We start from the raw sequence: 144,179 nt of genomic DNA on the forward strand, positions 1-144,179 counted from the left end.
TGATTTTCTCCAACCTTCAGGTTTTGAAAGAGGCCAGTTCAGTTCAGGGCAAGCATCTCCCTGGACAAGCTGCTCTAGACACATGTCATCCTAAGGGGCTATAAGGACTATATTAAGGAGAACAGCTTAAGTATAGACACCACTCTGGGAAAGTTCAGCTGAACAGACAGGAGATTATTTATTTTATCAGTCAATCAATTTATATCCTGCCTGTTAATGTGGAAACATTCCCAGAGCAGATTACAACATAAATCTCAAACAAGAACAGTAAAATAATAGTAAAGCAGCAATGAAGCAAGATAAAAGGCAGACCTTTTTTTTTTAGAAAAAAAAATCCATCTCTAGATTAAAAACGTAAGAATTGCTTTCTTTTAAATGCCTTTACCTGGTGCTGAAAAGACAGCTCTGAAGAGCTGGCCAATGCCCTTGGGAAGCCCATTCCGTAAATTGGTCAGTGCGACAGGGAAGACTCTCTCCCTAGTCATCACTCATCTGGGTTGGGAATATGCCTCCTGGAGGAGGTCCTTTAAAAATGATCAAAGTGGTAAGACTCACAGTACAGTTCTTATGTGAAAAGTTATTGTTACGTACACATTATGTTTTCCTAATCTCAGAACTACTGTAGGTATGGAAAACTGCACAATGCCTTCACCTCTTACATGTATTCTCCCAAACCCTACTTATTTATGGGATTTATATCCTGGGATTTGCATGCTTCCTATAACCTGCCCCGGTCAACTTCCTGGCCATTAAACCTTGCAAGTTTCCATACAGTTTTCAAAGACAGCATCACTTAAAGTGTGTTATGGTAGCACTAAGGAATGGCATCTTTGGAACAGTGCGGTGGGCACACTTTTAATTCTGTCAGTGCACTACTGGCCATTGCCCAAACCTGGGCATCCAAATTCATGACTAAGTCTAGCAGCAGAGCCAAGTGGTGACCTTGAGTCTTCAGACATCATGTAAAGCAGTCCAGCACAAGTTGATTCTCTTTTCCACCTTTGTCATCCTTGTATTAAGTTTCAATTTGTTTCTGCACATCCAATCCATTAGCAATATCAGACACTGATTTAGGTCTTGAAAAGCTTCCTTGACTTTAAATGGTAAGGAAAGACAGCTGCATGCAAGGGAGGATAAGAATACGATATGGGCCTGATAAGGACACTACTGGCTACAAGACTGAAGGATGAATCAGAGTCACTCTATGGTCTCAGTCCAACATCTCTGATACAGAGGGAAATAATGTTGATTTATTATGAACCTTGGACATATATTTTCAATGTTGTTCCAGTGCCTGGAGGCTGTGAGGGTCTGGATGGGGAGGAACCAGCTCCAACTCAACCTTAGCGAGACAGTGTAGGCTTTGGGCCTCCATGGTCTGGTGAGGTGTTACCTTTGGCTCTCAGTGGGATAGCACTTCCCCAGACATAGCTGATGAGCAATTTGGACCTCCTGGACTCAGGACTCCTCCTCAGAAACCAGGTGGCAGCCATGGCTGGGGAGCCTTTGAACAAATACATCTTGTATGCCAACTGTACCCATTCCTAGACCAGGAGGCCTTACTCACGATCACTCATGCTTTGATCACTTCCTGATTGGATTATTCCAATGTACTCTACATGTGGCTGCTTTTGAAGACCACCCAGAAGTTACAACTGGTCCAGAATGCAGAAGCTCGTGCAGTGCTGGGCACCCCTTGGTTTGTCAGTGTTACACCACTGCTGTGAGAACTGCATTGGCTCCCAATTTCTTTCCAGGTACAATTCAAGGTAGTGGTTATTAACTTTAAAGCCCTACATGGCACGGGGCAATGGTATTTCCAAGACTACCTCTCCCTGAGGTATCAGCCTGCTCCACTAGGCTAGATAGGATGGGCATGCTCAAGGCCCTCTCCCTTAAGTATTGCCATCTAGTGAGACCTAGGAAATGTGCCTTTTCTGTAGTAACCCGTGCCCAGTGGTACACCCTTCCCCCTGGGATCCAGCAGGCCACCACCCTTTTAGCCTTCTAGAAAGCCATAAAGGGCTGGCTTTTCCCCCGGGGGGTTGGGATAGGGTTAAGTTTGGAGCCTGAGGATTGTATGGACTGAAGAATTGGAGATGGTGGGTCAGGCTTTCCTTGTTTTTTCTTGTTTTTGGTTTTTTTATTGTGAGCTGCCCAGAGATGTCCTTTACAAGATAGGTAGCCATATAAGTCTAATTAATACATACATACATACATACATACATACATACATACATTCTAGTGAGTTAGATTACTAGTCAGTCTAACTTAGTGTTTGGTACTCTGAGTACCAGGTTGTTTTTTTTACAGGATCTCAAATCCTTTATATTATTTATTACCTGATTCTCTTTTTAATCTGGTTATGCTAGAGATCATATTTAAGATCTACTGCATATAAAAAGCCTCTATTCTGCCAGTGAGCTGTGGCATCTTCCCTTCTTAAACTACTTCATTTCACATGGTACTTATCATTATTCAGAAGTAGCCCGGGGACTATATTCTGAACTTGAGGGACTTCCGAGGAGCTGCATGTATCACAAACTACTCCTGGTGAATCTCTGATTCAAGTCCCTGCTCAGCCTTGAAGCTTGCTGACAGCCTAATATACCTCGCAGCCTTGTTTCTTTAAGTTAAAAAAAAAAGAGGGGAAAGAGAATCCTTCACTTTTCCTTGAGCTCTTTGGAGGAAAGGTAGGATACAAATGCAGTAATCTAATTCTTGTTCTTTTCTGATATTTTACTGCAACAAAAATAACAATTGTGGGAGGGAGGGAGGATCTCTGAGCACATGCAGCTTGTGTTTTAAACTTGCCAAAATCATAGCACCTTCATGATTACAGAAATAAATTGCTATGATAACTTTGTTTTCAATATATTTCCTAGAAAATGGGCACCCAGATATTGTAGAGAAAGAGAAAATAGTTTAAAAGTGCAGAAGAATCACCTGGGGCAGGTGACTGTGTTTACAACGAAAGAAATGCTGTAGTGGCTTGCATCAATCCTGCTTGATGGTCATCTGGGGGTCCTGAGACTAGAACATCTTGAATTGGGCTGCAAGAAAGAGAGAGCAAAATTCTCCTTTCTATTGCAAATCCAGTTTAATGCTTTTTATTCAAAGTATGATTCTTCATGGCACAGATCTTATATAGGAAGCTCGCTGGCATTCCCTTTACCACCGTTCATATTTCTGTTAAGATTCTTCCACAGATCTTCACATTAGGTCTCTCTCTCACTCTCACTGTCCTGATTAAAGTTAATGAATATAGATTGAAGCAAGAGTAGTAATGTTTGCTTAGCCTTTGATGTTAGCTTTGTTTGATAGATGAGAAATGTGATGGATTTTCAATAAATAAGCAAGAAAACATTCTGGAAAATGCTAGTTCAAAAAAAGAAGACTTAAGTCTTGAGAAGAGGATAAAACAGAGTCTAATAAAAAGCAGATTAAACAACAGAGATGGCAAGGTAGCTTCAGATAAGACAAAATTGTTCAACTTTCTGGACCTCTTTAATCAGAAAGTTTCTAAATTTGCAAGGCTCAGGAATTCTGTGACATTCACAGACTCTACCTGGAATTAAATCTAAAAGGGTAGAAATTGCATACTGTAGATATATTGCAAAATATTTCAAGTGATGTTCTTCATTATAATAGCAACCTATAGCTTATAATTTTATCTTCTGTTCTGTTCTGTTTTAGTTCTATTCAGACTAAACCATGAATCTATTCCTATAGACTTTTTTGCACATGGTGATCCCAGTTAGGAAAAGATGTTTTATTTGGTAAAGCAACTATGTGAACTCAAGGATTTTTCTTCATCATAAGAGGCCATGTAAAATGCTAAAGCATATTTGACTTACTTATAACAAATTAATTTGACTGCTTAAGGACTATTCTGCAAAATTATATACAGTACATGTACAAAATTGGGAGAAAAGATACTAACAGGTTGTATAACTAGGTATACACTTAAGAAATATGTAACTGGGTTTATTGAATAAACAATTGATTTGGTTTGCCCAACACTGTACCAAATCATAGGGACAAGGTATGGACAACTTGCTAATCCAAAATCCAACAAATCATATTACGGTATACTGTGATATGTGAACCAGTCTCTCCATTTTTGTACATGCATACACAGAGATATGTATATATTTGAATCCATATGAAGTCACCATTTGTATTGAAATCAATGGCAATTTAATGTTGTCATGTTGATTCATTAGGCTTAAGCACAACTAATGCTTATAATTAATCTTATTTTGATCTCATTCTTAACTCTCAGGTTGCTCAAACTACATATCTGATTAGGACATTAGAAAAAATATTCTGTCATTCAATCTCACAGTGTATTCTATTATCTTTCCCAGGAAGTTTAAAATGTAGGCTTCTGTAGATCTTTTCCAACATGTTGCAGAGTGAATTGAACATGGTAGACTGATGTTATCTTCAGGAAAATTACAAACCTTTTTAGGTATTCAAATGCTGTGCCGTATTGGCTTAATAAACTTTCTGTCGGATTTCTCATTATACTCTGGTAGAAATTGATTGAGTCAATTTTGTTACAGAAATACATAAGAATGATAATGTTTGGAATCATCTTGGAGAAACCAATGTTCTTTTTTCTATCTTTATTGCATGCAAATAAGAACCAAGGGATGCCTTATTAAATATTTTCATACACCTAGTTGTGATAAAAGCTATTTTTCTGTTCCTGATGGAAGTATTTCTAAAATAGATCTCTGGAGTATATAAAGCAGGTGTGAGCCATTGCTTATTAAATAACATAACTGAAGAGTGTGATTCATAGTTAAATGACGACATAGTTGACCATTCTGTAGAATGCATCAAAGCAATTCTTAAGTACAGAATTACTCATAATTACCCTGTGGAAATTAAATATATGTTCATACTGAAAGCAAACTATAATGGCCTTTCAAGAGGCTAAGCTTTTAGATAATAATAGTAACACATCCTACCTGCATCTTGCCCAGTAAAACCAGTGAAACACTTTAAAACACCAATAAAAACAGTGAAAAATGGAAGTTTTCTGCTTCCATTATTTAAATCAGTGTTCTTCAACCTTGGCAACTTTAAAATGTGTGGACTTCAACTCCCAGAATTCCGCAGCCAGCATTGAAATCCACACATCTTAAAGTTGCCAAGGCTGAGAAATACTGATTTAAATGAAGCAGGATTAAGCATCCTGGTCTGACTATTTAAATTCTGCTTAGGATGCTACATTGCTGGCAGATAAGGTGTGCCACATCTCATCCCCTCCAAAAGACAAATCAAAGTGCAAATCTCTTGTTTTCACATTGATGATGTACCCTTGGCATGGCATTTTTGTACCCAGACCCTGTAATGTACTCATGCTTACTCCCCAGCACAATGGGACACTAGAAGGTAAGGTAACCCCTTCTCACAGCAGCACATATTTCATCCAGCTCAGTGTTGCAAACTGCTCCTACTCCTAAAGGGAGACTTTCTGTGTGAAAATAGGAATTTCCATTTGCCAGAACCTCACAGCAGAAGACACCAGAGTCTCATGCATTGGTAAGTGCCTAGTGTTGGCACTAGTTGATCACCAAAGGCTCACTTTGATTTGATATTGCCACTGCAACCCATCAAGAAGTGCCCTTAGACTTCTTTAGGTAGTATGTAGCAGTTTAGTATAAAATATGTTTGTGTGTTTGCCACCTAGCGGTCAAAAGAGAAATCAATTTATCTAGAGAAGACTTAATAGTCCTTAGCATTGGCTTTTTTCCAAGATGGTTGCCAGTGTGAGGATTATACTTACTTTCCATTAACTTTGAGTTCAGATCAAAGGCAATATGGGTATCTTCCCTCCACCCACCCCATTAATAAATACACTGTAGACAAAGGCCGTAATGGCATGGGGCCAGGTTGTTTGAGGGACTACCTCTCCCCAATTATGTCTACCCATCCCATTAGGTCTGGCAGTAGAGGCATGCTCCAGACCCTGTCTATTAGGGAATGTCATCTGGCAGGGCCCAGGAAGAGATCCTTTTCTGTTGTGGTGCCCGGCCTTTAGAATACCATCCCCACACAAGTTAGATTGGCCCCAACCCTGCTCGTTTTTTGTAAGTCCTTAAAGATGTGGTTTTGTCACTGGCCTTGGGGATCTGGATGTATGGCAGAGCCCATGCAGTGGTTGTGCTAATTTGTTGTTGGTGATTCTTTTATCTCAGCAGCTGATTGTATTTATGCTGTTTTTATGTTGTTCTGTCTTTTTGTATAGTTTTTAACTGTTGTTAGTCATGAATCTGAGATGGGTGGTCATATAAATTGAAATTTAAAAAATTAAGAAGAACCTTACATTCCCTGTTCCAAACTATTTTGTCCATCCATTCTGTGTATCCCAGAATGGAAACAGTAGAAGAATATGACCAGTCAGTCTTCAAAAAACAGTTACAATATCTCATTAATAGTAGCCAGATTTCCCAATCTGTTGTAATTATACTGGGAATTCTGGGTATTGTAGTCCCCAGTGATCTAGAAGGCACCAGGTGGGGAAACCATTATCTTACTGTCATCCATTTCATACCTCAATGAGCCCAAATTGAACTTCATTCTCTTCATTTACTATTTGCCCCCCGCATTAGCTACTGGATAGGGAAGCTTAGTCAGAATTTCAGACTGAGGGGATGTGTTTGATTGGGCTGGATTCTGAGGTATGAATCTCATTCTGTAACATGGAGTTGATTGGTTCTTCAGTCAGATGAAAGTTTTATTTGTTGCCTCAAGCCATAATCATAACAGGCATGAATTTCATGGTATTCTTAATTTAAAATCTTAGAAAACCACTTTATAGCAATTCAGGCCATTGGCTAAATGACTGCTAGTACTCTGTGAAGGTACTCTCCACAATAACTCAAAAGAGTCAATTGTAGGCAAATATGGCCACAAGATTTCTGATTGTTTCAGGGAGGGTAATGCACATTAAACACTTCAGTTGGCTACCTAATTGTTTCCAGGCCCCAAGTTTATTTAAAGGAGTGTCTCTTCCCTTTTTAACCTGTCCTATGTTAAAATTTTCTGAGGAGGCTTTTTGTCAGAGATACAGAATCATGACTTCCAAAGGACAATCTTTTCAATTGCACCTGAAGATAGCAGGTTAAATTAATGGAGCAGGACATCTGCTCTTTAATAAGTCACCACTGTTCTTTGTCCTTCAGTATATGTTGCTTGAGGCAGTCACCTCAGTCTGCATAATGGAACATTCTGCCCGCAGAGGTGAGGCTAGCCCCATCACTCCTGGCTTCCAGAAGAACCTGAAGACTTGGCTCTGCCACCTTGCTTGGGGTGGGAAGGGGAGTAGATATTCTTGGGGATGGCTGGCACCTTAGAGTGCTCCTCACACACATGGAGTTACATCTTTTTGCCACCTGGATTTTATTCTTATTTTTATATTTATATTTGATAATTGTATTTATATTTTATGTATTTGTATTTATATTTTATGGTTATTGTTTTAATTGATTGTTTTTATTGTAAACCACCCAGAGTCCCTCTTGTGGGGGGGAGATGGGCGGTGGCAATATTTGAAAAATAAAATAAATAAATAAATAATGGCAGGACCAGTTACAGGTACCAGTGGAAAATGTAATTAGTAAAGGACAACAGCATCTAATAAGAGGACAACAGTTATCTCTCTGAAATAAATACTGACCCATGTCAAATTATTTCCATTACAAATCATAAGTGCAAAGTTCAGCAATGCTTTATGACTTTACCTCTAGTTAATGAATCAAGCTCTGATGACAGTTTAGATAAATTATGCCTTCATAATGGCTTTGAGAAAATGAGGTTGTTCGAAAGCAACCTGATTAGTTTAAACATTGCTATGAATTTGAAATACTTTGTTTTACCTGGAATTGTCGAATTATTCTCCTTTGTCACTAACTAGATCTTATAAGATGCTAAATTCCTATACAGCTGGAGAAAGAAGAGAGGGATAGTTTATGTACAGTCATATTCCATTGTTACTGTCTGCTAAAAAGTCCAAATCTCCTGTCAGCTTGCAAGGTATGATAAAAAATGATTTTTAGAAATTGTTCAGTAAATGAACAGTTACTTTTTTATTATTTTTAGCATTTGTGATCTAGTCTATATTATACAGACTGTATAGACTAACATCATGGATCACCATATCCAAGAGATGATTGCCCTACGTCTTCTGTAATTAAGCAGTCCGTGTTGTTTGTCTCTTTGCATGGACAGTATAACTATTTAATAGACAGTTCAAGTATGCAAACAAATATGAACCTATTTAACTTAATGTTTAATTTTTTAAAAAAAAATAAACCTCATTAAATGTACTAGTGCTACATATTCCCCCCTGCCAAGTCCTGGTATGCTGCCTACTTATCGTGGTGGTGGGTGTTCCTGGGAGTATATGTCAAGACTAAAAATTCATAGCAGAATCTACTCAAGCTATGCCAGCAAATATGGAGAATAACACAGCGGCCAATAGATTGGAAGAGGTCAGTCTATAGATGAATGCCAAAGAAGGGAGATTTAAAGGAATGTGTCAACTATTGCACAGTATCCTCAATTTCACCTGCTCTTGAACTAATGCTTAGGATCATCTGGCACAGATTAGATCCCTACATGGAAAGATAGATGCCAAATGTTTAAGCTGGCTTTAGAAAAGACCAAGGAACATGAGGCATTACTGTAGACACATGTGGATAATTCCAAAAACCAAAGAATAATCCAAAAAACAATACAAAAACAACCAAAAATAACCACAAAAATCATTAAAACATTAAAAAGAATAGAGTAAGGACTCTTCTATTATTGTTCTCACGTGAGGCAAAAATAACTAGGCTAAAATAATGATAATACTTTGGACACATTATGCAAAGACCTAGCTCTCTGGAGATGTCTATAATGCTGGGAAAGATGGAAGGAAAAGAGAAGAAGAAGACAGCTGGCAGCAAGGTGGATGGACTTAATTACAGTGGTGATGGGTATACTGTTTGAAGACCTGAAGGATGAGGTTGGGCCAGATCCTCCTGGAGAATATCTATATGGTCACCATGAGTTGACACCGACTTGATGACAGATAATCAGTTCAAAAGTACTATATATGGTATTTCACATTTGATGCAAAGGAGCACAAAGGAGCCGAGATCATTACTGAGTCATTGTTCTGACCAGTAATTGTAGGAGCTGTTTTTGCTTATTTGTTCATGCTTTTCTTCAGTGTTCTTCCTAACATACTATTATAAGCAAACAATGAAAAGATGGATTGTGAATGGATTTGGCAAGAATATAACTTATTAGAACACTACATACAGTACTCTAATGATGTTATAATGAAATGTTGATTTTCCTTAGCCTTTGTTTCACTCATTTGTTATCTGAAACACTGTGATGGAATATCACTGGAGTGGCCTGAAATCTAAATAAAGGAAATCTGTGGATTGGTTGCATCTTCCCCGTATCGTTCCTCCACCCATTTGTATAGTTAGGGTATGAATTTCTGTAGTTCAGCATTCTCCAATCTTATATCCTTTAGACACACTGTATTATAGTGGTGACTAGACAGCCCTGAGGCCCACTGAGTCATCCTTTGAGAGAAAGGTAGTGCAGACTGATGTGACCAGAATAAACATTAAATGTTAGGCTGACCATATATTTTTTACTCCAATGCTGGATGGTCCCATGATCACCTAAGAAGACTATATATCATAAATAGAAAAATAATTGTAGTGGCAAGCAAACTTCAATAATAAGTCAATATTTCCTTACCTAAACAGAGAAACAAAATGACCACAGGCAGGCAAAAAAGCAATGGGAGCAGGAGTGACTTCAGACTTCCTGCTGGCTTCCCCACTGACTTTGCTTGTGGGAAGCTGGCAGGGAGTGTCAGAAATCATGATCATGTGACTGTGGGGATGCTACAACAGCCACAACTTTGTGAATAAAACTGGTCTGAAAATCCCGGAAATTTCAATTCCACAGGATTATTTATGCATTATTTAAGTTAGTGGATTTTAGGTACCCTGATTCAAAAACTGTTGCAGTTTAATGCACCATTTGGGCTAACTTGAGGGTACAAATAGACAAACAGAGAAACACAATGAGAAATTTAGTAGTATATAGATACTAGCTGGAGGATGATGGGAGCTATAGTGCAAAGAGGAAGGAGTGCTGCACTTTTTCATTAGTTTTCTGAGCAGATCTAGCAGCCTTACAAATAAAGATACATGAATGATTATGTTATGGAGTGACTAATTTAAAACAATTTGCTTTTCTGTTAAATAGCTGTACAACAGTTCTGACACCTCAAGATTGCTTTACCATTTTTGTCACAGCTGCTGATTACTCACTTCAAGGAAGACTTTCAAAGACATACCAGCAGTTACTGTGTATGAAAAGTGCATATTTATTGCCAACCTGCATGGAATTCTCAAAAACCATTCTTATGCAGCCAGTTTTGCCCAAGTTCTCCCACTTTGAAAGCATTACGGACAAAATCCTTTAACAACACATTGCTTGTTTTTGTAAAGCGGAAGTAATATATGATCCTATTATCAAATCTGGGGTCAGATGGACTATCCCAGGTTATTTGCTGGTGACCTATTTTCAGGGTTTTGCTGAGTATTAGATAATAATTGATCAATCTAAGAGTATTGTAACCCACCCAGAGTCTCTGGCTGTGTCCAAATCAAACAAACAAACAAACAAACGTTCGGACAAGCCTAATTCTAAGAATTTACAAATTACTTCAAAGATTCTTTTTAAAGAAAATTCCCTTTTGAGATACAGATCTACATACCAAAGATATTTTAAGAGCAAAAACCAAATTAAATGCTGTTGTGTGAGGAACTGCTCTTGCCATGTTTGCTTAGGTTTCCTAGAATATCGTGTTGGGAAATATTAGATTTGCATGACTGGGAAAAATCCTGGCTCAGATACCAGCCCAGTGTATACCCTGAACCAAGCTGACACCATGTTTAACCACTGCGTGAACTTTTAGCATATAAAATAGCAAATGTATAGCATGGCCTGGGAATATACGTGGGGAGTAATGCCAGGTGCAGAGATACTGAGGAGTTCTCAGGGACGGCATTTCTCAGGCTGATAAGTTAGTTTCTTGCATTCTTAACTGACGGCTTGTTTTGCACCCATGATTAATGAATGCTCAGTGTGTTTGGTATCAAAGCTTTATAAATCCACCCCCTGGCAAGGACATGCCATGGTGGAACATTGGTGTCTGTCCCAGGTGTTTATGTGTTTATGTCTTTACGCCTGTATTTACCTTTAATAAAGCTTGTGATGATCACACTAGCTCTCAGCTCCTCTTTCTTGGAAATCTCTCATGGATATTGGCCCCTGGAGGGCATTTACATTTGCATTTACATTTGGGGAAACACTCAGATAATTGCATGCCTACCACTCAGTGTCCAGAAATTCTAGGGATAGAACCATGTATAGTGGGAGTGCTTTTATTATAAAGATTTTATTGTGCAATTGCCAGGCCTGATTAATGGAATTTTAGGCCCAGATGATATCTTCCATTTATGACCCTGTTAAGCTTCCCCAATATATCTACCACCATTTTCTTCTAACCAGAAAAAAAAAATCTTAATGATAGAGACACCAGAAAAAAAAATGGAATGGAATGATATGCAATGCTTTTTAGCTTTCCTTCTGAAAGTAATCATGGTTTCCTTTCAGTGGAACAAATATGGAGCATTTTTATAATCTTTATTTATAAGCAGAGAGGGAATGGAAGGAAAGAGGTACTTTTCCAAGACAGCAGATCTGCTTCCCCACATGTAATCTGTTAGCTGTTCTTGTACTTTGAAGAGGTCTTTAATCAACTCTCTGATCACTGAGGGCAGTGTTTCTAAATCTTGGGAACTTTAAGATATGTGGGCTTCAACTCCCAAAATTCTCCAGCCAGCCATTCTGTGATCTCCAACTAATGTCCACTTCAAGCTGCCAAGCTAATTAACTTCTGGCTCAGTTGCCACTCAAGAGAAATCACAAATGGAAGTTTTAAAACAGGAGCAGCATCTCCCAGGAAGTCCCATTTCATCCTAGCTCTGCCTCTTCTGGAAAAAATACTGAGGTACCACATTAATGGAGACAACTTCTGAAGCTATCTCTTGATTTTCTTTGGAGCAACTAGTGAATCTTTTAAAGAAACAACAGAGAAAACTCAGGGAAACCTGAGTTTCCAGTTCTCCCGTAGGCACAAAAATCAGCTAGGTGACTTTGGGCCAGTCATTCTTTGTTAGCCCTAGTAAGAACGTACTGGCAAAGAACTTCCCAAATGCTTCTAAGAAAAGTGTATGGACCTGTCCATGTAGTCACAAGGAGTAAAGATTGACTCAAAGGGCTATAACAACAATATCATTAATACCTACTGAGAAAATATCAGTCCACTATGCCTCCATATTTAATTTGGTTCTGAATGAGTTAAATCATGCCTTAAATTAAAACTTGCACTTCAAACCATCTGTTTACAAATAGCCATTATTTAAGAGCAACAGAATCAGGAGGGTGGGGAGAAGCAATCAACCAAGCTGTAGGGAAATTTCTTGTCCTTTTCCCCTTGTGCAGTTTTTGTTTTTTTTTAACAAAAATTATTCTGAACCCAATTATTTCTTCAAAGATGTCTCCTGCAAATATCTATCCAATGTCAAAATTATTGCTGCAAAGCTTTAATCTCACACATAATTAATCTTTCTTCTACAGTGGCTGAATGATTTTATTTACAATGGTTAATTATAGCTTTATGGATGGCCAGCATGAGATCACCTGCTGTTCAGTATTTTGAGGAATGCATGTGCTCACTTATTTTCTTGATCTCTATAGGCTAGCTGCTTTTGTATCTTTCCAAAGTGGGCTCAGTTTCCTTTGTCTATCTCCTTCCCTGAGTTACTCATTCTCCTGTTTTTGTTTCTCAATGTAGCAATAAAGCCACTAACCTTCATGTTTGATATTAATGTCCAGAATAGAACACTCTTTCTTTTTTGTAATTCTTCCTTCACCCTTATTTCTCATATCATTCTGCCTTCAGATTGGCCAGTTCCTTGCCTCTGTCCAAGGAATTAGTGCTGAGTGACTGCCTTGTTAGAGGATAGCAGAAGAAAGCACTAATCTTCACTAGGAACTATCATGAGGTGTCTTGATGTCTTGTGCAAAAGAACCAGATGGCATTCATTTCCCACATTAGAAGGTAAACAAAAGAATTAACAATTCACTGTTCCTGAATGATGCCCTCCATATTATGCAACCTGAAGGTAGAATCGTATAGTATCTCCGTGGACACTTTGCTGTGTTTTGTCTAGTGCAGGGTTTCTCAACCAGGGTTCTGTGGAACACCAGGGTTCCATGAGGGGTCACTAGGGGTTCCCTGGGAGATCATGATTTATTTAAAAAAATATTTCAAATTCAGGTAACTTCACATTTAAGAGGTAAGTTTCATTCTTTATTTTTAGTTTAACAACACAGTTAATGCCTGTAATCAGGCCTACATATGAAACAAATATAATAATTTTATAACTTCTGGCTGATATTTGAGCCTGAACATGCAGGGGGTCTCCAAGGCCTGAGAAATATTTCAAGGGTTTCTCCAGGATCAAAAGGTTGAGAAAGGCTGGTCTTGTCATGAGTACTGATAGCGAGCAGGAGGGGGCACCTATCCAGGGGGGAAAACACATGCGTAGTAGTGAGGAGTCAAGCAGCTGTTCAAAGAGACACAGATCAGACCCACCTTAACCTCTGGGGTTTATCTGTCTGGGTTTTTCCCACGCTTCTTCAGTTTGTTAGGATTTTCTGTCTTATGTAGCAGTAATAAACACTAGAGACCTATTCCTCGTCTCATCGTGATTCCTGACTGTTAGGACAGGTCTAGTGTATTCCATCATCCTCCACCATCCAGCATGGAGAGTCCCCACTCCAGCCAAAATGGTCACATAAATTTCACAGGGGGGGTTGAACAATTCTTTAAAAGGTACAGATAACTGGAAGACAGGTTTTGAGCATTCACTGCAAGTATGTTCTACAACTATGAGACACATGTCTCTGTGGGAGCTACTGTATCTTTATGGTGGAGTCTAGTTTTAGCTGGAACTGAGTAAAAAATGGATAGTGGCCTCCTGACCTCTGCCTTTTGGCAACTGCAGTGCTGGCCAACTGAGGGAAGAATCAAGTTTGGAATCAAGAAGTTTCACCAAAGCCTACATCATATCTACTTATATAAGGCCACAAGGTTTGGGGGAACTGAGATGTGAAATTCTCTTGAGGTCTGCAGCATTCACCTTTCACAGCACTATGACAGGGACATAAGAAGATACTGTGTGTGCCATGGGGTGTGTGTGTGTGTGATATGAGTAGCCAAATGAGCATTCATGTGCTCTAAGGCAATGGTGAAAAAGTTAATTTTATACTAGAACATTTCCACACCGAAATTACAGTAATTAGAAAAAAGAAAAAAATCAGTGTTAAAATCAGGTGTTGCTTATATTTCAACAAAGCATCAGGATCTCATCTCTTCATGAAGATGTTTGGGTGAAATTATTCTTCTACCTTTTTTTCAAATACATGGGTAGGAGATGCACTGACCTAGTTAAAAGGTGTAAGACTGTTTCCCTAACCTGGATGTATGGACTTCAGTTTGCAGAATTCCCAGACAGTATGGCTCTTACTGAGAATTCTGGGAATTGAAGTCTCTATACCTCTATACCAATTTGGCATAGTGGTTAAGGCACCGGGCTAGAAACCAGGAGACCATGAGTTCTAGTCGCTCCTTAGGCACAAAGCCAACTGGGAGACCTTGGGCCAGTCATTCTCTCTCAGCCCTCGGAAGGAGGCAATAGCAAACCACTTCCAAAACCTTGCCAAGAAAACTGCAGGGACTTGTCCAGACAGTCCCCAGGAGTCAAAACCTGGCTCAAAGGCACACACACATACCGTGAGGCCCCCAGGTTAGGGAAGGCATGGCTGTTACTGAGAATTCTGGGAATTGAAGTTTCTATACCTTGAGTGCCACAGGTTAGGGAAAGCTATAGACATCTGATGAAATTAGCTAAAGAGACAGAGGGCTCCAGCCTGATACTTAATGTTTGGTGTCTTCTTCCTCATTTTACAGAGCCCTTTGTGAGCCTGTTTTTCCCCTGTGTAGGGAGATCACATTTAGTTGGATGGTCATATGTGTTACAATGCACATGCATTGCATTAATCTGGGAGTGTGTAACTATTCATGGCAAGCACCAGGGAGCTAATAAAAAGTAAGGGAGAGGGAGAAGAAAAAATCTTGGAATTGTAGAAACTTCATCTTATCTATTTACACACATTGGCCTTGAGGACACATGCATAGAGAAAGAGCCAACTGTGAACCTTGAGCCAAGGGAGCTAACCAAGGGAAAGACCTGAAAAGGAAAAAAGGCTAGATTGCCTCTTATCACAGGGCATCACATTGGAAGGAAAGGAGTGAAGCAAACAGAATAAAACCATCTGAACACAGATCCCCTTTAGCTCAATATTAAATCAAATTGCTACTTTACTAAACCAAAGTATTGCTGCCTTGTTCTTCATTACAGATTCTACTTGCAACACCGCAAGCTTTTATTCTCTGCTGAGAGATCTCGGCTCTAACTTTCACAAAGCTGTCATTCCTGGGAGCAAGGGGGAGAATAGAAAGGCTATGAAGCCACTCCACTGGGTAAATATAGTGGCAGAAAGTCTTAATCCCCGGGAGCATTTGGTCTCAATTTAGAAAGAAATGCAACAGCAGTGAGCTTTTCCTTCCCTTCTGGCACATTTTTTTTAAAGCTACAAATTCTTTCCATGCCCTTTAAAACTGTGGCAACTTTCAGAGGTGCTCTGAGGCTGCTTCCAATGCTTTTGAGGATGACCTGCACCTCTGGGGTATCACACTTAGAATGGAGGAACACATCAAAACTCAGACAGACCATCATGTTCAGCTAAAGTTGAACTGAATCAAGATGACATCTTTTATACTTCCCCTTCAGGGGGATCCCATAGCTTGGCTATCCTGAATAGATGGTCAGAGGTAATCCAGGGATTCCGTGGAGTCGCAGAATTTTAGAATGCAAGGGTTGAAAGAGAATCTACTGCCAATTCCCTGTCCAGTGCAGGGATCTGGTGCAACCTCATTCCTAACAGATAACCATCTAGTCACTCTTTCAACACCAGTGCCCCTGGTCATTCTGTTCAATTGTTGAACAACTCTTACCCTTAGGGAAGTCTTCCTGTTGTCCAACAGAAATTTGATTCCTTATAATTAAGCTCACTGTTTGTTTTCCTGTGTTTTGGAATGACACTGAACAAGTCTACATGATAACCCTTCAGATACTTGAAGTCAGCTATTACTTCTTTCCACAGTCTTCTCTTCTGCAGGCTAAACTTACCCAGTGTTTCCAATGTTCCTCATAAGGTTTTCTTTCCAGGCCCACTTCCCTGCCATTTTGCTAAGTGAGAAAGTCCCAAACATTGCAAACTTTTTTTTCCCTAAGAAAACGTACATCTCTTGATAGACCAGTGATTCAAATCAGTGTTCCCTGTATTAATTGAGGTAGGGATATTGTGCTAGAAGAGTAACATGAAAGCAGATTTACTGCACTGTTAAGCAGCTCAAGAGGCAGATGAGGGAGAAGGGTGGCAGTCCTACTCAACTCATGAACATACTGTATGTCCCATAATTAATGCATGATTTTAGAGGTCACAACTAAGTGTTTCAAGGCTGGCAGTAGTTCTTACTATCCTGCTTTATAGATTGTGCTAAGCAATGGTTTCTTTAATCATGTTGTTGTTGTTAGTTGCCGTTGAGTCGTTTATGACTCATGGTGACCCTATGTATAACAGAATGAAATGCTGTTCGGTCTTCTCAAAGTAGATTAGAATTGTGTGATGCAGATGGAGTAAAGCCTCCAAGATCTTCATTTGCTGATGTGGCATGACTCAAAATGAGAAGTAACAGCTACAAACATCCATTAATAACTGGGACATGAAATATACAAAGTATGTATCAAGGAAAATTGGAAGTTGTCAAGAATGAAATGGAACACCTAAAGATTGACATCTTAGGCATTAGTGAGCTCATGTGGACTGGCACTGGTCACTTTGAATCTGACAATCATATGGTATACTATGCTGGGAATGAAAAATCGAAGAGGAACTGTGTGGCATTGTCATGATCACCGTTGCGATGCTTGTGACAGCGCAACGACTCACATAACAATATAGGGAAATGGGTGCCAGGGGATTAAGGGAAAAGGCAACTGGTTAACAAAAGAGAGCAACAGGTGCTGGCAACAAAGTAACGACTCTAGCCGGAGATGTGGAAGGAAGAGATACAATGTTGCAAAGAAGGTAATTGACAACACCCGACCACGAGGCACGCCCGAGCTGTCAAAAAGAATCACGAACCTAATCGCCTGGCAATGACCCATCACCGGCCGGGGAAACTGATCAAGAAACCACCCGAGGCACAGGAGGGGACTCCACGACCCCTCACCCACCGGCAACGGGACAATCAGGGCTTGGGGCACACCTGGAGTAAGGAGGGGTGGAGCGCTTACCGGCGCGGGTTATTCAAATACCGTTCCAGCGCACTCCACTCACTCTCAGCTTTTTCTAAGGCGTGCATTCTATACTCAATTAAAGCCAGATCCTAAAGCCTACATTAGCGTCTGCGTTTTATTGGGTAGCAGGCAGAGCCTGACAGGCATTCATCATTAAGAAGAATATTTCAAGATCAATTCTAAAGTACAACACCGCCAGTGAGACTAATATCTATACACCTACAAGGAAGACCAGTAGTTAATACTACTATTATTCAAATTTATGCACCAACCACAAATGCTGAAGATGAAGAAATTGAAAACCTTTACAAAATGTTGCAATCTGAAATTGATCGAACATGCAATCAAGATGCTTTGTTAATTATCGGTGACTGGAATGCAAAAGTTGGAAACAAAGAAGAAGGATTGGTAGTTGGAAGATATGGCCTTGGTGACAGAAACAACACTGGAGATCACATGATAGAATTCTGTAAGACCAATGATTTATTTATTTGCAATACTTTTTTCCATCAACACAGTCAATGACTATATACATGGACCTCACCAGATGAATTACACAGAAATCAAATTGATTACATTTGTGGAAGGAGAAGATGGAGAAGCTCAATACTATCAATTAAGACAAAGCCAGGAGCTGACTGCAGGACAGATCATCAGTTGCTGATGTGCAAGTTCAAGTTGAAGTTGAAGAAAATTAAAGCAAGTGTCATGTTCGCCGTTTCAATGTCTTTGATACATCGTAACGTTTTGCATGTCATTAGCTGGATACGTGTTTCGTCTTTCACGGGAGGATGGGAGTAGTTATCTCTTGGCTGTGCTTTGGAATGTGTTTGCTTTATCTGCTATGTTCAAGGTTACTTTCCCAGGCTAGCAGGTCTGACGATTGCTAGCACCTGGGACGGGTGGGGTTGTTGCCAGGGAGGCGGGATACGTTCGCACCGAGGGTTTTAAGTTTGTATTTGGCACGCTTTTGCTCATTCTCAGCTTTCTCTGTATTTGCCATAAGTTCCCTAATAAATCAGATTTCATTTAGCAGCCTCTTGTGAGTCTGAGTATTTGGGCTGGGCAATCATTACAGCAAGTCCAAGAGTGCCAAAGTATGATCTAGAAAACATCCCACCTGAATTTAGAGATCACCTCAAAAATAGATTCGATGCACTAGACACTGTTGACCGAAGACCAGAAGAGTTGTGGGAAGACATTAAGAACATAATATGCAAAGAAAGTGAAAGATCATTAAAAAGGCAGGAAAGAAGGAAAAGATCCAAATGGATGTCAAATGAGACTCTGGAACTTGCTCTTAGATGCTGAGTAGCTAAAGCTAATGGAAGAAAGAATGAAGTAAGAGATCTAAATAGAAAATTTCAAAGGGCAGCTTGAAAAGATAAGGAAAAATATTATGACGAAATATGCAAAGACCTAGAACTAGAAAATCGAAGAGGATGAACATGATCAGCTTTTCTCAAGCTGAAAGAGCTGAAGAGAAAATTCAAGCCCCAAGTTGCTATCCTTAAAGATTCTATGGGCAATACATTAAAGGAAGTGGGTAGTATTAAGAGAAGATAGAAGGAATATACAGAATCACTGTTTAAAAAAAATTAGTCAATGTTCAGCTATTTCTGGAGGTAGAATATGATCAAGTACCATCGGTACTGAAGGAAGAAGTTCAAGCTGCACTGAAGGCATTGGCAAAAAACAAGGCTCCAGGAATTGATGGAGTACCAATTGAGATATTTCAACACTTACTCTTCTATGTCAAGAAGTTTGGAGGACAACAACCTGGCCAACTGACTGGAGGAGATCCGTATTCATGCCCATTCCAAAGAAAGGAGACCAAACAGAATATGGAAATTATCAAACAGTTTCGTTGATTTCACATGCTAGCAAAATTTTGCTGAAAATAATTCAACAGTGTATGCAACCTTACATCAATAGAGAACTACCAGAAGCCCAGGCTGGATTTAGGAGAGGACACGGTAGAAGAGATATCATTGCTGATGTCAGATGGATCTTGGCTGAATGTAAAGAATACCAGAAAGATGTTTACCTCTGTTTCATTGATTACGCAAAGGCATTTGACTGTGTGGACCATAACAAGTTATGGCTAATATTACAAAGAATGGGAATTCCAGAGCACTCAATTGTACTCATGCAGAACCTGTACATGGATCTAGCAGTTGTTAGACAGAAAACATGACACCGAGTGGTTCAAAATTGGAAAAAAGTGTGCAGCAAGGTTGTATACTTTCACCCTACTTATTCAATATGTAGACTGAACAGATAATTTGAGAAGCAGGAATGTACGAAGAAGAACAGGGTATCAGAATTCGTGGAAGACTCATTAACAACCTGTGGTATGCAGATGATACAACTTTGCTTGCTGGAAATGAAGAAGACTTGAAGTACTTGCTGATGAAGATCAAAGATTGTAGTCAGCAATAAGGACTACACCTGAATGTGAAGAAGACGAAGATTCTCACAAATGGACCAATAAACAATGTCACAATAAATGGAGAAGAAATTGAAGTCGTCAACGATTTCATTCTACAACAATCAATGCCAAGGGAAGTAGTAATCAAGAAATCAAACGACGTATCGCGCTGGGAAAATCTGCCATCAAAGACCTATCTAAAGTTTTAAGAAGTAAAGATGTCAGTTTAAAAACAAAGGTGCGTCTGACTCACGCCATGGTCTTCTCAATTGCCACATATGCCTGTGAAAGTTGTACATTAAAAAAGGAAGATAGAAGAAGAATTTATGCATTTGAATTGTGGTGTTGGCAAAGATTATTGAAAATAACATGGACTGCCAGAAGAACAAACAAATCAGTTTTAGAATACAACCAGAATATTCCCTAGAGGCGAAGATAACTAGGCTTAGGCTCTCATACTTTGGGCACATCATCAGGAAAGACCGATCGCTTGAAAAGAACATCATGTTTGGTAAAGTTGAGGGCCAGCGGAAAAGAGGGAGACCGTCAATGCGATGGATTGATACAATTACAGCAACAGTGGATGCAGACATTGGAACACTCAGGCATACGGTACAAGACCGAACAGCATTTCTTTAATCATAGCTTCTTAAATAAAACATGATTGGCTGGACTGACAAAACTTACCAAGCCATATACCATATTTTGCAAATCACAGTGTCTGAATTCATTCAAGATACTAAAATTAAGCCAGACTGTATTACGGTTTAGTGGAATGCTATGAGCCCAGCTACTTGCTTGTACTGCTACAGCAATGCTGTGGGTAGAGGGCAGAGATAAGCAAACCAGAAACTGTGATACCAATCTTTCCCAAGATTTTTTCAACAAATAGCCTAATTTTATTTCTTTTGCACAGAATAGTCACAATTTTCTCTGTGGGCCACATTGCATAATTTCTATGAAATTGCACTATTTTTCTCCATTCATAAAAATCTAGCTTACCTACAAATTTCATCTGAATGTGTGAAAAACAAAAAAATTGTGGGCTGAAGCCATTTATGGCTTTCCATAATAGATTGAAATAACGGAGGCCCTTTTTTTCTCAATGTTGCTTCTGTCAAATCAGACTGGACCACCCGGAAAGCAACCTGATTTAGATTGTTTCTGGAGCTCTCATTTGGGTCTCCAACCTGAAGTTTACTTCCAGCTGAGTGGATATAGGGTTGGATTGAGTATAAGGCTTTTAGCCCCATTTCATTCAAGTGTATTACCACAGATTGTATGTTATTGTAAAGAGACAATATGCATTTTTCTTCAGGAAGCCATACTGAGTCTGTATGACTAATAGAAAGAATAAGCAAAGAAAACTGTTATTAGTAAGCTGAACTGGTTCAAAGTGTACATTGGCAAGGGATAAGTCATGGAATATTATATTCAACTTGGAGTTTTTTTAATAACTGTAAATTCTCAAGAACAGATGCTAGGTAAGATTAATTCCTGTTGATACTCTCTTTTAATAAGGCATGGCTTTGGTTTTGCCTGATATTATGTAACAAGCAATTGTTATAATGTTGCAATTTAGTAAAAAAAAAAAGTAAATAAGAAACCCAAGGCGCAGAAGTCATTCAGTAATTGGCTGAAGTTTTAATTCATGCTCAGTGTGCATAATGTGGCAGTGGCTATAATGGGATTAGGATTTATTGTTTTGCCTTGAATACACAATGACCACTATTTTAGTTTCCTAAATGTTTGACAAAAATAAATTGTCCATTAGTCCACTGCTGCTTATAGTTAAACTTTGGGGAGGGTAATTATTATGCACTCAAATCTTAGGAGCTAGGTAATTATTTGTGTATTTAGGTTCTGTTCAATAAAGCCCCTGTGCTTGTGGCCATTTATTTATGTAGACGATTTATGTAGCCACTCATCTCACCAAAGTGACTCTAGGTGGCATACAGTGGATTAAAACCCTCAAAAAATTAGCATAATTTATAAAAATAGGTATCTAGAAAAAGAATAATATAACACACGCCCAGGGTCAAAAGTCACTTCACTTTGAACCACAACAGTAACTAAATCAGCAGTGGGGCTCACTTAACCTCCCAGCCCAATGCTTGTGGGAACAAAAGGCCAGCAGGGCAGGGGCCATGAGGATCTCCAGGAGGATGCTCTTCAACAGGGCAGGTGCAGTAACAGAGAAAGCATAACTCCTAGGCCCCACAGGAAGACACTGTCTCGTAGACAGAACTTGGAGCATACCAATTCTGCTGGTTTTGGTGGGGGAGCAGAAACCATCAGAGACAAACGATCCTGCAAGTAACCTGGCCCTGTGCCATACAGGGCTTCAGAGGAGTTAACTGGCACCTTGAATTGCATCTGGAAATGCAATGGGAGCCAGTGTAGCTCATGCAGCTGGAAGACCCAAAACTGCTCACAATGCTGCATTCTGGACCAGCTTCCCAATGTTCTTCAACAGCAGCCACATGTAGAGCATCACTTGGTCAGTCTAGGAAATAGATATATAATTGGTTGATGGATGACCTCCCCAGAGGCTTCATGTAGATGTTAATAGGAGCAGGGAGATAGTAGAGGTCTGGAGGAGCCTGTCAAAGTGGGGGCTTCAGGCTTGATCTCTCCCCATCTACCAATATCAGCTGTAACCAGCTCTGGAGAAAGGAGAACCATCATAACACCATGCCACCACTCCCAATCACATGAGCTGGTTCAGAGGAGACAATGATCTATAGCATTGAAAGCTGCTGAGAGATCAAGGAGGGCCAGGATGAATGCACTCTCCTATCTCAAATCCACCAAAGGTCATCAAAAAGTGTGATCAATGGTGTCTCAGTGCTATAACCAGGTTTGAGTCCTGACTGAAAGGTGCCCAGGTAATCTGCTTCCTCCAAGGCCTTCTGGAGCTGCAAACTGTCCACCATCTCAATAACCTTCCCTTAAAAAAGGTAAGGTTGGCACCAGAACATAAATTGTCCAATTCCATTGTCCAGGAGAGGGCAGATAACTGTTTCTTTCACAGCAGGTGACACCACCCCCTCCCACAAAGAGGCATTAATCAACACATGGACCCAATCACATGTTACCTCCTGGGAGGCCTTCACCAGCCAGAAGGGATCAGGATCTAAAACACAGGTGTTTGTATTCAGAGCTCCAAGGACCCTGTTGACTTCATCAGGACCATCAGATTCAAACTCTTCCAGGATAACCAGACACGACTGTGCCCCAGGTACCTCCACAGAATCTGTACAGCTGAGTAAGTAGTAGTAGCTCCCGCCCTGTGGAACACACTGCCCCGGAGGTGAGGTTAGCCCCATTGCTCCTGACCTTCCAGAGGAACCTGAAGACTTGATTCTGCCATCTTGCTTGGGGCGGAGAAGGGAGTAGCTCTGTGTGGGGATGGCTGGCACCCTAGTGCGCTCCTCACAGACATGGTTTCTGTTAGATCTTCCCACTTGGACCTCATTTTTACTGCTATTTTATAGTTATTTATTAATGCTTTTATTATATATATAATTAGTATATTTGTATATATTGTATTGTTTTTATATTTGTTGTTTTAATTGACTACTTTTGTTGTAAACCACCCAGAGTCCCTCTGGGGGAAGGAGATGGGTGGTGACAAATTTGATAAATAAATAAATAAAAATAAAAATAAATCCAAGCAACTTTATCCAACAGATGCCTATAATAATCCTCACAGCAGCCCTGTAAATGTTCTCCTGGACCCTTCTTACCCAGGAGGGCTTGGATCACCTTAAAGAGGGCCACTGACCTGCTCTCTGCAGATGCAATTAGGGCAGAAAAATAATTATGTTTTGCTACCTTATCACTACAAGGTAATGGCTAAGAAAGGCTCTTAGCTGTGCTCAATCAGATTCACTTTTGTCTTCCTTCAGCAATGTTCTGGAGTCTCTTGTGCTGCTTTATCTCCTTGAGTTCCTCTGAAATCCAGAGGTTCTCCAGAATCCCCATACATAGAATGTCCACACAGGTGCGAATCAAAGCAAGGCCATTGTCATCTTTTCATTCCTAGTGGCAAGTAATGCCTCAATCAAACTATATATTAGGTATGTTCACTGTCTTGAGTTATTTATAAAAATAATAAAGGTGGGATAGAAAATAAATAAATAAATAAATAAATATAGCAGAACTTATCCAAGGAACTTACAACAAGTGGTAGGTCAGTTCTCCACTCAGTAGTTGTCCCTTTCACCAGATAAAACAACTCTATATATGTACTTGTTCCTTTAAATGATTAACATGAAAAGTGCATCATAATCGATTGTTCCATTGTAAGATTACCAAAATCTTGTTGAATATGAATAAATTAATAAATGCATGCTAAATGCCTTCTGTAAGATTAAGTGGCAGTGTCTTTTTCTTTTCTGGCAGGGATTTCATAACCATTTTTTAGTATTTCTGGTGATGCCACTTTTTAAGCAGTTGGTTTATGATTAGCATTCTGTATTGTAAGGATAATCAAATTTTGGGGCCAGTGCGCACATTTGGAATGTTGAGCACATGTTACGGGCACTTCATAAAATGGTTGCCATGATGGGTGTGGCCACACACATGGAGTAAGGTAGGCAAAACTATGTTTTGCTGCCATTCACATTTTTATTTTCTAAGAACCTGCCATCTACCTGAGGACCAGAGGCATTGTCAAGCCGCAGGGAGGAGCACCTGGTTGATCCTGGCTGGGCTCAGAAGCTAAACAGGATCAGGTTAGGATATGGATGGGGGAACCAACAGTCCCTGCGAAGTCCAAAAAAGGAATTCCAGGTCATTACTTCTGGCCTACACTATATAACTATCTCCAAAGTAAGAGGAACTAAAGACAAAAAGACTGTGCTGTAGCTGAACACTATAAAAATCATCCTTGAAAACACAGTCTTGGAGCCTATGCCCTAGGCTGAAGTGCCTGCAGGGGATAATCCTTTTAAGGAGGTTGGACTTGATGACTTCCAAGAGCAATTCCAACCCTGTGATTCCATGAAATACAGGTAGTCCTCGCTTACTGACTGCCTTGCTCAGCGACTGTTTGAAGTTACAATAAAATATAACATTGTGACCAATTCTCACATTTACGACCGTTGCAGCATCCCACAGTCACATGATCACCATTTGCATGCTTCACAACCAGCACGCATTTATGACTGATCCAGTATCCCTCGATCATGGGGTTGCTGTTCACATACTTCTCAGCTGGCTTGCGACAAGCAGAGTTCATACAGAAGGCAGAAGTAAAATTGAAAGTTGTGATCACGTGATTTTTCGTTTAGCAACTTCACCGCTTCACTTAATGACTGAAGGGGAAATAAGCCCATCATGGTCATGTATGTGATTTTCCACTTAACAACTGCGGTGCTTAGCAACTGCTTTGCCAGTCCCAATTGTGGTCATTAAGTGAGGACTACCTGTAAAAGTTATGCTTGAGGCTGGTTGCTTTAGCATAGTAGCTTCACATTTCTTACTTAAAAGGACTTAAAAAAAATAAAATTAGGTAGAAGAAGGATTTTGTAGGTGCCAAGGAAATGTGTTGGCAGGCCCACTGCTGCCACACTGTGTTGTACTGGGGTCTTTGACTCTACTGGAATGGTCTACCAGGCATAAAGTCATTATGATCCCATTTGTAACTTTCTCAAAACCAAAAGATACTGCAGAATGCAGCGGCTGAATAACAACACCTGTTAAAGAAACCTATCAGCTGCCTAAAAGAAGTATGCTAGTCATTTTTGTTGTTAGAAATGAAATTAACACAAACAGTCAGATTTATTAGCATCATAACTAACTCATATTTCTGGTTAATAACCAGCTTCACACTCCTTATAAAAATTGAGTCTGTAGACTTGGGATTTGCCTTTTCTTCTAGTTTTAATTAGTTTCTCCATTCGCTTAGGAATGTCTTAAGCTGATCAAGGAAAAAAATACTGACAACTGCAACATTTTTAAAAACCCAAGATGTTTCCTGCCTCAAGTGTGCATTCGTTAATTTCTCAAAATAAAACAATTTCTGTACAATACAGAAAAATGACATTTAAGCGAATCCATTCTGTTTACACTAACATGTTACAAAGCCCCGAATAAATGAAAGCTAAGAATCTTTGTCAGCCAAAAGAGGCTTCAAGCATTTTCCACAGGCTGATCAGGTTCCTATTTTGCTTAGCTATGGTTAATTAAGTAAAATACAGTGACTGGTTTCACTCAACGTGCTAAGTCCACATCAGACATATCATCAGATGGCTTAGCGTGATGAATGAACCCCACTGCTATCTCTCCCCAGTTCTGTTTACAAGCCAGAGGTAGCGATGTTTTCTCTTCCAGCCCTAATTAGACAGGAAGCAAGGGAAGCTGCCTGTCATGGTTATAGTGATAGTAACTCTGGGCGCAGGCAGAATCATTTCTTGCTGCCCAAGTCTTTTAATTAACGCGCAAATGAACTTTAGGAAGAATCAGGGCTGTATCCCTAGAGGTCTTGTGGAATGCACCAGAGGCTAAAGGTGCATAAGGCAAGTTAGAGATGGGTGTGGTTGGTGCTAGAACAAAAAAAAGTGTTGTTTTTATTTCTTTGGTTTATCATCTGACCTTTGTTCTAGGACCTCAAGGGTACAGCATCTCTCTTCATTTTACCCTCATAATGAGCCTACATGTCAGCCATTCGAGGTAGTCAAGACAAGAAGCACAAACCATGAATACTAACACTACCTTTATTGTAAGGTTATAGTAACAGGATCTTGCAAGTCTGAAAGGCTTTCTCCCCTCCCTTGCTGTTACTTTCCAGAAAACTAGGAAGGGTTCCTTCTGAAATGCTTTCCACGTCCCTTTTGTTTCTGTGGGCTGAGACACCTTTTGCATGACAGTTGCTCTTCCTCCTGTCTCCCATTCCCACATACTATTACACTACGGGGTAGTTTGTAATGAGAATTATTAGTCCAAATTTACCTATTGAGGCCTATGATTAGATGGTGAGTTCAACTTGGGTCTCCCTGGGCCTTTCCAACTCCTGAGTTACTACACCTCATTGGCTTTCTTAAAACACACCAAATGTTTCCTCTCCTCATCCCTTAACCCCTCTCTTCTATCTTTATTCAGTTTGAATGCTACTTAATTTTATTTTTGAAAATGTTTTTATATGTTCAATTTATAAGCCACTTCATTTGCCCCACACAACTCTAGGGGGCAGGCAACATTTTATTTATTTATTTATTTATTTATTAATCAATCAATCAAATTTCTCTGCCGCCCATCTCGTACACGACTCTGGGCGGCTTAGAAATAATAAATAGCAGGTAATAAAAACCATACAATATAAAATCAATACAATATAAATATACTTAAATACCAATAAAAATATAAAGATACCAGATATAAAATAAAATTCAAGATGGGGAATCGGGTTTTATAGTTGGCATGATCACAGTACCAGCCAGCCCCAAGAATGGCTATCCCCGCTCCCATCCCAAGCGAGGTGGCATAGCCATGTTTTCACCCCCTTCTGGAAGGCTGGGAGAGCAGGGGCCTGTCTTACCCCCAGGTGTAAGTTGTTCCACAGGGCAGGGGCCACAGCAGAGAAGGCCCTCCTCCTGGACTTAGCCAATCAGCAATCCCTCACGGACAGGGTTCGTAGCATGCCCTCTCTGCCTGACCGGGTGGGACGGGTCAATGTGATAGGGGTGAGGCGGGCCCCATCAACTTGTTCCTAAACAAGTATAAAAATAATTAACAAAAACCAATATATATTACTGTTGTCAAGGAAGAAACCCCAAGAATTATTAGATTATCAAATTCCATATCAGCAAAGTCACAAATTGCCCTGTCCCAGGACTTGCTGAAAAGCCACTTTTGAAGGGATTTCCTAAATGGCAACATGGTCGGGGCCATTGAGCTTTGGGATTATTCTATCCCATTCTATCCCAGCCACAAAAAAGGCATGTCTGCAAGGTCCAATGAGACACCATGATTTTAATAATGGGACCTGGAGCATGCCTGCTCTGCTAGATATGATAGGACAGGGAGACATAATTGGAGAGCCAGGCCTGCGAATAACCAGCTCCTGAGCAAGAAGAGCTTTATAGATGACGAGCCTGACCTTGAATTCCACCTGGAAGCTGACTGGCAACTAGTGCAGCTCATGGAGCAGAGGTGTTACTTGAGTGAACTATGGAGCACTCATAGGGCCTCATTCTGGACCAGCTGTAGCTTACCAGTTGTCTTCAAAGGTGGCTCTATGTATAGCGCATTGCAATAGTTCAGCCATTAACAATATAATGAACAATAGTTCAACTATGGCATAGCTGACCATCAGTGGGGCCTCCCAGTCCAGGAAAGGGTATCATTAGCACACAAGATGGATGTCTGCCAAGGGCTACCTATTCTTCAAGCAAGATTTGTAAGTCAAGCGGGACCCCCAACTCACACACCAGTTTTGTCCAGGAAAGTGCAACTCCATCAAGAGCTAAAGTTGGAAGGTCCCCAGAAACGGAGGTCCCATGAATCTACACCCACCCAGTCTTTCTGGTTTGAGCCTGAGCCTATCCAGCCAGTCCTAGCAGCCTCCAGACACTGGATAGTCTCAACATCACTTGGTCGATCAGAGATCAAGATCTACAACCATGTATTATCTGCATATGATGATACCTGATACCATGCCAGCAGATAAACTTGCTCATCCGCCTCATGCAGATGTTAAATAGGAGCCCAAAGAAACCCCATGGGCCTTGGGCTTGATTTCTCCCCCTCTACCAACTCCAACTGGAACCAACCTTAAAAGAAAGACAACCATTGTCACAGTGTGATGGGGTTCTTTTTTGAATTGGAGGTGTATTGTTTTGCAAGGGTGGCCATTGACACAAAGAAACAAGACAGTGGAGGCATTTTTGCTTTTTTTACCATATACAGTGAAGTTATTCACAGCAGGTATTTACAACAGATATATACAACACAATACTGGTGTTCACCTGGTATCAGGTTTCCTCCAAAGTCTCCCTCCCAGAGACTATCCTCCTCTAGCTCTCCGGCTTCTTCCTCCTTTCTGTCTCCCTCCCCCATTTCTGGGCTTGACAAGAGAGAGTGAAAAGAAATGGGCTGGAATTCACTATAGTGAGCTCAGTGTGGCTTGACTTTCTCCTGAAACTGCTCAGCCAAACACCTACTGCTTTTCTGTTGAGGGAAAAACCACTCTTGGGGTCTTCTGCCCAGTTGTTCCCCAGAGACCAGGGCTTTGCCACCAACAGCTGATCCCCTCCTTTCCCTCTGGGGTCTTGGGTGGAACTCTCATCCCACTGGGTCATTTCCGTTCCTCCAGGGAAGCCACCCATGGACCTTTCTTCTCCCTTCCCAACTAGGAACTGGCAACTGCTCTGCACACTTAACTTCTCTCTCCAACCTTTCTCTTCAGCCATTCTGTTCATTCCATGCACAGACTTTTTCTCCTTCTCCCTCTCTACAATTTTTAGGTTAGATTGGCAGCATGTCACCCGGCATCTGAGGAGGTGGATGTCCTCCCACACCTCTTTATACCCAACATCTTTATACCAGGCTGGGCCAATGGGACTGCTGTCTCATCTCACCATACAGTCATGACTAGCAGTTTGATCAGCTCATCAGGCCTCACGACAGCACAGCTGCCTTTCAAGGCTAGGAATGAGCTGCTGCTTCTCCTTTTATTCCTCCAATGCCAGCAGAACAGCAGTCATGCCAGCCCACTAAAACTCACATGCTACAAGCATTGCAGTGCATAATCAACAGCAACTGAAGAAGGGCTACAAAAAAGGGGAAAGGGAGCTATAGATTAGGTACTGTGCCTTCAGTGGAGATATAATGAATTAAAACTGGATCTTCTACAAGCTTTGTTCCCTGCCAATAAACATGTTCAGAAAGCCCAGGATGTCCATGTAATATCCTATAATAATAAACATTTTTTAATTACCAAGAGTGCAATTGACAGAGAAAATTCCTTGTGTACAAGAGCATTTGGTAGACACATTTATAGGTGTTGATTTCTTTTACATGGCTGGTTGCCAAGGTTTCCCATTCTCAGCAGATCAACTTGGTAAAGAACCCAGTTCAAAAGGGTGAGTTTTGTTATCACAATAGTAATTTGCTACATTTGAGAAAAGATCATTTATTTATTGATCAAATTTATATGCCATCCATCTCACTATATAAGTGGCTCTGAGCAGCTTACAAGTAAAAAAAGACCATAAAAATCCTTACAAAAATATACAAAGTTAAAAAAGACGGAGAGAACATCCTCAAGCCACCAACCAGCCCCAGGGCTGCATACCACTATGGGATCCCCATGCTACTTGGCACAGCCAGGTCCTCACGTTCTTCTGGGAGGCCAGAAGGGGGACCAACCTCACCTCCAGGGGGCAAGATATTCCAAAGGGCAGGGGCAACGGCAGGAAAGACTCTTCTCCTAGACCCTGCAAGTCAGAATTCTTTAATCTACTGGGTCCGTAACATGCCTTCCCTGCTGGACCGGGTGGGACAGGTTGGTGTGATTGGGATGAACGGTTCCTCAGGTAACTTGGGCCCATGCCATGAAGGGCTTTAAAGGTCATAACCAACACCTTGAATTGGACCCAGAAGCAAACTGGCACCAAATGCAGCTCACTCAGCAGAGGAATTACATGCACAGCCCTGGAGGCACCCATTACTGCCTGTGCCACTGCATTCTGCACAGCTGCTACTTTTCAAAGGTAGCCCCATGTACAGTGCATTGCAGTAGTCCATGCAGGAGATGACCAGGGCATTAGTGACTGAGAGAAGGGCTTCCTGATCCAGGAAAGGACACAACTGGTGCACAGCAGAGTTGAGCAAAGGCCCTCCTAGCCATGACTGCCACCTGCTCCTTGAGCAGGTGTTGTGAATCCAGGAGGACCCCCAGATTATGCACAGGGTCTGTCTGGGGCAGTGCGACCCCATCTAGGACCAAAGATGGTAAACCCCCAGATACAGAGGAGCCCTGCACCCACAGCCACTCCATCTTACTAGGATTTAATTGAAGCCTGTTGTTCCCCATACAGAACCCCACAGCCTCCAAGCACTCTGAAAGAACATCCACAGCATCACTTAGGTCACCTGGGATGCAGATGTACAGTTGGGTATCATCCGCATACTGATGATAACTCACCTCCACAAAGCAGGGGCCGGAGGCTGGACCTCTCAACCACTTCAACACTGACTGGGACCAGCCTTGGAGGAAGGAGGTGAACCAGCACAAAACTGTGCCCCCCAACTCCTGGAGCCAACCCAAAAGGATACCATGGTCAATGGTATCAAAGGCCACAGAGAGGTCAAGAAGAGCCAAGATGGATGCACTACCCCCATCCCGCTCTTGCCAGAGATCATCTAAAGGTGCAACCCAGTTGCCAAGGTTTCTCATTCTCAGCAAAGCACCTTGGGTACAAAGAACCCAATTCAAAAGGGCGAGTTTTGTTAACACAACAGTAATTTGCTACATTTGAGAAAAGATCATAGTATGTTTCTGTATACAATGAAAGTAATAAATTATAGCTTCCAGTAAATTGAAATAGTTCATATAGTTCAGACTCTCAGATTTAGGAAACTATGTGGCATTCATTGGCTGGAGAGATTTTCTGTATACATCCATTTTCTTTGGTCTCACAAAATTTGCTTCCTTGTCCCTATTAAGAATAAAACAGAGATTGAGTCACTTTCATGGATCAGTTCATAACATTCATTTAGATGTTAAGATGTTGGGCCCAACTTCTCTGAGGGATCATAAGCAATTGGGGATGATTTGCATATCTAGGGAAGCTTACCCATGTAAAGCAGGATCACTATTAAAACTCACTCCCATTCTGCCCGGCAAGCCAAGATCTGGCTTGGGCAAGCAAAACCCAGAGCAAATTCTGATAGGGCTCCCACTTCGCACATTTCTCACTGCAGCCACAAATGTCAGTGTTTAAAAGCATTTGCATCACCCCTTTTCTCCTCCAAATTATTCTCAAAATAACTCTTATATCATCACAGTAATCCTGTAATGTTAGTGAGGCTTAGCAGAAATTCAAGTCTGGCATTCTCCCATGCAAACCACTAAACCAAACAAATATTTTCTTGCTGTCGAATTTCAACGTAACCTTTTATAATTCAGCTGCACTACAATTCTTCATATCCTACCCCTGTCCAGCTGCCTGCTGCTTTCTTTCAATAACCCTTATCTTCTTTAATAGTCCCAACATCCAATGTGGGGGATTGGATGAGCAACACAGGTACTGAAGAACCAGATTTCACCCTTGCCTGCCAGTGGCCAAAGCCTATACATCACCTGCAATATAGTAAAATCATTTCCAGTGTAGGAATAATAGAGTTACAAATGGGCATGTGTGATTTAAGATACCAAGGGCTATCCAGGTTTACCAGTATGGAGCTAATTCATGAACATTCATAGAAAAGCTAACATTCTGTTTGCTGGTTCTCCCCTGGCCCTCCCCCAAAGCAAGAGGAAAGTAGCCTACTTCTCTTGCAGATCCTGAGACAGGATTTTTCTGTGGTAAAGTTGTTATTGTTCCCACCACAGCCAGTGTAGCTGAACTTCTCACATGTTTTTGTCTTAGAGTTGTAATAAAAGCGAGAGACTGAAGCTGAACACGATCCTTCCTCTTTCGGACTATAACAAAATGAAGGGGCAGCTTTAAAAAGGAAAGGAAAAAAGCATTAGTATATGACATGTTTTCAAAGAGCAAAATGCAGGATTCTAACAACAACAAAGCCCATTTTGGATGTGGGCAGTATTTTTTACAATAGCACAGTCTATTTTTGCTAACTAACTAATCATAGGCACATGTGGGATATGTTTGTCTAAATCTGCAAGATGTTGACTGAAGCTTCACAACTGAAGCCCTTGGAATTTGCTTGTGACATTTCCGTGCGACAGAATGGAAGGAGCTTCTATTGCAACAGCGCACCTGCCAAAAGGTGGGTACATGAAGTACAGCTAAGTATCTAATTCCAGTCACTCTCCCTTATTGTGTCCTTCAAGCTAAATGCAACACATGCAATTCCTCCAATTATTTCATCTTCATTCTGGAAAAAGCTGTAGTTATGAAACTTTTTTAAAAACAGAATTGCAGGATCTTTCTTGGGAGGAGGAAATAGTTGGAATTCCTATTCTTCCAGATGGTTTATGTATATGGAAAGACACTTCTGATGTATCTTCAAATAGTAAAAGGTAAGCTTAATACAGCTCGCTTGCTAGAAACATCTGAAAATGTGAGGGAGAAAAATACTTCTAGTGATAAAAAGTCAGCTGTGCAAGCATTCAGAAGAAGTGATTCACAAAGCACGTCAATGTGACCAAAACATGCCTCACAGGGCTGTTAAAGAAGCCATGATCTTTGCAAGGCTTGTATAAACGTTTTATAACTTGTATTGTTTGTTTGCATGCACATGTACACAGACACACTTTCTCTGGCACTGCCAGAAAAGCAAACCAAATGCAAGGCTGGGCATCTGTGCACATACTCATAGAGGTAAGTTTGAAGCAGCCATTAGCCCTGCAAAGGATGTGGCTAATTTAATACTCTGAAGATATGTTTTCTTTGCATTAACATATTTGTGAAACATCTCTTTCCAATGCTTCGCTTATCTCTTGTGAAAAGCCCTAAGTTTATCTTAGAAACCAGTATGCCGGACTTAAAATTTAAAAAATCGAAGTTACATTTGGAGGGAAGGGGATTTCTACGAACAGCTAAAAAGATAGCCTGAATTGGCCTTTCAGAATGTAGGCTTCAAGTTCATTTAGCACCTGTAGTATGGGCCAAAACAGCTTAGGATAAGACTAGAAGCAGCAAGAAGTTGGTTACGTTCTTAGAGATGGAGGTCGCCAATAGCACAGTAATATAACCCTTTATTTCAAGAAAATAGATTATTGCCCTCAAAATTTCCAGGGGCAAAAATAAGGAACAATGTTTTCAAAAGGCAATGAATGGATGGGACAGACTTATTTAAATTTTTTGTAATAGGTGACCCTGACAGCATCAGCAGATCTACAGTGGAAGTGGGAATGGAAATATTCCTTCCCTCTTATGAAAGCCACTTCCATTTGCAAAGGTGTGGACAAGTGATGTTTCAGATCTTCCCCATCCAAACTCCAAAAGTGTGGGGTTAAAGCATAAGGAACCCTAGTTGAGAGAAGAAATCATTTTGTTTATCTCATTCTCAAAACGTGTAAGCCAGGATTTATTTGAGGTAACTGTCAGGAACCAGGCCAAGAACCACTCTGAGCCGATATCTCCAACTCTAGTTCTTTATTGTTCTTACCACAGAGACAGAATCTTGCCAGACTAAAGCTACTCAACTAACCTAATGGGAAATAACCTAGAAGGGCTCTAGAGCAGAGCTACCTTGAACCTCTTAACCTTCCCAGCAACAATGTCTGCTGAGAAGCCTCTTATCTGTCTGGAATGCGTTCTCCCCCTGGGAACCAGCACCAGCACCAGAATCCACCACAGTAACAGAAGAAAGGGCTAAATCTAGAAAAGAGGCTCTCCAGAGGTATACATTGCATTACCTATGGCAATGTTCAAAATATTAACAGAGGATAAAGGAAACAATAAACCTGTATCATCTTATTTATTACAGAAACCTTTAGAATGATCAGAGTAAGCCAGTTCTGATGTGGCCACATACAGAGGTAAAGTTAAAGGAAGGAGCTCAGCTTTCTGGCTCTTCTTACACTTTCTAGATTGTTGTCTGCCTAGTAATAAAACGTTAATTACTTCTCCTCGGCAAACAGAAGTCCATGCAGGAGGCTGCATTATCAAATCGGTTTTCGTTTCCGAAACATCCTCCATAATAAAACTTCTCACATCTCATCGATCTGAGGTTGAAGAAATATCTTGCAATGTAACCTCGGCATATTCCTGGGTCAGCTTCCAGCCTGCATATTTTTGGCACTTCTAAGATAAAAACAAACCAAAGGCAGCCATTGAACATTAGACCATTGCTATGAGCTTTTCTGTCTGTGGTAGAGAGCATAACTAGTCACTTAGGAGACCCAATGGACATCAGTGTGCAATTAGTCACTAGTCATTGCAACTTGTTGCTTCCTTAACACTTCCTTCATATCAGTTGGAACAATTTGGGCATAAAATTTTAGAAATAAAATAACATGTTGGTTGGCCTCCAAATCATCCCCAACAGACAGTTGTCCAGATCTCCATGGAAGAACAGCCCCCTCAGCCCTCTGAATAACTGATGGAATGTGAGAGTGACCTTGAAAGACCGGGGGGGGGGGGGAGAGATGCCACCCAGGGGACAATCAGACAAAAAAGAAAGGAACCCACAACAGAGTAACAGCCACAGAAAGAAACTTAGGAAGGACCTGCCCTAGTTACTCCCTAAGTAAATAGGGAGGGCAGGAGATATGTACTTTGAGACTTGCAAGATTGATGTCAGCCTTCCCAGGTAAACCAGATAGGAAACACAAAGAGATGAGCTAATTCTACTTTATTGTAAGGCTACATTAACAGAATCTTGCAAGTCTCAAAGTACAAATCTCATGCCCTATTTACCATCTGAGTAATTAGGGCAGGTCCTTCCTAAGTTTCTTTCTGTGGCAGTTACTCTGTTGCGGGCTCCCTTCTCTTTTATTTCATTGTTGACTCTCCCCCCTCATCTTCCAAGGTCACCCTCACATTCCATCACAATAATTGACTTGGTTACTGAACTCTGTTTTCATCAACAAGTTCCTCCTGTATTTATACTCATTAGATCTTGTCCTGCTCAGTTTGGCACTGGGGAAGTTTATGTTCTCTTGCAAGTGGCAATCTCAGATATTTAAAAAATACTACCACATCTCCATTTTGCCTCCTCTTCTCCAAGCTATGCAGAGTCATGTTTCTTTAGTCTTTCCTCACAAGGGCTGTTATTCATATCACTGACCACCTTTGTTTTCTCTTCTCTGTTTTCAGTAGAGCAAAAGCAAGTAACTTGTTTGATACAGGGATAAAACGGGAGATGGTTGGAAATGCTTTAAAAATGTATGGGGCATGGCAGTGATGGCACAGGAGGAAGGGAGTCAACATTTTCAGCTTTTTGGCAAGTTTATTCCAGTGCATATTATGCATGCTTCTGTCAGTGAGGTTGGGCGAAGATGTGGGCCCTGTCCTCTAATGGCAGTCCAGAACAGAGATATATTGCTTTTCTCTTATTGGCTGTCTTACAACTCAGTAGCCGTTGGTTGTGTTGGACTTATCAACAATAGATGCTGCAGTCCAAGAAAACTGAAGGGCACTGAAGTTGGGAAAAACTGGATTGATGCATATGGCAGACAAGCCTAGATCATACAATTGGTAGAGATTTTAGGAACTTCTACAATGGCTTAAATAATAAATAACGTACAAACAGCTCAACAAAACAGCTCAAGTCTGAATAATGTGGTCTAAGCATCTTATTAAACATATGCATGTAAACTTCATAAAAATACATTTTAACTGTTTATTCCTAATCATGTCTTCCTCAAAAGAAAGGTGCTTCATTTTAATGTAACTTAATTCTAAGAAGAAGAAAAAAATTCTAGGAGGATGCATATAAGCTTTCACACTGGACTTAGTTATTTTGTATCTACCGAACTAATACATGAGCCGATGTGAAAGATAAAAGTAACCAAAAGGAACTTTTCAGCAATAACAGTTTATCTAATTAATTTCGTGCTTCGCTTTTTGAACTGAAATTTTAACAAAAACGTACTTTTGATCCCTTTGCATGTTTCTGAACACTCTGTCAAATCTAAGAAATTGTTGTCATTCCCTTCGCAGCCCCCATATGTAAACTGCTTGCAAGTTTGCGAGTATCTATCGTAGTGCCACCTGTAATGTATGGCCCGACAGGGTCCTTTAACGGGTGGCTGCAAACAGATATCTTTACTCCCTGCCAGAAAAAGAGAGAAATTAATGAGACAAGCAACTTTGGTACAAATCTCAGGTACAGAGAACAAAAAGAAAGAAAAACTTATGTGCTTTAAAAAATTCATACATTGCAAACACTTCATCAACAGCACAACTAGGTTTCAAGAAATATCAAATAATAAAATTTTAAAGATACTATCCCCCAACCTTGAGAGAGAGAGAGAGAGAAGGTATTTAGACTTCCCTATCCCAGCCTTTGCACCTGGTTTCAAAACATTTCTGGAAGAAAATATGTCCCATTCACTGATTAATTTCCCAGGCTTAACATATCTAAACATATTCTGCTTTGGTGAATGGAATGAGTTAAGTGACATGCCAGGATGAGAGCTAATCCTTATGCACATACATAATCTTGCCTCCAACAACCAACAAAAAATTAGTTAATAGACTCAGCAGAACACTGGTGTGGTGGAGAAAAAAAAAACTAGAAAAAAAGAGTTCCTTATTGTCCTATAGGGCCCGAACAGGCTGAGTAGTCATTAAATGCTGCTGAGTATCCGAATAAAGTATCCTAACACAGGAATGCTTCAAGATCCAACAGTTTTTCATTTTAAACCACCCCTCGCACATTAGGGCCACGCTGGTTCCCTCCTGAAGCCTATTTTGAGGGGAGCTCCTCGCAGCGCGAGCACTCGACGGGGGCGAATCCCTCCCCGGCGACCGGCCTCACCCAATCTAAGCTCCAGCGCCGACAGCCAGAGGCGAGGCGGAGGGCCACGTGCAGCGGCTTGGCGAAGCGGCATTTAAGTTTAGTTCAGATTCGCGGGGCAGAGCGAAACCCAACCCGAGCACAGTGACCTCCTTTTCCCGCTCCTTTCAAGAAAGGGAACCCGGCTCCCCAACACTGATTACCTGTCAGCGGTGTCTCCTGGGCACACGCCCTCTCCAGGAGCAGCAGGAGCGAGCCCAGCAAGAAGACGCAAGAGCTAGCCATGGTTTGGACCCGAGGGCGACGAAGACACCCGCCAGAGAGCCCCAAACGGCGTGTGTTCTCTTCAGAGCCCTCGCGCGCCTTTTTATTGGTGCCGAACCTCTTCTCCCTCCGCCTCCTCCTGGCCGGGCGCCTTTCCCAAGCTCAGCCCGGGAATAGGTGGGCAGAGGCCGGGTGATTCATGCTGTACCAGGCAAACCTCTCTCGGGGGCGGAGATGGGATCGAATTGACCGCCCGCCAGTGGCCTTCTTGACGCTTCCCGAGGTGGTCCCCACCCCAGCGGAGTAATGTTTGGAAAGAGAGGGATGGGACAGGCTCGACGACTTAATTAGGAAGCCAGTGAGATAGAGGGGGAGAGAAGAGAAGCCCCGCGAGAAGAGTCATGAGTGAAATGAGATGTTGAATAAAGCCGGGAAACCAGAGGCTGAAATGGGGGAAGGAGGAGTGGTAGGTCCAAAGACTAACTTGGGAATTGGTATCCACTTGAGATCGGTCCAAGAATTTGCTTTCCACCTGGCTGAATATTTGTCCACCTAATCAAGATGCTGCTAACCTAGGGCCCATCCCCCATCACAAACCAGAATGGGCTTGCCTGGATCCAGAAGCTAAGCAACCTTGACCTGGATGGGAGTACTTGGACGGGAGACCAAGACTGGAGGCCAGACTGGGAAGTTGAAAAAACATCTCAGAAGAAGGTGATGCAAATCACTGCCATCCAGCGGCCAAGAAACAACATGAGCCAACCGTGAAATCTCTAGGAGTCTAGTTCAGCTTAAAAGAGACTTGTCCTTTTTAGAACCCCCCCAAATACCCAACCATTGGTTACAATGATGAAGCTAATGGGAAACTAAAATTGGGGTGGGGTGGGTTGCTATGAAAGGTGTTTTCCTACAACCAACCTGGTATTCCAGGTTTTTGGACTGTAATGTCCTCTGGTCAAAATGAGCATGACCATGATGACTTGGGATGATGGGAATTATAGTTCTCCAAATATTTTGGAGAACTTCAATTCAGGGAAAGTTATGTTACCTCTTCCTTTACTGGGTAGCTCCAGAAACTTAGGAAGTGATCGACCATTGAGATGCAGCCTTTTGAACAGAAATATCACAACTCTTTTGAGGTATTTCATGGCCTTTTTAAAAGTTGCTACGCCCATGTGCAAGTATATATAAGCTTTTGTTTATATACTAGTTGAGTATAACAATTCTTGGCATTGGATGAAATGGTTCTTGCCCACTCAGTGTAGTACCACAATAAAGTTCTTAAGATACCATAGTAAGTTTTGAAGATACAGCAATATTCCCACTTCTTTTTCCTTAAGTTTTAGCACTGCTGGAAAAGATTCAACACAATTAAACAGAGGCACTATAATCCTTTGCTGACTTTAAATCCTGCCAAGAATGTGGCAACAACCTGTGGTAATAGAACGACTCATTTCTGTTAAATATACTGAATCTTTTAAGGGACTTTCCCACTTGCATCTACCATGAAACGGACACACCCTAGCAACATACTTTTTTCTGCTATGATATTGCCTTCTACACATATCCAGCCCATGAGTGAGACAGGTTCAACTTGTCTTTGGAAGAATCTGTTGAAATAGTATTTTCCTCTAGTTTGGACACCATCAAAAGGCAGCCCCCAAACGTATAAAATCTGTTAGGCTTTGTCACCCTATTACCTTGCAGGGAGCTCAAGTGATAAACAATGTCTTCATAGAGGCAGGGCATGCATCTATTGTGAGGATAGCAAAATTCATGTTAGTATAGTTTTTACCAGTTTAGGATTAGGTGGATAGCACTTCAACTCAGCAGAGAGGAAAGGTCCTAAGACTAAAGTCCTATATAGTTTCATCCAGAAGTAATTCCATGGATTGTCTACCAGGATGCATTAATTGAGTTCATGCAGCACAATAGTTTAAATTATGATTGGCTAGTTAGTACGTGGGGCATGATCTGGGAAATGTAGGATGTTGGCTAGACTGGTAAGTTAAAAAAAAATCCTCAAAGAAGGCAATGGCAAGCCTCCACTTTCATAACACTGCCAGAAATTTTGCATGGATGTAGTTCTCGAAGAATATTTATTTTAATAAATTTATGGCTCGGGATATTGTATAAATCCAGTCCCTAAGGCAATTGGGTTGATTCAGTTAACCTTGGGTTAGAATGCTGTGTTTATTATTATGCGCTGGATCTGGTTTCACAAATTCCACTGCTATGTAGTGTGTGTGTGCCTTCAAGTCAATTTTTTTGACTCCTGGCAACTGACTGGACAAGTCCCTGCAGTTTTCTTGGCAGGGTTTTTCAGAAGTAATTTGCCATTGCCTGCTTTCTAGGGCTGAGAGAGAGGAACTGGCCCAAGGTCACCAGCTGGCTTTGTGCTTAAGGCGGAACTAGAACTCATGGTCACCTGGTTTCTAGCCTGATGTTTTAACCATTACACCAAACTGCTGCTTAGTAGTAGTAGTGATGATGATGATGATGATGATGATGATGATGATGATGATGTAGAGGCTGCCCTATTCCAGAACAACCCTGGGTGGCTTACAGTTAAAAACAGAAAAGCAGCAAAGAGAAAAACTAAAGCATCCAGACAACCACATCCCACATACCTAAAAACAAAAACAAACCACCACCGACAGGGCTCCATAAGCACAATACCCTAAAGCCTGGGAGACCAGCAAAGTTTTTAAAGACTTCCAGAACATCATTAGGGTGGGAGCTCTATGGATCTTTGGAGGGATCTCATTCCATAGGACAGGCACCACAACAGAGAAGGCATGTTTTGAGGTCCTGATAGATGGCATTGTTTGACTGAAGGGATACAAAGTGCATTGACTACAGTGTGCCCAATCTCACTGGGTGGGCAGAAACCACGGAAGCAAGATGGATCCTCAAATAACCTGGCCCTAGGCCATGAAGTTCTTTGTACTTTCATAATAAGCAGTTCCTGTTTGGAAGTTTTTGTGCCAAAAAAACAAACCAAAACACCCAGATGTCCTGTCTGATTTTAACCAGTGATTTTTTTCCCTCCTCCAATAGTTTTCATTGTCTGAATGTGTCTTACTCTGTGAATATGCTACAACCATATCAGGGTCTAGCCTGCAGATATTAGGGCTGATCTGCAAGACCAGCTTGCCCCAGTGTGATTGGGCTACTGGCCATTTCTTGAGGGCAGGAACACATGGCATCATCTTCTCCTTCACCCAGCCTACCAGGAAGACAATTTCCAACCATCTTTTTTCTGTTACGATGAAAGTAGCATTTTCTGAATTGTGCTGGCTCACCCAGCATTGTCCAGTTTGCCCACCATGCTTCATTTCATTATAGGCAAACACCTCTGCTCCAGTTGGCTACTGAGTGCTGTAGCAGGCTTGACCTGTCCTCTAGTCACTGGGTGCTGCCCACCTCAACCTTCCCTTCCTGTCCAGGTAACCAATGGAATATTGAAAAGGGTTTTTTTTTTTAAACAAGTTTATTGATGGAACACTGAAACCACAAATTTTTATTTTTCCTTAGCCGGGTGAAATTTACAAGAGTTCTGCTACTTTCCTGTTCTAATTCAAGGGGTAGCAAAAATGGTAAAATTGGTATTTTTCTGTTCTTTTCTTTACCTGTCCAGGAGGGGTAAAGAAACAGGGCAATCCACTAGTCAGGCCCTGTGATAAATTGGTATGGACAGATCATCAGGCTACCAAAGCACAGGAAGGGGCTGAAACCTGGAAAAGGATTTTTTAAAAGGCATTTCCAGCCAGTTTGGGGAAAAAGCAGTTGAAGGCTGCAGTACGGAAAAGCTCTTACTCAAGCCTCTAATTTGATACCTATTTTATGCTGCTTTTCAAGTTGTACACAAAGTTCTGATTATCTCTCCCAAGTTACAGTGACTGAGAACTCTACAGTCAGCCATTTTGAATGAAAAACCAACAAAGATGTCATATTGCAACTTGCCTTTATATGGGTTGAATATGGCCCTTAAATCTTCTCTATCAGGCCTGCATGGCCTCAGGCAAGACACCTCCAGAAATGTCTCTGCCTTCCCAAAGCATCATTTCCTTGCTTGGGAGAAGGTAGGAAAATGATTCCTACCTGCTTCTTCTTATACATGGGCTGTATTTACATGTTATCCCAATTCACAACTAGTCTACGTTTTTTTACTCACCATGTTCTATGATTCCAGTCTCTGTGGTCTGCTTATGATTCAGTGTGGGGTGTGAACTCAGAAAATTGAATAAATTGTTTCCTGTAAACATAGTCATGGAGGGATTACCTTCTTTTACTTAGAAAAGGTATCCTAGCTCTCATCTTAATTTAGGAAATGATGAGGGGAAGGATGGGCTGTGGTTTCATAGCTTTATGAAATCCTACCCCCAATGGTATTTGTACAACACACTAAACTAAAATGTGGTTGACTAGTCTGTGGCGTAGGTGCTGTGCAAACTTAAACCCACGGGTCAATTCAGCAAATTATAGTTCATTTGCATGTTGTAAATTATAGGCAATATCATCTCGATATAAGTGAGACAATCTGATTTATGTTCTCAATCCCTGGAATATTAAAACAAATATTGGCCGTAAAGAAAAAGATACATGGTTTATGCCTTATTCCAAATTCCTGCTATTTTCCTATGGAGTTTTCCACTGACCAGAGTGGCTTTTCAGTGTCCCAGGCTGAGCGGGATCTTTTTCTGCTCCCTGATCCTTTAAAGTGGAAAAGCTAGAAGCTGAGACTCTTTCCATGCAATGCAAAGCATGACTTGTATCCTAACCATGGGCACTTTCTATTTTTTCCCTTACATGTTAGTTACCAGACAAAATGCAGCCTAATTTCACTACAAGGTATTTTATAATTAGGATATAGAGGCTGTCAGAACAGTTGTTCTGGCTTTCAGTTACCTTCACAAATGGATGGGAAACTTCCATTTCAAGGTAGTATGTATGTATGTATGTATGTATTTATTTATTTATATTTCAAATTTCTGTCACTACCTATCTCCCCCAAGAGAGGACTCTCCAAGCCATTAAAAAGGAAATGCATTATTTTAAATACTGGCTTCCCTCCTGAAGAAGAAGATTTTTTTTCCCCCAGCCTGCTCAGAAGGAAACGTTCTATTTTTCCTGGTGCATCACTACTTAATTCTATTCAGTTTCACTCCTGCTCCCTTTACCTAAGTTACTGCATACACAGAGAAAGTTGCAAGGAAAGAAGACTAGGAGTAGAATTGAAACAAAGCAGTTTAGGACAATCTCAAGTGTATTTTATATTGGAATCAGAAGATGGAAAGGCTGGTTGTCTGAAAGTATAAGTAAGAGTGAATCCAAAAGAAATGTAAAAATTATGCTTGGTGTGGAGAAATTCTTTAGTAATACCTGGTCCTGGGGTTATTCAGTGCAGGTAAATACTATAGTGGGAGATTTAGAGAAGATCCAAGGAGGTTCTTTTTCACATTGCACACAAGTTATAGAATTCGTTGCCACAAATTGTAGTGAAGACTGCCAACATAGCTAAGCTTAGAAAAGAAAAACAAAATAGGCTGTTGATAGCTATTAGTCTTAGTGACTAATATTCTGTATATTTCCTACAGAATTATCAGATACAGGAGAAAATATGTAGGAGGGATGCTATCTTGTTTGTGGATTCCCCCTATACTTCTGGGTGGCCACTTGGGAAGGCAATTCCAGGCCAGATCAGTCTTAAGTCCAATCCAGCATGGCTTTTTTGGTTGTATCAAATTGTTATTTGGGGGGGGGGCTGTTGGGGAAATAATCCTGGGAATAAATAAAACATCAGTTGCAAATAAAACCATTTATTTGCTTTCCATTTTATTGTTATATGTTTTTGGAAGAATATAAGAAGTTGATGATATAAATAGAAGAACCAGATACAGGTAGTGAAATATAGATGGATAATTACAAGTTTATGATATATTTCATGTCCTTTTTTAATAAAAAACCATGTGTCCTTGTTGAACTTTAAGCTACAAGTACTTGGTTAACACAATTCAAGTCATAAAAAAAGACTACAGATAATAAACAATACATTGAATCAATTATCTAAATTATACATCAGATAAGGATATGAATTTCTAAAATCCAAATTTTGGATGTGGCATGATTCCATCTATACAACTGTAGTCCAAGAATGGTTTCCAAGTAGAATTAAATTGTACATCATTTACTTTTTAAATATGAAGTTATTCTTGACATTGAGGCATACTCCCACAATTTACGCCACCCAGAGTCTCTTTGTATGATGCCCAGAGTCGCTTATTTGTGAGATGGGTGGCTATATAAATTTGAAAAATAAATAAAATAAAATAAATAAATAAATTTAGTTAGCCATTCTTCTGAAGAGGGAATCAAAGATCTTTTCCAATAAGGCATATAAAATCCTTGCATCAATAACATATACAATGTGAATTCAGTGTATTGTCAAGGAATATATGGTTTAGTGAAAAATAATGGGAACATATTAGGTTGCAATGAGATTACAGCTTTCAGAACTTTTTCCATTCACAATGAAGCAAGGTTGGGCTTTAAATCAATGCTACTGCAAATGAAAAAAAGGATCCCACCTGCTTGTTATAGCCTTTTATTGGACCAATTCATTACTTGTCTATGCCAGTCATTTAATTATTCTCAATAAAGACTAGAATCATTTGAAAAAAGAAATTTGGACTTGATAAGATATTCATTTTAACAGCTGCAAACCTTCCGAACCAGAACAGGTTTAATTTTTTCCCACCTAGAAATATCTGTTGCTACATTTTTCCAGTTTGGTAAATAATTCTTCTTAAATAAATTTTTATTGTTTTTTTGTGAGAAAATCCCCAAATATCTTACCTTCTTAGAAGTAGTATTAAAGCCTGCTGGTTGGTATTCACATTGCTTTTCATCCTCTGCCAAATTCTATGTCAACATCTGAGTTTTCTCTTTATTAATTTGGTAAGCTGACACCAAACTATATTGCTGTATAGAGTATGTTCCATCAGCAATATTAAGGAGTGTTTAGGCTGAGCAACTCTAAGTACAATATTATCAGCGAATAACTTCAATGTATGCTGTTTAGTTAATTTAACTCCTAGAGTACTATTTTCTTGATGTAGCTGGATCACCAGTGGCTTCAGGGCTAGTTAAAATAAAGAGGGAGAAAGGGGACACAAAATCTGCGAACAATTTACACAAACAACAACAACAACCCCCCCCCCCCAAATTTGGAATCAGCATTTTGGGTATTCTAAATACAAAAAAAGGCATTTTTTATTTAACTTGGTCAAATGTAGAGTCTCAATGCCCCATGTATGCCTTCTCAGAAGTAAGTCTTATGGCATTCCATGGGGCATTTGCTTAAATGAGCTAGCATCTAAATGAGCTATATAGGACATATGCTTGGAGGGACAAGCCTGTTTCTGTTCTATAAGTTTTTCTGTATGCTTGCCTTTCCCGATTTTCCCATGCTGTTTTCCAAACACCCCCATTGTTTAGGCCCTCCAGCTTGGCACAGAAAAATGGCCAGATGTTTCCTTAGCAAACCTGTTTCCTGTGGAACTCTCCCCATGGATGGTGTTTCTATTGTAGCAAAAGGAGAAGCACACATCCTGCCTCTAATGGCTTTCTTCCCTTCACCCTGCCACTCCTCACAACTCATTCCATGCTCCCTTCATGGACGGAAGACATTTTACACTCAAACTTCTTTGCCGAGTGTGAACAGGTGTGTCAATCCCAGATTAAATTCTTCAAGGGGATTTTTTTCCATGAAAACTCTTCTAGTTTCTGAGCACTCTAAGATTCCGTGTGGCAGGAATTGATTCTTTCTGTGTCTGTGTTTTCTGTTAGGGCTATTTTAGCAATTTGGGCATGGCATGAAGACACATGAAAGAAGGTTGGCTTGCTTTCCATGCATGTGGAATGCCTCATTTTGGTTTGAAGCAGTAAAAACTAGAAGGGGAGGGGGCAATTTTTGTGGCTTAATCAGATTAGGACAAATTCTGCTGATGAATTAAAATCCTTCAAATAGTTACTAGGAGCTTGAGAGAGCTGGCTGAAGAAGAAATTGCTACTTCAGAGAAGTCGGGAGGAATTCATATAAAAAGTAAGGATTTTCTTTCCTGTCCTCCCCTAATCTTATTTTATTTTCTTACACACGCACATATACAACAAACACTTTCTCTTTTCTGCAACCCAGCAATGCCAGCAATCAACATAGATGACCTAAGTGAGAAGGATAAATTGAAAATGGAAGTAGAACAACTTCGAAAAGAAGTCACATTGGAAAGGCAACCTGTAAGTAGTACCCTAGTGGTTTTTTCTCTAAAGTTCTGAAGAAAGTTTTTAAGAAACGGATTTCAGTGTTTTCAACGTCTGCATGTGTGTTGAAAAAGGTCTGTTTTGCAAAGTGCTCAGTGTGATTATAAATGCCACTGGGCAATTTTATTGACTTGCTTCACTTAAGGAAGCAATATTTTCTTCTGGTAAGTTTATTGCACGTTTTTTTTGGGGGGGGGGGAAAGCTGTAAATTAGACAGATTTCTAGACTAAAATAATACCTCCCTCCCCTCTCCCCAGATCTCCCTGAATTCACAAGTAACGTAGGTAGAGATTACAGAGTTTGCCTTGTATTCCATTGCTAAAAGGATCAGCCTGATGAAACTAAAAAGTTGTATGTGTAAAATCTATAGTGGCAGCTTTTAGAAAAATGTATAAGTATTCTAATTTATTTTTACAAATCAGGCCTACATTCTTGCTTTTTGTATGCTTTCCTCTTATTTTCATTTGATGTCTTTCTGATATTAATGATTTAAAAAATCACCTGATAATTACCTGTTAGTTAATAGTAAGTGGGTCTTGCAACAAGACATGACCATATGGATTGCTCATCTTTAGCGTTCCTAACTCATTCTCCCCACGCTTACTCCATTTCTACCCTTCCCTCTGTAGTCAGACAGCAGGCTGTGCCCAATGACTACAATTAGCGTTCACTGAGACGTATCTTTTGTGGGTTTGTTCTCCTTCTTTCTTTGTTTTTTAAAAATTAAGCCACACCTGTGAAAAGCCAAGCTGCTGATCTAATTTATTATTAATTTTATAACCAAGAATGGGACTTTTAGCATTTTCTTATTTTGGGTAACAAAATGCCTTGGGCTGCCTTTGCTGGTAATAGCATTTTCATCTTTACGGGACTACCTTGTTTACCTGTATCTAGTCTATTTCTGATTTAATGTATTATTATATTTTGCAACCAAGAAAGGGACTTTCTGCATTTTCTTTCTGGGGTACCAAAATGCCTTGGGCTGTTTTTGCTGGCCCTCACATACCTTCCCACCCTGTAACACCAACCACAGCCTGGGAATGACTGACTCTGGAGAATGTCTATTAAACATCATGGCAGACTGGATGACACAAACACAGCTTAAATAAAACCTGTAATTACCAGGAAAGGGAAGAAGCGTGAACAGGCTAATTATGGGTTGAACAAGCAGAGAGCTGATTTTGGGATGTTTTATAGCTTAATATAAGACTTAAGGGAGCCAAGGCATAGTACAGCATGGAAGAAATGAATGGTCAAAGGGAAAAAGCATTCTGAGCAGTACTCAGAATTATGACTGTTATGATAGATAATTTCCATGACATAAAAATGAGGCATTCTCTTGACTATGGAGATGGTTTCCAGAAATCTGGACAACTGTGTATTTCCTGAATACGTAGTAAAGTAGGTGAGTATAGCATCTCCAGTGCACTACCAGAAATGACAAATTTATAAAATCAGCTCAATGGCAATGAAGGTACCAGGATGTATTAAAATGTATTATGCTTTTATGCTATTTTTAATGATATCCGGTTGCTGATATTTACAGAAGTGACCATAATTCCAAGTAAAGTATCTGCTTTGCATTCAGATAGTACAGGTTCCAGTTCCAGCATTTCCAACAAAAAGAATTACATTTATCCTAACATCTTATTATGTATTTATTCTTAATGTTATTTTGATTTGATTTATATTTATCTGTTCTTCCTCCAGAAGGAACCCAGAGCTAGCTAGCACTCATGCTCTCTCTCTCTCTCCCAGTCTTAAAAAACATCAACAATGAAAATTTAAAAATCTACAAACAACTAACATATAAACAAGATTCATTTTTAAAAGCAATCAAAAAAGCAGTTTGATCTTGGAACATTTCCCCATAAAACCCTATGTGAACTAGTAAAGGTAAAGGTTTCCCTTGACGTAAAGTCCAGTCGAGTCCGACTCTAGGGGGCGGTGCTCATCTCCGTTTCTAAGCCATGGAGCCGGCGTTGTCATAGACACTTCCGGGTCATGTGGCCAGCATGACGACTTGGAACGCCGTTACCTTCCCGCCGAAGCGGTACCTATTGATCTACTCACATTTGCATGTTTTCGAACTGCTAGGTAGGCAGGAGCTGGGACGAGCAACGGGAGCTCACCCCGCCGCGCGGTTTCGAACCGCCGACCTTCCGATCGACAGCTCAGCGGTTTAACCCGCAGCGCCACCGCGTCCCTATGTGAACTAAGATTGTCTAAAAAAATTGTTTGGGGCCATAGATCTCCAATTGGGAAGATTATTCCACTGAGAAGAGCTTTAAATGGCTTTGGAATCAAGCATTTAAGAGATTGTGTTTCTCATCCAACCTGGGCAGTAGGTCAGCTAGGGAAGCCCTACCTGTGACCTCAGAGGTTGGTTCAACTCACAATGTGGTGGCCAGGATTAGAGCTCTAATAATGACACAAGTGGAATACTGCAGTGTATTCTACATGGGTTCAAAAGCGGAACACAGCTCCTTAAATGCTAAGTCAGGTGGCTAAAGGGAAGCATATAACATAGACACTAAAAGTATTGCACTGACTGGCAAGGGTACATTTCTCTTTTTTCCTAGACAGGTGAACACACTTCCAAACACAAGTGTTGAGCTGCAAGCAACTGCCAGTTATTTTCTAAGAATGCCTGCACAATCTAATGGGGCCCAGAGAAAGGCTTGTAAAAATAGAGGATACTAGATAACCCATGACCCATTGGGTCATCGTTTCTTTTCGGTCATAGTGTCAGAGATATTTACTTACCTAAACAGATCAACAGAATGACCACAGGTGGGCAAAAAAGCAGCGGGAGCGATTTCCGACTCCCTGCTGACTTCCCCGCTGACTTTGCTTGTGGGAAGCTTGCAGGGAGAAAGCCAGTGAGGAAGCTGGCAGGGAAGGTCACAAGCTGCTTGGGTAAATCTCCCCCACCACGTACCCTCCACCAGTCCCTCTGCACTTGCACTGCACTGGCCACTTGCACATGCCCATGTACTCTCCCTGACCTGGTCTGCACCCTCGCACATCCTTCCCGTCCCGCACCCTTGTGCACCCTCCCTGATCTGCTCTGCACCCTTGCGCACCCTCCCTGACCTCGCCACACCTCTTGCGTGCCCTCACACACCCTCCCCAACCTTCACCGTACCTCTCATGCACCCTCTCGCTCCCTCCCCCACCTGGCAGCAGCCACTTACCTGCCTGCTGGCTTTGGATTTGCAACTTCCTGGTGGCTTCCCCACAGACTTTGCTTGTGGGAAGCTGGTAGGGAGCATCAGCAATCACAATCAAGTTTATACTTCCTGCTGGCTTCCCCACTGACTTGTGGGAAGCTGTCAGAGAGTGTTGGAAATGATGATCATGGGACCGCAGCTGACCGCAGAAGTGCAGCACTACTGAACCAGTGGTAGCACGGCGACGCTGAATCAGCCACAACTTTGCCAGGGAGCAATGAATCCTGGATTTTGGATGATTCTGTAAGTTAGCCCATTTGAGGTACCTTGGTTCAAAAACTGTTGCCCTGTGATGCACCGTTTCACCCAATTGAAGGTTAGAAACAGACAAACAGACACAAGAGTTTTAGTAATATATAGACTAGGGCTGGTTACCTACTTAGTTAGCTGTGATAGACCGAAAGACTTCTACTTAAATCTTTTTAATCAAAATATCTTAAAACAAAACAAATCTGATGGGCAGGAAACTTGGCAGTTACACAGGGAAATAGACAATGCTTATCTTTTTTTTTAATTAAGGATTTAAAAAAGATGAAATAAACTACACAAATAATTTCTACTTTAAACAATCCTAAAACAAGCCCTTTAAATTTTTCATAAACCCTGAAAAGTATTCATTTTATCCTTCATAAAATAAATATAATCCTGCCAGTCCTAATAAAACAACTATTTCTCCTTTGCTTTTTAAACAAATGAATTCTTGCACTGGTATTTTCCAGATTATGTTTGACATATATTGACAACATGCCAAAACACTACAATTAGAATTTTAACTACGAATGCCTCTCCAGAGGGTATTATCCCATTTTTGTATCATCCTTGTTTACAAATTTGTTTTGAGGTCTGTTTCCAAGTCTTGTTTCTTAAATATCAGAATGACCTGGGCTTTTAATATCTTGGACTGCCCTATTACATAAGTACTCTTTCTTTGCCATGTGACTTTTGCCATTCCTAAGTCATAATGCTTATATATACAATTTTGAGTTGGCAGAAAACTATCAGCATGAAATGTCGTCTCCCCACTGCTGATCTACTGTATATCCTGCTTCTATTGGCTCTGCAGTTCCTCCAGTTATTGCCACCTGACTTCCTTCCAAACTAGTGGGTGAAAAAGCTTATACAGCTTTAGGCTTTCCTTGGATAGAAAAATACTACTTACCTCCATCCTTACAGAACAGTGGGAGAGTTTTATCCAGCACATGGTTAAATGAATGCTGGCCATTTCCATTATGCAGCATTCTCACAGGCAAGCTATTCTGGGATGCCAGTATTTCATCAATACCCAGCATACACTGATACATGACAAGGTGGTCCTCCCCCTCCTCCATTTCATAAACTCTTCAAATCAAAGGAATATTTCTTGCTTTTATAAAGTGATTTCAACATCTGTTTGTCTCCCTTTCTCTTATTTCCTTAAGGTGTCTAAGTGTTCCGAAGAAATTAAAAAATATATTGAAGAAAGATCTGGAGAAGACCCTCTAGTGAAAGGCATTCCAGAAGACAGGAATCCTTTTAAAGAGAAAGGAGGATGTATAATTGCATAGAAGAATGCAGATAACTTTGAAACTGGGGGAAAAAAACCTACTGTAGAATAGCTAGCTTAATTTAAATTTCAGGAATCTTATTGTACAAATTAAAAGATTTTTTAAAATAACAAAACAAATGATTATATTGTTATTCCCTAAAGCAAGTTCTTGCTTAACATATCATTAAATTCCTTTCAAAAGGCTGTTTTGTATTCTTAATTTCTCGCATCCATTGGTTGAAATTATTATTAGCCATAATATAATTTTGGTAAAGAAAACTTCAAAAGCACAGTGAAATGGTTTTCCCCCCACCTTCAGAACAGAGAATTTTAGTTCAAATGCTCCTATGACAAAGATTTTCCTCTCCAACTCCCATCAGCCTTCACCACTGGTCCTGCAGGCTGGGGCTATTGCATGGTCTCATTCAGTGATACCTGGAAGGTTATAAGTTCCCTTATTCCTAGATCATTATATTGTCCAAACTGAAGCCGATCCAGTGGCCTGCTAGAACCACTGAAATGGAGTAGAGCTTATAACACAGCTTAGAAGCTGGCACAGAAGAAGAAAGTTATCTTAGATAGCTTCAATAAGCATGCCAGAGAAACACATGTTATTGATCTTACACATTCAGCCTGCCCAAGCATAAAGAATCACATGCTTAGACATATTAGGTTAAGAAGTAAAAGAAGCTTACTGACTTTATTCTTTGTTGCTTCTGCTACATCCATCTTGGTGGAAAAGATGAAGTTCCTTTGTTCTTCTTTCCTTTCTAATTACTTAGTTTTGCCCTAAACTCTCAGCCCTACAGCTGCCAAGAGGAGTGTGAAAGAAAGGGGCAGAATCCCTCATCAAGGCCAAAGCACATGGCCCTGATAAAGAGAGCAGCATCCACGCTGCCTCTCCCTGGGTGGAGAAGGGGGAAAGAGAGAAAGAGGAAGTGGGAGTGGCAACAAACAGCTTCCTCAGAGTTGCATTTTGGGCAACTTAATATACATGTTAATGAGGCATGCTGGATTTGCCAAAACTTCCAACACAAACAAAAGCAAAACAAAGAAATAATAAGCTCTCCCAGAAATTCACTAACATATGGTGAGCTACAAGATTATCATTTCAACATTTTTGGTTCAATTTCAAAATACCTCAAATTAATCCTAGTTGAAAGTAATGAAAAATGAAGCCAAAATGGACACCCTTAAAAATAATGAAATTGGGAAAAGCAAGCTGTAATATTTATTGAGATAAATACACTAGGTATTTGGTGCCATTTTTAAAATGGATTTGCATTGTACTTTAGTAACCCAAATCCTACAAAAACTGTTTACTGGTGAGATGGAGCATTATTTGGTATTTTTTCAATGTCACAACAAATTAAAAAGCTTAGTGCATGCTGGCTCAGACAAAACGTTAAACTGTAGTTTTGTTTTACAAGAATTAAAGGAATTTACTCTCTTCTTCCTCTCATTTCTAGGTTAGATGAACTGCAGATTACTCTGTTTACCTGAACCCAACAAACGGTGGTTAATTTTCCTTCTAATTTCTTTTCACTGAAATTTTCACTGTAATTTGCTGAAACCAGTTTGAAAGAACAAATTAAGATGGCTTCTTTTAACAAGTCATATTGACTATTAACAAATGTTTAAGCATAATGCTAAATATAATTTTTTAAAAAATAAATAATTTTAAAATGTAAGTGGATATTTTCAGTTTTCTCTTCACAGCTGTGCTGGAGGTTGAAGAAAAGGAAGTGCAGAAAAAAATAGAAAATAGAAGAGAACAAAAAAAAAGAATATAGAAAAAAAACAAACAAAAGCAATATATAAAGAAATGACTTCCCCTTTCATCACAACAAGTATAAACAATTTTGTTTGAAATTGAACCAAAAATGTTGAAATGATAATCTTGCAGCTCACCATACGTTAGTGAGTTTCTGGGAGAGCTTATTATTTGTTTTGCTTTTGTTTGTGTTAGAAGTTTTGGCAAATCCAGCATGCCTCATTAACATGAAAATTAGTAACTTATCACCTTCTCTTAAAATAACAAGAAATGATCTTTTCTTCCCATATCCCACCTCTTATCTATAAACAAATCCTTAAAGCCTCATCATTTCAGTCCTGATGTCAGCAAAACGTCCATTAAGGGTTACTAGATTACAACATATCTATTTTAACCATGATCAAATAAACCAACTTTATATTCCTTCCTTTTACTTCTAACAATCTTGATCTTTAGTCCCTTCAAATAATTTCCAATGTTAAAATATGTTGCTTCATTCTGTATTTGTAAGTTGAATTTAAGTGTTCTTGTCCTTTCATTGTTATCTTTATGTCCTTCTACTTCCCTCTAGTATCCCAACCTTCAAAGTTCATTTTTTTAAAAAAGCATTTTAAAAAAGCATTTTCCTACAGGAAGGATTCTTACAATGAATTTCAAAATTTTATTTCAAATCCATCTGGAGCCTTAGTACGTTTGTAACTTTCCAAAATCAAAGTTCTAATCAGCCTTTTGCTGTTTATTAAAAAAAAAAATCAAGTCCTTAAACTTGTATTTAAAACTACTTTTGCTAAGGATTGAAGGAAGCGCACCCTGTGTTTTCAGACTTGTCCGTCCAATGGTTCCTAATAGCTGAAAAGCAGTTAACAAGCTTTTCTCAACCCTAGATTCTGTGGAATCCTAGGGTTCTGTGAGAAGTCACTAGGTGTTCCCTGGGAGATGACAATTTATTTAAAAAATTATTTCAAATTCAGGCAACTTCATAGCAAAGAGGTATGTCGAATATAATAATTTTGTAATTTCTGGCCTATATTTGAGCCTGAATGTGCAGGGGTTTCCCAAGGCCTGAAAAATATTTCAAGGGTTCCTCCAGGGGTAAAAGTTGAGAAAAAGCTGATCTAAACAGAAAGCACGGATCCTCCCCCCCCCCCCCCCCCCCGTCTCCTCACAGCTTGCTCTGGGCCACCCTTACTTACTGTTGCCTTTTTACCGTCCAGATGGATACAATTATAACAAAGTACTGTATTGGGCTGAGCTCACCCACCATCTTTATTTTCTAAGAACGACTATGAAGACCATTGGGGGTCCAGAGGCCTTCTTGGAAATTAAAATGAACCTAGTGTTTTGCTTTGTAGCATTCAAGCTTCCCACTTTTAATTAAAACTTCGTGTTTAAAATATAAAAACGTCAGTGGAGTACAGTGCTCTATCAGATTCCGAGTTTCTGGTTGCACTTAGGGCTGACCCGCAGGCATCACGAGGACGAACAAGCAAGCAAGGATCCATCCTCCATTTTTCGAAATTTTTGGAAATACAAATAAACAACTATCCTTTCCCGAAAGCGTTCAGGAAAATTCGGAAGCTTGCATCCTATTTTGCTGTGGTCTGAGATATACATAGAGAGATGCATATATAATTGGGTGATTTTGCGCTGTAAGTTGCTGTTCTGTACGTTTACTTCAGCAACGGGAGTTTCTCATAGAAACTGTTCACAGTTTTGTGGCAGCTAACCACGTCCTGGTAGGAACACCGCCGCCGCCACTAGTCGACATTCTCGAACGACAACGCATGCGCCGATCGCCTCGTAGCTGGATATTTGGCGCTAGCTCGGCTCTCTCTTTTCGGCCGTAAAGAGCTAATGAAGTTGTTAAAACTCCCGCCGCTGCGCTTCGTCGGACTGTCAGCTGCAGGCTTTCCAGAATGTCGTTCGCTCAGCCCGAACCGCCGCCCTTATAGCAACGACGTCCCGTCTGGAGACAACCTCTTATATACGGCAGAGCATTTCGCTTTAAGAGCGGCTCTGAAAAAGGTACTTGTTCAACTGATGTTATTGGAAGGCAAATCTAGGTTTTATCCCTTTGCGCGGTGCATTAGTCGTAGGAATCGGGAGCGGACGGAACTTGGAGTTAGGTCTGCTCCCCTCAAGATCACTTGGTGGAAAAAGGATTTTGAATCGTACCTCCGCTCAGCTCTTAACGGTACTGTACAAAGTTTGAGAAGTCTAGGATTACACAGACCGCCTACTCCACCCCCTCGAAGTTTTTTTTTTATCGTATTGGTGGAGAGATACAGACTTAAAAAGACCACACATGCTGCACACCAATGGGAACTTGTAGCAATGAGTGACAGTTCCTTTTATTATTTTTCCCCCCTGAAGGAAACTTTAATTAAGTACAGAAATTTCTTATTGAGACACCGCGAAGGCCAGTTGAAAATTCAGCCGGAATCATGATTGCCTCAGTAATAATACTATTGTTAGGAATATATTGCAGGGTATGGTATTAGGGTGGAGCACCTCAGTTCTGAGGCTCCTGTTTTAAAACATTTGCAGAAATAAATGAGTTTTGTTTACCTTGATGTATAAGCATTTGTAATTTGGCTTGTTTGGTTAAGAGACAATTGGTGCTTCTGGAGCATTATAGTAGTTACAGTTCTGTGGGAGTTACTTGTGGTTCTCTTTCCCACAGCCAAATTAAAGTGCAGTCCACCCAACCCTGAGCTGGCAGAAGATGATGATCTAACATTTGCTGTCTCCACTGCTGTTCCCTATTTTGCCACAGTAGGGGCATCATCAAATAGTGATCTTATCTGCTGTATACAGGACAAGTTAAAGAAAGGCATTGTTTTAGATTATCCTGATTTTCATTCAGGAGCTCAGGGTTAGTGGATTCCCCAGCTTTGTTTCCCTTCCCTGTTGCCAAATGTCACCAACTGACAGGAAAACATCCCCTAAATGTTCTCCTTAACATGAACTGGGCCATCAAACCTGGCCCTGACACTGTTGGTCCGCAAAGCAGGAAAGGCTTGGTGGAAGGAGGTGATGTGATTGGCAGTTGTAGATCTGGCTGGTAAAGAGCCATCTCTGACCTGCAAGGGGAGGAGAAGGGGGAGTTGACTGAGCAGAACTTGGTCCACCAGCCTCCAGAACATCTGACAAGTTCTGAGCAGTTGGGTGATGAAGCAGGAGAGATCCTGCTTCTGCTCACAGCCTACCCCAGAGCCTGTCAGCTGTATCTGGGAACTATTTTTAATCACAGAATCACAGATTTTGACGACTTTGCAAAATCAGATTGCCTCTGAGCACAGGGTTACTGCTTTTTCAGAAGAGTGCTAAGCCCATGTTTAAAAGTAGCCTCGTTGATAGCTAATGTGCCAGGGGCAGGTACTCAGTGGAGTCAGAGAGCTCCCTCCCACTTCACCTTTCAACTGCCTCTCCCCAAAATTGCTTGCTGTTTTTCAGACTATTTTTAAATACTGTATGGCTTTAGTGCTCTTCTAAAAGTGGTAAATGTATATTCAAAATCAACCCACACAGAAGCTGAGTACCATTGTACTCTGGAGCAGAGAAACAACAGACTTTCCCCCTCTCCTGCTTGATCATGCAGCCCTTCTCCCCTAGTTGGTCAGCCACCATTTAGGTCTCTGAGCCAGGGATGGGTTGAACACCTGGGGGCTAAAGGAGGGGCCTGGTTCAAAAGAACTGGACTCTCCCACTTCCTGGAGCACATAGTCCTGAAGAGTTATGCTTAGGGACTAGAAGAGAGGGTATTGTAGCCAAACCAGTCTAAGGTGGCCAATGGTGGTGGTGTACTTAATTACAATTCATATTTTAGTAGATATGAATTGTAAATGCTTTTATTAATTGAAACCAGACTGCCAAATGCCTGGGGAAGGTAATGGCAACCCACCCCAGTATTCTTGCTGTGAAAACTAAATGGATCAGTACAACTAGAGATATGTCAGTATACCATCGGAAGATGAGACCCCCAGGTCGGAAGATGGTCAAAATGCTACTGGGGAGGAACAGAGGATGAGTTCAACTAGCCCCAGACGTGATGACGCAGCTAGCTGAAAGCCGAAAGGACGGCTAGCAGCCAACGGTGCTGGTGGTGAACGGCAAATCCGATGTTCTAAGGATCAACACACCATTGGAACCTGGAATGTAAGATCTATGAGCCAGGGCAAATTGGATGTGATTATTGGTGAGATGTCAAGGTTAAAGATAGACATTTTGGGTGTCAGTGAACTGAAATGGACTGGAATGGGCCACTTCACATCATATCACCACCAGATCTACTACTTTGGACAAGAGGACCACAGAAAAAATGGAGTAGCCTTCATAATTAATAGTAAAGTGGCTAAAGCAGTGCTTGGATACAACCCAAAAAACGACAGAATGATCTCAATTCGAATTCAGGGCAAGCCACCTAACATCACAGTGATCCAAATATACGCCACAACCACAAATGCTGAAGAAGCTGAAGTAGAGCAGTTCTATGAGGATCTGCAGCACCTACTGGACAACACGCCTAAAAGAGATGTTATTTTCATCACAGGAGACTGGAATGCTAAGGTGGGCAGTCAAATGACACCTCGAATTACAGGTAAGTATGGCCTGGGAGAACAAAACGAAGCAGGACACAGGCTGATAGAATTTTGCCAAGACAATTCACTCTGCATAACAAACACTCTCTTCCAACAACCTAAGAGACGGCTTTATACATGGACTTCACCAGATGGACAACACCGAAATCAGATTGATTACATCCTTTGCAGCCAAAGGTGGCAGACATCTGTAGTCGGTAAAAACAAGACCTGGAGCTGACTGTAGTTCAGATCACGAACTTCTTCTTGCACAATTTAGGATCAGACTAAAGAGATTAGGGAAGACCCACAGATCAGCTAGATATGAGCTCACTAATATTCCTAAGGAATATGCAGTGGAGGTGAAGAATAGATTTAAGGGACTGGACTTAGTAGATAGGGTCCCGGAAGAACTCTGGACAGAAGTTGGCAGCATTGTTCAGGAGGCGGCAACAAAATACATCCCAAAGAAAGAGAAAACCAAGAAGGCAAAATGGCTGTCTGCTGAGACACTAGAAGTAGCCCAAGAAAGAAGGAAAGCAAAAGGCAACAGTGATAGGGGGAGATATGCCCAATTAAATGCAAAATTCCAGAGGTTAGCCAGAAGAGATCAGGAATTATTTTTAAACAAGCAATGCGCGGAAGTGGAAGAAGACAATAGAATAGGAAGGACAAGAGACCTTTTCCAGAAAATTAGAAACATCGGAGGTAAATTCCAGGCAAAAATGGGTATGATCAAAAACAAAGATGGCAAGGACCTAACAGAAGAAGAAGAGATCAAGAAAAGGTGGCAAGAATATACAGAAGACCTGTATAGGAAGGATAACAATATCGGGGATAGCTTTGACAGTGTGGTCGGTGAGCTAGAGCCAGACATCCTGAAGAGTGAGGTTGAGTGGGCCTTAAGAAGCATTGCTAATAACAAGGCAACAGGAGACGACGGCATCCCAGCTGAATTGTTCAAAATCTTGCAAGATGATGCTGTCAAGGTAATGCATGCTATATGCCAGCAAATTTGGAAAACACAAGAATGGCCATCAGACTGGAAAAAATCAACTTATATCCCCATACCAAAAAAGGGAAACACTAAAGAATGTTCAAACTATCGAACAGTGGCACTCATTTCACATGCCAGTAAGGTAATGCTCAAGATCCTGCAAGGTAGACTTCAGCAGTTCAAGGAGCGAGAATTGCCAGATGCGCAAGCTGGGTTTAGAAAAGGCAGAGGAACTAGGGACCAAATTGCCAATACCCGCTGGATAATGGAAAAAGCCAGGGAGTTTCAGAAAAAACATCTATTTCTGTTTTATTGACTATTCTAAAGCCTTTGACTGTGTGGACCATAACAAATTGTGGCAAGTTCTTAGTGGTATGGGGATACCAAGTCATCTTGTCTGCCTCCTGAAGAATCTGTATAACGACCAAGTAGCAACAGTAAGAACAGACCACGGAACAACAGACTGGTTTAAGATTGGGAAAGGAGTACGGCAGGGCTGTATACTCTCACCCTACCTATTCAACTTGTATGCAGAACACATCATGCGACAAGCTGGCCTTGAGGAATCCAAGGCTGGAGTTAAAATCTCTGGAAGAAACATTAACAATCTCTGATATGCAGATGATACCACTTTGATGGCTGAAAGTGAAGAGGAACTGAGGAGCCTTATGATGAAGGTGAAAGAAGAAAGTGCAAAAGCTGGTTTGCAGCTAAACCTCAAAAAAACCAAGATTATGGCAACCAGCTTGATTGATAACTGGCAAATAGAGGGAGAAAATGTAGAAGCAGTGAAAGACTTTGTATTCCTAGGTGCAAAGATTACTGCAGATGCTGACTGCAGTCAGGAAATCAGAGGACGCTTAATCCTTGGAAGAAGAGCAATGACCAATCTCGATAAAATAGTTAAGAGCAGAGACATCACACTGACAACAAAGGCCCGCATAGTTAAAGCAATGGCGTTCCCTGTAGTAACATATGGCTGCGAGAGCTGGACCATAAGGAAGGCTGAGCGAAGGAAGATCGATGCTTTTGAACTGTGGTGTTGGAGGAAAATTCTGAGAGTGCCTTGGACTGCAAGAAGATCCAACCAGTCCATCCTCCAGGAAAGAAAGCCAGACTGCTCACTTGAGGGAATGATATTAAAGGCAAAACTGAAATACTTTGGCCACATCATGAGAAGACAGGACACCCTGGAGAAGATGCTGATGAGTGGAAGGCAAAAGGAAGAGGGGCCGACCAAGGGCAAGATGGATGGATGATATTCTAGAGGTGACGGACTCATCCCTGGGGGAGCTGGGGGTGTTGACGACCGACAGGAAGCTCTGGTGTGGGCTGGTCCATGAAGTCACGAAGAGTCGGAAGCGACTAAGCGAATAAACAACAACAATATCCAATACCAACGTGTGAAAAAAAGCCCCTCAATTGGCTAATATTGGTTTACAGTGTTATCTAATGCAGTGTTTCTCAGACTTGGCAACTTGAAGATGTGTGGAAGTTTGAGAAACACTGATGTAATGCATGTGCATTTGGAAGTAACTTTTGGTGAGTTAAATGGGTTCTTTTCGTAGGTAAGGAAATACATGATTACAACCTTAAAATATTTAACATTCCTAAAAAATCTGGGAAGGGAATATAACCTTTTTGCCTAACTTACTCTTTTTTTGAGGAATAAGTTCAGTAAAACACCCTAGCATTTCTTCCCTCAGCCCCCAGCATTCTCTTGTCCTCAGCTGTTTTGTCTCTTAGTGGTAGAGGGTGTTGGAGAAAAGCTTCAGCAGATGGTTAGACAGATTGATATGGAAACAAGTGTTTGTTTTAAAACTAGATCAGTTCAGTATTACTTGAGATTTATGTCTGAACAAAAAGTTCCCAGTTAGGCTGCTAGTTGTAATGTTGATGTTGGGTGTATTTACCTAAGTTGCTGCAATTCTTCATTGTGAAATTTCCCACGGGCTATCTAGGCTCCTTCACTTATGAAAGAGGTGCCCTGTTCTGGTGCAGCAGTTACAACTCAAGGAAAGGCAACAACCCTGATGATGTAGTGGGTTCTGTTCTTGATGCCAGCTGAGACTTGTGGAACTTGCATTTAGAGAGCTTAGCATACAGTCTAGCATCTCTCAGTTTGCACAAGAGTTTCTTAACAAGCTGTATGTGGTCTTTGAAGTTGTCAGAATAAATCAAAATGTCATCTAAGTAAACCAGGACCCCTTTGTAGAGATGCTCATGGAGGACCTCATTGATATATTGCATAAACACTCCAAGGGCCCCTGCCAACCCAAACGGGAGGACCTTGTACTGATAGGAACCAAGAGGGCAGTTAAACGCTGTTTTCCATTCATCCCCCTCCCGAATCCGAATCCTAAAGTAGGCTTCTCTGAGGTCAAGTTTGGTAAACACTTTCCCCTTCGATAGGTGCGAAAGCATGTCCTTCATTAAGGGAAGGGGGTATTGATTATTAATTGAGATGGCATTTATCCCATGGTAGTCCATGCAGAGTCTCAGAGAGCCATCTTTTTTCGACCAAAAAAGCACCGGGGCAGCCAAAGGCGAATTGGCAGGCTTAATGAACCCCGCGCTAAGTTTTTGTGAATAAATTCTCTGAGAACGTGCTTTTCAGTCTCAGACATGGCGTACATTTTAGGCTTAGGTAGTTTAGCCTTTGGGTCCATTTCAATGGCACAGTCAGTTTTTCTGTGAGGAGGCAACTGGTTGCACTCTTTCTCATTGAAGACATCAAGAAAATCTGCATATTCAGGTGGAATGTTGGGTTGTGCCAAAGCTTCAGGTGGGGGTGTGTGGTTGAGAAGCGTGCCAGCTACCTCCCCCCCTGGTTGGAGTACAGTAAAGAGGTTGCCAACTCCATTGTTAGACAATAAAGCACCTGAGTCCCAATCGATCTGTGGCTTTCTGCTCTTTAGCCACGGGAGTTCCAGTATAATAGAATAGTAGGCAATAGGGGCTACAATGAATTGCAAGGTTTCTTTATGCACCCCCAACCTCATGGCCAAAGTCTCAGTCTGGAAATCCACGGGACCCCCTTGGGCAACTGAGCCGTCCATCTGAGTGAAAATAATGGTATTTTTAAGTCTCTTGGTTTTAAGGCTCAGCATGTCAATGAGGGCAGGGTGTATTAAGCATTTTGTGCACTCCAAGTCTAACATTGCTGTCAAAATGGCTTTGTGCTGGTTTTTTAATTCTATTTTCACCAACAAGGTGGAGCAATCATCACTCACCAAAGGGACTTCTTTGTCATCTATGTCAGAAGTAGGCATGTTGCGCCCTGGAGTTTCCACCTGCTCACGGGCATGATTTAGAACAGGTGAAACTCGTTTCCCACCAGTTCCAGATCCTCTTGTTCAGAGTCTTCGCCGGATTCCATTTGAGCCTTCAGGTCTGGATCCTTTCGGGCCAGCGCAGCTGCAGCTGCTGCCTTGCATCTGGTCGGTGGGGTTTTAGTTGGTCTGGTTGCTCCTTTCAGTGTTTCTGGGCATTCTGCTGCTCTGTGGGTGTCCTTCCCACACTTGAAACAGCCGCCTTTCTTCCCTGGCTGGTCTTTCCGATCATCCCTGTCATGAAATTGTCTTCGTTGGGTGAAAGGAAATTGACTTGGTGCTACTGTATTTCTCCCCATCATTTGAGCTCGGAGCTGCTGACGGAACTGGTACTGGGTATTCTCTATCTCCCCTGCAAGGCAGATCCAATCCTTCAGAGTGGGGGGTTCTCCGCGGCAGAGTGCCTACCTCAGAATTTCTGGCTGCAAAACCCCCTTGAAGTAGTCAATCTTAGTGGTTTCTGACCAGTCCATAACTTTTCCAGCAAGAGCCTTGAACTCCATGGCATACTCCGCCACAGTTCTTCCCCCTTGCCTACGTTGCTGGATACCTGTCTTCGCTCTCATCTTGTCCAGTGGGTCCTCGAACTGGTCTCTCAGTGCCCTCATGAACTCTCACAGGCAGCCCAGCTCTGGAGCCATGGCCTCATGCAATTGCACAAACCATTCAGCAGCCAGGCCCCTCAGTCTGGCGCCCACCTGGCTGACTTTCTTGTACTCAGTGGGGAAGCAAGAGCCATAGTCCTTCATGTATATGGACATGTTGGTCAGGAAGAATGCCAACTGTCTTGGATCTCCATCGAACTTAACTTGTATGTCCTTTGGGCTTGCGCCCTGCGTCGCCCCACTGGGCAGCGCTTTTCCCCAATCTCCTTGGCTTTCTGGGTGGCCCCCACTCCACCTGTGCCTCACTGGGGACTTGAAATGCTGGGTTGGGGTTAGAGTACGCCGTCTTCCTCGTGGGTCTGGTTACTCTGCCCTGGACAGCTGAGTTGAGATTTCTGCCAAGGGATACGCCATGGTCTCCAGGGTTCTCGATACCTGCTGCAACACCACTTCCATGGCAAACATCCTTGCCTCCAAATTCCGCATGTCTTGCGGAGTTCTATTTGAGTCTGGAATGGTTCCATGCGACCCCGGACTCCGCACTCTTACTTGTGCCTCCACAGGTGGAGGGGGACTTCCCTCTTCTTCTCTGGCACCGATCAGGGAAGGTCTCACCTGTGGTTCTTTGATGATAACACTCAGCGTCTGAGGTTCTCTCACAAAATTGAGGGAGTGGAGGGCACTTTCTAACTCTGTCTGGTTGAGCCAGGTTTCCATCTTGCACTCACTGTCTCCGCTCCCTGAACTTTCCTCCGTCTCAATTTTTTCTTCTTCCACTTTGGCATACAACACGGTCCTCTCCGATGACGGTAGAGGCGATGGCTGCTTAGCCCTGGACTTTCCGTGTTTAGGCATGGTTCATCAACTCTCAGCTGATTGCTTGCTCAGGAAGAGTTTTCGAAATTATGGATTCGTAGCTTTAATGTCAGCACCTGATCATTCAAGCATTCACTCACACAGTCAGGAGGCTGGGATTCCTTTAACTGTTTTAATGAAGCGTAATGAGTGGTACAGAAGGCAAGCTGTGAATAAAGATTTCCCACTCAAACCTAATTTAAAACTACATCCCCTTAGTTAGTTAGTCCCCTTTCCCACGAAACATGTCACTCCCCCTCCCATCCAGATGGTATTCCTGGCGTATCTTAACCTCGTGTCCTTGATGTGCTCCGTAGCTATAATAAACCACTTTACACTCCAACTTCACGTTCCCTCCCATCTGGCAACATGAGAGAATGAAATGATGGGAGATGCCCTGATAAGGGTTTCTGTGAAACCTTTAATCGGGGGATCTGACACGATGGAAGTGATGGTCCAATACTGGCAGAAGTTGTAGACTGGATTAGAAATGAAGTCAAACCATATTCCAGTTATTGCTCAGAAGATTATTACATCCTGATTATTGCTCCCTGATTATTGAATACAAGGTGTGATTGTTAACTTTGGTTTTATTAAAAACTATTGGAGTATTACATTATATAATCCAAGTGTATTTATGTTATTACGGATTCCAGACTGGTTTAATTTATATATATTAAATCATTTAATTTATTAAGCAATTCTCTATTATATATTTTTTTGTTCACTAATACTTTCAGAACAGCAGGAAATTTCATTTAATTGAATATAGCCCTACAGTAAATGTGTGTCTGCAGCATATCTAGGATTGTAGAGGGAAAAAAATGTAAGATTTTTTTTAAAAATCCTGTTTAAGTATCTGGGGTAATACCTTAAGATACAACTCAGTAGTTTAAGTTATGAATATAAAATTTTTGCTTAAGGTTGAATTTCATTCTGTTGTTTTATTCTAGAAGGTAGCACAAGCCATCTACATGGGAATAGCAGGTCAGGATAATGCATGCTGGCAGAGATGGCCAGTAGGTTGGTTATGTAGTGAAAAACATTTGATTGCCTACCAATTGGCTACTTTGGGATTGGCTTTTTGGTCAGACTCAGAAAATGAAGCAAAGATCAGTTATATCTTACATGATAACACAAAATTATGTATGTTATGTTGCTCTTACATGATCCTAGAAACAGTACTGGTGTTATTAGGAATCTGATTAGCAGAAGATAGGTTGGGATAAACTTAGGTAAAAAGCATACAGGATTGTTTCTGCTATTAAATGGCAGTGAATTAATCCTAATGGGAAAAACAATTTTAAAGAACTGGCTGGGTTTGCACATTGTGCTAAATCGTAGTACAGTTTGCTTCATTTTGGCATAGCATCGGTTAAAACTCAACTATTTTATCTCATCCAACAAGCCATGCTTAAAATAAACCCCAATATTTTAACTTGTAGGAAGTTGTTCTAAGCCCTTTATTGTTTTACTTACCTTCCTCAGTGTAATTTCTAGCATATTTTCCAGCTCTATCAGAATAGCTGGTAAAAGCTGTTGGTAGTGACTATGTAACTTCTTTAGTTGTTCCAGATGCAGGTCACCCAACATATGCCTGAACTTTAGATAACACTTTCTCTTTTAAATTCTATTTGCCATGGTCAATATTTTTTTTGGATGATGTTTTAGAATCTTTTGGGAGAAGTAGCAAAGTTTCATTACAGTTAATCGAAATTGTTGGTCCTCTTTTGTTATCTTCCCTGAGCACAGAGACAGTGATATATCTGTCTTGCTCTCATAAAATGTCAGAAACGGTACACTGCAGTCTTAGTGCTAAAGGGTATTATGAACAGGGTTTTTTTTCCACAGTTCCAATAAATATAAAAGAGGATATTAGTAATTGATGGGAATATTTGAATATTACAGTCAACAAAGGACTGTATGAAGGTAATGAAAATGAAATGAAAAATTATCATTTTAATTCATAGTTTCCTGGGATTGAATAGATAAGTGATGTTTGGGCCAGTGGAGAAATTTGGATATTTGGGAGTATTTTGTGGTCACTCTCATAGAATAGTAGCTACTGGGGAGCCTTGTCTATTCACTAAAGTATGTATCATAGTGGGCACCCCTTCACAGGAGTCATACCAGTGAGGTTAATCCATTGCATTTCCTCTAAATTTCTAGGTTGTTCTCTACCGCTCTGACTTATTTAATTTAATTTAATTAATTAATTCATTTATTTTTCAAATTTCTATCACTACCCATCTCTCCCGAAAAGGGGACTCTTATTTTGCCTTTTTTCCCAAGCCATGTTATCACACTGCTAAACAAAGCACTGTTGTTGTTGTTTTAAAGGGGACCTATGTGGAATCCAAAGGTTTTCTCATAAAGAAAGTTGATGCTGGTACTTTGCTGATCAGTATGTCAGCTTTTAGTTTATTTCTTTTTAGATTGTTTTACTTAAAAATAAAGTTAGATGGGGCAGGAAACCTGGCCTGCAACTAAAGAATAGTGCCCCTGGTGTCACTGGGGATGCCAGAATTAGAGAATGTATCTTAAATGTAATTTTCTAAACAAATAAATACCTCCTCCTGTGGGAATAGAGCAATAATGAAACTCTTAATATAGTAAGGTAGACATCCTGAATTTCCCAAACTATTTTGGATGTCAACTTCCATAAGCTTCAGCCAGTAAAATTGTTGGAATGCTTTGTGCAATCCTATCACGTTCATATTGTTTTTGTTTCAATTAGGAACACAACTTGAAGTATGGTAAGAGGTGTGTCAGGCCCCTAACAGTAATCAAGAAAGCTACATTCTCATAACCTTCCCTTATCTTGGTTTATTGCAAGGAAAAGTGGTTAGATTAGAGAATCTTGGGAATTAGATGTGTATGTATTTTAGCCCATACCCCCAACACTTTTTATCTGTGAGTGTGTTAAAGCTGGTTCTCCTTGATGCCTTTTCTTAGTCTCCCTTAGTTTAAGGGTATAATCAGAGGGTGCTCGAGTTTCCTGAGGATCTGGTGGGAACTGGAGGGCAGTTCACAGTGGCAAATATTTTGTCACTCTTATTGCATCTGCTGAATGTTGCCCAGTGGCCCTTTTTAAGGTGACTCATTCTCTTTTAGGGAAAGATAATTTCCAAAAACAAGAGGTGCAGTAAAAAATTCCTATGGCATTTGGCAAATAAAATTTCTCAGATTCAAATGGATTTGGACTCTAGCTGGACAGTGCCAGTGGAGAGGACTAAGGCTTCATGCTGTGAAGTGATCTTAGATCAGTTTTGAGTCTATGAGTCCTTAAGTAGATAGGGCTCTCTGTAGTGTCAGCTTCACCACCTCTCACTTGGACCCTGCCTTTCATGGTTGTTAAGGCCTCTCACAAGGTGGTTGGAGGCTGGATTTGAACAGCAATCAATGCTTCTTTGAGTAAGGGGCTGTTCTCATTACTTCTGACAAACACTGAGGTGCATCCCCTGCTCAAAAAACGTCACTTGATCCAACTATTTTGGATAATTTCAGACCTGACTCCAACTTCCCTTTTTAGTCATGGCCCTGCAACTCCAGAGAACCCTAGGAGAAGTGGATTATTTGGCAGTTGGATTTCAGGCCAGGATATAGCACATAAATGGCATTAGTTGTGCTTTGGAGAGACTGTGACAATGCAAATGCAACTCTCTTGGTCCTCCTTGTTCTCTTGGCAGCTTTTGATACTTGGTTTAACTCTCAAGTGCTAAACATTTTAGCCCTCAAAAGTAGTTTCAACAGTTCCATTCAGGGCTATACAGCATAATTAAAGCCATTGGAAGCCAATTTACATTTTCAGAAAAAAAATACCTCTTTAATTATGTTGATGTTTTAGATGTTATCTTATCCTTTGGGGGGGGCTTTGGGTGGGTGGTCTGCGCTCTTCATTTATCCTCATAAATTTCATAAGGAAACTGAAGCTCAGAGATCATTCAGACCACACACTAATCCAAAATTATTTGTGGATTATAAACTATATTTTATGACAGAAATAGAAATACATTGTTTGAGAGGGTACTTTCATTCCCCATGGCCCTACCAAGTGGCTTGGCTGAACATTTGGGCCTTTCACACTTCGGTTGGTTTAAAGGACAAAATGGCTGCCTTTAGGCTTGCAGTTACTTAGGGCACCCATTTCTCCCCATAAACTTTCTGAAATCTTCTCCTAGAACAACCCCCAATCCTGCCCTAGTTTGAAGTATGGCTCTTGATATGTCATGCAAAGCATGGTGAGGCCCTCAAGCCAACAGATGTTATACACCCTGATTTATGATTTAGCAAAATATGCTAAGAAAAACATGATTAGACAACCTATAGCGTAGGACAGTGTCTGAACTCAGCTAGGGAGTGTCCCAAGGTCCTCCAACAAGTTTCATAGTTCACTGCAGAGTTGAAGAATTTTCCCCCAATACTCTATTTTAATCATTTTACCTATGTGAAAGTTTCAGTAAATTTAAAAAAAAAAGGGGGGGGGGAGATCTCCATGTATAACTCTAACTTCTCTGCAGAAAAAAACCCTTTTTCCTTAATTTTAATAGAATGCTAAATAATAATCAACTCCACCTGCTCCCCATCCCTCAGCCATAGTAACCATTTAACTAATCATGACATTAACCATGAAATTTTCAAACAGGAAATTTAGAGGGTTTGTATTCTCCACTACTGATTATTGAATTCATTATTAAGAATATTAACACAATATAATAACTGCATTTAGAATAATTCCCAGAGTTCATAAACATAGAACATTATAAAGTGAAACTGCTGTTAAATTTGTATAAGTAATGAAAGGATGGGTAAGATATTATGTGTTGTTGCCTCCACTGTCTATCATTCATTGATCTTAATATTGGCTTTTACAAGACTTTTTCATTATTCTCAAAGACCTCTGGCAGGACATGCATCTGTTCTTTGCTTCTTTCCCCACAAGTTAATTAAGAAGCAAACTCCACAAATTATTTTGTCATAAAAAGAAATAAACTTTCCTGGCACAGCTCTAGTAGTAATGTAACTTAAGTGAGGTCTTGTTTTTATTTCTCAAATAATCAGGTATACTAAAACATGTAGACACAGTTAATGATACAAAATCTCATATTTTACAAATTCCCTTGGCTCTTACTACACAGTTGCCAAAGTGGAATTCTCAGCTGTGAATAGTACTTAAGGGATTCTTTAATTAGATTTCCGAATCATGCAGTCTTTATATAAACTCTTTCAGACTGCTGCTCAGAATGCAAGGTTTGAACTGCAAACATAAATATTATTTACAATCAGTAGCATCTATTTATGGATAAGAAGCTAAGCTTGTAGGAAAATAAATGTTGTTTTAAAAATCTGATTTCAATAAAAACTGACCACACATCAGTGACTAGTCTCCTTAGAGTATGTATTTTAAAATCTCAGAGGAGATTACTCCATGTTTTTTCTGGGACTGAGGGAACATTTAATTACGGTTTGTGGAGATGTAGGGGAATTATTCAGCTGTCTTATAATTTGTATTTTTACCTTACCTCCTCATTTCCTTTTCCTTTACTGTTTGGACATTCTGGTGTTGTAATTCCAACATATCTGGAGTGGTCCAGCTTGGGAAACGCTGAGCTAGCTAGCTAGCTAGAGGTGCCCCTGAATATGGGATTCCTACATCAAATTCTTATCACCTTTCTACACACAGTTAGTCACTTCCTGTTCAATGTCTTCAGATCATTAGTTTATGTATTTTCCTGTCTGTTTCATATCACAGCCTGCCAGTGGTGGGAAGTACATATTACAGTGACACCAGGACATGGAATCAGTGTTGTTAAACTTCAGGAAAGGGGAAGTCAGACGTTAACCTGCTGTTTTTGTTGTGGCCCCTTATTTCTTACAATGTCCTCTTATTTATTTACTGTTTTTATTAATTGCTGCTCAACCATTAAGTAATTTATCAAAGTGACTTTAATAATTTATCAAAATGTCAGTGCACAAACAGTTCTCTTCACTGACACTGAGTATATTTGTGAGAAACCTGAAACAAGCCTATAGGTAGTCCTCATTTAGTGACCATTTGCAGTTACGACAGTGATGAAAAAGTAACTTTATGACCGGTACTCGCATTTATGACTTTTCCAGGTCTGTAAAACAAAAGAAAGCTAAAGTAAGATCATAAACACAGTTGTGGTTTCACTTAACAATCACTTTGCTTAACAACCCCCTTTTTAGAGGTCATGGAATCACAAAGCAGAAGGTCCTTTCCCAAGGGTTTCTGATAGGAGAGGTGTTTTCAGAAGGGCCTCTCCTGTTGATTTAAGTAATGCAGCAAATTGATAGCAGGAGAGAATATCTCAAAACAATCAAACTCTTAAGCCACTGAGGGCTTTAAAAGTCAGCCCCACTATGTAGACCAGCCCAAGAAATCAATTTCACAAGAAGGCTAAAACTGTTTATATTAAGATTGGCTATAGTAACAAAATCTTGCAAGTCTGAATGTGCTTTACACGTACTCATGTGAATTAGGGAGGTGTGTGTCTGACCTGCTTTTGCATTCCTTCTGCTTGTTTTGGACTTAAGCCATGTTTTTCCCTCCATTGCTTTAGTAATGGAACTGGCCTATCTCTGTCAAGGTCATCTTTCTTACTGTCTACATTAAAGATCAACCCCAACACATTAAATTACATCTGACAGGCAGTTGGTAGTCATTGCCAATCTTTTGGTGTAGGCATCAGATGTATCTTGCACATGTCAAGAATATGGCTGCTGTGTTTTGCATCAGTTGCAATTTCTGGACACATTTAAGGATAGGCTATCTTTGTGGTAATCAAGATACATTGTAACCAAGTCATGTATAACAATTGCTGAGTCTAACAGACTCAGGAAATCATGGTTATCACATTAGTTACAATTGTGGAGACAGGTCCCATGTCACAGCCAGTACCTGCAGATCCAGTGACGTTAAGGAGTACTTCCAACAGCAAACAGAACTTTTTGGCTAGTACAGTCCCATCCAGAATAGGCTTCACTTAGTCTCTGAGTCCTGCTTTCTTCTTGCCAATATACCACTGTTTTATGTGAATCGGAAGCTTCACCTGGTTCAGAATACAGCAGCATAGGCAGAGATGGGCATGCCTTGGTATGCCCATGTGACACCTCTGCTTCATGAGTGCACTGGTTGCAAGTATGTTTCTGGGTGTGATTTATGGTGCCAGTTATCACCAATAAAGCCTTACATGGAGGGAATGCCTATCTCCCTTTGTTTCTGGTTGGTTGTAGGATACAATAACAGAATCTGGTAAGCCTGTACAAATTTCTCTTTGTCCTATTTTTTACTAAACAAAATCAAGGCAGGGTTATTGTGTATTTCTTTCTCATGCTTGCTTAAGTCTCTGGACTGTGTAATCTCTTCTCGAAATCTCTCTTTTAACAGCTCCTTCCTCCCTCCCTCCCACATGGTTCTTCCATACCTTCCCCGAGGTCAGCTCTAAATTTGTTTATAGAGAGGACCAGAAGCACTACAAAACAGCCCGCAAGCTGAACCCTGGCAGATGGCGCAGAAGAATAACACGGTTGATAGTATTGAAAGCTACCAAGAGGTTTAGAGAAATTAGCAGTGTCTCACTCTCCACTCCCCTATTCTGGCATAAGTCATCTAACTAGGCAACTAGGTCATCTAACTAGGTCATCTAGGCAATCAGGGTTTTATCTAGGATATAGTACCAGAACTGCTTTGGTACCATAACTTGGATAAAACCCTGAGTGAAATAGGTCCAGAAAATCAGGTCATCCAGATGCATCTGGAGCTGTGAAGCCACTGTATTCTTGAACTTCTTACCCAGGAATGGAATATTTGTGACTTATAATTAAAAAGATCTTCTGGATCAAGGGAAAGACCTTGTTTTCAATAGGGATCTTACAACTTCCTCCTTTAAGCAGGCAGGAACACATCCTGCATTTGCCATTAATCACCTCTCAAGTATCCGGCCAGTTCAAGTTTGGCTGACTTAATCAGCTAGGAAGAGCAGGAGTTGAGCAATCAGGTGATAGTATCCTTCATGGCATGCAGAAAAACTGGGCTACTCCTGATTGAGCAACCTCAACATGAACATTGAAATCCCTCAGAACAAGAAGTCTGAGGTAACCTTGTGCCAGCCAGCTAATTCAGAGAGATTGTTATGCAGCAGGAACACTGTTTTCCCTACATTGTCCCAGCTACCCAGATGCAGCTGCAAATAATGTGCTTCAAATTGATAGATGGTTAGATTGGGGTTCTGGTTAGTGAGATGAAATTCCTATAGACTATATATGGGAACCATCCTTGCTCACCTACAAGACCCAGTCTACTGCATCATAAAGTAATACAGTAGACAGAACTTGGAGGGATTACCCTGTCCCCTCGCCTTGTCTCCACAATATATTAGCACTTTCACCCAGGATTAAATCATGGATAATAGATGTTTCACCAGCAGCTGGTAAAAATTATTTCTTGATTTGGTGTGAGCATCTTCTGATATAAACCACTTCCCTTTTTTGCATCTTGCACATTTTTATGTATCATTTAAAAACAAAATATTAAGCAATATTTCAAGCTTCACATCACTAAGCTTGACAAAGACATTCTTGCTGTGAGTTGCTGATAATATGTGTGTTCATGTATGTGTATGCTTGCTATTGATGAGTTATACCAGACAGTATTTGTTTAAATTCAAAGCTGAGTGAAAAAGAGCTTTCATATATTAGAAAACAAAGACATGGAAGTTCAGCTGTTCTTAGGTACTATGGTACACTAATAAGATTGGTACCAAATCTTCTGTCCAGTGAACTGCAGGGTCTAGTTTTGAGCCCATTTAAGTCCATCAAACCTAATTGGAATTATTAAACCCGCTACTGCATTAAGCCAGCATTCCATCCTACTCTTTTAGGTCCTGACTACCTAATACTGGCTGGAGATGATGGGAACTGTAGTTCAGTAGAGCAGAAAGGCTCTTGTTTAGGAAAGTCTGGTATAAATTAACCCAATGTCTGTATCAAATTTGCCATATAGATGTAATTTCACTCTGTAACCTTTTTCAACTTTTATCCCTCCCTCACTTTCCAAATGCAGATTATTGACAAGCACATCAATCCATTTGTGGACAAATGGGAAGAAGAGGGACAGTTTACAGCACACCAAGTTTTAAAAATTCTTGGGAAAGCTGGATTTCTTGGAACGGACAAGCCAACTGGTGAGAAAGGAACGTACTTTAATATTTGTCTGTAATTTAGAAAGCATGTTTAATATTTGGCTCAAGGATTTAGAGGTTGGTCTTTCTAAATGTATCCTAGTTATAGCATTTTAATTTGGATGGGTTGGAATATAAAGTCATGCAAGAGGCAAACAGAAATACAATTTTAATAAAATCTATAGCAGGTTTTTATCTAGGACATGCTTTGAATATGTTACTGGAACTTTTTTTCCTTGAGCTGTCAAACTCTATATAAATCTTCTTAAACCTCTTTAATAAATAATTTTACTTGCTGTTTTAATTAACTGATTTAAAAATGCATTTTTTTAAACTTCAATATGTGTTGTGTGGTTTTTCTCTTCACTATTCAGTGTCTTAAGAAATGCAAACTGGTAAGCCTTACAGGGAGTCTCACTGAAAATTGTACTGGCAAAGCCTTAAGTTGACTAGTAGAATGCTGGTGCAAGCCACTCAAGTCCATCTCCAGGGTTTACTATCTCATTTGCATAATAGTATTCTTCAGCCAATGGGCATGCTTAATCATTGTTAGGCTGTTCTGAGGAGACTCCCTCCCCCCTCCAAGTAATTTCTGCAAATCTTAAAGAGTTCTAAGCCTAGTGGTGTCTTCCACTTAGAGATGGATAGAGCTGGCTGCACTGCAGAAGAAATGGTGTGGTTAATTATTAACGCACAGGATAAGTTCAGCCTGTTAAGAATGGTTTTATTGTTGGGCAGGCCTTGAAGCAGTATGGGTGCGAGATTATCCTGAAATTGGTTTTTCTGCTTAAAGTCAGCTAGCTATGAAAACAGATGACCAGCTTGCATTTGAACATGTGGCCTAATGCTGTGATAAGAATTAAGTTCAATTATATTAGAAACTCATTTTTGTCTGTTTGTCAAATACTCTGCTATGGATTGCTGCTGCTTTAAGTATGAATCACAGCTAAAACAGAAAAGGGGTAACTAGAGATAATCTTTCCGTTTAATGTGAGATTTTGAACACCATAGCTGCCAACAGAGAGCCAGTTAACCTAATCCTGAAGTTGGTCACTTAGAAGTTACGGAATTCAGGGAGAATTGTGAGCAAACAAGACATGAGGCAGCCATCTAGATTTTCTTTCTTTCTTTCTTTCTTTCTTTCTTTCTTTCTTTCTTTCTTTCTTTTTCTTTCTTTCTTTCTTTCTTTCTTTCTTTTTTGTTTTATAGTCAGTATTAAGGAAGTTGGATGAGGGATGGGTTGGATGGAGGAACAGGTCCAGCTTTTTGCAGGTTTGAATCTCTTCCCCCCCCCCACATTCTCTTTTAAAGTCTCTTCTCACATGCTGTTTGCAGTAAGAGGTAAAGGTAAAGGTTTCCCTTGACATTAAGTCCAGTCGTGTCCAACTCTAGGGGGCGGTGCTCATCTCCGTTTCAAAGCCAAAGAGCCGGCGTTTGTCTGTAGACACTTCCGTGGTCATGTGGCCGGCATGACTAAACGGAATGCCGTTACCTGCCCACTGGTGGTACCTATTAATCTACTCACATTGGCATGTTTTCGAACTGCTAGGTTGGCAGGAGCTGGGACTAGCAACAGGAGCTCACCCCGTCACACGGATTCGAACCGCCGACCTTCTGATCGGCCAGCTCAGCAGCTCAGTGGTTTTAACCCCCAGCGCCACCGCGTCCCTTTGCAGTAAGAATAAAGCCTTAATTTAGGCTTTTTCATAAATACTCTTTTTTCTTGTATCTAATACTGTATTGATGCAGCATCCTTGAAAAGCAGATAGGAGTTAATTGCATATTTCAGGTTGTGATGACTGCCTACTCAGCTTATCATTAAATTCGACTCATATGTGATAAAATAGAAATCTCTTTAATGGAGTGTAGTGTGCAGTACAGAGAAAAAGTTGCGAATAGAAGTTCCCATGCTGTCCCCAAGTTAACAGTCCAATGAATTCAGCCCCTCCCACTTCTTCGGTATGCACCCCCCCCCGCCCTTTTTGTGCCAGTCCATTCAGTTCTGTGCAGATGTTTGCAACGGCTCTGCCGGTTGACCTTGGATGCCAGAGAGAGTCCAAACAAGATGCTTTCACACTCCTGGCTTGTCCCCCTCCCACTTCTACTGACTCGCAAGTCTCAACCCGTGTTGATTCTATCCATGCATGCAAGTCGGATCAGATGTTCTGGGAACGTTTGATTTGGGACCATGACACAGGTCTAGTTCTGAGCAGTCAAAAATGAGCATTCATTTTTATGAATGTGTTTTATTAAATTATAGGGCAAAATGGAACAAAAGCTTAGTAACAATGTAATTTTTCTCTCTTTTTTTCCTGCCATTTTTGGGGGAAAGTGCTTAAGTTTTATGTAACTTAAATCACAGCTTTAAATGTCTTGCATATTCAAACTACACATACTTGGAATTTCTTATCATTCTGCATTTGGGGCCACATCCATATCACCCTAATAAAATGAACCAAATGTAGAAAGTGAATCCTTTGAAGAATTCTTTTCCAGAAATGTAAATGCAGTGAGAATGTCTGATGCTACCTCCAGTACTACTGTACAAATAAAAAACAAAATTTGATTTTGAATAGAATGATAGGTCATTTTCTTTTTTATTCTAGTCTGATAATTAGAAACAAATAAGCAGTATTAGTAAGAAATACTATTGGGTTAAACAGTAGAAATTTAAAACATCAGTAGATGTCTTCTAAATAGGTAGATAGGCTACCTTTTAAAAAATAAGAGCTATAGAAACAAAACATCTGACATTTTTTTCTGTGCTCTTTCAAAATGTGGAGTCGCTTTAGTTTTTGGACTTTGGTTGTATGCTGTAGCCCCATTCAGTAATGATCAGTTCACATGATATATGACATACCCTTGTGCTTATTTAGTAAGGTAAGGATAGAGAACTAATCTTGGGATTCGTGTTTTTCTCTCCAAATGTGGAATGTGTAAGATGATCTGATGTGTACATTCTTTCAGTACCACCAGTTCCCTTTTTGGGGAAACAATGTAAATCCTCCCAGTGGTTTTGGAACAAATATGTCCTTTTATTAAGACACGTGATAGAAGAGGACAGATGAGCTTCCATGACCCACCATGTGTGTATATGGGCAGAGTTTGTAAAATGCTTTTCTGCAGCATATGAGCGCGATGCATTGTTCAGGTGGGACCAGTCTTCCTCAACTGCTCATTATTTACCTGTTTTTCTTTTATTATCCGGAGATAGAGACTCTATAACAAATGTAGGTTACAGCTTTTACTGTTGATTTCCTGAACTTGAACGAGCTTCACTCATTCAGATTCTCATGTTTGCATACCCAGTTCAGTTTCTAGCTAGCCCAGTTAGGATTGAATTCCAGAAGAGTCAGGTTTGGGTGACCACACCGCATGGTAATAGTTCTCTGTGATGATTCTGAAGGACTGCAGTTCCCACACATTTTATGCCTTCCAATCAGACTTGACTCGTCCATCACAGCTTGGTCAATTGTATTTTTCTCAGACAATCTGATAGTTGTCCACTGACTTATCCACTTCACATGGGAATGACCTATTGCTTTGGGAACTACCTTTTACTGTGAGAATGTAGCTTTCAATTCTTAATTCCGGTACTTTTTTACATGCTACATAAGCTGAAATCTTTGCTGAATAAAATTTTCTGCCTCTATGGAGTGCTTTGATTGGTCTCATACACTCAGTTCTTAAACGAATACATAGCATAAAACTATATGCCAATATACCATGGCATTATATAACAATTAGCATTATATGCTAGTGAAAGTATACTGATCTTAATATGCCAATACATGGTTCTTCCATGCCTATACATGATTATATTCTAACATAAAGATTTTACAGATGAGCCATAACATGTATTGGTAAATGAGCATGAAAGTTCCCACGCATAGAAGTTATGGTATGAATACATTGGAGTGAAGATGGCATGTTTTGGGAAACCATCTTAACCCCTCACTGTATGTAGGGCAAGAGTAACAACCTCGTTCCCTTCAGATGTTTGAACTACAATTCCCACTGTCCCTTAACATTGGCCATGCTGGCTGGAGCTTGTGAAAATTAAAAATCCAAAACAGTTATAGGCTACCTGCATGTTGATTCATGTAGCTCTTCAGTGAATTGCTGTGTGGATTATCCCCTTTTTCCCCCCTTTCCTTTTTGTGCTTTTATTCATAGACCATAGGCTGATTTCTTCTTTCTTAATCTAAATTCTCAGCAGGAAAACATGCAAGATTTCAACATAAGCTCCTTCCGGATTTAGCAGCATACTTAAAAATCGATTAACCTTCTGTTACATTCTCACTTCTTCTGCAAAGCTTGCTCTATTATTTCTTGTTAGGAAAAAGAAGTGGAAAAGATTTCAATTCCAAAGAAATTTGAAAATTCCCAGGTGCCCAGGAGTTTCGTTTTCAGCTCAAAATCATTTTCCTTTAATTTTTGTCATTGTACTTAGAATATGTTTTACTGGTAATGATTAAAATAAGCTTTAGAATGCTGATGCAGTATGGCGCAAATGATTTGGAATGCTCACTTTTTGAATGTTTTATCCTGAATTCGTCAGAAATGATACATAAAGGGTTAGGTTGAGTTGGGTTTGGTGGGGTGAGGTGAGGTGGGGCGGGGTGTGGTTTTTACATAAAGACTTGACCCAAACTATCCCAGTACTGAAATGCAACCTCTGGTTCATTTCCTGGATTCAGCAATGTGTTTTGGATGTTGTTTTGTTTTATGGCTGCAGTTCTATAATTCTGTCTAAATTGGCAGAGCAAGCCTTCACTGAGGGAAAGCCAAGGGAAGCAGAGTCCAAGACTAATAGCCTCTTACTGATATCATTGTCTGTTGTTCACAACCAGGTCTTTCTCTGGTTTCAGTGGCAGCAGTCAATAAGAGGTCATAAATTAATTCTAGGGTCCTGGTTCACAGTTTTGAATATCCAGGCAGTCTTCACAAGACACAGAGTTTCGATTGCAAGCAACACTGAGGGTAGAGGACAGGCATACACTGTATCTGCAGAACATAATGTGCCCCTAGGAATTGTCCAGTTACTCTGCTAGAGAAGTCCAGATCTGCCAACTCCTGAATTCAGGTGTGCACTCTGCTTTGGTCCTGTAGCCTTATTTGCTTCCACTCTCTTGGACCTGAAATAAAATCACATTCTGGTATATCATTTGTTTGACTAATTTTTTCTTCTGGCTTGTTTTTCTGCTTCTGAATTTCTGCTGTTTTTATTCCTACTCTGCTATGTCCTGCAACGTCAAGTATTTATTTGTTTGGGGTAAAATGTTGTACATCAAGTTTTTAATCTTTTTGTTTATTCACGAGAGTGCAATTCTCTCTCTGCATGTGGACTTTGATACAGGATCGACAGTTTTCAAGGAAGCACTTGTGCATGGAAAGCAGTGATGCATTAGAATTAGAATCAGAATGCATTAGAAATGGCTGTTTCCAAATGGAACATTATTATTAACTTGTCAATTAAGACAACTTTTTTTAAAAACAATTATAATTTTTTAAAAAAATCTTTATGATTTCCCAACTTCCCTTTTATGGAACTGTCAAAATTTTAAATCCTCGTTGGAAGTTCCTCTCAATTAAAAACTGCACAGGTATTTAAAAGCTTTTTAGACATTCAGCCAATAATTAGGTATGTGTGCTTCTGAGCAAAAATACTGATTGTATTACCTGGGCTCACTCTATCTATCTACCTACCTACCTACCTACCTACCTTATTTATAAGCTTAGATAATTAAAAAATTGGCACTTATGCATATAGTATCTATATATAGGGAAGAGAAAATAAAATTTATCTGACAGCACTAGCTGTTTTGGTATTTTACTGATTTTTATTGCCCATAAACTTCATTTTGCTTTGACATTTATTTGATATTTTACCAGTTTTATTGTACGCCACTTTTGGAAATGTAACATATAACTAAAAAGTGGATTATAGATTCTTTTGCAATAAATATATTTCTAATGAACTTCTCATATTCTGGCTTGTCTTTTCTCTTTCCTTACATTTTACATTTGTCTCTAACCTTTTTAATAAAAAAATCAGGAAGATTTGTTTGACTCAGCATACACTGATCCAAACAAAACTAAGCTACCTTATACATGTTGTTCCTTTTTAAAAAAACAGCATTTTTTTTTCTGCTGCCAGGAATTTTTCATAATATGGGCAAACCGAGAGAGAGAGAGATGAACTCTGTAGTTTCCTTCAGATCTATTCTTTCAAAGTATATGTTTGTTTTTCTGGGAGTATGATGTGAAGAAAGGGGTTTATCAAACACTCTTAAAAATAATATTTTTTTATGATCAAGAAAACCATGGCAAAATTGTGGTGGAGTTTAGAATAAACACATTAAGTTGGGAGTGGGGGCAAAAGTATCAGGCAGCCCTTCCTTCCACAAATTAAAGAGTGAACCCAGTGTTATTTCCTCCTATTAGTTTTGTGAATTGAATTCCATTCCTTTTGGAGCCCAATTACTAAATTAAAGATACTAATTTTGTAAGATTTTTTTATTTTTATTTTATTTTGTAAGATATTTATTTTGTCCATTTTTATTATATGCCACCCCTATACACACACACTTTCTGGTTTGTTTTGTACATGCTCTCTGTCTATCAGTAGGCAGTGATGTTTGTTTTGTGCATATATACATATAATAATTATATGCATAATTTTATTATATTTTGTGCATATATTCTGTGTGTGTGTGTATCTATAAAAAAAACAAGCAAAAGCTATCAGGCAGTAGGCACTCATGTGTTTGCTTATAAACTAATGAAGTGTCCAGAATTCTAGTTTGTAATTTGTATTTTCTTCGTTTTCTTCATTTTCTTTATTTATTTATATTTCGAGGCTGCCTGACTCCTCAACACTCTGGGCAGCTTACAAATAAAAGAGGAAACAGTACATATAAAAAGAAGAAGAACAGCTGACCAGAAGAACAAGCACCCAACCTAGGACAAAACTAAACTAACTAAATGTGCTGCGAAACCACCTTAACCCATGACCTGGGAGAACAACCAGGTTCTGATAATTTTCAGAAAGTTATAAGGGAAGACGCCACAGGGAGATATCATTCCAGAGGTTAAGGGCTGCAACTGAGTAAGTGCACCTCCTGGGTCCCACAAGATGTCATTGTTTAATAGATGGGGCCCAGGAGGATCCTAGATGTAGTCTGATACCCCTGGCCCCAGTTGCAATTAATTTATCCAGATTGTAATCCTAATTCTGGGAATGGAAATCAAATGACGATTTCATGACTACATTTTTTATTATTTTTTTGGCCCTCTCTCCATCTGGCTGATGTTATCTTGAGGTCCTGATAATTAAACTTTCCATTTTGTTAAGCTCTTAATATTTTAACCTTTATTTATGTAAAATTAACATTTTAATTTAAATTAACAATTTAATTTAAATTAACTGCCCAGAGTCCCCCTTTGGGGGAGATGGGTGGTGACAGAAATTTGAAATATAAATAAATAAATTAAATAAACAAGAAACAGTGGAACTATTTAGAAAATTAAATCCTTCATCTGGAAAATGAGTATTGTTTTCTACCTTGCTAGTGCTGATGTTGCCCTCAGCTGCTGTGTGGTAAAATGTTACAGTCTTTTTCTCTAGCAGTATTGGAAACAGCTGATTGACAGGCTACTGGTATGCTGGGAAAAATCCATCCCCCATGCAGGAGCACTTCCTGGCTACCTACGGATGCTGTTGTTTTGTTTGTACAGTTGTAGTTTCCAGCTCACCAAGTGGCAACTATTACAGTTCTAGGGCTGAAAAATGAAAGATAGGCATGGGGTAGAAAATACAGGGAGTTCTCACTGACTGAGGGCAATTGGGACTGGAATTTCTGTTGCTAAGTGATGTGATTGTGAAGTGCAGTATCATGTGACCACACCACTTATCAATGGAAATTCCAGCACTTCCAGTTGCTGTTGGTAAGTGCAATGTCATGTGGTTGCCCTTTGCAACCTCCTGCCAGCTTCCCCATTGACTTTGCTTGTAGGAAGCTGGCAAAGGTCACAAATGGCAATCATGGGACACGGTGACTGTCATAAATATGAGGACTGGTCATAAGTACAATTTGTTCAGCACCGTCATAAGTGTGAAAGATCACTGAATGAGTAGTTGTTAAGCAAGGACCACCTATGTCACAAAAGGAAGTTTTGTTTGGATACTATCATTCTTTGATATAACTCTAAATGAGCAACCAACACCCCTCCCTCCCACTCTTCTTGCGTTGTGGTCACCTTTGAGGAATCATCAACCCTTTTACTGTGTTTAGATACTGCTCTGAGATTTATTGATTTTTGTGACTGGGAAGTTAGCGTTCGAGTTTTCTTATTTTTGCCCTCCAATTATTTTTGTGGTAGAGATTCCTATTCCGGTGACTTTTTTTTTTTTTTTGCCTGAACCACCAACCCTAAATGCTTTCAAGCACATTGTCTCACGGTCTGCTTCGGAATACTGAGTAGGGGAAAATCTGCCACTGCAACCTTCTAATGAAATGCAGATCTACTATGGCTATTAGACCAATAGCAAATAGTCCATGGATTTTCTGGCCCATGATCCCAATGCGATATAGGATAAGTTGACCTGTGCTTACAGAGGTTCCCAGGTAGGGACAGAGTGATAGTTCCTATTAAATGTAACTATAAGCAAACATTTGCAAAGCCATTTGTACTTTAGATGGTACAAATTTTCTGCAGGATGATGGTATGAACAGGATACAAAGCTACATCTCTTCCTTTTGAAAACAACTCTGTGAGGAATACACAATACGGTATAAAGAGAGACAGGATAAGCTATACCTGACATCATTTTTCAGCCTGTGGAAAAATTATAGATTATAATAGAGATTTCATTGTGCCTTTGCTAGCACTGATAAATATTTTTAAGTAAAATATTAAATGGACAGTGCAAATAAATTACTTAGAACAGATTGTTAGTCAAGAGTTGATTTATAAGACAATGAATCTTTCTAAAGTGAAACCCTAGGGGTATAATTTAAAAGAGATAAGCATGCTTGCTTATCTTCTCATAAGCATTAATACAATAAGCATTAATACAATTTAGAGGTCATGATTCCTGTTTGGTTGAGAACAGAACCAACCCCCTCTCAACAACCTTAAGCTAATGGTGGTAATAATCTTTCTACCCTATTCTGGTCTCTGGAAAGGTGGCACCCCAGTACTGTACATTGCATGTATCTCAAGACCATTTGCAACCATGTTTGGAATGCTACATTGGAACTGCAGTGGCAGAAATACTTTTTATCCATTGGCATTATTATTATCTAGAGAAAGAAAAAGAGGTTAAGTTTAAACACAAACTGGTTCACTTCATACAATATTAATATTATCAGGTATATATCTGATCCCATACATTCTCATCTTTAAGTTTTCTACTTTCTTTGTTTTTCTTTACTAACCTTTATTTTTTTAATTAATTGTTCAAGATATAATTAAGGCACATAATGCAGAATATAAGACCAATAGAATATTCTTGTACCGTTTTAGCTTTTCCTGTTTCTTTTTAAGTTGTCTACTTTCTGAAGGAGCAATGCTTCATTTTTTATGCTAGTTTTCCCTGAACATCTAAAAACAGATCTTCTTTTATGCCTGCCTCACACATTCCGTGAAGTTGAGTTTCTTGCTTTTTGGTTAGAATGTGGGGCAAACTAGGTCTTAGACTTAGTGTGCAACATTTCTTTTTCCTAGTTTCCAGTGGGCACTTTTAAGCTGTTGGGGACGCATAGGAGAGGGAATTAAGTTTAGTTTGCAGAAAGAGCATGAAGAGATAATAAGTCTGTTGTCTCCTAAAAGCTATAATGCCAATGATAAATGATTCCCTCCGACAATTCATTCCTTCATTTATTAAGCAAGTATAACAAATCATTTGACTGCCAGTAGTTATTGATTCTCCACATTTAGTGCTAGACATCGGTGTCCTGTTTCCAGTCTTCAAGCATCAATTTGAGCCAATTGTCCATACTTGCCCTCCACCATATCAATGGGGACTCTTTGGATCTAGAATTACTCTCCTGGAGTATGTGAAAAAGTATTTGTTTATTCATTAGTCTAGGGCACAGATTTAAATAACTGAGGAAGCTGAAATAAAAAGACATTTATATATTTAATATATTGGAATAACATGCTCTGAGTGTTCATAAATTTACAAAATAATCCATTAAAATGGACTTGGTATGTTACTGTATGTAAAGGAGCTGTATAAAGACTCTAGAATACCTAAGTTTAAATTAGTTTTCTAGCTCACAAGATAATGTGTTCTCTTATATTCAGAATACGGTGGCCTAGGTTTGGATTTCTCCTACAGCACTGCAGTGGCAGAAGAACTGGAAAGGGTTCGCTGTGGAGGTGTTCCCATGGCTATTGGAGTGCAAGCCAGTATGGCTACACCAGCTCTTACGAGGTAAATTTGTGAAGAAAACTTCTTGGCTCTATTTTTTTCCTCACTGAACCATAGAAGGGACCATTTAGGGCATCAAGTCTGATTTCCTCCTCAGTGTGTTAGGTCTTCAGGTAATAGTGGAATTTCCAGAGTCTTTGGAAAAGACAACAAAAGAGAAACAGCTTTAAATCCAGCTCTGTGCAGTACAGATAAAGAAAAATGGGTCTACAAATTAATTTCATTATCCCACATTTCACCTCAGGATGGAAGTGTGAAACAGTTCTAATTTTGGAAGCATGCTTCTATGGTTTTTTGTTACAATAAACTGCTGTAGTATCCATGGAGGAAAGGTGGTCCTATCCCAGGCCAAGCACACACAGGGAGGTGGTTGCAAACTGTACTGATAAGTTTTGTGAAGTAAATAAACAAGTGGCAAAGGAAATGTGAATGCAAACACACATGTACGCGTAGTAGAGAAACAGGTACCCCAGAATCCAGCAAGCTTGCCTTAAAATAATTCCAATCCAAAACAGCAGGCACAAGAGAGGTCAAGCAAAGTCCAATGACTAAACATCATTGAAGGTTGTCAGCCGGTCCAGGTCCAGGTCCAGAGTCAACGTCACAAGGTTTCAAGTGGGGAGTCGAGGCACACAGAGCCTGTGTAAACAGACAGTTGTTGCCAATGGAGAGGCCTGAGTTCCCTGCTCTTCTTGAATAGAAGCAGCCCAGGTGTTGCTCATTTGGAAGGGTGAGGCTCCTTTCTTGCGAGGAGCCTTGCAGAGCACCTTTGCTCTGCTCTTCTCCCTGCATAGCAAGGCCCTTCCACTGGGGGAGCAGGCTGGCAGCTCAGACTCCTCATCTTCTGAGACTGGTGGCAGCTGTGCCTCCTCTGCCTGCAACTCCCCAGGCAGCAGTTCGTCCAGCAAGTCTGGAACTGGCTGCACATTGTCGGTCTCCTCATCTGAGTCTGAGCTCGCCATGACAGGTAGCATAGGAAGCTTTTTTAATTAGTAAATAATATGGATGGCATTTGACAAGATGCTTACCTGGTGTATTTATTTATTTATTAAGTATTTGCAGCAATGCAGCAAAGGAGATCAGGAATGACCTGGGATGTCCCCAGTTTAGCCATTTGCTCTGACTTCAGGCAAGCTGTTGTTACTTTGGCATAGAGAAATAATGCTGCCAACCTGTCTTCAAAGGTCAGAGGACATGGAAAGTACCTTTTTGTTGTTTATTCGTTCAGTCGCTTCCGACTCTTCCTGACATCATGGACCAGCCCATGCCAGAGCTTCCTGTCGCTTGCAAATACTATATACGCTGAACAAAACCTATTTTTGTTTTATTCTCTTGCTAGACTATATTAGTAATCTAGCAAGGGGTGCAGGGGATGGCAACCTTGTAGGTGTCGGACACCACCCCACATTTTATTTGGTGCAAGTGCCAGATAAAAATGTTTTCAAACAAAGTGGCTAAATTCATTCAAGATTGCCAAATCTCACAAGATTTCTGGAGTTTTGTCTTGAAACTTCACAAGGATTCGGCATGATTTACCACAGTCTGGTAAAGATTTCGGCATTCCTGCCCCCTTGTGAGTTCCAGCCATATATATTTGGGTTCCCTGGGTGCCATCGACAGGTGTTATTCATAACATGGTGCCTACAGTCATCTCTTTGCTGATCCTAGATGCAGTGGGTAGTTTGGGAGGGGCAAGCACTTTTCTTCTTTGCAGCATGACATCATCCGATGAATCTGTATTCTGGTGGCCATTTTAGGATCTGTTTAGGATCAGCTAATCCTATTATTAGCTAAATAAATCAGCTCCTTGGTAACTGGGCTTGCATGATCATGCTAAACAGTGATGTTTGATGTTGGTGGTTCCTTTCCTGTGGCATGCTTTAGTTTGTCAGTATCTGTCCTAACAGTCAGGAATCAGGCTGAGACGAGGAGTAGGTCTCTAGTGTTTATTAATGCTACATTAGACAGAAAATCCTAACAAACTGAAGAAGCGTGGGAAAAACCCAGACAGATAAACCCCAAAGTCAAGGCAGGTCTGCTCTGTGTCTCTTTGAATGGCTGCTTAATTCCTCAGTACTACGCATGCGTTTTCCCCCCTGGATAGAGGCCCCCTCCTGCTCGCCATCAGTACTCATGACATCATCCTTCCTAAAACACAGGGCCTAGAACTGTGGGTGTAGTCTGACCCATACAGAATAGAAAGCAGCAATTATTTATTTTGATTTTGACATTGTGGTTCTGTCTATACAACCCAGGCATGTAATTTTAATTTGCTTGACACATGTTCAAGAGAGGTTACCACCTCTTCCTTGTGCCCTTCTGTGTTCAAAATTTTCTTGGTGTAAATCTCATGGGAAACTCCTAATGCAGTACTTCACTCTGGTTTATCCAAGCTATTAGAGATCATGTTTGGTTTTATCTTCCTTTTCAGATAATAAATAGTACTTCTTAAGTGCAAGACTAATAATACGTGGATGAGAATGAGCCTCACAGTGAAATCTGTCAATGCATAATATTACTCACTGACTTGATAGAAGCAGCAACACGATTTGATGGTTGATATTAGAGAGATTGGTGGAAGTAATTCAAGCTGAGAAAACCATATGGGGGAAGAAAATGTTTACCATCCTGGCACTAAAATGGAAAAGACAATTAAAAAGAAAATGAGCTCTTCATCTCAGAAATGTGTTTATATAAAAGCTTTTGTGGGGAAGAAGTAAGGATATAAGAAGAGCTATACTTCATTTGACCAAAGGCCTTTGGAGCTACACAAGATGCTTATGAGAAGCCACGAACAAGCCATGAGTTCAGTGGCCGTTTACTAATAATGTATTGCTATGGAAGACCACCTGAGAACCCTGCATACCCTTCGACCTTGGAGGGAAGGTACAGCTCAGTGAAGGAGCAGATGCTTTGCATGCAAAAGGTCTCAGGTTCAGCCTCTAGCATTTCCAGGTAGGACACTCATACATTCATGCCTGGAAACTGACACCGCTTCACTGAAGAGGTTAATGAGCTTCCAACAAATTTGAACCTTTTTCTGTTATGTTTGTGTTGCTTGGTGAATGGAAACTGCTGCTTTAGTGAACAGACCTGTTCAAAAGCTGTACTGTTGATCCAATAGGTTGCTGGGCTGCTCCAAATTTAACTGCTCAGCTCTGTAATGTTTTTCCATGATCCCATCCAGTATTGCACAGGTGATAAATATATCTCTCTGGCAGGTCCCCACCCTTTTGACCTCCCAAAAAGCACTTGAGACCTGGCTTTCCACCAAGTGCTGGGAGAGGATGAGATTGGCGTGGGAGAAGCGTGTTGTGGGCTGCATCGGAAAGTTTAGTTGTGGCGCAAGGTCTTTCTGTTTTTGGTTTTACTGCTTTGGTTTTATTGTTTGTACAGTAGAATCTTGGTTAACTGGAACTCAAGCAACTGGCACTCTCAACCAGCCGGCAAAAAAATGAAATAATACGTTAAATAAAAATTTAAATAAAATCAATTTTTAGTGGAAAGGTAGGTTTAAACTTGGCGCTCTGCGCTGCGCCACCCCGATCTGATCCCTTTCTAGCAGAAAGGTAAATGTAAACTTACCTTTCTGCTAGAAAAAGATCGACGCAGCGCACCAAGGTAAGTTTTGTTGTTGTTTATTCGTTTAGTCGCTTCCGACTCTTCGTGACTTCATGGACCAGCCCACGCCAGAGCTGCCTGTCGGTCGTCAACACCCCCAGCTCCCCCAGGGACGAGTCTGTCACCTCTAGAGTATCATCCATCCATCTTGCCCTTGGTCGGCCCCTCTTCCTTTTGCCTTCCACTCTCCCTAGCATCAGCATCTTCTCCAGGGTGTCCTGTCTTCTCATTATGTGGCCAAAGTATTTCAGTTTTGCCTTTAATATCGTTCCCTCAAGTGAGCGGTCTGGCTTTATTTCCTGGAGGATGGACTGGTTGGATCTTCTTGCAGTCCAAGGCACTCTCAGAATTTTCCTCCACCACAGCTCAAAAGCATCGATCTTCCTTCGCTCAGCCTTCCTTATGGTCCAGCTCTCGCAGCCATATGATACTAATGGGAATACCATTGCTTTAACTATGCAGACCTTTGTTGTCAGTGTGATGTCTCTGCTCTTAACTATTTTATCGAGATTGGTCATTGCTCTTCTCCCAAGGATTAAGCGTCTTCTGATTTCCTGACTGCAGTCAGCATCTCCAGTAATCTTTGCACCTAGAAATACAAAGTCTTTCACTGCTTCTACATTTTCTCCCTCTATTTGCCAGTTATCAATCAAGCTGGTTGCCATAATCTTGGTTTTTTTGAGGTTTAGCTGCAAGCCAGCTTTTGCACTTTCTTCTTTCACCTTCATCATAAGGCTCCTCAGTTCCTCTTCGCTTTCAGCCATCAAAGTGGTATCATCTGCATATCTGAGATTGTTAATGTTTCTTCCAGAGATTTTAACTCCAGCCTTGGATTCCTCAAGCCCAGCATGTCGCATGATGTGTTCTGCATACAAGTTGAATAGGTAGGGTGAGCGTATACAGCCCTGCCGTACTCCTTTCCCAATCTTAAACCAGTCCGTTGTTCCATGGTCTGTTCTTACTGTTGCTACTTGGTCGTTATACAGATTCTTCAGGAGGCAGACAAGATGACTTGGTATCCCCATACCACTAAGAACTTGCCACAATTTGTTATGGTCCACACAGTCAAAGGCTTTAGAATAGTCAATAAAACAGAAATAGATATTTTTCTGAAACTCCCTGGCTTTTTCCATTATCCAGAGGATATTGGCAATTTGGTCTCTAGTTCCTCTGCCTTTTCTAAAGCCAGCTTGTACATCTGGCAATTCTCGCTCCATGAACTGCTGAAGTCTACCTTGAAGGATCTTGAGCATTACCTTACTGGCATGTGAAATGAGTGCCACTGTTCGATAGTTTGAACATTCTTTAGTGTTCCCCTTTTTTGGTATGGGGATATAAGTTGATTTTTTCCAATCTGATGGCCATTCTTGTGTTTTCCAAATTTGCTGGCATATAGCATGCATTACCTTGACAGCATCATCTTGTAAGATTTTGAACAGTTCAGCTGGGATGCCATCATCTCCTGCTGCCTTGTTATTAGCAATGCTTCTTAAGGCCCATTCAACCTCACTCTTCAGGATGTCTGGCTCTAGCTCACTGACCACAATGTCAAGCTATCCCCGATATTGTTATCCTTCCTATACAGGTCTTCTGTATATTCTTGCCACCTTTTCTTGATCTCTTCTTCTTCTGTTAGGTCCTTGCCATCTTTGTTTTTGATCATACCCATTTTTGCCTGGAATTTACCTCCGATGGTTCTAATTTTCTGGAAGAGGTCTCTTGTCCTTCCTATTCTATTGTCTTCTTCCACTTCCGTGCATTGCTTGTTTAAAAATAATTCCTGATCTCTTCTGGCTAACCTCTGGAATTTTGCATTTAATTGGGCATATCTCCCCCTATCACTGTTGCCTTTTGCTTTCCTTCTTTCTTGGGCTACTTCTAGTGTCTCAGCAGACAGCCATTTTGCCTTCTTGGTTTTCTCTTTCTTTGGGATGTATTTTGTTGCCGCCTCTTGAACAATGCTGCGAACTTCTGTCCATAGTTCTTCCGGGACCCTATCTACTAAGTCCAGTCCCTTAAATCTATTCTTCACCTCCACTGCATATTCCTTAGGAATATTAGTGAGCTCATATCTAGCTGATCTGTGGGTCTTCCCTAATCTCTTTAGTCTGATCCTAAATTGTGCAAGAAGAAGTTCGTGATCTGAACTACAGTCAGCTCCAGGCCTTGTTTTTACCGACTGTACAGATGTCCACCACCTTTGGCTGCAAAGGATGTAGTCAATCTGATTTCGGTGTTGTCCATCTGGGGAAGTCCATGTATAAAGCTGTCTCTTAGGTTGTTGGAAGAGAGTGTTTGTTATGCAGAGTGAATTGTCTTGGCAAAATTCTATCAGCCTATGTCCTGCTTCGTTTTGTTCTCCCAGGCCATACTTACCTGTAATTCCAGGTGTCATTTGACTGCCCACCTTAGCATTCCAGTCTCCTGTGATGAAAATAACATCTCTTTTAGGTGTGTTGTCCAGTAGGTGCTGCAGATCCTCATAGAACTGCTCTACTTCAGCTTCTTCAGCATTTGTGGTTGGGGCGTATATTTGGATCACTGTGATGTTAGATGGCTTGCCCTGAATTCGAATTGAGATCATTCTGTCATTTTTTGGGTTGTATCCAAGCACTGCTTTAGCCACTTTACTATTAATTATGAAGGCTACTCCATTTCTTCTGTGGTCCTCTTTTCCACAGTAGTAGATCTGGTGGTGATATGATGTGAAGTGGCCCATTCCAGTCCATTTCAGTTCACTGACGCCCAAAATGTCTATCTTTAATCTTGACATCTCACCAATAACCACATCCAATTTGCCCTGGCTCATAGATCTTACATTCCAGGTTCCAATGGTGTGTTGATCCTTAGAACATCAGATTTGCCGTTCACCACCAGCACCGTCGGCCGCTAGCCGTCCTTTCGGCTTTGAGCTAGCTGCGTCATCACGTCTGGGGCTAGTTGAGCTCATCCTCTGTTCCTCCCCAGTAGCATTTTGACCATCTTCCGACCTGGGGGTCTCATCTTCCGATGGTATAGCGACATATCTCTGGTTGTACTGATCCATTTAGTTTTCACGGCAAGAATACTGAGGTGGGTTGCCATTACCTTCCCCAGGGATCGCATTTAGTCTGACCTCTCTGTCATGACCTTCCCGTCTTGGGTGGCCCTTCACGGTTTAGCTCATGGCATCATTGAGGTGCTCAAGCTCCAGCACCACAACAAGGTAACGATCCTTTGCTGAAGAAGGTAAGTTTTAACTTGGTGCATTGTGCCTAGCTGCCCCAATCCCTTTCTAGCAGAAAGGTAAGCTTAAACTTGGTGCGCCTATTTTTAATAGCAACCCTCAAGCAACCAGAAACTACATTTATCCGGCATCTACCAAACCCCATGGGTGCCAGTTAACTGAGATTCTACTGTATACAGTATATCGTTTTTATCCTTGGGTTTTGAGCCACCCAGAGTTTGGTTTAAGAGAGCCATATAAACCTTTTAAATTTTGTGTGTGTGTGTATGTGTGTGTGTTTCCTATAATGCAATCAACTGATAGCTATGTTAAGAAAGTCATTTTGCCTCCTTCCACTTCCATTCTGATTTGAATGAATATTACCATGCTTGAGTATAGCTGGAAGAGTGAGGACATTCTTCTGTGTTTTTGTTCAGTATGAAGGCTTTTTTTGAATAAATCTTTGAAACAAAATTTTCCCCATGTCTTTAAACTTATGTAATGGGGTTCTCTATTTAATTGCTTCTGACAGAATTATAGGCCATTTATTGCATTTTGCAGATTAAAATCACAGTTTTATATAATATGATGTAAAAAGTGATCCAAGGAACAATCTTTTATTACTTCTAATTTTTCTCTGCAATTTATCACCAATCGATAAAAAACAAAGTGCTGTAAGGTTTTATTCCCCTGATAACATAGTTTACACTAACACTAAACTGGGATAACATTGTGCAAGGAAAGAAGGCAGGGGAGGGAGAAGGCAGGAAAGAAAGAAAAGAAAGGAAGAGATTTGCTCTACATCCTGGAAGAAGTAGAATATGATAACAATGCTAAAAGTTGCCAACCCCTGCAGTAAAACCCCCTAACTGAACAGGCCACTGTTTTCTACTCAACAATCGTAACAATTTTTCTTCTGTATTTTTGTTTAATGATTTTGTACACTGACCAGACACATATTGAGTTGGGTAGTTATATAAATATAGCTAAATATATAAATAAGTTCTAAATATATAAATAAATAATGTGTGAAGTTGCCAGTGTGTGTGTTCACAATTAGATTTTTTTTTAACGATGTGACCATAGTAGCCTTTAATATTCTAACCACGTCAGTCTGCAAGCTACAGAGATTTTATTGATTTATTATGTGCCATCAAGTTGGTACCTGGTTTGTGCCTAGAATGAGAACTCTGGATTGATTTGCGTCAATGCTCTTTCTAACCTGTTTCTTCAAAGTCCAACTTTTCCTTCCAAAGAGCGTCACAGGAAAAAGCATTGCCTCCATGATTCTGATCTTTGTATATATAAACACATCATGGCATCTTTTTTTTTCCAAGGGCCTCATTTCTAATCCTAACATGTGCTAGTCTGCAGCATATTTCTTAATTGCCGATTCCTTTATTATTGATAGTTAATCTAAAAAGGCAGAAACTATCCACTGTTTTCAGTGTCTTCATTGTCCATTCTAAGGCTGGTTACTGTGCATGTGTCATTAGTTTGGACTTTTTTTTTTATCCTAGTCCATTTTTCCACTGTGTTCCTTGACTTTCATTACTAGAGCTTGCAGATCATTTGCATTTTCAACTATCAGAGTAGTGTCATCAACATACCACAGTTATCAATGATTTTTCATCCCATTTTAAAACCACACTCATCTATTTTCAATTCAGCCTCACTCAATATATGTTCTACATATACAGTAGGTTGAATAAAAAAGAACATACAACCTTTGCTGACCTGTGGCCAGTCTGTTTGCCAGATAGAATAACAGAATCTTGAAAGCTTGTACATGTTTCTCTCTGTCCTATCTTATACCAAATTAAATCAAGGCAGGATTATTTTGAGTTTCTTTCTCAAGCTTCCCTTTTCTCAGGACCCTGTAATCTTTTTGGCATTTCCCCGTAATGGCTTGTTCATTTCCTTCCCTATGGAAAAGGTCAACTCTCCATTTCTTTACATCATGCAACACATACTGACTTCTTTTTGGTACTCTTTGGCTTTCTCAGTTATCCAGCGACTGGCTCACACTTATGACGGTTGCAGTGTCCCATGGTCATGTGATCCCCATTTGCGACTTTCCTTGCCAGCTTCCCACAAGCAAAGTCAGTGGGGAAGCCAGGAGGTAAGGTTGCAAGTTGCTCCTGGTCCTGATGCTTTTTCTCCTGAGGAGCCCCGTTACAGAGTATGAGATATTAGGGATTCTGTATTCTGTAGCGCGCACACTGCAGCATCCTCCCCCACCCTCACTCTGTAGTGCACGCTCACCTGGCTGTGCTTGTGCCATGCCATGCACACCCCGCCCACCTGCACTCTGCCTGTGCTGCAGCCCCCCACCAGCTGCACTCATGCCGGGTTGCAGCACCCACCCTGTGCCCACCAGACTCCATAGCACTCACCCACCTGCCGGCCTGCTTGCAAGCCACCTAAGGAAAAGCTTGTCATGAACAGGACTTGCAACTTCCTGCCAGCTTCCCCATTGATTTTACTTGTTGAAAGCTGACAGGAAGTTGCAAGTTGCAGTCATGTGAGGTCCTCGCTTAACAATCCACGGTTCTCGCTCGATGATGGCAACAGGGACTGCTGGGATTGCCATCACTAAGCGTCATGTGACATCACACTTTACGGCCGCGTTTCTCAGTGATGGAAATTCTGGTCCCAATTACTGTCATTAAGCGAGGACTACCTGTATAGACCGATCATTTCTAGTCTGTTAGCCACTGTCATTTTCCGGATTTGCTGGCATAATTCAATTAGAACCTTTACAGATTCTTCTTCTATTGTTTGCCATATTTCTGTAAATATTTCATCAATTCCTGTAGCTTTCCAACCTGATAATGACTGGAGTGCTGATCTAACTTCATTTTCTAATGTTAGATTAGGGAATATATTCTAAGGTATCTTAGATGTTGACTTAGGGCGTTTGTCATCTTCTATAGTTTTGCAGAATATATGGGGTATAAACAACAACAGCTGGAAACGGTTAGTTGGTACATCTTATCAGGAGCTTGGATGAAACCCAAACATCTGAATAACTGCCAAGGATATTTCAGCTAAGATAGTGTTCTTGGCATACAGCGTCTCCAGGTGAGAAGTGAGTTATGGAAGCCTGTGTACTATTGGGAGACCTAAAGCTTTAGTGAGCTATATGATGTGCAAGCATCAGAGGAGAAGCCATTTTGTACAGGAAAGCAGGGAGAAAAAGGCGGGGGCACCACTTAAGCCTCCTCACTGTCACATTCATCTTCCGCAATAGCACTATGCAGTCACATTTTCATAGAAAACCTGTTCCGCTTTCCTTACTCAATCATTTCACAATAATTGTGGCAGTTGAATATGCTTTCCTAGACTTACACTTCTGTTAGATTCCAACAGCTGTTTCATGTAAAGTTTTGTAGTTGGAGCAATTATGTTGTGTAATTAAACATACACCCATTTTGTAACTTAAAGTTGCATACAAAAATATGTACATCATTTTAGCTATGAGACTGCTGTAAAAGCAAATACAGAAATTTGCCCCCCAAGTCAAGCTGAGCTGAAATCACTTCTCATTTTTCAGGGGTAAGTGGGGTTTTCGTCACACTGGTTGCTCAGGCCCTGTATCAGTGGAGGTACCTGTTCATTTCTCAGAGCAATGCTGGTTTTCTATCCTATCTTGAATAGTTTTGCTTTTTTTGAAAAAAAAGAATAAAGTTAAGAATTGGTTTTCTAAGGCTAAATGAAGTGGGGAGGCCAAAGAAAGTGGAGCGTATGAAAACAGAAGAGCCTGTTGGCAGATTGCTGGGAAAGCCTTTGGCCCAGGAGAGATCAGAAAAGTCACACACCAGGCATTTCTATAAAAATAATTTATTTACAGAAAGCAAAACGAAAGCAAAACATATTTAAAGGACTTGGCTCTCAATGAGAGCAGCCTGATTCTACATGTCTGCACAGAAGAGAAAGAGGAACTGAAACAAGTCCAGGTAGGTTCCTCCCCCCAGGTGCAATAATTAACATTCGAAAAGGGGGCAGTTGAATTCAACCTCTGCACCCGGCCAAAATGGTTAGAGACAATAGCAACCTTAATCTGCAGTAGGAAACATTAACAGAGCCAACCCAGACTCCAGATGCAGAGAGAGAGAGAAACCAAAAGGAGCAATCAGCTTTCAATGTAAAAGTTGCATAAATGATATTATTCCTGGGAGCTGCAGTGCTAGGATATTTGGGTGGGCCATGTTGAAGAACGGGTAAATGCTTAGTTTCCAGCAAAGCCTCCCATGCTCAGTCTTCTTTTTCCTGAGGGAAATGTGTTATATCCAGGATACAAAATGCCTTGTAAGATGCAAAAAGAGGAGCAAGAAAACTATCACCCCAGTTCCACGCAGGTAAGGTCTGTTTTCTATCCACTGTGCGTAGGATGAGGAAAACTGGAGTTCAATTCTGAACATTCTGTACGGGTACAAATTAAGTCAACTTTCCCCAACCTGATGTCTTCCAAAGGTATTGGACCAAAGACGTGGCTCTTTTTATTTGTGGTATCTTGTTTGCCTGCAAGAACAACGGTAACAGAATTTGTCGCACTCTAAGCACCCGATGATCGAGAGATGTTTCTCCTTTCTTAGGAGCTGTTGACATTTGATCCCTTGCCTTGCTAGCTTTTGCAGCCAAATGGTACAAAGTATTTTTTCCATGAATTATTTTGCTCTACTTCTATTGGAAAGGTAGATGTATTGGTTATTTTTATGTCATGCTCTGCTGTCCGTTCTTTATTTTAGAAGTTATAGATAAAAATATAAAACCTTTCCTCTTAAAAAAAAAAAGGTGTGAAATAGTTTCATAGTAGATCTTGCTTTCAGAAGTCGTCAAAATGGCCATAGATAAAGTGTTTGTTATCCTCGCAGATTTGGTTCAGATGAACCGAAGAAAGAATTTCTTGCCCCAACTATAGCTGGAGATATTGTGGCTTGCATAGGAGTGAGTGAAACAGGGGCAGGCTCAGATGTTGCAAGTAAGTAAAAAAATCATACAAAGAAAGTTTGTAACCCGTATAACTGATTATTGCTTTTATTTATTTATTATACAAATTTATATGGCTACCCAAGTACCATACACATTTATATGGCTACCCATTAAACCAGAGGAACTCTGGGTGGCAAACAAGAATTAAAGTATAATACAGTTATAAAATTAAATTAGCTTAAAGAAAGAAAGAAAAAACATTGAGGCCTCAATTTAAAACTCTCATACCCATAAACCACACCCAACCATGCCCAGCACCATTAACATCCTGGTCCCATGTACACCTTGCTATACTCCTAAATAACTGAAGATTGCATACATGGTGGCTCTACTCCTTCCCCCCATCCTTTTTTGGGGAGCAATAATACTGTGAAGTAGCTTGAAGTGAGAGAAAGCAGCGGATTCAGAGTCTCCTAGAAAATGTTCTTACATCTCAACTGGTCATCAATAACTAGGAAAAGATGCTTTGTGCAAGCCCTGTTAAAACAAATGGAGAAGGAAGAATCATAGTTAGTATTACAATTTGGCTGAGTATGTGAGCTGGTGGCAATGAATCCCTGCCTTCCTCCCCACCGCTAGCTTTAAAAAATTGGAAAATTACAATATGCTATTAAAATATTTTCATAAGGCCAAGTTTACTCTCTCTTCTTAGATAATCCCTTTTAGTAATCTATTCAGGTAGTCCTCAACTTATAACCATTCATTCAGAGACTGCTCGAAGTTACAAACGTGCTGAAAAAAGTAACTTACAACCGGTGATTGAAGTTACAGCCATTGTAGCGCCCCCGCAGTCACGTGATCAAAATTTGGGCGGTTGACAGCCCGCCTGCACTTATGGCTGCAGGAGCGCTGCAACTCCCCCCCCCTGCCTCTCTCTCCCATCTATGTCCTTTTGGCCTCCTGCTGCCCTCCGCTCCGCCACCCCAGCTGACCTTGCTATCTTCTTGCTCCCGCTGCTGACAAGATGTACCCTGCCTGGCTGCTGGGCCAGGCCAGGCTGGACTTCAGCTTCAGCTCCAGAAATGGGAGAAAAAAAAAACACTAAAGGCAGCCCCTCAACGGCAAGTGCAAAAAGGAACTGGAGCTGGCTTTTTTTCTGTTTCTGGAGCCAAAGCCAGGTCCAACCCCGCCCAGGAGCATGGTGAAAAGGGGCATTTTTGCATGTGCCATTGAGGGGCTGCCCTTAGCATTTTTTTAGTGGGGAGACTTACCAGAGCAACTTGCAACCTTCCCTGCTGGCTTCCCCATTGACTTTGCTTGTGGGAAGCCAGCTGGGAAGGTCTCAAATGGCGATCATGGAAAGCTGCAACTGTTGTAAGTGCAAGGTAGTTGCCAAGCTCCTGAATCATGATCACATGTGGAACTTTGAGGACCGGTCATAAGTACCACTTGTTCAGTGCCATTGCGACTTTGAATGGTCACTGAATGAGTGGTCAGTAAGCGAGGACTACCTGCATATGTAGATTGTGATTCTCTATCTCTGTTGTAATACTGAAGAATATAATCATATGGCTGGACTCTTCACACTCTGTACTATTTTTTTTTATTTGTGCATAGGTATCAAGACAAAAGCTGTAAGAAAAGGCGATGACTATGTTATAAATGGTGGCAAAATGTGGATCACTTCTGGATTTCAGGCAGACTGGATATGCCTCTTGGCAAACACAAATGATGGACCACCCCACAAAAATAAATCTCTTCTATGTCTTCCAATGAAGCTGCCTGGTAACAAAATTAAGATAAATCCTTCTCAGAAAAACATCAGAATACCAAAAAGGAATACTTAAAAATCAGAGGAGTGGAAATTCATATTTGAACCTCATAAATCTTCATGGAAAATATCTCTTCCGAATGATAATCTTTTAAAAGCAAAATAGTGTTGCCATAAAAAATTTCAAAAATGCGTATCAAGACCTAACCTTTCTTAGGCTAACACAAAATCTTCAAATAGGTGTCAGCCTTTCCAATTTACCAGAATTCTTCATTCAGGTTTCACACTTCTTTGTTTTTTTGCTATCTTAGAAGTTTAAATCAACCAAGCAAATACGCACTTAAAATTGAGAAAGCCTCAACAATCTGATGAAATTGATAGTTACCCACTCAAACTTATGGCATAATAATTAGTTTTTTTGTGTGCTATAAAATTACTGCATGACTATTCCTTTACTAATTGAGATATCAGTAATTAAGAGCAGGGACAGGAAAGAAGAAGAAATTAGGAGAAACAAAAATGTTTAATGGACTACTACTTGTGCATTTTGTACAGTATCTCTCATTCATTTGTAGCCTGCAGTAGGAAGATAAATTAGAGGTTTTGTTGTTTATTCATTTAGTCGCTTCCGACTCTTCGTGACTTCATGAACCAGCCCACACCAGAGCTGCCTGTCGGTCGTCAACACCCCCAGCTCCCCCAGGGACGAGTCTGTCACCTCTAGAATATCATCCATCCATCTTGCCCTTGGTCGGCCCCTCTTCCTTTTGCCTTCCACTCTCCCTAGCATCAGCATCTTCTCCAGGGTGTCCTGTCTTCTCATTATGTGGCCAAAGTATTTTAGTTTTGCCTTTAATATCATTCCCTCAAGTGAGCAGTCTGGCTTTATTTCCTGGAGGATGGACTGGTTGGATCTTCTTGCAGTCCAAGGCACTCTCAGAATTTTCCTCCAACACCACAGTTCAAAAGCATCGATCTTCCTTCGCTCAGCCTTCCTTATGGTCCAGCTCTCGCAGCCATATGTTACTACAGGGAACACCGTTGCTTTAACTATGCGGGCCTTTGTTGTCAGTGTGATGTCTCTGCTCTTAACTATTTTATCGAGATTGGTCATTGCTCTTCTCCCAAGGATTAAGCGTCTTCTGATTTCCTGACTGCAGTCAGCATCTGCAGTAATCTTTGCACCTAGGAATACAAAGTCTTTCACTGCTTCTACATTTTCTCCCTCTATTTGCCAGTTATCAATCAAGCTGGTTGCCATAATCTTGGTTTTTTTGAGGTTTAGCTGCAAACCAGCTTTTGCACTTTCTTCTTTCACCTTCATCATAAGGCTCCTCAGTTCCTCTTCACTTTCAGCCATCAAAGTGGTATCATCTGCATATCTGAGATTGTTAATGTTTCTTCCAGAGATTTTAACTCCAGCCTTGGATTCCTCAAGCCCAGCTTGTCGCATGATGTGTTCTGCATACAAGTTGAATAGGTAGGGTGAGAGTATACAGCCCTGCCGTACTCCTTTCCCAATCTTAAACCAGTCCGTTGTTCCGTGGTCTGTTCTTACTGTTGCTACTTGGTCGTTATACAGATTCTTCAGGAGGCAGACAAGATGACTTGGTATCCCGATACCACTAAGAACTTGACACAATTTGTTATGGTCCACACAGTCAAAGGCTTTAGAATAGTCAATAAAACAGAAATAGATGTTTTTCTGAAACTCCCTGGCTTTTTCCATTATCCAGCGGATATTGGCAATTTGGTCTCTAGTTCCTCTGCCTTTTCTAAAGCCAGCTTGTACATCTGGCAATTCTCGCTCCATGAACTGCTGAAGTCTACCTTGCAGGATCTTGAGCATTACCTTACTGGCATGTGAAATGAGTGCCACTGTTCGATAGTTTGAACATTCTTTAGTGTTCCCCTTTTTTGGTATGGGGATATAAGTTGATTTTTTCCAATCTGATGGCCATTCTTGTGTTTTCCAAATTTGCTGGCATATAGCATGCATTACCTTGACAGCATCATCTTGCAAGATTTTGAACAGTTCAGCTGGGATGCCGTCATCTCCTGCTGCCTTGTTATTAGCAATGCTTCTTAAGGCCCACTCAACCTCACTCTTCAGGATGTCTGGCTCTAGCTCACTGACCACACCATCAAAGCTATCCCCGATATTGTTATCCTTCCTGTACAGGTCTTCTGTATATTCTTGCCACCTTTTCTTGATCTCTTCTTCTTCTGTTAGGTCCTTGCCATCTTTGTTTTTGATCATACCCATTTTGGCCTGGAATTTACCTCCGATGTTTCTAATTTTCTGGAAGAGGTCTCTTGTCCTTCCTATTCTATTGTCTTCTTCCACTTCCGCGCATTGCTTGTTTAAAAATAATTCCTTATCTCTTCTGGCTAACCTCTGGAATTTTGCATTTAATTGGGCATATCTCCCCCTATCACTGTTGCCTTTTGCTTTCCTTCTTTCTTGGGCTACTTCTAGTGTCTCAGCCGACAGCCATTTTGCCTTCTTGGTTTTCTCTTTCTTTGGGATGTATTTTGTTGCCGCCTCCTGAACAATGCTGCGAACTTCTGTCCAGAGTTCTTCCGGGACCCTATCTACTAAGTCCAGTCCCTTAAATCTATTCTTCACCTCCACTGCATATTCCTTAGGAATATTCGTGAGCTCATATCTAGCTGATCTGTGGGTCTTCCCTAATCTCTTTAGTCTGATCCTAAATTGTGCAAGAAGAAGTTCATGATCGGAACTACAGTCAGCTCCAGGCCTTGTTTTTACCGACTGTACAGATGTCCGCCACCTTTGGCTGCAAAGGATGTAGTCAATCTGATTTCGGTGTTGTCCATCTGGTGAAGTCCATGTATAAAGCCGTCTCTTAGGTTGTTGGAAGAGAGTGTTTGTTATGCAGAGTGAATTGTCTTGGCAAAATTCTATCAGCCTATGTCCTGCTTCATTTTGTTCTCCCAGGCCATACTTACCTGTAATTCGAGGTGTCATTTGACTGCCCACCTTAGCATTCCAGTCTCCTGTGATGAAAATAACATCTCTTTTAGGCGTGTTGTCCAGTAGGTGCTGCAGATCCTCATAGAACTGCTCTACTTCAGCTTCTTCAGCATTTGTGGTTGGGGCGTATATTTGGATCACTGTGATGTTAGATGGCTTGCCCTGAATTCGAATTGAGATCATTCTGTCGTTTTTTGGGTTGTATCCAAGCACTGCTTTAGCCACTTTACGATTAATTATGAAGGCTACTCCATTTCTTCTGTGATCCTCTTGTCCACAGTAGTAGATCTGGTGATCATTTGATGTGAAGTGGCCCATTCCAGTCCATTTCAGTTCACTGACGCCCAGAATGTCTATCTTTAATCTTGACATCTCACCAATAACCACATCCAATTTGCCCTGGCTCATAGATCTTACATTCCAGGTTCCAATGGTGTGTTGATCCTTAGAACATCAGATTTGCCGTTCACCACCAGCACCGTCGGCCGCTAGCTGTCCTTTCGGCTTTGAGCTAGCTGCGCCATCACGTCTGGGGCTAGTTGAGCTCATCCTCTGTTCCTCCCCAGTAGCATTTTGACCATCTTCCGACCTGGGGGTCTCATCTTCCGATGGTATACCAACATATCTCTGGTTGTACTGATCCATTTAGTTTTCACGGCAAGAATACTGGGGTGGGTTGCCATTACCTTCCCCAGAGATCGCCTTTAGTCTGACCTCTCTGTCATGACCTTCCCGTCTTGGGTGGCCCTTCACGGTTTAGCTCATGGCATCATTGAGGTGCTCAAGCTCCAGCACCACGACAAGGTAACGATCCTTTGCTGAAGAAATTAGAGGTTGCTACTGATTAAAAAATAATACTTGTAAAAACATCTGTGGAAACAGCTAGACAAAAACTGATTAAAGCTATCAGTCTGTGTCTTAATCTTACAGAACAGCCACCCAAATTATAGCCAGGCTTATTTTTGTTTCTCCTGTTGAAATGCACAGTGTTTATTGCAGCTTTCACTAACATGTTGCCCTCTGACTGCATTGGAATACAGTTCCATCATCCATCTCATATATATTCATCTGAACATATGAAAGTAAGCAGTGGACTGTTGGATCAGATCCCTGACCCATCTAGTCCAGCATTCTGTTCTCACAGTGGCCAACCAACTGCACGAGGAAGCCTAGTCTCCCAGCAGATGGCCTTCAGAAGCAGTCACACTGCCATCAAGTCTAATAGTCATTGATCCCGATGACTTCCATGAATCAGTCTAGGCTTCTTTGAAGCCAGCCAAGCTGGTAGCCAGCACTACATCTCTTGGTAGCAAATTCCATAGTTTAATTAGGAGGGTTGTGTAAGAAAAATATTTTTTTTTTGGTCCCAATTCTGGTGCTCAATTTCATCGAGTGACCTCTGGTTCAATCATTTTTCAAAATGGAAAATAACTTCTCATTGTCCACTGCATCCATACATACCTCCTTTCTAGACTAAAAAACCCAAGTGTTACAACTGTTTCCATAGGGAAGCTGCTCCAGCCCCTTGATCATCTTAGTTGCCCTCCTTTGAACCTTCTTTCGCTCTACTATACCCTTTTTCAGGTTGGGCAACCAGAACCACATGCAATATTCCAGATGTGGTCGCACCATTGATTTATATAAGGGCATTATGTTATTGGAATCTGTTTTCACTATCATTTCTTACTAGGCCTAACATGTTGCCCTTTTTTATAGTAGTTGACACTGTGTCAACACTTGCTTTAAACTGTTTTCTATTACTCTAAGGTCTCTTTACTCATCAGTTACTGCTAGCTCTGATCCCATTAGTTTGTATGAATACTTAGGATCTTTCACACCAATGTGCGTAACTTTATACTTGCTCATGTAGAATGACATCTACTATTTGGACACTCATTCTCCTAGTGTGCAGAGATCCCTACTGGGCTCTTTGCAGTTCATTATTGTTTTTATCACTCTGAACAATTTAGTGTCATGAGCAAACTTAACTATTCCACAAGTTATACCCAATTCTAGATCATTTTTAAATATTTTAAAAGGCATTGGTCCTAGGACAGAAACCTGCGGGACCCCACATCCCTCCATTGTGAGAAATATTCATTTACTCCTACTCATTTTTTCTATTATTTAGCCAGTTGCTTATACACAAGAGGACCTGCTCTTTTATTCCATGGCTATTAAGCTTATTGAGACATCGGGACATCAAAAGCTTTTTTGAAAATCTAAGATAATGTCTACTGGCTCACCCTTATCCTCATGTTTATTAACACCCTAAAAAACTCTAATGGATTAATTAGACAGGACCTTCCCTTTGTGAGCCATGTTGGATATCCTTGAAAAAGGCCTGTGTCTCCAAATGTTTGGTAATTTTGTCTTTAATAGCAGTTTCCACTATCTTCACCAGAACAGATGTTAAACTGACAGGCCTATAATTTCCTGGATCTCCCCATGAGTCATTCTTAAAAATTGGAGATATGCTGGCCAATTTCCATTCCTCTGCTTGTAGGCAGCCTGAAGCCCTATGAGCACAATTTCATTCCTATGAGTCACAACTTAAGTGATTATTTTTTTTCTTTCCAAAAGAAGGTTAAGCTGAAAAAGGTCATTGCTGAGAACCAGAGTATTGTGGTGTAAGATTTGATCACATTGGCTTATGATCATCACTTAGCAGGAACATAAGATAGTTCAGTTTGGGGATAAATCTGAGTAAACCATCTGCAGCTTGTGAAGATTTTTGCTTTTTTAGCTTAAATCCAGATGGGAATCCCCTGAAAAATGCTTCTAAAGTATCCTTAGACAAACTTCATGGATAGATACTAAATACAAGAATACGTTCAGCAATTTCTTAAGGCTATATAGTTGCTGCCTATTTTATATGCATGTAATAGGTTTCAGTGGTATTTCCTAGATTATAAACACTACTATATATAAAAGATGTTGTTCCATATCAGCAACATGAGCAGTGTCTCCTCTACCTACTTTTTAAAAATTAATACAGGCAGTTGGTTTCATCAAGTCTTCTTAATCACTAATAAAACAAGCCAACAAACTTATCTTAAATCTTCAGTAGCAGTTGTCCCATTCCTCTGCACTGGAAGACATAGACTAATGTTTGTGTATCAGAATTACTGGCTTTACTAAGACCAAGCTGGACTGTAGCATGACCCAGTATTACAGCCCATTTTTTTTAATTGTCAGTAAGAATGATGTCCTTATATTATGCCTCCCATGGGAAAATCACTCACAGCTTAATTAATGCAATTTATTTAAATAACCCTCCAGTCTTATTTCTTTCTTTAGAATTACTCATCAGTAAGCCTTAAAACATTTCTGATAATATAATCCTTTGACAGTTTTTATGTAATTTCTCTAATCCAAAAATTTCATTTACATTTTTAACTACTAACAAATTCAAGCTTTGCTGTGCAATTAAGATTGAATGGTAGCTAGTGTTAGTCCTTTTTTAGATGGAGAACGTTCTCAGTTGTGCTTTTGTTCTTTTTATGTTACTTGAACTCCTACTTATCAGAAACAACCACCCTGATATTTTACTTAATAACACATTCAAGATTCAGAGGGCTAGGCTCTTGTTATGAGATCTCCCAAAATGTGTTTCTTGACTTTCAAGCAGCTATAACACTTTCCAGTTTAGGATGGGATTAGAGCAGTGTTTCTCAACCTTAGCAACTTTAAGACATGTGGACTTCAACTCCCAGAACTCCCTGGCCAGTACAGTTGGCGTTGAAGTCCACACGTCTTGAAGTTACTAAGGTTGAGAAACACTGGACTAGAGCATTGTAAGGGAAGTTGCTAACCTTTCATCCTTCACCAGTTCCTTTAATGCAGATTGGTGCCCCAGACAAAGTGGGGAAACTGACTGCATACTTCCTTATCCATAGCTAATGTCATATCTGAGTAATACTCATCTGGATAATTAGTGTGGAAAGAGCTTGATAGCCATCTCATAGTACAAGCTAGTCTTGAGCTGCTTGGAAAACAATAAAAATACACTGGAAGAAGTCGTCATGATTCTCCCAGATAAAATATACCCTTTCCTTGAGTTGCTTATCCCTGGTACAGCAACCTCTTGTTTATAAAAAGAAAAGCCAGGATGATTTAGAGTGTTATTTTCTTCTCAACTATTTAGGTTATATGACCCTTCAAATCATAGCATTAATCTCTGCCGTATTTCCTCTTCTTTCTTTTTTCTTCAGATCTGTAACTTTGTGAATTCATTGATCCAGATGGAACTCAGAATAGCCAGTCAAAAGTCCCTGATCTTTTCAGGCTTTCCATTCTGATTTAGAGTCTTGTTCAAGTGACAATATGAAAATCTCTGAATACATACAGAAGCACTGTGGTTTTGTTTTGAGTGATTGGCAGTCAGAACCCTATTCCTGGTATAAATAAAGGGTACTTAGTTCTGTTGAATGATATTCTTGACAGGTCAATCAATAAACTAACTATTTTGAGGGATTATTACTTTCCTTCATTGTTCAAGAAAAGAATAGATATCTACCGTAGTAAAAACAGTGACATTTGTATGTTTATTTTTGTCCTATTCAAACTAGGAAGTGTAATTTTTCAGGGTTCTGATTAGGACGTCTGTTTACAAACTTTAGCATTTCAATTTGCTTATTAACAACGATCGTTTCTTTTTTTTTCCTCTGTCAGATGGAGGCATTAATTTATGACACTTGCACATTTTTTTAAAGATGAATTTTAATTGGTTGAAAAAAGATGTCATAATCTACTTGCCATTGAATGTCTTACAGCTGCAATTCATGTTATTCATTTGCATTAATTATTTCCCTTGAGCTTGATCTACGAACATTCATTTTTAGGTGTTCACATTGCTAAGAAAATCGACAAGCTGGGTATGAGATCATCTGACACAGCAGAAATCTTCTTTGAGAATGTCCGAATTCTCAGCAAATACCTCATTGGGGAAGAAGGAATGGGATTTATTTACCAGATGTTACAATTCCAAGAAGAGAGGATGTGGGGAGTAGCCTCATGTAAGTAATTAGCCACACTGTCTAGCTACTAAGAAGGCTGTTTCTTACATAACAATATGGAAAGTTGATTTTGGCAGTAGAGTACAGCGACTCTCAATGAATATTATGGAATCCAATTTCTTGCTGAATACAGGCTGCTTTTGTATGCATTTCCAGAGCTGCTGATTTCTGCCTTACACAAATCTGTGAAAAAGCATTTGTTCCCATTCAGAGTTTTCTGAATTTTCGATATTTTTGCCACTGAACGTTACCAGAACTTCATATGGGTCTTTCTGTTCTATAACAGGGCTCTGATGAAAAACAACAAACGTAACGTTTGTTGTTTTATAAACAAAGTTTTCCAGTTTGGGTTGTGGCTATTTGAAAAAGTAATCAGGTTGGTTAATACAACTAAAAAGATAACTAGAACCAGTTGTTTGAATACTTCATTAAACAAGTAGGATTGATTTGGGGCAGCTCTTCCCTATATCAATTTCACAAACTTTGGCTCTCCTTATCACAGTGAAGTGCTTCCCAGAGAATGCATTAAACCTCCATAATAAAGTCATTGATGTCAATCAATCTGGAAAAGATTACAGACCCTGGGGCTCCACCACTTTAGAGTTAGAGACATAATCCTGCAGTGGAGAAAGTTTGGAACAACAGAGAAATTTTGTAACAGTGGCTGTTTGTCAAGATACTACCAAAAGCACAGGATAAAATTTTCAGGAACCCCAGAACATGCTTGGCTCTCCAGGCCTTTCCTGCCCTGACTAGAGTCAGTTTTTGTGACTTCACTACTTTAGAAAAGCACTAGGTAAAAATGGTGCTCATGACAGCAGCAAAATAAAAGTCCTCACTCTCAAGAACATAGAAGCTTGTCTCAAGTTGGCTAAAAAGCACCTGGATGACCTTCCAGACATGTGGAGCTTTTCAGGCTCCATAGGTGCTATTATAGTTGGTGGAAACCAAAGAATTCCAGTTTGGTTTTAATTAACCAAATGAATTAATTCCAAATCTCATATCAATTGTCAAACAGAGAGGTGGTAAGGTCACAGTTTGCAGATGTTTTTCTGTCTCAGGATCTGGACTACTTGCTGTCATGATAGGAAACATGAATTCTGCTTTGTGTCATATAATTCTGCAGAATATCAAGCCATCTGCCTTAGAAACTGAATCACAATTGGGTCATGGACCAAGACAGTGTTCCCAAATATACAAGCAGGTCTGTGAGAGAATGGATGAAGAACTAAGTCAGTATTTAGATACTCTAGACCTAAATGCTGAAATTTTGTAGCAAGCAGCTCATGCTAGAAAAACCTCAAATTTTACTGAGCCAAAGCAATGTGCTGGGCCAAAATTCCTACGTACCAATTAGCAAGCATTTGGTTGCAGTTAAAGATGGTACAACCAGTTACTGAATCTGAGGGTATTGATTACTTTTTCACACTGGCACATTGTCTGTTGTCCATGAAACAGCCACTAATGGGTGTTGCTATTGTTCACTTTAAATCCCTTTAACAGGACCCACAGGAAGCTCTTGATAATGTTCCATGACAAAAATTCAGAAAAATCTGAGTTGTAGCTTATATACTCCATCCCATATTTCCACACATTTCAGGGGTGGGTGGAAAGAAAGACACCTTAACCTTCAGGGAAAAGGAATTAAGCAAACTTGCTTTCATATTTGATTGCCTCAAACCTTTAGTGCTAGTGACTCTAGAAAACCTGATAAAACGAACTATTGATTATACTTCTCAACGGAAGGCATTTGGCCAGCCAGTACTTCACAATCAAACGGTGCATTTTCATCTGGCTGAACTAGCGACTGAAATGGAACTCCTTCGTTCGTTGCTATATAGGGCAGTAGGTAAGTGCAATAAAATGTTATTTCCAATACTTACCTAATAAAATGCATGTTATTGATAGGCAAATTTGTACTTTTATTTTAGGTCTCTACATACGTGGTAATGATGTGACAAAATTTGCAGCCGTGGCCAAACTAAAGTTAGGTCGTCTGGGTTGAGAGGTTCCAGATAGCTGTCTCCAGTTCTGGGGAGGAAAGGGGTTCACTAATGAAGTGCTAATGAGTAGAATGTACAGGTGAGTAAATAATTGGGATCAACCCCTTTAGTGTCTGTGGGTGTGCCTGTGTACCTTCAAAGTATGTTTGAATGATTAACTTTCAAATCATTAATCAGGTACTCATTATTTGATGCATAGTATTTGATGCATAGTGAATGATAACTTTTAAGAAAAGATGTTGCTTATAATTCAAGGAACTTTATATATTAGCACTATGTATCTGGTAGTATAATTACATTACATATTTCTTCCTAGATTGCCCACTCCTCATGTTTAAGCTCAAATACACTAATTCCCCCCCCCCAAACATACAAATATGCAAGGAGAACTCAGCCCAAGGAATAGTAGTAGTAATAATAATCCTTTATTTCTGTCATTGACCAACAACATTTACATTCAGTGGTAAAATTAAAGCCACCCCATTATGCCAATAGTTTAACCTATGTACAGCAAGAAAACTGAAGAGGAAATCCAGTCTCTTTGGCAACAGGAACTACTGTCTCAAAAACAACAAATATATACAGATGTGAGATCTTAAATTCAGGCCTGTAAAATGCCAGAGAGCCCTTATTTCTATTTCTGCTAGGATCACCAAAGTAAAGTGCAAGAATCTTGCTGTAAAGGGAATATACCGTGAAATCTCCATTTTTGCCCTCCTTTGGTGGACTTTGGATACAGTGGACAAAACCTGAATTCATACAGTTCACAGAATGTATTTAAGTAATGTTTACTAATTTAAGTGTATGTTATGTATTATTGGGATATACATGACAAAAGATTACAAAAATGTTAAATAAATTACATAAAAATTACATATATTTTGTCAATTCAGTTTTAATGGGCATCCTTCTCCCACTCATTGGTCCATAACATTGAAGTTTTAGTGTATTTTTAATAAACACTGGATAGATTCCAACTGCTGTCCAGCATGAAAACAATTATTTTTGGCGTGCTCAAGGGATACATGTGGCTAGCTTAAATTGTCTCCCTTTCAAATTCCATGAGAGTAGTCGGAGAAAGAACCATATGTGCAAAATCTTTGCTTTATTTTTCTGGAGAGCAGAAAGTCTTCTCAAGAATTGTTTCTATTTCTTGTGTTGACTGTTTTCTGTTGTTGAGGTAGCAATGATGTACTTATGGGAAGAAGTTTCAGATATTATCACAATGTGTTCTGCCCCTTACAGTCATTAAGATTTTGCTACATAATCTTTAGTAAGCACCTGAGACATAGGTTCGTTTTTGTAAACCCTCGTTATTATATTTCATAGCATTTGTTTGAGGCATTCAGGATGTAAGCTGCTTTGTAAAGGAAGATGATAGTCAGGGCACACACTTCCAAAAAATCTCTCGTGGTTTTATTCTTGGATGATTCTTCCAAGATTACCCTCACAATGTAAACTTTTTCAAATAAAGGGTAGGAAAGAATTTCCAGAACAAGATTATAGCCCTCAAATTCCCTTAGTGGGGTCAGTATGTCCTGTCTCTAATTATATCTCTATTTCACAGCAGCTAGAGACAGTGGAAGTGAAAATATTTGGCTTCTGAGCTTGCTACACTTTGAGTTTCTTCCTCTTTCTTGTGCTGTGTAAAGATATATCCACTTATATATTGAATAATTTTAAGGTTTTTAATTAAATACATTTCTTCCAAGTAACAGTGCAAACTATGTTCAGCCTTTCAAAAGGATGGTCAGGACTTTGAATATGTTCTGAGATCTTTCCATCTCTTGGTTCTTCTTATTACTACCTTCTAGGCCTGCATTAGATGACTCTCAGTGAAGAGTTTGTGCTGCGAGGCAAAGTGATCTCTTCATCACTTTGAGGAAATGAAGAGGAAATGAAATCTGCCTCAGCAAAGCGCTTTGCATTGCCTGAGGTGCAGCGTTTACCACTGTCATTTGCAAAAGCATGAAGGCCTTCTGCGCAACTGCTGCACAAGTGCTTTGTACAAGTGACAGACTATGCTAACCATGTTGTTGCTTCATAAAGTAGCTTGAAAGGGTTGTTTTGCTTGAAACTTCATTGAAGCTAAGGGGCCTTTGAAGATTTGCATAGCCCTACTTCATTCTGCATGACCATACTGAAGGCAGCTTTTTTCAGAACGTAACATTTTATTCAGTAATAAGAAAGTGCCCTAATTTACAGTTCTACAGGTGGTCCTTGGTTAAGGACCACTTGTCAGTGACCATTCAAACTTGCGATGGTGCTGAATGAGTGGTACTTATGACTGGTCCTCGGAGTTCTGGCTGTTACAGCATCCTGCAGTCAAGTGGCCGCCATTTGCAATCTTCTTTGCCAACTTCCAACAAGCAGAGTCAATGAGGAAGCCAGCAGGAAGTCACAAATGATGATGTGATGTCCTCAGTTAATGATCCACAATGATTCACTTAACGACAGCAACTGGGACTGCCGGAATTGCTGTCTCTAAGTGGTGTGGTCACGTGACATCACACTTTATGACTGTGGCACTTAGCAACAGCAATTCTGGTCCCAACTGCCATTGTAAACCGAGGACTACCTGTATTTGTAAATAGAGAGCATTCATTTCTAATTCAAGGAGGCATACCAAGATGGAATTGCAATGACCTTTTTTTAAAAAAAAACTAAAAGGAACTGGCAAACTTTTCTGAGGTAGAGGACTGAATGGCGTTCTAGGGAATTTTTATGGGCTACACTTTTCACTGTTATAGAGAAAATGTGCATCAGGTCAATCCTGATCAAAAGCTCTGATTTCCAGAACAACCAAGGTCATGGGGATTATTGTATGTGTGGCACAGGATCAAACCCTACTGTGATCCAGAAGCAATGTTCATGATCATGGTTTCCATTTTCCAAAGAGCCGCACCAGAGTACAATCTGTATCTTGTTACCCAGCTGATGGCTCTTCAGCTTGGCAACACAGAATTGTTGGCAAGATTTCCCTAGTAGGCTTTGGATGCTATATATGCAGCCATATTCAGTTTCGGAGGATTTGCTAAGGATCATTAGATTGCTGACCTAAACTAAAATGTCGTACTCACACATCTAATAAATTATTATAAATAATAACTACTAGTAGTAGTATACTGAAGCAAGTATATTTGTAACTCACTTGGGCTTAGTTAAACAAGTACTGTTAAACACTATTAAGTTTAGCACACGTGTAAGGAGCAGGAGAACAGATAAATTTATTGATATTCTATTTTGCCTTTTCTGTCACGGCAGAGATTTAAGAGTGCTATCAATAGGAGGTGGTGCTGATGAAATTATGCTGTCCATTATATGCAAGCACATGGACATCTTGCCCAAAAAGTAAGTGTGGTGAATACTATAGATCTTTGCTACTGTTTTAATAATCTGTATCAGATAGAATTTTTTTTATGTAGGGTAAAGATAAAATTATTCGAAGGAATGACCAAGTTTTGAATTTTCTTAATGTTCATATTGTACGGATTTTTTTTCTTGCATGTCAATTATACCCAAACTTAGAAGATAGCATCCACAGGGCTACTGAAAGTGTGCTGATGCACATCAGTAAAATGTGCAAGCTTATATGTTTTCCCAGAACCACTGGTGTATAGTATTTGGATAAGAAACAGAAAAGGTGATTTTGATCTGATGGGGGTATATTCACACTACCTTTCCCTGGCAGTTTAAAGAAGCTGTATTCTTTCCTCATCTCACACAGTAGTAAGCATGCCCAGGCCAGATCTGAAGCCCCTTTCCTGCTTTGAATGTGAATACCTGTACATCCATACCTAGAACATTTTTCTTTTAATTACTTAAAAGTGAATTCATCCACTGTTCGCTTCTAAACAATATAATGGTAGGACCAACTTAGAATTCTTATCTCCCCTATTTTGTAATCAAGGTCTTCAAATATTAATCTGAGCTCTGGAATGTCTGCATGAATTGTCACACCTACCAGTTCATGTGATAATTCCATGCATTCCATACACATTAACATGTGCATTAATATTACATATCTTAATGTTTGCCATATGTTTAGGTTGATTTAAATAATTGTTCAAATGTATTGTTTGTGCAACCCAATTAATATAAAATGTATTTTATAAAAGCCACTGTCACCTTTTCAAAAGATGGGGCAAAAATCCACCTACAGTACTGTAGTTGACTACATTAGTATTATTGATTATCGTGCCTGAAAAAGAATGGTGTGAGGTGTATATAAAATCATGCATAGCGTAGGTAACCTGGATAGAGAGAAGTTTTTATCCCTCTTTCACAGTGTTAGAATTTCAAGTTATCCATTCAAATCCAAACTAAATGCAGGGAGGCTAAAACCTGTAAGAAAGAATGAATTTTTCACATCATACACAGCTAATTTGGGGAATTCACTGCCAGCAGTTATGATAATGGCAAGCAATTTGGATGGCTTTCAAAGGGAGCTGGACAAGTTCATTCAGAATCAAGCTTTCAATGGATGCTAACACTGAAGGCTTTTACTACCCCCTGAATCTTAGGCTGCATGCTCAAATATTGGTTACTGGGAAGTAATAGTGAAAGGGAACCATTTTCCTCCAGTTGAATCTTGCAAGATTTCCAAATTCAAAATGCTGGATCAGATGCCTATATCCAGCAGGCATCTTAATATGTTTTTTACACATAATCAGTAAACAATGGCTTTGTATTTAGGTACGAAAAGGCTACTTTAATTTGAGGCATTAATTTGTATTCTCTTATTATAGGAACCAAAAAGGATGAGCCCTGGAATTTACAGAACTATATGGCAAAATTGTAGTTAGAAACTCAACTCCACAGTTTTTGAAACTACTTTCTTTCATATCATTTTATATTAGTCTGGTCTCGGTATCTCCATTGTAGGGGAGGAATTGTTTCTTCAACATGTTGTGTTACCTGCCCATGCATTTCCTATCTCTGTCTAGTCCACAGTCCAAAAAACAAGTCTGTATCTGGTCATTATAAGAATTAACTGAGTACTATCCAGAAATTGTGCCTGGTCCCATACTAAAGTTCCCAAGTAATTCTGAGAGAATGTTTTTGCTAAAAACATCACAAAATAAATTGCACTGCCCCCTCTCCAGATTTTTTTTTTCATTTTTCATGGAAGTAACTGTAAAGTAATATCAAGTTTTGGGAAGAGGATACAATACAGTATCAGTTAATACATTTTAAATGTTTGTCACACTACAAACATTTTGGGCTAATATTTTCATTTAAAATATTAGCCCAAAATCTAACTTCATATTTTGTTTTCCTAAGCCCTGATTTTTTTCACCATAATCACCCTGCAGCCTTGTTGACAGATGCAACCTTTCTTCACCATAACCAAAGATAGCATTCTGTTCGCAAAGTATAATCATTAGCCATAAGTGAGTCTTGTAAGCAGATCTTGAAAGTCAGCTTCATCATATTCTTCAAATGGTTTAAAGCTTTAGCATTAACAACTTTAATGCTGAGAGGAGATGGGGTGACTTTGGAAAAAGGAAACACGCCTTATTGCACTTCCCTATATTTTTTAATCATATGTATGTATAGTTCTTAGGCATAAGCCTTACTATTAGTAAAATCAAAGGTGTTTCTCAATATTTTCAAATTAAATACTATAGGGTATCATTTTTATAACTGAAGCATTTATACATGATTAGAATAAACTACAAAACATGAATAGTTCTATTTTTTTTAATTGTTTAAATTGGAAAGTTTGTCACTGTAAAATACATACAAAAGAAGCAAGATATCCTTACTTGTATCAGTGTGGTTCTCCATGTTGGAATTGGAAAATGGAAGGAAAACATCACAGCTGTTTAAATGGCCAATTGTGATGAGTAGAATCCCCACTTTAGCACTCTTAATGGGATCCCAACTACACTGCAACTGGGTTTGCATTATCAAACTTTTCAACATAAACTCTGAAGCTTCTCATTGGAGATTAGGCCTGCTTCTAACTTATCTTTCACTGCATGCAAAAGACTTCTAAGCAGCACAATACAATGCTCAAGGTCATTTTGTTAACATGATCTAGATTGGTAACCATCTAGCAAGTTAATAGGAAGTTGAACACTGGAAAAAAATTAATCATTCACTATTGTGTCTCCCATTTTTCTTAAATTGGCAGATGTGTGTTAAAAATGATCCTCTATGAACTTCACAAAGATTAAATATAAAGTAGGTGTCATATATTACCAGGTTTCATTACTGGAAGATTATATTATACTACCAAATTAAAACAGTGACACTATTGATGCAGCTACCTAGTGTTGCTGCCAGGGATATACCAATACCTAATAAAACAGGCCATTTATTTAATGGGGATTTAGTATTTGTGGATCCCCTTCATCTTTTAATTAAAGAAGGGAACTCTAATCCGCTAAATTCCTTATTTCCAAAAATCTGTTTCATTATTACATTAGCTGAAACCTCAAATGTGTAATTATCATGGTCAGTGTACTGTAATCCAATCAAGAGCACATATAATATAGCAGCAGTATTTGGTTGTGCAACTATTTCACCTAACCTAGAAAGTTGCACAAACTGACTTTTATCCTCTCCCTCACACAACGACTCTACCTCAAAACTATTGTGCAGTTTAAAGTGTATTTTAACTGCAAGGCAAGTTCAGAACACAATTAAATTTTCTTATTAAAGCAATAACAATTCAACTCATCTTTGAAAAAAAGATATCTTGGTTTTTAAAACATTTGATAAATCCATACAAAACCACCAAGGTTACTTTTTATTAGTAGGAAAAAAGCAACTGTTGTTACAAAGTGTAACTTCTGAATATGAAAATGCCTGTTTTAACAATGGGATTCATCCTTAGTAAACTGGTTTTTTGGTTTGTAAAGAGCTGAGACTTGAACAGAATTCACTTCAGGAACCCTACAAAATAAGGGCTTTTTAAAAAATGGCAATGCTTCTGGCCTGATGAGCATTTAAGAATATACAGTACAGATCCAAATGCATTAATCCTAAATGCAGTTTACAAAAATTATTTACCAATTTTCTCAAAGAACTTTCTCAGAGTCCATCATGGTGTTAATAATCTCATAATGGAGGTCTGCATCACCTCAGTTTAATAACCCAATAAATCACAAAAAAGACAAACAATGAGAACAACATCATGTAGCATAACAGTTTTGTCTGGCTTCCTCTGGAGAGGATTTTCAGTCTGCCCATTGTTGCACCAAGGAATCCACTCGTGGAATCAAAATCATTGTCCTGTTGTTAAAAACATACAGAATTATTTTACTATTTTGCATTATCACCTACTAACTTTCAATACATAAAGATAGAGCTTGCAACAAATTGTATTTTCTCTGCTCAAGGATCAGCAAGGTATAATGATTAGAACAATTTTCCTCAACGTGGACCCCCTTCAGATGCGTGGATTTCAACTCTCAGGATTACCCAGTCATCTTGGCTATTATTGAGGAGCTGATGTTCATGTATCTGAACAGTACTCAGATTATGGAAAGCCAGGTCAGAGTTTTAACCAAAAATGTTGAGTTTAAATCTTCACTCAGCCATAAACCTCACTGAATTACCTCAGGCCTGTTACTGACTTTTTGGTCTAATGTATTTTATAGAGTTGTGAAGATAGTGCTTGATCCTTAGAGGGAAAATGAGATATCAATCAAATATTTCCTTTACTTCATTTTAAAAAACTAGATTTGGAGACAGTGAAAGTTACTCATGCAAAATCTTATAAAAATTAAATTGCTCCCACTTGTGGGGAAAGGACTGTAGTTCGGTGTCCAGTTCCCCTTCCCAAAAAGGTGACCGGTGGATTTTTTGCCTTTTTAGAAAATGTCCCACACTCCATCTTCATTTGTTTGCTAATATGTTTTAATATCCATATGCAAAAACTGGATTTTGGAAAAAAGGAAGAAAGAAACTTGTAACTATCTATTTTCTATAGAAATTTCTTATGTAGGAAAAAAAACAACAGAATTTTATAATGAGAATTTCAATATTTTGAACATGTAACATTTTAAAATGTGACACTTTTAACATGTTATATATGGGGCTAAATCCATATTCTTCATATATAAAGTAAACCCACTGAAATAACAAACTTAAATAATTATTCACTTATCTTACTAAATTCAGAGGATGTACTCTAAGCATAAAGGGGTTAGTATGTTAGTCAGAATTCACCTGAATGATGTAAAACTAAATTGATATATCTGAAAGCTTAGAATTAAACAGTTTCCATGCTCACCTAAACCGTTTAGGTAAATACATACCATTTCAGTTAATAATTTATTTTGTTGTTTAACTTCTGTTCCAATTTCAATGGAAAGCTATGAGAAAAAAGACATACTTGGTATATTACGATGCATAATAGTAACTGGATTAGTTAGGACATAACAAGCATATTTAAGGTATTTTCCAGATGCACCTTAAAGATCCAAGGTAGAAAATAGTATTTGGTAAGATAGCATTCGTTTCTAAACTGTTTCATTCATTTTCAAATATAAAATTTCTCCCTCCTAGTAATTTCTTTTCTTGTGTAGCAGGAAAAACCTTGTGGTATTGCTACAGTTTTCTGGTTTGCTCTGTTCTCTGAAGCCTTTAACAAGAGCAACTAAAGCCACATTGTATACTTTTAAATCTTTGTTTTGATTCACATTTCTTTTCTACTTATAATGTGCTTAGATAATTTGTTTCTCTTTTTCAGCTTTTAATCTGCTTCAGTATTTTAAAGCCTCTGTATTACTTAAGAACTACACACCAGTCATGTGTTGAGCAAAAAATAAGTGGTGCACATGGCAGATGAAACTTACAGAAGAGGACTAATAATATACTAGCCAGGTTGGGTAGTAGATTATTATACATCTCATTTATTTTCTATAGATTCCTTTGGATAATAATAATTCCACAAGGTTTGGTCCTTAGTCAAGGACCACTGCTCAAGACAAGCCATTTTCTTAGTCCAAGTGTTTTTTACCTGCACAGACTTTGATATGGATATACACTGTGTGCACAATTATTAGGCAAGTGAGTATTTTGACCATACCATCATTTTTATGCATATTTTCCACCTCCAAGCTGTAAAAACCTGAATGCTTATTGGATATAAGCATATCAGGTGATGTGTATTTGTGTAATGAGGGAGGGTGTGGCCTAAGGAGGTCAACACCCTATATCAAGGTGTGCATAATGATTAGGCAGCAGCTTTTCCTCAGGCAAAATGGGCCAAAAAAGAGATTTAACTGACTCTGAAAAGTCAAAAATTGTAAAAAGTCTTTCAGAGGGATGCAGCACTCTTGAAATTGCTAAGATATTGGGGCGTGACCACAGAACCATCAAACGTTTTGTTGCAAACAGTCAACAGGGTCGCAAGAAATGTGTTGAGGAAAAGATGACGCAAATTAACTGCCAAAGATTTGAGAAGAATCAAACGTGAAGCTACCAGGAACCCATTATCCTCCAGCGCTGTCATATTCCAGAACTGCAACCTACCTGGAGTGCCCAGAAGTACAAGGTGTTCAGCGCTCAGAGACATGGCCAAGGTAAGGAAGGATAAAACTCAACCACCACTGAACAAGATACATAAGTTGAAACGGCATGACTGGGCCAAGAAATATCTGAAGACAGATTTTTCAATGGGTTTATGGACTGATGAAATGAGAGTGACTCTTGACAGACCAGATGGATGGGCCTGTGGCTGGATCAGTAACGGGCACAGAGCTCCACTTCGACTCAGACGCCAGCAAGGTGGAGGTGGGGTACTGGTATGGGCTGGTATTATTAAAAATGAGCTAGTTGGACCTTTTCGGGTTGAAGATGGACTCAAAATCAACTCCCAAACCTACTGCCAGTTTTTAGAAGACACTTTCTTCAAGCAGTGGTACAGGAAAACTGCATCTTTCAAGAAGACCATGATGTTTATGCAGGACAATGCTCCATCGCATGCATCAAAGTACTCCACTGCGTGGCTAGCCAGTAAAGGCCTCAAAGATGAAAGAATAATGACATGGCCCCCTTCCTCACCTGACCTAAACCCTATTGAGAACTTGTGGGCCCTTTTCAAACAGGAGATTTATGGTGAAGGAAAACAGTACACCTCTCTGAACTGTGGGAGGCTGTGGTTGCTGCTGCACAAAAAGTTGATAGTCAACAGATCAAGAAACTGACAGACTCCATGACTGGAAGGCTTATGACTGTTATTGCAAAGAAGGGTGGCTATATTGGTCACTGATTTGTTTGAAATGTCAGAAATGTTTATTTGTAAATTTTGAGTTGTTTGTTTATGATTCTCACTTTAACAGATGAAAATAAACGAGATGGGGGAATTTTCATTTTTCATTTAGTTGCATAATAATTCTGCACACTAATAGTTGCCCAATAATCGTGCACACATAGATATGCTCCTAAGAAAGCCAAAACCTCACTTTTACTTCCTTAAATATTCAGGTTTGAGGTTTATTAACATTTTGGATTGACCAAGAGCACTGTAGTTGTTCAATAATGAAATTCATCCTCAAAAATGCAACTTGCCTAATAATTGTGCACGCAGTGCACAACTTAAGCATATATTCCCCATACTACTTTAGAACAAAAAGAATTCAGTTAAGAGCAGGGGAGAAAGTTGACAATACTTTAAAAGTACAGAGTTGACTGAGAGCCTGCAGATTTGATATCCCACCCCTATTTTTGTAGCTCTTCGATTACATAGACCAAATTCAGCAGCGAACATTGCTTGTTAGCTATACAATCTTTCCTGTTTTAATAAGCCACACTTAATTTGCTTTTTCGCATTGAATCACCTCCTCTCTTCTCAAAAAACAGGCCAAACATTCTGGCTCTGCTGCCTTCACCACATCACCACCAGTATGCCTCTTAAACAATTGATAAATAGGTAAATCAGCCCCTATCCAGGTGTAAAGAAATAAACAGGAACGGAATCAGTAAGGACTCATGGCAGTTTAAAACCAGCAACATTCTCTTTATAAGGTGTTATAACCAACTGTGCCATTTCATGCTTAACAAATAAAGGAGTTTTCCTAGGCCTGCCGTTGCTTCCTGAACTTTTCCAGTTGTGCATCTCCCAATCTTGTGACAATCTGCACTGTCTCCTCTCTTTCTGACGCTAATCAGTAATAAAGTCATCAAACCAGACAATGCATTCATTCATAGGAAATGAACTGGCAGTGAATTATCTGAAAAATGACGTCAGAGTAAGGGTAGGCAGCTGAATGGAAACATCAGTTTAATTTGGCTGCTGTTCAAAAAAAAGGCTAATTCTATGCTTGGAATTATCAGGAAGGGGATTAATTAGTCCCTCTCTCTCAGCCCAACCCACCTCACAGGGTTGCTGTTGTGGAGAAAATAGGAGGAAGGAGCAGCATTAGGTATGTTCGCTGCCTTAAGTTATTTATAAAAATAACAAAGGCAGGACAATAAATAAATAAATATAAATATAAATAATATAAATAGAACAGCCAATATTAAAATGCCCTTAACATAAATCTAAGGTGTGTCTGCATTTAGTACTGTGTAGGGTTCTGATCACAAAACCTTTACAGCTTTACCTTGTACAGCTGAAGAAGGTACCAAAAAAAAGCAGCTACTGTAAAATGATTAAGCTGCTAAAGCAGCTTCCCTATGAGGGAAGCATCAAGAGCTTTTTAGCTTGGAATGAAAATAAGTTAAGGAAGACAAAGGCTTAAAACCTTCATGGATGGTATTGAAAATGTGGACAGAAAGGAAGTTTTCTCTTTCATAATGCTGGAACTTAGAGTCACTCATTAAAATAGGAGATTGTTTTAATAAAAGGAAGTGCTGCTTTACATTTAAATAGGAATTTATTGCCATCAGATATGGTGAAATTTAGAAGATTTTTTTAAAAGATTAACTCAATAGCAAATAATCTTCCTGACCTTCCTTTGCTACCTCTGGAATCAAAGGTAGCTTGACTCGGGTATCAGTTGCTAAGGAACATCAGTAGAGGAGAGATACTACTCTTCTGTCTGCATTTGTGAACTTCTGAATGCTCTCTGGAACACAGAATGCTGAACTAGACGGATCATTAGCCAAATCTAGGGCAGCTCTTACATACGTTGCTCACTTTCATAAACTTTCTCATAGAGAAGATTCTCCTCTTCCCTGTTTTTTGGACTTAAGTTTTGTCCTCAAAGGATGCATTTTCCAGCCCTCTTGTTATGTCACAAGGTTAATGCAACCATAAACCATGAAGTAGACCACAGCCAATAAAAATAGATGTGGAGTCCTTGGTGTTCTCTAAGCTTGGTTGTTTGCTTGCAGATGTTTCATTACCCAACTTGATAACATCAGTGCTAGTGAGTTTGATCCCTGTTTTTATACAGTATCTTGCCCTGCCAGTGTGGTGGGGGTGTGGTTTTCTCCTTGGTAGTTCCTTGATTAGGCTGTTGTTTGTTTGTTTATCTGAGTGTTGGCTACTGGAGAGGATGTGTTCTGGTCTTTTCATTTCCTTCTTAGCTTTTTTATTGTCTCTTTGGAATGGTGTGTAAATATGGTTTATCTCTATATGTCTATTGATGGCTGATTTGTCTGAATGCCAAGCTTCCAGGAATTCCCTAGTGATCTTGGATTTAGTTTGGCCTAGGATGCTCAGAGTTTCCCACCTGAAACAGTGGTTGAGTCCGTTCGTGTGTTGTGAAATTAATGAGTTTTCATCCTGTCTTCAGACTGCTAGTCGGTGTTTATGGATGCGCTCTGCTATTCTTCTGTCTGTCTGTCCTACATAATGGCTGACTGATAGGCAGAAGACTATCAGAGCGCATCCAACACTGGCAGGGCAAGCTACTGTATATAAACAGGGAGTAAACCGCACACACACTAGCACTGATGATGTTTCCTAGTTGGGTAATGAAATGTCTGCAAGCAAACAACCAAACTCAAAGAGCACCAAGGACTCCACAGTTCAACCCTGAACTACATATATTCTCTACTACTAGAAAGTAGAGATAATCAGCTATTTTCAAAAGCTCTCTGCTGGCAGTCAGCTCAGACATCTGGAAAAAGCAATCTGTTCTAGCTTGTTGCATGGGGAGAATAGGGACACACACAGAGAAAACGATGTTCAGAAGAGCATGTCTTCACACACTTTTGACTGATTGGATTATTTGTCTAAGACCACTTACAACTGATATGCGGCTCCCAAGGAAATGTGGCCCTCAGCTGAAAAAAGGTTGCCATTTACAGGTAGACTGACTTACTAGTCCTTGTTGATTTACCACCCCCTCAGGAACACAATTCTTAGTCACACTGCCAAACAAGCCGATCTTCTGCTGTTCCAGCTTGTAACTAATACTTTGATTAGCCAAAAGGGCTGCTGAAGCTAAAACCCAATTACAGGTAGAATCTGTTCTATGAACAAGTGTCCCATGCCTTTTGATGGGCAACACTGCCTGAATTCAATTAAACTGTTGCTATACTGCTATTATACTGGTAATCCATTATGTACTTCAATCAGTTTGGATGCTGCTGGTATAATGATATACTTACAGATTTTATGGCAGTGACTTTTGAACGCAAACTTTCTGTTAACTTTTCATTTTCTTCTTCATATACACTATAGCCACTATTGGTATAGCCATAATTGCTGCCAGCAGCTCCTTCACCTGAAAAGACAATCAGATTAAAGCACCAGAAATTCAGCTGGAAAAATAGGGTTTCTGGAGGGAAAGAGCAGTTTAGTTTTATTAAATCATCACCTGTCTTAAGAGAAAAGGCAAGTAACGTCATTGTACAATATGAACAACCTCAACTCTTCATAATCTAAAGTTGAACAGGGATAAAGCAAATAAGAAGAAGAAGGGAAGACATACAAAGGTAACTAATTCATGTTACCCTCAGGGCTTTCCTGTCCATAGTCCAATCCAATGGGTTGAAATTGAAAAGTTCCTTTTCACTGATAAAGAGAATTTAGGATCCAGGTCCATCGTTTTAAAAATGGCTGAACTGGACAGTCCAAAGCCTCCATACACTCTTAACACTTTTCACAAGACTACATATTAAAGTCCATTCTCTTCCCCTTCCTTGATTTTCTGACTGGTGTACGTATCTGGATCATCTATTAAATTGGATGTGCTATTTTCTTTCTCCTTGCACATCATGCCAACACAAAATCAAAGACATTATCTTCCCAAACTGTTAAGTACTGCTCTTTAAAATCTGTTTTAGAAATTGTCCCTTGCCTTTTTCTTCAGCAAGAATAGGCAGTGTTACTCTTTAAGACCAGCAGTTAAAAAACTTTCTACTTAGGTAGTTTGTGATCATGTGCTCCCAGTGGTATCTGCCTGTTCAATACATTCAGACTCCTATTTAGCATCAGGGACTATGTGGATGGGTCTTTTCTGTGCTACTACCCCTTTTAGGTTAGCATGCAGTGACCATATTTTCTTGGAAAAAAAATAAAGGACAAACCTGAAAAAGGTTCATAAGGATAACAAAATTGTTTATGTTTATAACTTTGCTTTACAAAGAAAAATTCAACAGCAAAACCAAGAAAATAAATAATTAAATAAATCTAAAGGACACCTTTCTGAAACAAGGGACTGTTCTTTATAATAAAGGACATATGTCACTGCAGGTTAGCATCAACTCTTCTGGTGCTTAGGGAAGCCATTAAGAGCTGGCTATTTGAGAAGGCCTTTGGGGGTGAAATGATTGAATACCTCTTTTAATAAGTTAATGTTACAGAACTTTTAGATTGTTCCTTAGTGTAATGAGGCAATACTATGTTGTATTGTTTCCCTCTTTTTATTGTAAATTGGGAATGTAAGTTACTTAAAGTCAGTTACAATTGAAGCTGCCTATAACTATAGATAAATATTCACACATACACACTCAATTGCATTTGCAATCCATTTTTTTTATTTAAAACATATGTAAGCCACTACCTAGTTAAAAATAATCTTGATGTACAATAGAAAACTTCAGGAGCCCATTTTCAACACCACTACAGGTAGTCCTTGTTTAGCACCCGCAACTGGGACCAGCAACTTGGTCATTAAGCAAAGCAGTCACTAAGTGAAAAATCACCTAACCGTGATGGTGCTTACAATTTTATTTAAGCTTTCCTTTGCTTTACAGCATCAGAAAGATATGGATTCAAACAGCCAGGTGAGCCCAAATGGCGGGGAAGGTTTCTGGAATTTGATTCATGAGGAAGCTGGGTAAAAGGGCAAATCTTATATGCTTTGCAATGCTCACCCTGGCGCTGGGATAATTAGTGAGAAGGGAATTAATGTTGTATTTACATTCATTGGAGAGGAAGGGATTACAAGAGAGTAAGCAGACACACAATGGGAATAAAAATCAAAAGGAATGCGCTAGCCCCGGCTGTTTGCCTAGCAAGCCAGGTAGGAGGCAAAGAAAGGCCTTTAGCCAAACTGTTAGGGTCTTGTCAATTTCAGGCATCAGCTGCAGCCCTCAGGTGGGTTCCAATCAACTAATTAAGCTCACAGAGCTGAGCTTGTTAACTTGCAGCTAACACTTTTTAGGGAAGTGTTGCACTGTGGAGAAAAGCATCTCAGGAAGAGAGCTTATTCAGGCAATCTCTCCACTCTGCAAGGCGTAGGGGGGAAGAAAAAAAACAGGTCAGGCATGAGACAATGCATACTAATTGACTAATGATGAACATGTGACAGATGCTGCAAAGGTTGTAAATGCAGGCATTGGTCACAAAATTACTTTATTACCACCGTAACTGAATGGTCACTGTCTGAGGCAGTCACTAAATGAGGATTGCCTATTGGTAATTCTCCATATCTTGAATACAGAAGCCAAACAAAATGTACATTAAGTATAATTTAGAGAAGTTGCTAGCTGAGGTCTTTGATTTTATGATAGTTTTAATTAAACATCAATTTAAAATCCAGTATTAAAGGCACTTTTGGATGCAACTATCATACTATAAATAGTAAAGTGAACCATATTCTTGGAAGGTAAACCTGGGTTTACCTGGGACGCGGTGGCGCTGCGGGTTAAACCGCTGAGCTGCCGATCGGAAGGTCGGTGGTTCGAAACCGTGCAGCGGGGTGAGCTCCCGTTGCTAGTCCCAGCTCCTGCTCACCTAGCAGTTCGAAAACATGCAAATGTGAGTAGATCAATAGGTACCACTTCGGCGGGAAGGTAACGGCGTTCCGTGTCGTCATGCTGGCCACATGACCACGGAAGTGTCTACGGACAAACGCCGGCTCTTCGGCTTTGAAATGGAGATGAGCACCGCCCCCTAGAGTCAGACACGACTGGACTTTACGTCAAGGGAAACCTTTACTTTTACCTTAAACCTGGGTTAAAAGAATGTTGTTAAATTATATTCCAAAAATCTGGAACTTGTCAATTTATAACTTTCATTATATTTGGCTTGGACTGTTGCAAAGAAAGTGACTTTGTATTCCTGGATGAACATTTATGAATCAGATTCTAGTAGTTGGCTTAATGAAATGTGTCAGCTTTCAGCCTTCAAACTGGCTTTGTTTCAACAGTCAGGCAGGATTGGACAATGCAATTCTGTACAGGTTTAATTTACTGTTTAAAAAATGAATTTGTAATTATTTGCATAAGTACAAAATTGATATTTGAAATTGTAGAATAAATTTTGAAATTTGAATTAATTTGCATTTTTAGTATTTTTACCGTTTTCCCTCCCAGTTACTTTTTTTTTCTTTTTTGGCTCTTTCTAACATACTGCTTTTTCTTATTTCTTTTCTTTGCTTTTTAAAATTAGCCTTGTGTAGGTTTTTTTCTTTTACATATAGTTTATCTCTTAATATTTTTACTGTGAACATCTAAACTTGTGTCTAACTGCTATATATTTGTAATTTTTTTTAAAAAAAATCAATTATAGTATGTTGTAAATTCAAAAAAAAATTACCGTACATACATACTAGGCCTATCATACTGAACTGCAAAGATCTGGATGGCCACTAGATGACCGCCATGGGGTAAAGAAACCTAATACGTTGCTGCCATTTAGTGGTAGCCTAATAAATATGCTATTTAATAATTTATTTCCACACACACACGATAATTTATTCTATTGTAACTATTTCACTATGATTTTTACTTTTAAAGTGATTTGGTCACTAAATTTAATCTTAGAAAATTGCACTAATTCACAAAATTTTTATTAATTTTCTTATACAGTTTTTTAAGGTGCTACAAAATACCAGCAAACCCCTTCCCCCCCATTAACTGGACATGAGCCATAAAAGCTTGTGTGTAAATAAATCTGTTAAGTTCCTAAAGTGCCACAAAACTTTTTCTTAGCCCGTTTTCCCCACAGCAGACTATCATGGCTCCTTTGGAAACAAAAATATTAGGTCAACTTTTAGATTGAAAGATACAATCTTACATGTTTCACAAGTTAGAAATAAGAGAAGATTGCATTTTGTTGTAACCAACAGCCTCATTTCAAATGTTCCTCATTACTACATCCCATTTCTTATTTGAAAATCATAATGGTTTTACAAGCATTATGATTTTCAAATAATCATAATGGTTTTAGAAGCATACTAATTTTACAAACAAAACTAAGCTGCTCAATCATTAGCAGTAACGTAAATTGTAACAACTGAGCAATAGTAAGCAAACAGACCATGACAACATTTGCTGAATTCAGTTACTGTACAATTTATAAATTAGAAGTCTATATATACAGTATCTATTCAGAAATAAGTTCCTCTTAAGTTTAAGGTAGGTAGGGAAAGTTTGTAGCCAGAGTCCTACCAACATCAATAGGTCATGATTATTTCCCGTTTCCTTCAATGAAATGAACACAAGGATTTGACTGCTTAAAAAAACAGAAAAAAGCCCTATATATCTACAGAATGGCAAAATGAATTACAAATTATTTGGGAGATATGCAACTTTTTTTTTAAGATAAGGGGCCATTTTCAGTTCCTGTGGACCATGTGTTGCACAAGGGTGGGGCAAGTTGAAGTGGGTATGTTCAAATATATACATGCCTATAGCCCTTTCAACCACACACAGTTCTTGCCCTCTTACATAACAGCCCACAGATATACCAAATGCATGATAAACTTGACAGCTGAAAAAGTAGCGGCTGGAGAAGAGAAGGAAGAGCAAAGGTCAGGTAAACGTCAGGTATGTTGATGACTTAGAAATCAATGACTTGCAGATTATTTTACTGAAAAGATATGGCTTGTAAGATACGGACCCTCAATACCACAAGTAGGAAAATGGGTTTATAATGTTCATATGGGACCAGGAGCTTTACTTCCAGGTAGTTAGAATGACAGAATAATGATGAAACTAGAATAATGATGGTACTAGGTCTACTCATTTCTTGGACAACTAAGCACTGTACAGTGACCATTTTACATGGACAGAATTCAAAAGTTATACCTCATACACTAGAAGCGTTTCTCACAATTCCAGATGTCTATTTTGTAACTGATGCAACACAGAGACACAGCTAGTTTCTTCCCAGAATCTCATACATCGTTTTACTCAATGATCTCAAGATTCTTCAGAAATCCACTGATGACACTACCATGGAGAAAAACCACTCCTCTTCTCCTCAAGGAGGTTTGGGGCAAGGTGTTATTGGTATGCTAATGAAACCCTGTGCTATTCCACCTTGTCATCAGTCAGACAAAGCAGTGAAACTACTTTTGGAATGAGAGAGCACTAATAGAGGGAATGAAGGCAATTGAAGTTTAAACGGAATAAATCCAAGCTCCTGTTGGTAGTTTCTCTGACCAGGAGACAGTGCTCAAACCATCACCAGTGAGGTTTCGTTTTCCTAAACAAAGGTATGCAACATTTCATTAGTAATCCCTGAGAAGCACTCTCACAGATACATCCAGGCAGGACAAAAAACTAATTTTGATTTAATTGAATGCAGATAATGAATGCTATCCAGGTGCCTTTTCTAATAACCACCTGCAGAATTAACAAATTAATGATGCAGCAGCAACTTGGGGACGGGACAGGGGGCTCCACACAAGACTTGGGAAGCTATATACCTCAACAAGCTTATCCTAAAGGTCAAGGGTAAAGCTTATGGTGCTGATACATCTTGTCATTGAAGGCGCAAGCAACAACTGAAGATGCAACAGATAGGTGAGGCTTGTGGAGCAGGTTCAAGCCTTTCCAAACCGAGATTCCTTGAATCTAACTTGGTTAGATTACCGGCACGTGGTGGATTTGCCTTTACATTTTCTCAAAATTTCACATAGTGGCAGCCACTAAACTGCTACTTGGTCCAGCTGAAGAATTAAGATTCTGCCACTTCAAATTGCTGATGGTCACTTTTAAATTTGGTAATAACTTAGGGATAGATACAATCCGGATTAACTCTTTTCTGTGTGAGACCCCCTATGTTACAATCATCCAAGAAATCCTACCTTCAAAACTAGGATAGTGTGCCCCTGGAGCAAGCCTGCTCATGGAATATCACCCTGACACCTTATTTAATGTCTTTCCAGCCTCACATGAATGCTGGAAATCTATATTCTCATTTTGACGTAGGTTATAATGAATAATTATTGGGTCTGCTGGATTTTATTCTTTCTATGCCACGAGATATGTATAAATTACTCAGAATTTGGATTGGGGTGGGTGGGTGTCAACCATTTGAGTTTTAAACAGAAAAGTGGCATACCCTACCTCTATTTTTCTCCAAGTTTTCTATGTGAAATACAGGAGTGTGGCAAGGTTATTAATGAGTCAAAATGCACAGACCTCTGCAGAGTTAGATGAGACACAGTTTATCCATACAAAATGGGAAACATTTTTGACAAGACCCAAAAAGAGAATATGTAAATAGGAGAAACTGAGCTACAAAAATACTTTATTATGCAGAACACACTATAGCAGAATATCATTGAATTACTTTGCAGATAATTAATTTCTATATTAAATTTCTCATTACTTTGCAGGGTCCAAGTATTTTCAGAATATACCAGGTTTCTAGGAATTTCTTGAAGGCTGATTAAAATAGGCAAGCTATCTGCATAATGTGTAGTGTTAACTTTGTCACAGTAAATGCTATTTCTTGACTTAGCTCCCCAATTAGCATTCAATAAAAGATTTCTGAAAAATTAAATTATTCCTAGATGTTATAGGTTAGAGTATGGGAATTATGTATACCTCTTTTAAAAGTTAATGCAGTTTCAGAAAGTTCACTCTCATTAACGCAGAGAAGACTGGGCTGCATACTAAGCATCCACACAGGTGACATTATTAATGCCATAATATCCACTGCTGCTCCATCTTTTCATTACACATGCAGCCTTAAATCTCCTGATACAACTCTCCGGTTGTATCTAGTCTGCCAGTCCATCCGCACAGAAACCACTGGAGGAAAATATTCCTCTTTCCCTCTATAATCCCCTCCCACATACCCTGGGAAAGAGACTGGAGGACTTCTTTGTAGCATATGTGGGAAGGTATACAGAACAAAAAAGCTAGAGGTAGCATTTTATCAATCTCATCATAGACTACAGTTGGTTTCAACATTCAGTAATGCAGTGATTTCTGCAGATACTTGATAAAAGGCCCTGCAAGCACTACCCTGGATCACAGTGCCCAGGTGGTCCTTTAAAGATCTGAGATCCAAGTTCATCTGACTAGGATGACTGAACCAGAATACCTGATACCCTACCTGTATTTATTTGTTAGATTTATATCTTGCGTTTTGGTACAGGAGCACAAGGCAGTGTACAAGGTGTTCCTCCTATTTTTCCCAACTACAGCCCAGCGGGGTAGGCTGAACTGAATGCAACTGAACCAAAGTCACCCCGTGGGCTTTGGACTAAGCCTAGTGTATAACCCGGATTTCCCTGGTTCCAGCCCAACACCCTCCTCCTTACACCCCACCGGCTATTTGCATCGCTGCCCTCTGCTCTGGAATTCAACTATATGGCTTAACAACCCCGCAGTTAAGTTGCATCCACACCTGCAATGGAGTGTTTTGAACTCTCAGGCACGTTAAGCGTAAATCCCACTGATGAGAGAAAGGACTAAAGACATCGGTAGGTAGGAAGGAGGTAGGTAGGAAGGAGGGAATCACCAGGCCTCTGCTATTCAGCCCCTCGCCTTAATGAATGAGAGGAAGGCTAGCCTTGACCCCCGGTGGGCTCAGGCCTTTTCCCGAAGACGCGCGGCCCTGACCTCTCCTCCGCAGAGCCCAGCTCCCCGCAACTAACTCCTGGTTGCTGATCCCCACTTACCCAGCCCAGCCCTCCGCATCCTGACTCTCCACAGGAGAGGCGAGATAAGCCCTTCTCCTGCGACACACGGGAACCACTGAAGACCGCCGTTCACACACTCAACGGGAAGGAGAAAACGGGGGAGCAGTTTCAGGAATTCCCACCGTACCCCTCAAACGCCACGACAGCGCTAAGTCCCTGCAAAGCCTTCCGGGGAATGTAGTCTCGCCTGTTGCCCTCGCGAGGCCTTCTGGGTAACGTAGTTTCTAAAGGAAAAGGAACTCCCGGGGATTTCTGGATAATGTAGTTTTATAAGCCTGCTTGGTTACTTCGGCACGTAAAACGCGTTTGTTATCGAGTTTGCTGATGGGATCGAGAGTAATAAATATCGGTGACTCTTTTTCTACGTTGATTATCCTTGTCACTTTTATATGTGGAAGAGAAAACGGACGATCGGATTAAGGGAGGCAGCCGGAAACAACCATCATTACTTCTCATTTCTTCTGTGGTTTTGCAAGCTAGACAATAGCAGGCTGGAAGAGCGAAGGCTGAAAGCCCCCATGGAGGCAGCAGCGTCTTTGCCCCGGACGAGAGAAGGGTCGACAAAGCCCAAAGCGGCGGCTGCCATCGTTTATCCTCGGACCTGCAAGGAGATGGGAACCTATTGTGGATTTTGAACTCGTGCTCTGGGCGCTCATAAATAGCTAGAGAAAACTAGCTTATTTATAAAAGGGCTGCCACGAGGAACAGGGCCAATCATAAACCACCCGCTTCCCAGGAGGCGAGCAAGTTCCTGCCCCATGGCTTTATCGTTTCCAGTGGGACATGGAGGTCAAATGCAAATAAATATAATGCTGTGTGAAGCTTTGCAGCATGCTAACTTCGTACTTCTTTATTATGGTTAAAATAATCTTTTTTTAGAAAGCCAGATGGAACAAGGTGCTTTGTGGGTACCAGATGTCTGGGCAGCCCTTTGGTGCCATTGTTGGGCATCTGCAGCAACCACAGTGACACCAAACAACACATGCATGATGTAATTACTCATTAGATAGTTGCATCAGAATGCCTGATTCTGTCATCACGCTTGTCACTTACTACCTTCCCCTCCCCCTGCAGATGTCCTGGCTTGTATCTTGCTGCTGACCCCAGCTCTAGGTCTTTCATCATAGAGGATGGGTCATAAATATGAGTGGAGAACGACAACTATGGCCCTTTCTGAAAAGAAGCAACCACTTCGCCTTCTCACTAGGTCACTTACATTCTTCCTCTGGCAGCAAGAAAAATCAAAGGATAACAAGAAGCCACAGCTGCTCTTTCGTATAATCATCACACTGTGTTTGTACAATAGGCTTAAAAGTAATTTGCCCAACCCAATTTTCTTGATTTGTATGGTACACATAACCTTCAACTAACCAGACAAGCTAGGTTTACAAAACATGCTAAGCTTAAATGTGATTGGCTAGCTTGTGATTTAGTGAGATGTTATGACATGGTAAGTCTTTAGCAACACTTGGACATGCAATGGGTGCTGCCATTTGCAGTTCCTCACCTGGTTTCTTCAACTGCAACACACTCAAGTGTGGAACCTATGAATCTCCAGGCAATGTAAAATTACAGCTTCTAGCAGTACCCTATAATATGGCCAATGAAGAAGAATGCTGGGAGTTGTAGTTCAGCAGCACCCAGAAAGCCTTGCGTCCCTCATTTAACTGTACTTGCTGACTCATCTTCTCTAATTGGATAATACTTGGGTTTAGAATTGGAAGAACATTGTAGAACAAACCGTCCACTTCAGAGGTACACAATCTGAAATTTTTAGGACTGTACATCAACCAAAGCATCGGGTACATTATCTAGAGAGGCTTACCATATATTCAAAGTCATGCTCAGCAGGTTTGTATAGGCAAAGTCAAGGAGCACAAGTTTTAATACTTTTTCAAAACTCACTTTGCACAAGTTTTGACATGGCTAACCCACACTCCCCTCTAAAGCCAAAAGTGGAGTGTTTAAATGGCTACATCTATGTTCTCAAGGCTGTCATGTTCACTGTTTCAATGTACACTATACATCGTAACGTTTCACATGCCATGGTGCTGACGCGCTTTTCTGTTTGGGAGGGAGCTGCTGTGAAACCTTGTACCAAGCTCTGTATCTGTGTTCCTTACAATGGAATGTGTTTGGGTTATGTTCTCTGTTCAAGGACTTTTCCCGCGGACCATCAGAAGCCGTTAGGAGCACCTGGGATTGTGAACTTGGGAAGATTCTACGGGGGAGGGGTTTCATTTGCACCAAGGCTTTTTCAGTTTGAATTTGGTGCGCTTTAATCATTCTCAGCTTTCTCTGTGATCCTGCATACTATTCTTTAATAAATCAGATAACTTTGAATTCCTGCTCATGATAGTGTTTTAGAATAGGCATTCATTACAAAGGCAAAATAAGAGGCCAGGTTTATCTTCTGATAGCGCAAAATCAAGTCATACCTAGTCAAACCAGGATTTATGGTGAACTGACCTCTAGAGCACCTCCAAAAGTTACCCCACCCTTCGTCATTTTTATTCTGACAGAAGGGACCATCATTAAAAACACGGGGAATAATCGTACCAATTGCATTTTTTTCATTAATTTTCCACTTAAATTTTAGTACCCCTTTAAACTGAGATGTGTAGACTATGAATGAGATTCAAAGGTTACCTCAGCGTGGTCCTTGGCCTCAAGAAAAGTTGGAAAGCTCTTCTCTGTCACAGTTCCCAGCAAAAGGTGAGAAAGAGAAATAAGTTTTTCTGATGACATCAGAAAACTTAGTTAGTCTGGTGGCAAAAAATCACAGAGAGACTGGTAGCCTCTTTTCCGACTAACAGATATTAGTGCTCAAGAAAGCTTATGCCTTTTAATAAAATGTGTTAGTTGGAAAAGGTGCTACAAGACAACTCCTACATTTCTGTGCTTTCTTTCACCATTTCTTCCCTTCTTTAGAAGCAACAGAAATCCAAGTGAGGTGACACAGGGTGGGTGCTGAGGTGGGGGGAGAGATTCCAGGTATCTCCCTCCCTGTGGACAGGTTCCATACTCCTCCTCTTTTTGGGGGGTACAGTGTTGTCCATCAGAAAAAAAAAATCTGTTTACTGTTTGAATCCCTCTGCCAGTTTTTCTTCAATAAAAGTGCAAATGTGAAACACCTTTTTAAAATTAAATTGGATGGTACACAGTAGTTAGGCCTAAGCATCTCTAATGAAAGGCAGGAGAGAATTAAAATCCACTTGCCTGGCCTATCCAAACTATGTCATTGTTCGTTTGTTTTTAAAAAGGGAGAAACGGTAAAAGCCATCCATTTTTCTATCTTCTAGTCTCTGGACATTTAACAGTGTAGTACTATCTATGTCTATTCAGAAGTGAGGCCCAATGAAGTAAATGGAATTTTATTTGTTTTTATTATATCTGTAATTCATCGATAACCAAAGTTATCTGGGTAAATGGACAAAAGTTTGCACTGCCCAGCACCATATAAATTTATCAATATTTAAACTAAATATTATTTTTATTGTTGGATCTTTGCTAGGTAATTTTGCTGCATCTCATGTTCTACAACATTATTTAAAATTAATCTGCCAGCTAATCCATCTCCTTCAGCTTTTCTACCTCCACTCAAATGTTTCAACAGAACTGAGCTTTTATCTTCTTATATTATAGATATGACTCATGCCATCAACCACAGGATTATAGATTTATTTTCCCCCAGAATAACTTGAACAGAAAAATAAACTACTTGGAAGCTGTGAATCCTTCAAGTATACAACTACATTTCTTTCTCTTTCTTCTTTGCCAAAGCTATTACAGGCAGCAGGACTCGACCTGACTGGGTTTTCTGACTGAGAGTCAAGGCAAGACTCGACTGAGCTTAAGGCAAGGTGGCAGGACTTGGCTTGACTGGGCTTCTTGGCTGGGAGGCAAGGCAAGACTCAACTGAGCTTTGAGGCAGAATGGCAAGGCAAGGCTTGGCTGGATTGTGCGGCGAGGTGGCAAGGCAAGACTCGGCTGGATGGCTCAGCAAGGCAGCAAGGCAAGGTACGGAGGACTGGGAAGGCTCTGATTCCATGGTGGCTACAAGGCAGGGTTGCAAGATCAGTTCTGGCTTTTCATTTTCCAAAGAAGCTGTTAGCTCAGTGGAACATTTGTCTCTGGCAACACGGTCCTTGCACTGACTCCTTTTTATTTTGTTTCCTTCACGTTTTTCCTCTGGAACCAATTGAGCTTCCCTTTGCTTAATGTGCTATTTGGCTCTCCTTTCTCTTGCACTGATTGGCGATTTTGAATCCAGCTCTTGGTTCTGTCCAATCAGCTGCTCAGGACTTTCCTGCTCTGCTGAGTCACTCTGAGTTTCGATTTCCCTGAATTGTCTAGCATAAGTTTTGATTTCCCCTTCCTCAACCTCAGAATCAGACTCAATCCTTACACCGACAAGCTAAATCAATAGGGAACCCTTGATTTGCTTAATGACCATGTGATTTGCTTAACAGCCTCAGTAAAAATGGTTGTAAAATCGGATCTGGTCATGTGATGCCTCGCTTAATGACTGCATTGCTTAGCAACTAAAATTCTAGTCCCAATTGCAATTGTTAAGCAAGGACTATCTGAATCATGCATCATGTTAAGCCACAGCTTATTTAAACTATGGTTTACTGAAAAGTGACATTGGTGAAATTCAGAAACAATGCAAAGCTATATAAACCATCATTTATGAACCATAATTAGCTGGGTTTACATAATATGCCAAGCCAAAAACAAACAAACTACATCAGGACAGCAGTCTCTCTGTCTAATAAACACTGTCTCTTTGAATGGCTATTTACATTTTTAAAGGAAAAAATATTGGCATCATTCTTTTCTCCAATTAATGAAAGCAATTCTCTAGGTTAGATGGGGGACTTTCAGCATGGGAGCCATGGACTACTGAGCTGCTATCATGCATGTGATGTTATTGTGGCTTCTGTTGAACATTTACGGTTCTGGTCCTCCCTAGAGGAAAACAGCAATAGCTGTATGCATGGACTGTTCCTTTCTTCCCAGATCCTTGAGCACCACAGCCTGAATAATAATTTTTTTCTGTGTCTTCTCTCCTGTATAGATGTTGCTTGGCATGATTACCAAGCTGTTATTGTGGCCTTTTATGTCTTTGAATCTAAATTTGCAGTTGGCTTGCTTTTTGAATCAGAAATTGCTTCCCCTCTTCCCTTAAAGATGGTTTTCCTCTTAAGGGTGATCCATCACTTTAATGAGTTAATGTCTTACAGAGATTTCATAAGCACAATCTGCTACATCAGCCACATAAAAGAAAGTGTCCATCCCTGCAAAAGAAGCACTTAGTGTTTCCAGGAGGAAATAAGGCAAGTTTGGTCTCTTGCTATTCATTAAACACCTGACAGCTATATGAATAGAATCTAGTAATTGCAAATGTGTAAATTAGTTGACCGATGCAATCTGAGTAACCTCGATATTTGAATGCCTGCTGGGTTGCTCTTCACCCAGGTGAAATTGATCTTGTGGCAGCAGATCTTTCAGAAGCCTTTATTCTGAGGTTGAAAGCAGTCCTAATGTTAGTGATACTGAACTTTTCTACTACTTTCTATGGGGTTTCCTTTCTTTATGCATAATAGCTCTGTCACCCTTTTTTAGGAGTAGTAATTGTCCTCTATTTCAAACAAGAAAAATGCCAGTCAAAGGATAGGAAGCACATTCTACCTTTATTTTTCAACTGATTACATTCTAGGCATCCTTTGCAGATCTTGGCAATCTACTCCTGTATTCTTTTTCAGAATGCTCTGTAGCGTTCCCAGAATTCCTCTTTTGCCCAGAACCTCATTTTGTTCTCATCAGGCACTATTTTTCAGCTTGGCATATCCTTATGATAGAGTTTCTGGGCAACTTTCAGTTCTCTTAATCTATCTTCAGAAGCACATTAATCCAATTATTGAATCTTACTTCATCACTAACAACAAGGCAGTATCCTTTTCTGCAGAGGGACTACAGGTCAAGTAGCACACAAGACTAAGTCCTCCAACTTTATTAACATGGGCCCTTCCACCCAGCCTCTTCTTCAAGATGTGACTGCAGTTTGCACATCTTAAAGTTGCCAAGTTTGGAAAACACTGGATTAGATTAAACATGCTGTATCTGGTAGGTGTGACGACCTGGTGATGTCAGCATCACATGAGTTTTGTTTGTTTACTTTGATGACATCACTAATTAAAGAAATAGATAAGCCCCTATTATCTGTTAGTATACACTAGTACTACTTCTGTCCCTCTCTTCATGCCTCTGCCTACACACACAGACACACTGAAAGAGCCATGAAAATTGGATTTTTTTGACCCATAATCTCCAGTAACAAAGTCTATTTTGCTCTGCCTTTTGTCCCTGCCTCCTCCCCTACCCTTGAATTTTCTTGTTCAAGAATGGTCATTTTAAGATTTGTGGTAGAGTGTCTTAGGAGGATGAAGTGTGTCCCCCACTTTTTTTTAATTATTGGAATGAAACAATGATGTGAACACAAATTGAAATTACAAATTGCAGTTGCAGTTGCAGAGAAGAAGGCTGATGTAGAAGCTTACACTTATTTCTCTCTCCAACTAAGATAGAATGACTCTTTCAGTCAGATATGTGGAAGTGTATGGATATATATCAGATCCATAAGCTCTTGAACTGCACAATACACAATTAAAGTTACTATTGACTCCAAAAGATATGAAAAGTTCCCAATTTGGTGTCTGAAGTGAATTATCTGTTTTCTTCTGTAGAGCTTTACTGTTGTTTTCCTGTAAGTGTAGAAACAATTTCCATTCATAACTCACTTGCATTGGTGGAATTTTAACAACCATATTTTTAGACAATATTCGACCACATTTGCTTACTTAAATGTTAGTTTTCCATTGATTTTACAGCAGCAAAAATAGCACAGGAATCTTTTTTTTTGCTTTAATTGTCTTCAGGGTTGAATATAAGAATCTGGGTACTGATTGCAAGCTAATCCATGCATACAGTAATCCTAGTCATGTTTTATTTCTGAACCATTAAGGCGGCTTTTGGGTTGTCAGTTTTGACTAATTAATAATCAACAGAGTGAATGCATCAAATTCAGCAGAAAATTCTTAAAATTAATGTAAGGAATACACAATTCTTACTTTTTCTAAAATTGGTAATTAAAGCATGATTTTAACAACTCTTTGTATTGGCTTTCTTTTTATGACTGTACCTCTTTTGCTTATAAAAACATTAGATCATTCTCATTATAGACCACGCAAATGTTAACCACACTATTATTTTAAATACTGAAATTATGTTGATTTTTTTCATAATCGTATCCTGAGCTCCAGAATCAGCCAACCTGTCTAGTGCTGAGGGCACTGTCTTCTGTTTAATACAGGAGTGTATTAAACCCATTATCTTTGTGATGATTTCTCTTGTAGTATTAAAAATAAGGATATGTGGCTTGTTCCCAGAACATTCATGTTTTCCAAGGAATGTTCCATTCCACCCCCACCCCCATTGCACTCACTAGGGCATTCTAGGGCAGGGATGGCTTGTCCTTCCAGAAGTGAATCTCTCAGAGTGGACAGTATTTTCCAGTATTCTACATATTATCTGGCTCCAAAACATTTCCTTGGAGGAATTTTAACTTAGTTACTTCCCCCAGGTAGAAAGAAGGAAGGAAAGGGATAGGGAAAGAGAGGAACAGAATGGAAAGCTTGAGTGAAAGCAACTGAATAAGGGGCATGCAAGAACAGGAATGAGAATGATGAAAAAAGAAATCAGTCTGTCACATTAGGAATTCAGAAGGGGAAATGCTGCCACAGAGAACCACTCAGGACAAGAGTTGGTTTACAATCAAGCCAAATTTTGTGCAAAAGCAAAAGACAGAGCTTTTTGTCTCTCCATCCCCATGATAAACATCCCTCTCTTCCAAAGATCCACAATTAGCTGTCTGAATGCATATATCACTCTGATTTTAGGACACTCTGATTTTATTACTCCAGTATTCCTTCTCCATCTTCCCTCCTTGCCCTTTCCACCAAAGCATTTAACTGGTTTTCCCCAGGTACTGTTGTCATAAGCACAACTATTTTCAACTCAGAAAGCAGCATATTTGAGGCAGAGTTTCACAGAGAATTTTGAATTGGGGACCAAGCCTGTTTCCTGCTTGGAATGAGTTAAAAACTTTGCCCTAATCTGCACATCTCACTAAGGTCTAGGGAAAAACCACATTATGGTTCAGTTCTCACATTACAAGTCATAATATGGTTTGTTTATTCTTGTTTCAGTAATATTGTGTGAACCAAGCCACTGTGGTTTGCAAACCATGACTTATGGCTTAGCATTAAGAATGAGTCCAACTGGCTATAGCTTGCTCAGCAATCCAAGGCTAAACAATTGTGGTTTAGTGCAATGTGTGAGTTGAGCCCATGTAAATAAGAAGTATCAAGTGGCATACTTGCTTATTCATATTTTAAAGGAATATCCTCCAGATGTTTTGAAATAGACCTGCTAGAATTCCAACTAAACATTTCTATTTTAGTGCCACCATGGCAAATGAAGGACTTCGTAAACTTGCTGAAAAAAGAAAGGGGTCAAACTTAAACTTGAGGGTGCTGAGCCATATTCTATAAACTTTTCTTTTGGTACAGTTTTTCTGACATTGGGTGTTCTGAAGTATGCATGGGTTTAACACAAATGATATGTTATTTGGAATATGCTGTGAAGACATAGAAAGGCTGAGCTGATGTAGATAATGTAAGCATCTTGTGTGACACATACCTGTCCTACATCATTGATTTGTCTGCTGAGAAACCAGTTCAGCCTAGGAGAATATAGAAGCCAAAATGGGAGGACCCTAGTGGCCCTAGCTAACTTACCATCTTTTCAATTCATATAGAGTCACTAGGGTCCTCCATATCAGTTTGAAAAGCTGGTGAGTTAACAATTTCTTATGGTTCCTCTTGCCATTCTACATCAACCCATCAACCACCCACCTAATTTGTTCTGCCCAGTTGCTCCAGTAAGTTCAGACTTTGGGCAGGAATGATTTGTTCATCCTCCAACAGCATGCTATGCAGGGGAGAAGGGAACTGAATAACAGAGAAAGAGAATGGTCCTACTCAATTTTGAGTCTATTCTGTCCAAACTAGATAGGTTTGGCTTTAGTCATTTTTAGAATGAGAACATAGGCTGACCAGCCCTGGGTAGGTAACCTTTTGGTGTTGTGGGTACCAACAAGATCAATAACAAACCATGACAATGGCAAAATGATAACACATGCAAGGATGCTATTGTGCAATTGCCCTGATTGCATACTTGCATCACAGCATCTGACACAAGTCCATAAACTGTGGCATTTAAGTGGTGACATCCTCATGAATTGGCGTTTATCCTTGCTTGATTATGGAGCTCATAATGGGCCCATTTGGAATTTTGAGAGCATCTTGTGACCATTAGTGCAAAAATGGATGCATGGTGAGGAAGGCAAATTATAACGCACCTGTTTATTAGCAAATTATTATGGGTGCTCTCCTCCATCCTCCCTAGTGCCCAGGATGGTCTCATCCACAGCTTACCATTGCCTCTTTTTCTGGGCAAGTGAGAACACTTCCAAAAAAATCAGTAAGTTGTGGCAAGATAACATCTTATTCTCCAAGAATGCCTATGGAACCTAAGTGGTATCCTCATTGTAATTAAAAATGATGGAAGGTAGCACTTTCCTTTGCAATTAGCCACCTTCCCATTTAATTTTGATTTTTTTCAAACCAAGATAACTTGATAAAATTAAAATCAAATGGACAAGATATATTGGCTATCCCTGGATTTGTACCAAATCAACACAGCCTTTAATAGGCAAAAATATTCCACACTCCTCCCATTCTCTACCTATTTCTCTCCTTTGGAATGACTCCATAGAACTGTATTGTTCTTAATGGATAATCAGTGTTTCTCAACCTTGGCAATTTTAAGATGTGTGGACTTGAACTCCCAGAATTCCCCAGCCAAGCTGGCTGGGGAATTCTGGGAGTTCAAGTCCACGCGTCTTAAAGTTGCCAAGGTTGAGAAACACTGGAATAATGGTAGTTGTCACCAGGTTTTCAGCCCAGTCTTGGAGGGGCATCAACTGTATCACTCAGGCCATGAAATAGGTTCTAATACTATACTTTTAAAATAACCAGTACCCTATATGACAAATATGCTGGATCCTGTGGGCTCAGGTCCTGGCATGGAGATGCTGAAAGGGAGAAAGCTGGATTTTTTCAGCATATGGATGTTAGAGGCTCTGTGGCTATTAGGCAAAGGGTTAGCAATCAACTGTCTGCTGATTACAGCATTTTAAGAGGCAGTTCTGTGCTCTGGGTATATTTTTCTAGCTCCAAATCTTTACCAATATCAATCCATGGGTGATTTCAAATGAGAACATTGCTTTCATTGCTGCAGAACATTGTATATGGGTTCATGACCTACTTTGGAATTGCTTTCAGAAATGACCTCCTAGTTGGTTTTATACTTCTCATATCATGGCACTAATATCAAATCAATCTGCATTGTGTAGTTTAAGTCCAATGTTTCCTGAAAGAAGAACAGACTAAATTCACAAAAGATCCCAATTTAAATTGGTTTGGGTAGAGAACAGGTGATAGCAATCTGCAGTATCATGTTCGTTTACAGGCATAAGTTCTTCAGCAGAGAATATCAATTAAAATATTAGGAATTAAAATTGAAAATGAGGTCAGCTTTTTATTGCCTGTGTTCTTGAGAGTTAAGAGATGCATGAAAGAAAATTGCTCAGCTATGGTTTTTCCAGCCATACTAAGAAAACCTTTATTAGTTTAATGCTTGAAAATCCAGTTATGGTTAAAAATATAACAACTGAACCAGTAAATAGAATTGGCAATCCAGCAACGACCTGATTTAAGACAGACAGCTTCTACTTTTCCCATCTCAAAAATGAAGTGGAGATTGTAATTGTAATAGGACTGAATTGACTTTTGTGACTAAATACAAATAGAAGTGACAGAATGTGGCACTGTGGAGTGTTCCCATGATCCTCTAGTCCATCCTTCCCAAATCTCTGTCTCTACTCTTTCCCTACAGACACTCAGCATTCTGGGACTATTATATCTGAGCTACTGGAGGGAATATTGGGCCTCTGTAGTTTTTCCATTAAGTTTTCTTGTCTTAAAATCTCAAGAGCTACACATTGTAGGTTCACTTAAAGAGGCTGACACCTTCCTTTCAACATTTATTCACCATGTTTTGACTATAGACCATATGCAAGTTGTATGAATTGAGACAGTTCATGAAGCATGGTTTTTGGCTAAGTGTGTTGGCCAAATCCAGTCAATTCTTTTTATTTAACAAACCGTAGTTAAGCAATATATGTATAAATCAAATCAACATGTCCATATGGATATGTGTGCTGTGAGATAGATAGGAAGAGAGATAGATATAACTATTCCATGCCTAACAGCATTTTTGCATACTTCTGTTCCTAAAATATAAACAATACCTTTAAGTTCTCACTTGTTTTTAAGACAAGCCAGGCAATTGGCCAATGCATTCAGCGAAGGAGAATTCACCATCTCTCTAGGTCAGGATTTCTGAACCAGGGTTCCATGGAACCCTAGGGTTCCACAAGAGGTCACGAGGGGTTCCCTGGGAAATCACAATTTATTTTAAAAAATATTTCAAATTTGGGCAACTTCACATTAAAGAGGTACGTTTCATTCTTTATTTTTAGTTTAAGAACACTATTAATGCATATATACAGGCCTACCCATGAAACGAATATAATGATTTTGTAACTTCTGGCCTCTATTTGAGCCTGAATGTGCAGGGGTTCTCCAAGGCCTGAAAAATATTTCAAGTGTTCCTCCAGGGTCAAAAGGTTGAAAAAGGTTGCTCTAGGTAATTGGTTCAACTATCAAACTGTTTTATTGATGAAACTGTTTACATTTTAACTGAAATCTTTTTTACAGTTTAAGCTCATTACATTTGTGGAAGGAGAGATTTATAGGGTTCATTTGTTTGTTTATTTATGTACCCAATCATTTCTATACCAGCCTGTTTTCAAAAATTCAACACAGGTTATAAGCTAATCAAAGTAAAGTAGACAACACAATGGACAAAAGAAAAAAACATTGCAATGATAATAGGTTAGGTCCATTGTCCACACTGTTGTAGAAATGAAGACTAGGACGCTCGGGTCTTCATTCAGGAAAAGAGTTTAATATGCGCATAGGTTCAGACAAGCTCAAGCTTCAAATTCTGAACCCCGAAGGTACGGGGTCCTACTTCTTTTATACCCCCCCCCCCATTGGGTGATTATACAGCATAGACTAAGTGTCAACTTCGAGATATATGATACAACTTTAAAAGCAAGCTGGGTGAGAAAAGCCTGGAGGGAGCTGGAGAGCTTCCCTCCCGTACCTTATCTTTGCTCAATTAGCTGCTACAGAATACACATACATTCCTGTTTCTTATCTGCCCGGCCGGCTCTTCCCCACATTCCACACTTGCAACAGATAGCTTACTTGCAATAAACAATTGCCTGATGAAAGGGCTTTAGTTCTCTGTTGTTTCCTTGACCCTAATTCCAATTCCACCTCAACACCAAAACATATTTGTACTAGAATGGTGAATTCACACATTTCACTATGCCATAATGTTTTTTTTGGTGTGTGAACACAAACTCTGTGGTTTGTGGTTTATAAATTAGAGACTATGGTTTAACGTATATGAACCCAGCCAGGAGGGAGGTTTGATCATGTGGTTGCAGCCACCATCTTGACTTTTTTGACTCCCCGATGGATGCCCAAACCCAGCCAGTTGTTGGTCCATACAACAAACCCTGGTTAAAGGAAATTATGGCTTAGCACAATGCCTGATTCCAACTGAAGTGGCTGCCCTCTTCTCATAATAACTCTCCAATATTGTCTTTTGCAGGAATAATGAGTAGTTGCCCATCACATATGAATAAGAACAGTTTTATAATACATAAATTCCAGATGTATTGCCCTCTTGTCACAACCAGATGGCTCAGTTTTGTCCCAGCTGCAACTGCCGAGAACTCCTCAAAAGCATTTCCTTCCATGTAGTGTGTGCGTCATAATTGAGATGTGACTAAATCATGAATAAGCATAGCTAGGTCATTTTAAAACAAATTTCAACCATTGCATTCATAGGAAGCAGTGGTATTTCTTCCTGAATGATGGATCTGTTTGAACCAAGACACATTAATTAGTCTTGAACTGATCTGCAGCCTATTCTTATTTAGGTTCTTCGAAAGCCCTCACAGTATTCAGTGGGACATGTTCCAAATCTACAACCTAACATCTGTTTCTAGTTATGATGATGCCAGAATGATGGAACATGGACATCGCTGTGAAAGCTTTGCTCTTTCATACTTGCATCCCAATGCTCACACTGGCATGTGAGGGCTAGAATTTGTGTTGCAACCTCACAACATGTTTCATCAATTGCCCACCCCCCATTCCCCCTGTTGACCCCTACGAAATATAATGATGGAGGAAAGTTACATGAGCAAAGAATCACACCAAGGCAACTGTGACGTTAAACTCATGTAAACTGAGAGTGGCAGTGTAGTGAACAATTGTTCTGGCCACAAAAAAAGAAATCAGTAACTAACTATTGTTTTTGCTGTTTTATATGTGTTTTAACTGTTTGTAAACTGTCCAGAGTCATATATATATATGAGATATTGATTGATTGACTGTGCCATCAAGTCGTTTTCACCTCCTGGCAATCCCATATATAGATTTTCTCCATGACAATCTATCCCTAACCCAGCCTTTTTCAACCTTTTGACCCTGGGAGAACCCTTGAAATAGTTTTCTGGCCTTGGGGAACCCCTGCACATTCAGCCTTAAATATAGACCAGAAGTTACAAAATTATTATATTCGTTTCATGTGTAGGCCTATATATATACAGCTCTACATGGCATGGGGCCAGGTTACGTGAGGGACCATCTCATCCCCATAACATCATCCTGTCCCACCCAGTCATGCAGAGAGGGCATGCTATGGACCCCGTCGGCAAGGGAATTCCATCTGGCGGGGTCCAGGAGGCGAGCCTTCTCTGCAGTGGTGCCTGTCCTTTGGAACATTCTGCCCCAGCATGTTCCCAGCCTTCCAGAAGGATTTGAAAACCTGGGCCTGCTGCCTTGCCTGAGATGGGAAGGGCAATAGTTCTTCCTGGGTGTGGCTGGCACCGTAGTGCTCTCCCTATTGAATGAGAGTTTATTACCATATGGATTTTATATCTATTTATTCATAATGACGGTTTTTATTGTAAATTATATTTTTATGGTTTTAACTGTTTATTTTATTGTAAACCGCTCAGAGTCCCCCTTCGGGGGAGATGGGCAGTGATATAAATTTGAAAACTAAATAAAGAAATAAATATATGCATTAACAGTGTTCTTAAACTAAAAATAAAGACCTCTTTAATGTGAAATCGCCCAGATTTGAAATAATTTTTTAAATAAATTGTGATCTCCCAGGGAACCCCTAGTAAGCTCTTGCAGAACCCTGGTTGAGAAATCCTGGACTAACCTGTTCTTTCAAGTCTCCCAACTGGAATGAATGAATGAATGAATGAATGAATGAATGAATGAATGAATGAATGAATGAATGAATGAATGACTGTGCAATGTTGTCTATATGTACTCAAAAATAAATCTCCCTTATTTGTAAGTTGTTTAAGATTGCAGTTCAAAGTCTTATCTCCTGGGCTAGAAATTGACTAACTAAGAACAATTCAGGACAGTTGTATCTCTGGGCAGGTGAACAAGTCCTTTATTTCAGACAACATGACTATTCTTGAAACAGCTCTATTCATTGTCTTGGCATCTGTGGCCAGCCAAGCTAAGAGATTCTTTTAGGATCCAAAGGCAATAATCACACCTAAGGAGTGCAGGCAATGCAATAGAAGTTTATTTGTAGGTTTAAAGTACAGAGAGAAGCATAACAGGAATGTTACCCAAACGCATGCCTGTTCCGCTGCCAGAGGATCCAGCCAGTCCAGTGGAGCATAGCACCTTCCGGATGGTCTATGCCGAAACCTCCAGAAGTGCAAGTGTCTCTCACTGCCTTTTATATCTTAACTCCACTTTGTTGTGACCATAAGCTTGTCCCTGGGCCAAGTGCCAAGGACACCCTTATCTGAGTATGTCTGGGTCTTTGCAGGTGTGCATATTAGGGAGTAAGCCTCATGTGGCGTAGGGTGGCAGGCGGCAGTATTGCAACCGAAACTCTCCCCACGACCCAAGTTCAATCCCAGCGGAAGCTGGATTCTCTCTTGGGTAGCCGGCTCAGGTTGACTCAGCCTTCCATCCTTCCAAGGTCGGTAAAATGAGTACCCAGCTTGCTGGGGAAGGTGACGACTGGGGAAGGCAATGGCAAACCACCCCGCAATAGTCTGCCAAGAAAACGTCGTGAAAGCGGCATCCCCCCAAAGAGTCAGACATGACTCAGTGCTTGCACTGGGGACCTTTCACTTTTCACCTTCATATTAGGGAGCAGCCAGGCAGAAGATTCATCTCCATAGCTTGGTGTCACTTTTCTGCATTGGGAGAAGTCCAAGAACAAGTAGATGTGGGAAAAGCAGGAAACCACTTTTAGCTTGTTCATATGAGGTGAAACATCTGGCACCCCCCTGTACCTCCTTGCCCACTCTTCCACATTACCAGTTGCTAATAGCAATCTGATCTTGTTTTCTTTTCTGAATCCTTGGGAGATACACTAATTTGACAGATCCATCTAATTCTGCTGACACCGTCTCCAATAACTCTCTAATATATTTTGGGTATTGTTCTTTGCCTTAATCACAGAGTCACTTCAAAAGGAAGAGTATAGATGATTTCTTTATTAATTTCCTATGTTTTTAAGCAACAAACACAGAAATAAAATCACTTTTATTTGCTATACAACTTTAGTTTTTCCAAATTCTTTTTTCTGCCATAGTACTCACCTCTACGTTTAGGCTGCAATCCTGTGTGTCTTTACAAGCCCAGTGGGGCTTAGAAAATATGCATAGGATGTTTCATGCTGTCATGGACCTTAAACTACCTGCTAGCAAATAGAGTTCAGAAATCAAGAAATTTATCATGTTTCCACTCCACCTTCTATCTAATTGCAATTACTAAGTCTTGATAGGAAGTTCTGTATTATCATAACCTCCAAGATACAGTAAACCATAGTGTGCTTTAACAAATGCACTACCCATTATCCAATGACATTACTTGTGGGGGGGTTTTCTTAAGATAGTACAATGAGGCAAAATAACTTTGACATCAATTGCTCTTTTTTAATCTCAGTAAACTGGCAGACATGCTAGGAATCTTTCGTTGCAATGGGGAGTTCTTGTCAGTCACATCAGTTTTGATAGAAAAGGTCCTGAAAATGGAATTGCTTTATGTAAATGACACTGAACCACGGCATGTTAGCTGTGAAGCACACTAAATGCTGGAGGAAATACTATGGCACTTGGATGCATCTGCTGAAATCTATTTTGTGCATGAAGAAAATAAAATAATAATAATTAAATTAAATTAAATTAAATTAAAAATAAATAAAATAAGATAAAGTAAAAACAGCACACACACAGAATTTTCAGAGCAACATGC

At 39.9% G+C, this 144,179-nt stretch overlaps 4 protein-coding genes across 6 annotated transcripts; 2 read left to right on the top strand and 2 right to left on the bottom strand.

Moving 5' to 3' along the window:
- Window positions 1-31,195: 31,195 nt before the first annotated feature.
- Window positions 31,196-37,988, bottom strand: TFPI2 (tissue factor pathway inhibitor 2). The gene is made up of 5 exons (XM_063303640.1): window positions 37,827-37,988; window positions 36,757-36,936; window positions 34,785-34,964; window positions 32,523-32,696; window positions 31,196-31,688 (listed from the first exon to the last, which is right to left on the bottom strand). Exons 1-5 carry the CDS (start codon window positions 37,906-37,908, stop codon window positions 31,666-31,668), a joined length of 639 nt encoding a protein of 212 aa, XP_063159710.1. The 5' UTR covers window positions 37,909-37,988; the 3' UTR covers window positions 31,196-31,665.
- A 7,535-nt stretch (window positions 37,989-45,523) lies between these two features.
- On the top strand, window positions 45,524-51,172 carry LOC134497755 (guanine nucleotide-binding protein G(I)/G(S)/G(O) subunit gamma-11-like). 2 transcript variants are annotated; one of them, XM_063303642.1, is made up of 3 exons: window positions 45,524-45,613; window positions 46,088-46,185; window positions 50,862-51,172. In XM_063303642.1, the coding sequence occupies exons 2-3, from the start codon at window positions 46,090-46,092 to the stop codon at window positions 50,985-50,987; spliced, it is 222 nt and encodes a 73-aa protein (XP_063159712.1). In that variant the 5' UTR covers window positions 45,524-45,613; window positions 46,088-46,089; the 3' UTR covers window positions 50,988-51,172. The 2 variants fall into 2 exon arrangements, with proteins under 2 accessions (XP_063159712.1, XP_063159711.1); XM_063303641.1 differs by lacking the exon at window positions 45,524-45,613 and adding an exon at window positions 45,620-45,994.
- A 3,375-nt stretch (window positions 51,173-54,547) lies between these two features.
- LOC134497756 (probable acyl-CoA dehydrogenase 6) lies at window positions 54,548-111,490 on the top strand. 2 transcript variants are annotated; one of them, XM_063303643.1, is made up of 10 exons: window positions 54,548-54,767; window positions 72,197-72,317; window positions 82,629-82,758; window positions 94,459-94,565; window positions 96,134-96,301; window positions 104,130-104,303; window positions 105,991-106,152; window positions 106,235-106,385; window positions 109,571-109,657; window positions 111,055-111,490. In XM_063303643.1, exons 1-8 carry the CDS (start codon window positions 54,597-54,599, stop codon window positions 106,306-106,308), a joined length of 1,107 nt encoding a protein of 368 aa, XP_063159713.1. In that variant the 5' UTR covers window positions 54,548-54,596; the 3' UTR covers window positions 106,309-106,385; window positions 109,571-109,657; window positions 111,055-111,490. The 2 variants fall into 2 exon arrangements, with proteins under 2 accessions (XP_063159713.1, XP_063159714.1); XM_063303644.1 differs by lacking the exon at window positions 96,134-96,301.
- Window positions 111,491-113,048: 1,558 nt separating this feature from the next.
- On the bottom strand, window positions 113,049-127,747 carry BET1 (Bet1 golgi vesicular membrane trafficking protein). Its single transcript, XM_063303646.1, has 4 exons — window positions 127,525-127,747; window positions 119,825-119,940; window positions 114,577-114,633; window positions 113,049-113,548 (listed from the first exon to the last, which is right to left on the bottom strand). Exons 1-4 carry the CDS (start codon window positions 127,541-127,543, stop codon window positions 113,393-113,395), a joined length of 348 nt encoding a protein of 115 aa, XP_063159716.1. The 5' UTR covers window positions 127,544-127,747; the 3' UTR covers window positions 113,049-113,392.
- Between the last annotated feature and the right edge of the window lie 16,432 nt (window positions 127,748-144,179).

The sequence above is a fragment of the Candoia aspera genome, chromosome 4, assembly GCF_035149785.1.
Source record: "Candoia aspera isolate rCanAsp1 chromosome 4, rCanAsp1.hap2, whole genome shotgun sequence".
Lineage (NCBI taxonomy): Eukaryota > Metazoa > Chordata > Lepidosauria > Squamata > Boidae > Candoia > Candoia aspera.

Coding starts and splice junctions, on each gene's coding strand:
- TFPI2 (XM_063303640.1), bottom strand. CDS start 37,908: ATGGCTAGCTCTTGCGTCTTCTTGCTGGGCTCGCTCCTGCTGCTCCTG. Junction 32,697..34,784: donor CTTCTGTTTGCCGAGGAGAA/GTAATTAACGTT, acceptor TCCTTTTTAAAG/CTGCCCCTTCATTTTGTTAT. Junction 31,689..32,522: donor TCTCAGGATCTGCAAGAGAA/GTAGGCTACTTT, acceptor TATTCTTAATAG/GGACAAGGAAGCAAATTTTG.
- LOC134497755 (XM_063303642.1), top strand. CDS start 46,090: ATGCCAGCAATCAACATAGATGACCTAAGTGAGAAGGATAAATTGAAA. Junction 46,186..50,861: donor TCACATTGGAAAGGCAACCT/GTAAGTAGTACC, acceptor TATTTCCTTAAG/GTGTCTAAGTGTTCCGAAGA.
- LOC134497756 (XM_063303643.1), top strand. CDS start 54,597: ATGAAGTTGTTAAAACTCCCGCCGCTGCGCTTCGTCGGACTGTCAGCT. Junction 94,566..96,133: donor GGCAGGCTCAGATGTTGCAA/GTAAGTAAAAAA, acceptor ATTTGTGCATAG/GTATCAAGACAAAAGCTGTA. Junction 104,304..105,990: donor GATGTGGGGAGTAGCCTCAT/GTAAGTAATTAG, acceptor TCAAACCTTTAG/TGCTAGTGACTCTAGAAAAC.
- BET1 (XM_063303646.1), bottom strand. Junction 114,634..119,824: donor AAGTCACTGCCATAAAATCT/GTAAGTATATCA, acceptor TTTTTCTCATAG/CTTTCCATTGAAATTGGAAC. Junction 113,549..114,576: donor ATAAATTATTAACTGAAATG/GTATGTATTTAC, acceptor TTTTAACAACAG/GACAATGATTTTGATTCCAC.